The sequence below is a fragment of the Callorhinchus milii genome, unplaced genomic scaffold (assembly GCF_018977255.1).
Source record: "Callorhinchus milii isolate IMCB2004 unplaced genomic scaffold, IMCB_Cmil_1.0 Scaffold3, whole genome shotgun sequence".
Lineage (NCBI taxonomy): Eukaryota > Metazoa > Chordata > Chondrichthyes > Chimaeriformes > Callorhinchidae > Callorhinchus > Callorhinchus milii.
The window spans coordinates 70,029,421-70,151,316 of NW_024704744.1; the positions used below are offsets into that span (position 1 = coordinate 70,029,421).

General features: G+C 41.9%; 3 protein-coding genes and 1 long non-coding RNA gene across 8 annotated transcripts; 3 read left to right on the forward strand and 1 right to left on the reverse strand.

The window, feature by feature from the left end:
- The first annotated feature begins 3,171 nt into the window (after positions 1-3,171).
- On the forward strand, positions 3,172-8,947 carry LOC121848504. Its single transcript, XR_006084913.1, has 4 exons — positions 3,172-3,242; positions 3,509-3,586; positions 4,286-4,363; positions 8,743-8,947. It is a non-coding gene; the product is annotated as an uncharacterized LOC121848504 (long non-coding RNA).
- A 17,321-nt stretch (positions 8,948-26,268) lies between these two features.
- On the forward strand, positions 26,269-49,213 carry pcmt (protein-L-isoaspartate (D-aspartate) O-methyltransferase). Of its 5 annotated transcripts, XR_006084924.1 has the most exons (11): positions 26,382-26,396; positions 28,206-28,313; positions 30,720-30,874; positions 37,688-37,792; positions 38,461-38,492; positions 43,545-43,649; positions 44,520-44,640; positions 44,801-44,886; positions 45,242-45,454; positions 47,391-47,433; positions 48,444-49,213. XR_006084924.1 is itself a non-coding variant. In XM_007894423.2 (9 exons), the coding sequence occupies exons 1-8, from the start codon at positions 26,342-26,344 to the stop codon at positions 47,395-47,397; spliced, it is 681 nt and encodes a 226-aa protein (XP_007892614.1). In that variant the 5' UTR covers positions 26,269-26,341; the 3' UTR covers positions 47,398-47,433; positions 48,444-49,213. The 5 variants fall into 5 exon arrangements, 2 of the variants coding, with proteins under 2 accessions (XP_007892614.1, XP_007892615.1); XR_487953.2 differs by lacking the exons at positions 28,206-28,313; positions 30,720-30,874 and having other exon boundaries at positions 26,269-26,396; positions 47,394-47,433; XM_007894423.2 differs by lacking the exons at positions 28,206-28,313; positions 30,720-30,874 and having other exon boundaries at positions 26,269-26,396; positions 45,242-45,411.
- A 1,177-nt stretch (positions 49,214-50,390) lies between these two features.
- lrp11 (low density lipoprotein receptor-related protein 11) lies at positions 50,391-72,162 on the reverse strand (the record flags this gene model as incomplete). The annotated part of the gene is given in 9 exon segments (XM_042333130.1): positions 50,391-53,137; positions 53,945-54,000; positions 55,393-55,491; positions 60,477-60,695; positions 60,818-60,943; positions 63,372-63,513; positions 67,748-67,905; positions 71,515-71,986; positions 71,989-72,162. Coding segments are annotated over 9 exon segments (1,497 nt in total), but the record flags the coding sequence as incomplete, so codon positions are not given.
- A 6,610-nt stretch (positions 72,163-78,772) lies between these two features.
- ppp1r14c (protein phosphatase 1, regulatory (inhibitor) subunit 14C) lies at positions 78,773-112,896 on the forward strand. The gene is made up of 4 exons (XM_042333353.1): positions 78,773-79,124; positions 93,117-93,200; positions 94,956-94,988; positions 111,468-112,896. The coding sequence occupies exons 1-4, from the start codon at positions 78,870-78,872 to the stop codon at positions 111,534-111,536; spliced, it is 441 nt and encodes a 146-aa protein (XP_042189287.1). The 5' UTR covers positions 78,773-78,869; the 3' UTR covers positions 111,537-112,896.
- The last annotated feature ends 9,000 nt before the right edge of the window (positions 112,897-121,896 follow it).

Sequence of the window (121,896 nt, forward strand, 5' to 3'; positions counted from 1 at the left end):
GGGTTTCAGAAGAATGGCTCAGGTCTTGGTGGGAGGGAAAGCAATACATTCCTCCCCAAAAGTACACACTCACATAATCCTCTGTAAAATCGTAGTTCGGCTCTTTTATTGTTCCAGTAATTGGCTAATTGTACATTTTTATCTGTTTAGGGACCCCAACACCATCTTCCGAGGAAACTCGTTGACCTCGAAGTTCATTGATGAGACTATGAAACTAGCAGGGATGCATTATGTACAAGTTACATTAAAGCCAATCATCGATGAGGTAAACCATACTGCTGACCACTGGTGCTTTGAGTTAGCGACTTAGTTTAATCCTGTTATACCTGTTTGTAAGTAAAGGTAACTTCAGGAGGCGCAGACTGTTGTTTCCTCTCCCACCCTGATTTTTAAAGAAATTTACAAAGGATACAAATAAAACAAGAAAATGTTTTATTTCATTTCAAAGGCAATATAGACAGACGGTTAAATAATAAAGGTATGAGGACATTGAATCACAATAAGTGGCACAGGCGCAATGGGCAGAATAGCCTCCTTTGTTGACATTTCTAATAATCTAGCTGAGATCTGTAGTAAACCTGACTGTCTGAAAGGTAGGATTTTCTATTTGAGTTTGTCCTGAAGTTGCCCCATGCTTTCGAGGTCTTGTTTATATTGCAGGATACATTAGAAGTAGCTCTCAAATACCTGTTAGCTAGCTGCTCACTAGCTGTCCTGTTTACTGGGCCGGTGATATCGAAAATCAGTGACATGGAAACACTGCAGATGTGTGAACTAGCTCATAAGTAGTTGTTTCCAAATACAAACTTTGTTTTATGTCTCCAATGCCTGGGAGATTAAATAAAACTCATTGTTATCTGAGAGGTCACACATAGCCATTCCCCCACCACTGGCATCTCCCACCATATAAAAAAACATTAGCAGCGAAGATAGTTCACTCTGCAATCCAATGCAGTTCCCGTTCAAAAGAGATGAGATGAAAGCCTACTTCAGGAGTCTGTGATGTCCACCTCCAGAGGCACTATTGATCGACTGGGTCCTGCTGAGTAAGGCAACATTGTCACTGGTGGCTTTATTGCAGTTTAAATGGAGCCAGTTTTACCAACTCTCAGTTCAGACAGAATGCATGGATAGTTTCTGGGTAAAGAAAGCGCCATGAAAATACAGTATTGCTTTATTGGGTACGGACTGGGCAAAGCTGTTTTTCACCCCTTAACCTAATTAGGGAAAGCACTTATTCGCTTTCTTTTACAGATGTGTGAAGTTCACAAGCCGTGTGAAATTGATTCTGTTAAACTGAAAGATGGTGAAAATCTGGAATCGAATACGGTAAAGCTTTACTTTGATTGCAGTGTATTTCTATTCAACATTATATTTCAAATTAAATTTTTGTGTACAGTAATGTAAGTAAATTTAAACTTATTTAAACACAGTACCCATTAATTACCACAATGACTTTCATTTATAGTGCACCCTTCACACGGGGTAGCATCTCGGAGGTTTGGTTTATAATTTTTAGAATAATTATTTGGAAATGATCATGACTCAACCTTGATTTTATTTCAGGAAAACCTCAGACAATATGTTGAAAGAATTTTCAATGTTATCACAAAATCCGGTATGAGCTGCCCCACAATCATGTGTGACATTTTCTTCTCACTGGGAGAATCTGCTGCTGTACGTTTCCAAGGTAAACCCTGGCGTCTCTGGAACTCATGTTTAGTTGTGGGCACAGGCAGACTCCACTTTGGATATCTTTATAGTATTGTAAAAGTTGTGTTATGTAACATCAAAAGCTATACTATAGTGTATCTTCCTGTGTGAGGAGCTGTATTCGGCATGTTCTAGCGAGGCATATCTTGGCGAGGGAGCCTTACACAAAATGAGTTCTATCAGTGATGACAGCAGCTTATGTTTTATATTGCACCTGTCACATTAAAAGAAAGTCTTGGAGAGTTTTACATAATGCACTTAATTAGAAATAAATAAATGTTTTTATAATAATAATCCTTGCATTTGATATAGCGCCTTACCACATCATCGAGATGTTTCAGGATGCTTCACAGAATATACAGTGAAGTTACTTGACTGTGTATTTTGTGGGTGAAATACAGCAGCCCATTGCACACATCAATGTCCCACAAACAGTCGTGGATTGAGTGGTCAAATTCTTCTTATTTTTTAGGCTAATTTGCAGCAGCAATGTCCTACAAACAACAACTGAAATTAATGTTCAATCAATTAGAGCTTTTGAATTAACTTTAGCTGATCGAGAGTGAATCTAAGCCAAGATAACCAAGAAGAAACTTCCTTTAGCAGGGTGGGACTGGGCTGACTATAGTTGTCAAATAGTTCCATACAGGGATATCTGAATGGCATCATGAAATATAATTAGAGTGGCCATATTAGGATGTATTCAGTCATAGTGCAGAGTTCAGGGGAGAAAGTTTACGTGTATTTTGAGTGGAACTAATCCAAGAAGCCAATGGTAGACTGCAGTGCAAATATTAAATGCTGGCATTGAAGAGCATTTTGTGTTGATCCAACTTGTGCCCATCTATGAGGAATAATTTACACTCCTTAAAAAAGAATGACACTGTGAGGCAAGTGTGAATACTTCAGAGAAAATAATTCTGTCTGACTGATGATTTACATGGCTTAGAATCCCAGAGCTCCACTGTTTATCTTCAACCTCTTCACCTTAGGTATTTATGACTTGCAAGTGAATTTAAGAAAGTGCTCAGAGCAGTACTGTTCCTTTTACAGTTCAATTCTTATAGTTCAACTCTGACCCTTAAGACTAGAAAGAATTGAATATTTTTGCCCACACTGTGGTGGACCAGGTGAAGGAGGAATCTCTTCACGTAATGAAAGGTGTGTTTCAGTTCCTGAGTTTATGTCACAGGGGTGAGGAGAGAAAGAGAGAGATGCATAGATGGAAGAATAGGCAACTAAATGAAGGGGAAGTTCAAATATTGTGCAATTCTTAAATCGTTGATAATGAACTGCTAATATAACTAATTGAACCACTGAACTGGAATCCCTATTGTGCTTCAGGTGATCCTGACGTCAGGTACACGGCTGTCAGCAGTTTTATCTTCTTGCGATTCTTTGCTCCAGTTAATCTCTCGCCTAATCTGTTCCAGCTTCTCCCCCATCATCCGGTAAATATGACAACTTGCTGCAGAATAAGCAGGGGCAGCAGCTCAACTGGTACGGCAGGAATCACAGTGGGAGAAACAGTAGGTTATACCAATATTTTTAGACGCTCTTTATGTTATCATTTGCCCAAAGCATGTGTTGAGTCACAAGTTACCAAAAATTCAGGAAAGTTATTTTCTTTTTTTTTCATTCTCAAGAAATCTTCTCCGTCAACAACTGGAAGGCTGTAAATTATTAGTCAGCTATTTTGTACTTTGAATTTCACCGTGTCACTGATTAACCTTTGTTATAAATATTTAGTTAGTTGACAATCAGTTTTATCATTGTTGACTTTCTATTGTAATAGGATCCATTAACAGCACGGACTCTAACACTTCTCTCCAAGTCCATTCAGACACTGGGGAGTCTATCCAAATCAAAATCTGTAAGTCACTCTTCGTATTCACGTTACAGATACTTTCTTATCTCTACTCGTAAAGGAGAATGTGGATAACATAAACAATAGAATATACCTGATAGAATTATAATTTGTCTTTATTCCTTGAAGGCCTAAAGTTTCCTAATATGAAACCAAAAATACTTGATGGAAATTTTCAAGTGTTTATTAGTTTTGTCGACATTGTGCTGTCAGCTTTTGATATCTGCTGAGAGTGATTTCAATTTGTTAGATAGGAAGATAGTAAATAGCTTGATGCAAGTATTTAATCTGTAAATAATCCATTCACTTACCTGGTCATGGCTGACCAGTGTTTCAACAAATACATCTTGCATTTATGTAGTGCTTTACACAAAGGCTGGATTATCTCAAAGAGGGTTTTAGGAGCACCAAGCAGGAAGGAGAGGAAGAAGCATTAAGGATGTTGACTACAGGCACAGTCAAGGCGAGAAGCTCTAGAACCCAGAGAAACAAAGTACAGGGATCCAGGGAAAAGCTCCAACTTACAGCCAATTTTGCACTGTTTGCTTGTTGAGAAAAGAGCTCTGCTTCTGAATGCTGAGACACAGAAGAGATCCCTTTACCACAGCCCATAGTTCTACATTTAAGGATATTGTTCATGAATATGTTTGGGATTAATTTCCTAATTTTCACAAGTAACATTGAATTATTCCTATTAATTTATAGGCAAGTTTCAAAGAATCCTACATGGCTACTTTTTATGAATATTTCAATGAGCAGAAATACACAGATGCTGTAAGAAATGTAAGTATTGCCATTTGACAAGCAGCTCTTTGTTAATAATGTGTGCTTTGTTTGTGGTTCTCTGTACACCATGATAGGAAGACAGTAAATAGTCACCGAAACCAAGAGGCTTGTGTGACACTTGTCCTGTCGAGATGTAGTCGCCAGACTACGGCATTACCTCACCCCTCACGCTGCTGAAACCCTGGTTCACGCCTTTGTCACCTCAAGGCTGGACTATGGGAACCCTCTCCTCGCCGGCCTTCCCGCACCTCCCTCCACAAGCTGCAGGTCATTCAGAACTCTGCAGCTCGTGTACTGTCCCGCACCAGGCTTCGGGACCACATCACTCCCACCCTCGCTCGCCTCCACTGGCTCCCCATCCCCCAGAGGATCGAATTCAAGATCCTCATCCTCACCTACAAGGCCATTCCTACCCTCCTACCTCTCCAACCTACTATCCGCCTACCTACCTGCCCGTACCCTCCGTTCCTCCGGCTCCGGTCTGCTCCACGTCCCCCGCCCCAACCGCCCTACCATCGGTGGTCGGGCCTTCAGCCTCGCAGCCCCCAGGCTTTGGAACTCTATCCCCCAGTGGCTTCGCCGCCTCCTCCCTTTCCTCCTTCAAGGCCGGTCTCAAGACCTTTCTCTTTGACCGAGCCTTCAGCTCCCCTCTCGGCTCTCTACCCCCTCCTCGCTCCCTCCCTCCCTTCCCTCCCCTCACCCTGACCATTTCCCCCCTCCTCGCTCCCTCCCTTCCCTCCCCTCACCCTGACCATTTCCCCCCTGCTCAGGTCATGACCCAACTGTGCAGCGCCTTGGGACGTCCTCCTGACGTGAAAGGCGCTTTATAAATGGAATCTTGTTGTTGTTGTTGTTGTTGTTTTGGTCAGATGCTCATACCCTTTCCTGCCATCTCCTTCAGATGTCCCTCAAGTGAATACTGCCTATCTTTGTAACCGGCAGCCATCACCGTCTAACCTGACTTCTGTGTTTCAAATGGACCAACCACTACTACTGTTATTACTTCTCTGCCTAACAAACAGAACCAAAAACATATTACCCAACAACAACAACAACAACAACAAGATTCCATTTATAAAGCGCCTTTCACGTCAGGAGGACGTCCCAAGGCGCTGCACAGTTGGGTCATGACCCGAGCAGGGGGGAAATGGTCAGGGGATGGGAGGGAGCGAGGAGGGGGAAATGGTCAGGGTGAGGGGAGGGAAGGGAGGGAGCGAGGAGGGGGAAGAGAGTCGAGAGGGGAGCTGAAGGCACGGTCAAAGAGAAAGGTTTTGAGACCGGCCTTGAAGGAGGAAAGGGAGGAGGCGGCGAAGGCACTGGGGGATGGAGTTCCAGAGCCTGGGGGCTGAGAGGCTGAAGGCCCGACCACCGATGGTAGGGCGGTTGGGGCGGGGGACGTGGAGCAGACCAGAGCCAGAGGAACAGAGGGTACGGGCAGGTAGGTAGGGGGTTAGTAGGTTGGAGAGGTAGGAGGGAGCAAGGCCTTCCTCTTTCACTTTTCATGATCACTTTCTTACTGCACGTAAATTCCCTCACCCCTGTACAATATATATAGATACAGTAGAATCAATATCGATTCCACTGGAAAGTGTGCTGATCCTCTACACAACTCCAACTATTTCAACGTTACATGTTTCTTTTATGTGTTTCTAACTCCACTTTCCCTTGGTCACAGAGATATCCCCCACCCTTCTCAGGCTGCTAGCGATCTTTGAGCAGGCTCTTTTCGCATGGGAAAATATCTGATAAGGAGAAAGATATGGACAACTTCTGGACAGCCTTCCACAGCCTGCTTGTTTCTCAGCCTTGAGATAGGCAGGTGTCTGAGGCTGCAGCCTTTTCCTTCTGTGATCCATTGTTCTTACATCTATGTTCAAGGGCCCAATTGCTCATTATCTCAGAGGAGTGAACATCTTACCAGGAAAATCTGAAATGTAATCAACCCGTCTAGCAAAGCTACTTTTAACCCCTGCTAAGCTAGTCATTCTATCAAACATACCTTATTAAAGAATTATGGGTAGGTTATATTCTAAATGCATATAAAGGTTAATTAAAAGCCTTAAAAAACATTAAAAATTACAAATATAATCTTACAATAGCTACATTTTATTTTCTAGGCAACTATTGTTGGGGATCTTTCTTGCGGTGATCACTATCTTCTATGTAACTACATACCCTGCACAGCACGAAAACAGACCATTCAGCCCAACTAAACCATGACAATCTTTATACTTCATTAAGCCTCCACACATCTGAATTCTCTCTCCCTATCCCCTTCCGTACCCCTCTATTCCCTTCACTCTCATATACTTTAAATGGGACAACCATCACTATCTCTTGATTCCAGGACCACTGCTGTTCTGACAGACTGCCGGTCAGATATCAGGCCTTCAACATTGTCTTACTCAAATGTTGAGGTTTTCCTGCTTGGCTCGCACCAGCATCTCACCTCAGGTGGCAGCATAAACCTCCCCAGTTGTTCACTCCAGCTCATGGCGTCTGTTTGGAGTTTGTATTTTCTTGAACTCTCACCTGTCCTTTAAACATTTCATCTGGACTCTGAGCATGTCTGCTTTCCTTCATCTCTTGCCTGCCTTGGTCATTCCTTTACTTCATTGAGCAGAAACCCTCACCTATGCCTTTGTCATCTCCAGACCCAACTTTTCCAATACTGTGCTCGCTGACCTCCCAGCTTTGCCCTTCACTAGCTCCAGATCATCCAGAACTCCACGTTGGCACCCTCTGTCTCACTAAGTTGTGCAAACCCATCGACTCCATCCTTGCCCAGCTGCATGGGCTCCCCATCTGCCAGGGGGAGCCCACTTTAAGATCCGCATTCTCACTTTCAAATGCCTCCACAGTCTTGCAATACCTTAACTCTGTGATGTTTTACAACCCTGCTCCCATGGTTACTCCCTATGCTCTGCCAGGTCTGGCCTGCTTCATGCCACATCCGCTCTACCCCACCATCAGCCATTTTTGATGATCTCGCTCCCACCCTCTCGACTTTCAAAAAACCTTTTGAAATACCTACCTTCACAACCCTTTCATTAATAATAATATAATAATCCTTGCATTTGATATAGCGCTTTTCACGTCTTCTCGACATCTCAAAGCGCTTCACAGAATAGACTGTAAAGTGAATTGACCGTATATTGTGGGCAAAACTAAGGCACCAAAATAGAGATTTCCTCGCTGTCTTATCATCTGCTGTAGAATGAAATGCATGAAGACAGAAACTGCATGAAAACTAATGGAAATGGAAATGAGTACTGGCCATAACCTATCAAGTTGGGGAGTTACACCCATTATAAGGAAACTGGAAGTTGCATTGACAAACTAAGGGAACTCCACTCTGATGAGAGCTACTTTCAGAGCGCTGTTCCCATGCTTGAGCTAATGGACAGAAAAGCGTTTACTCAGAATCCTTATTAAGGAATTAGAAATGACCATTAAACCAACACACATTAGAACTCACTGTTACTGAAGGGGAAGTGACCGTAAGCACGGTTGTAAGGAAGGTTTTCAGGCAGGACTTGAAAAAGGGGAGAGAGCGAAGAAGGCGGAGAGATTGAGGGAGAGTATAGCTTTCAAGAGGGAATTACGTAGATATCATAACAGGATTAATTTGCAGGGTATGGGGAAAAGCAGGTAAATTGAATTGAATAGATTCCTCTTTGAAAGATGCAGCAAGATGCAATGAACTTCATATTGTTCTTTGTAATGGAAAATGTTATGGTGCTAGAGTCAGCAGGTTGCACTTCCAGTTGTGGGAAAAAGTCGTGCCACCTTGGAATACGAATTACCACAAATGTGATGCGAATAATACGTGATCACAAATCCCTAGTGCTGTAGTGTTGCTATAGCACACCTTTAAAATTTATCTTCTTTTGAATCATGTCCAAGAAACCATTAAAGAAGGTTAAATAAACAAATGTTAATGCTGAGGATACTGACTGCATGTCTAGTAATAATTTCTCTCCCTCAAGTTCTGCTGAAGGGTCGTGGACCCGAAACGTTGACTCACTTTCCTTTTTCCATAGGTGCTGCCTGACCTGCTGAGTGTTCCCAGCGACTTCTGTCTTTATTTCTCTCCCTCTTCAGGACTATCCTTTTCTTAACAAATAATATTATTAGGAGCCTGATTCCTCCTTATAAAGAAAAGTAATTTAATTTAACGTGCCCATTGCATTTTACAAAACTGTTAGCCTCTGTATTTCTGTGGCCATTTTTATGCAGTTAACTTTTAAAGTTGAAAGACATCTTACTTGGTTATAATAAAAACAGTAATCTTTATACATTTAAAATATAAGTTTTCATATTGTGATACAGATGTTATTCACCTATTAATAATCCTGTTTCTTTTCATTATTTAGGGAGCATCCCATAGGAGACAAGTCTTTTCAGTGTTATTCAACCCAAAACTCTGGATGTTCAACCAATTCAATGTGACCACCTGCCTTAACAAAGATGTGGAAAAGTTGAGAGTATTATTTTATAACAGGCGTTGCTGGATATAAAGAGGTCAACAATGTTAAATGAAGCTTAAAGAAACAGAAAATAATCCATTTGAACCCGATGTGTACAGACTTGCAACATTAAACTCACATACATTTGGTGGTTGATTAATGTTTTCACAAACTGTTACATATGCACTTTAGTCATCTGTTTGCAACAGATGATTTAACTTTTTGCCCTTAAGGCATTATTTTATACCTGCTTTTACTGGTGATCAGTTCAATGATCATTGAAAGTGAATCCATCTGTAAGCATCTCCAGTGTCATTTTAAACTTCTTGAAGCCAAATGGAGCTAAGTACTGAAGTAACAAAACAAAGCAAAGCATTACCTTTTGTAAGCAGCTAAAACAGTTTCTGTTAGTATTGAAGGACAGCATCAATTGTTTTTTCCCTGCAGAGCTTGAAAAATGTAACCTCATTATATAGCGCACAATGATTTTTGCACTGTCGCCTTCTGTTTTACTTTGATTTTGCTAGAACCTGGGATTAGCATTCTATTGCTGGGAAGGAAAAGAGGAGGATTTAATAGGCATGTTTGTTTGGTGCATCAAATGTCAAATAAGCACCACACTATTCCACATTCATGTTACAGCCTTTGGCCCAGCGACATTCATTGGACCACAAAGGTGATGGTGTAGTGGAGGCACAATGCCATCTGGATGGTTTTCAGTTGTTTATTAAGAAAAAATGTCTTGTAGGCAGAAACGTTTGCTACTAGAGTTCACGGCACCTTTTGTGCTATTTTCCAGCTGACAAATAATGTTCTGCTTTAATTGTAGTGGAAACGTCCCACCTTGTGCACCATGACAATCATGTAGGAAGCTTTTGTAACAAAACTATGTGTTCAGTTGGCAGCATTGTGGCCGGTTCGCACTCATCCAGCTCTAGATATCTGACAGGCAGGCTGACAGAACATCAGGGGACTGGGAGTTGCAAAGTAGGTGAGAAAAATAGAGTTGGGTGTCATCTGCATACATGAGATGACATGTACCCCATGTCTGCCGATGACATCCCCAAAAGGGAGCGTATAGATTAGGAAGAGGAGGGAGTCAAGGATGGATCCTTGGGGTAAACTGCAGCATGAGAGTGGGAGGAAAAGTTGTTTGTGCAGATGTACTTCTGGTGGTTCGTGAGGTAGGACTTGAACCAGGCGAGTGCGGTCCAACTGAGGTGGATGACGGAGGAAAGGCGGTGGAGGAGGATGGCCATGATCGACTGTGTCGGAAGTGGGGGAGAGGTCCAGGAGGACAAGGAGGCAGAGGGAGCCCTGGTCACAGATAGAGAGGATGTCGTTTGTGACTTCCACAAGCGTAGTCTCTGTACTGTGGGCAGGGTGGAAACCGGACTGGGAGAGTTCGAAGAGGGAGTGGGAGGAGAGGTGTGCGTGGAGTTGATTGGCAACAACGCGTTCTAGGACTTTGGCGAGGAAGGGCAGGTTAGAAATAGGGTGGTAGTGGCTAGGGATTGAGGGATCTAGGGAAGGTTTTTTGAGGAGGGGGATGATGACAGCAGTTTTGTGGGGGGCAGGTACTGATCCAGAGGAGAGGGACTGGTTGATGTCATCAACCAGTAGTGGGGAGAGGAAGGGGAGCTGGGTGACCCGAGGAGCTGGGGAGCGGATCGAGGCAGCAGGTGGTGGGTTTCATTGAAGTGATGGGTGAGAGGGAGGAAGGAGAGATGGGGAGGAAGGAATGTAGGATGGGGGTCGTGGTAGGAGCTGATGATGGGAAGGGTGAGGGGGACGGAGCGGGGGTAGTGGTGGGTAACAAGAGGCAGGAGGATGAGGCTGCCTGGCGGATGTTATGTATTTTGGATGAAAAGATGTCCACGACTTTCTCGCACTTGACATTAGATGTGAAGATTGAGGAGGCCTGAGGGGGTGCACGGAGGAGGTAGTTGGTGGTGGAGAAGAGGACTTTGGGATTGTTTTTTGCCTCCAAGATGATGTTGGAGTAGAAGGCCGTTTTCAAGCGCGTCAAAGAATGGCGGTAGCTGTGGAGATGCTCGAGCCACAGTTGGTGGTGAACTGTCAGGCCAGTTTTCTGCCACCTGCGCTCGAGCAGCTGGGTTTGGGTTTTTAGGGAGCGGAAATGATTGTTGTACCAGTGGGATCGGGTGGGTTTGGAGATGGTGCTGGATTTCATGGGCTGAGAGAGTTGAAGGTGGAGGAGAGGCGATCATGGAGCAGCTGGACTGCTGCTTCAGGATCTCTGCGGGTGGAAGACCAGAGGGATAGGATATCTGAGGATGTGAGGGTCTCTGTGAGGGTCTCAGGTAGCCTTTTCCAGGGGCAGTAGAGTATGACACCTAGGTTCCTAACTGGCTTGGTGATTTGTAGTGTGCAACCATGGAGGTTGATGCTGCCAGAGCTTGAAGTGCAGAGGAAATTTGCCTGTCTGTCAGAACAGTAGTGGTCCTGGAGTTGAGGGTGGAGGCAGAAAGACAGACTTGGGTGATATCCGCAAACATATGGAAGTTGACCCCATGTCTGCGAATGATGTTACCAATAACACACCTAGTAATAATATGATTGCGTTTGTGTACCTATCATGTTGAAATAGCTCAAAGATCTTCACAGATAATGTGCAATTACTATGCATTTGTAAACAAATATTTCAGACATTTTGCACAACAGTAAGGTCCCACAAATAGCCATACAGTGAATATCTGATTTATTTTGCCAGGACACATGGAAAATTTCCCTTTTTTCAAATAGTGTTATGGGATCTTTAACCAGAAGATGCCACTTTCAACATTTGCAATGTTCCCCAGTATCACACTGAAGTGTCAGTCTAGCCTGAGTTCATAATCCTGATGTGGGGCTTAAACATAGAACCTTCTCAGAGGCCAGAGCTAAGATGATACTTTATTAAGTGTTATAGCAGCTGTGATGCTGGGACTATTTTTTATTAAATACTAAAAATTCGGATGTAAAAATTCAGATATAAAGCATGCCTGGAGTTTTCTCAACATTGACAGGTGGTGTGGTCTTCAGATGATCTGTTCGATTCTGGAAAACCTTGTGATTCTTCAAGCATATGGCATTCTGGAGGATGGGATGGAATAAATGTTGGGGAATTGTCTGGCAATTGGTCTCATCAGTAACAGGGAAGAAATGACAGAACCTTTTGGTAATTCAGTGATGTTCTGCTACCATCAGATAAATTGTTGGTGTCTCAGTTGTGCCTGACTAACACAAACTAAAATTCTATACAATTTGTTCTTCAGGCGCATAAACTTGTTCTTATAGTTTTAGTGAATAATTGTGCTCATAAAAGTGATGTGTTGATCAAATATGTTACAGGATCTTCTTCAAGCTGGTGATGGTCTCTTTCCTCCCCGGAGTTATCAGCTGCTTTACACTTATTCCTATTTTTAGCATGTTTTATACGATGAATAAAATGAATAAATAAAGTGAGCAGCATTCCACATAGTTGACTTAATCTTAGGAAATATTTTACACATATTTGCAATTTTTTAATATACATCACAAGAGGGTCTGATAAAGAATATGAACCCATAGGTTCAGTGCCCTGGCCTCAATCATCCTTCCTGCTAATAACTTGCAACTGTTACTTTCTATCATCTTTGAGGTGCAAATGTGACATGTGATGTTTTACGTGGTCAATCCTTTTGATATTTAATTGACTTGAGCTCAGTGACTGGAAAGTCTTCATTTAAGATTCTAGTAAACAAGCAAATGGGAGGTTAGGAGATTTTTTTTCACACAGAGTAACTAGGACTCTGTTGGGAGCAGTGGTTGAGTCAGAATCTCTATTCGCCTTCATAGGAAATTATAGCACGGAATCAGGTCATTTGACCTAATAGTCTATGCCAGCGATTATATTCCATACAAGCCTCCACTCATTCTAATCCCCTCCCCTATACCCCAATCTTCCTTGCTCCCATTAAATAATGGACCAAATTTCCTTTTAGATACGTTAAATGTTAATAGAGTTCTGAAGCAGCATTTCTGTTATCTGGTCTGATCAGGACGTGCCAGCCAGTACGTCCCAGCTAAGGCAGTTAACATTATACCAGCCGCCTGTACGCTGATCACAGGGTGTTTTGTGTCCCCAGGAAAAGATCTTATTGAAGAGCTGGTAGAACAGCAGCCTGTGTGCAGCATGTCCTGAAGGGTATCTTACAGGACATTGAGTTAAATGTCCGGTAATGCAGGATTGAGAAATTTATTTCATCATGATTCCTCGGGAACTGGATAAACATCTGAAAGGAAGTAAACTAAAAGGGTATGGGGAAAGAGCAGGTAAACAGGCCTGAAAAAGATGACTCTTAAAGGAGCTAGCTCCGTCGTAATGGGCTGAATAATCTTCTGTGTCGAGAGTTTGGCACAATGGTTTGGAACTGCTTTAAAACTTTGGCAATCACCAAAGCCGTTTCTGTACTTAGAGCAAGGTGTTACACTACACAGGTTTTGTACAACATGAGCAGCCACTGTCTTTCCATGTCAAATTAATCCCCTTTAAAAGTTCGTCAAAAACAAACAACTCAGTTGATTTATCCATGAAATTCTCAATTTGCATGAAATTTACTTTAATCCTTCTCACTTTGTGCCTCTTACTATTGTTCGGTTTACAGTTTCAGTTTTTTTTAAAAAAAACATTTGTCCCTGATTTCCCAGCTGTTCTTAACTGCTGTCTGGCTGGCTCGTTCGTTTGAAATCGGTCGGTCGGGGGCTTGTTTGAAGGCGGGCGGTCAGTCGGTTGCTGTTTGTTTGGGGGCGGGCGGTCGGTCGCTGTTTGTTTGGGGCCGGGCCGTCGGTCGGCGGCTCAATCCCTAATCTTCTTTTGAATAGAAAATAGAAATTGATTGTACGTTCCCCTTTTTCCTATTCATTTTCTTTTTAGTTCAGTTTTACCAAGACATTATTCTATGTGAAAGACACTGTATAAACGTGAGTTGTTTTTTCAGTGTTATAACTTTTGTTACATAGAAACTTTGAAACTATCGCTTACCTTTTATCTCTTTTGTTCTCTTGTTCCTACCAATCTGTTTTAGAAATGTGACGAGTTCAGTTCTTCATCTGATACACGCCTTCATTACATCGAGGCTCGACTATGCAAACACTCTGCTTGTCGGCCTCTCCAACTCCTCCCTCTACAGGCTGCAGATCATCCAGAACTCTGCAGCCCGTTTATTCTCCCACATCAGGCTTCGCGACCCTATCACCTCCATCCTCGCCCAACTCCACTGGCTTCCCATCACACAGAGGATACAGTTCAAGATCCTGTTCCTCACCTTCAAAGCCCTCCATGGTCTTTCCCCCCCACCTCTCCGACCTCCTAACTATCTACCATCCTGTTCGCTCCCTCCGCTCAGCGGGCTCTGGCCTGCTTCACGTCCCCCACCTTGCTCGCCCCACTATCGGCGGTCGGGACTTCCACCACTCTGTGCCCACCCTCTGGAACTCCATCCCACAGTCCCTCCATCTTGCCACCTTCAAGACCTCTTCTTCTTCTCCTTCTCCTCTTCGACCATGCTTTCGATCTCCCTGCTTCCCACCCTGCTCTCCCCCAACCCGACTCTCAGCTCGGCTCCAAAACTCTGTCTGTCCAGCACCTTGGGATTTCTTCCCAACGTGAAAGGCACGATACAAATGTAATTTTGTTGTTGTTGATATAAACCAGTTTGTAGATTGCAAACTGACAGGGCAAATTTATAGACGTGACTCAGCCAAGCAGTACCACAAAAGTGTGGCAGAAACTGAAGCAATGAACAAAGAAACTCAAGCGTATAAAAAAATAGTGTTGCCACATTTATAATAATAATCCTTGCATTTGATATATTATGTTGTCGAGATGTCTGAAAGCTCTTGGTATGAAAGTATGCTTTTTGTTAGGAATATATTAAAGGAAATTTGTGGGAGATTGGCTGGAGGGCTAAATTAACTAAAAGTCTATAGCCTGAAAGGCACCAGATAATTCTGTTACTATCCTACTGGAATCAAAGGGTTGTAGTTTCTGGTAACCAACCACTCTTGGTATCTTTTAATTTACATGATCTCCTTGGATTTACTTTATTCACTTCTAATGTACTGGTGTCTAATATATTGTATTCACTAATGCACACAAATGTTTCATTCCATGATTATAATGGGAAATGCCATGCTGACATTTATCAACTGTTCTTTCTTGGTTTCACCAAGACACTCTTGATGGTAAAAGTGCCCTTCATATAGGGTAAAGTTTTGGAATGTTTTTGAAAGATGGGGTGGGCACAAGTATGTTGAAAAAGGTAAGATTCGGTGGGACATAGACAAAAAGAGAGGAGGTGAGAGAGTTGTAGAGGGAGGAAGTTCCAAAGGTTTGGGACGTGGGGACTGAAGGCTTGGCCACCAATGGTGGTGCAGAGGAACACCAGGGATATGCAGCTCAGTTGAGTAGTGTAAGAAGAGATCAGAAACTTAAGGGGGTTCAAGAGTGTAGATAGATTTATAACAAAATGCACAATTCTAATCATTTTGCTTTGCGATACATTAGATTTTTGGTTTATAAATCCAGTGAACAAGTCTCACCGCTTCCTTTTAAATGTGTAGTTTAAATATGCAAGCACTCTGAGCCACTACTCTGTGTGGGGGACGTTATGTAAGTGCAACTTGTTCTTGTAGTTTTAGTGAATAATTGTGCTCATAAAAGTGATGTGTTGCAGTCTTGGGAATAGCAGGGCATTTGCACATTTTTCAGCATGGTACATACTCCTCCCTAGTCAAGAAAACAGAAGAATATCAAATAAATCAAGTCAAGTCAGCCCGCCCATGCTGCCATCAGCCTAATTCCTTAGGCCCATTGCCTAAGGAAATTGCACCCTTTTTTCTGCATTAAAAAATCCTCAATAAAACCTTAATTGGTTCCAATTAACAGATGAAATAAAGAAGAATGAGCGTTAGTTTATTCTGTAAATTCCATTAATTTACACTGTGTTAAGATCAACGCTGATTTATAGCTGACAAGTGTTTGTGCAATCCATTTTTAAGAAAATTTGTTTTGAGTCAATCAGCTTACCTGCTTACAATCACAGTCAGCTCATCTCTTCAAAAACAGTATTTTGAAATTGTTGACATTGTTGAGTTTCCTAACCACCTTGAACTTTCTCTTCGAGCATAGCTACGGTCATCTCCCCTCTTTCCTCGATTGGGCGATAACTGTGCAAAAGTGTCTCCAAAACACTCCCACCATGCTATCCCGCATGAAGGGCGTCATACAAACACAAGTTGTTGTTGTGAATGTGAACATGTCAGGCTGTGATTGGTTGCATCAATTAGCTCTTGCTGGATGGTGCTACGGATGATGTGAATGCAGCTGATCTCGTGGGAAAACAAAAACTAAATGACATTAATTACTTTAATGTTTGTCCACTGGAATTTCAACCAATAGACTGGAAACAAGCAAATGTGGATGTGATATTCCAAAAGAGTTGAAATAGGTACTTCTGTCAACTATAGACACATTGGTTTGATCTTAATCAATGGAAAACTCATTAAAGTATACTGGAAGGTTACCTGTAGGATAATAGCACAATAAATGACAGTGTGATAGGAGGATAAACCCTGTCACTGCCATTTATGGTTATTGACTGGTTGGAGTTTGTGATAATTGAGCACAAGCCCTGAGGGATAATTGAGTCCCAGTATAAAGATATGGGCTTGGGCGTGCGAGAGGAAAGTCTGGAGAAGGTGGATGTACAAAGGTAGCGTTCACTTGTTAAAATAAAATTGTTTTGGGGGTGTGAACCACACCCTGCCATGAGAACTCAGAGTCCAGATGATTTTCTTACTTGAGTTCTTTAGCAAACTGCTTGATATTGGGTTTGGAAGACTAAAGGATAGGTACTTTAGTAAGTAAGCAAACAGGGGCTATTGGCGCTATCAATCCACAATCTTCTTTTGAATAGAAAAGAGAAATTGAATAATAAAACATTTATGAACATCACCCATGCTCATCCATTCAAAACTGTTTTGAATGTATGTTCCCCTTTTTCCTATTCATTTTCTTTTAAGTTCAGTTTTACTGAGACATTATTCTACGTGAAGGACACGATAAAAATGCAAGTTGTTTTTTCACTCTTCTAATATTTTTACAGAAACTTTGAAACTATTGCTTACCTTTTATCTCCCTTGTTCCTACCACCTGTTTTAGAAATATGACGAGTTCAGTTCTTCATCTGATAGAAACCAGTTTGTAGATTGCAAACTGATAGGACTAATTCATAGGTGTGTCACTCAGCCAACTTTACCACAAAAGTGTGCAGAAAGTAAAGCAATGAACAAAGAAACTCAAGTTTAAAACAAATTCTGTGTTGCCACATTTATAATAATCCTTGCATTTGATAAAGTGCATTATCATGTTGTTGATGTCCCACAGCTCCTCACTGTAAAGTGGTGTGAATGTATGCTTCTTGTTAGGAATATAATGAAGGAATCTTGTGGGAAATTGATTTGGCAGGCTGAATGGACTGATAGTCTATAGCCCGAAAGTCACCAGGGAATTCTGTTACTATCCTACTGGAATCAAAGGGTTGTGGTATCTGGTAATCAACCCTTTTTTGGTGTCTTTTAATTTATGTGATCTCCGTAGATTTACTTTATTGATTTCTAATGTACTGGTATGTATTGTATTCACTTATGCACCCAAATGTTCCATTCCATGATTATAATGGGAAATGCCATGCTGACATTTATCAACTGCTCTTTCTCGGTTTCACCAAGAAACCCTTGATGGTGGTAATAACAATGATGATAACGATGATGATAATATAATAATAATAATTAATAATAATAGTGATAATATTAGAAATAGGTGCATTATAAAGCTGTGTAATCTAATTTGGCAAAAAAGAAAAATTCTACAAACTTTCTAACAATAAAAAAATGTTTGCTTGCTGTTAACCCATCTTCCCAATTAAGTACTCGATAGGGGGCAATGTTGCTCTACAAATCAGGAGGTGTCTGCTCCTCGGGAATCTATTGTGTTGACATTTCTGCTAAACGCTATCCCACTCATTGGCATGTGACTGTGAATGTATTTGTACCATTATCGTCTTAAACAGATCTTTCTCTAGGTCTATGGTGTGAGAGAGTGGGAACGCTTTTTGCAATGTGCCTCTGTACAGAGAATGGGTATGAACCATTTTACAGGTATATATGACCCCTCTCAGTCTTGATTGGAATTTGTGATAATTGGGCACCATAGAGATAATTGAGTGCCAGTATAAAGCTGGAGGCTTTGGAGTATGAGAGGCAAATCTGGAGAAGATGGATGTACAGAAGTAGAGTTTGCTTGTTAAAATAAAGCTGTTTTGGGGTTGTGAACCACACCCTGCTACGGATTGCCATCAGAACTCGGAGCCCGGATGTTTTTATTACTTGAGTTCTTTAGCAAATTGCTTGATATTGAGTTTGGAAGGCTAAAGGATAGGCACTTTGGTAAGTAAACAAACCAAATATCGTCCATCTCCGGGGGGAGGGGGGGGGCATCTCGGGTGGGGGGGTTGGGACATCTTGGGGGGCAGATAGGCCATCGTCATCTCTTGTTAGGCTTGGAGTCCAGCCCTTGTTAGCTCCGTTTCTCACAGGTTGATTGTCAATAACCATAAATGGCGGTGATAGGGTTTATCCTCCTATCACACTGTCATTTATTGTGCTTGTATCATACAGGTAACCTTTCAGTATGCTTCAATGAGTTTTCCATTTATTCAGATCAGCCCAATGTGTCTATAGTTAACAGAAGTACCTATTTCAACTCTATTGGAATATCACATCCACATTTGCTTGTTTCCAGTCTATTGGTTGAAATTCCATTGGACAAAGGACAAAGTACAGTCAAGGGTGAAAATGCTGGACTGGAAAAGAGCTAATTTTGATGGGCTAAAGAGGGACCTAGAGTTAGTGGACTGGCAAGTAAGAATGGCAGGTAAAACGACTCATGAGCAATGGGAAATCTTCAAAGATACGATAGCTCAGGGTCTAAATAGATATATTCCCACAAAATGGAAATGTGCGAGAACCAAGCCAGCTTGGATGACCAGGGATATTCTGTCTAGGATGAAAAAGAAGAAGATGGCGTACGACAATTGGCGGATGCAAGACACTGAGGATAGCAAAGCGCATTATAGAGAATGCAGGAGTGATCTTAAAAGAGCGATAAGACAGGCTAAAAGATCGCATGAGAAGAGGTTAGCGGGTAACATAAAGGGGAATCCTAAAATATTTTATAAGCACATAAAGGAAAAAAGGTTAGTTAAAGGTAGGGTGGGGCCAATCAAAGTCAATGACGGCAATCTTGTTGTGGAGGCAGAGGCCATGGCTGATGTACTAAACGAGTACTTTGCATCTGTCTTCACAACGGAAGCGGGTGCCCCAAATGCCACAGTATTGGATGACAGGGTAGAGGACATAGATCAGATTACTATAGACAGAGAGGAAGTTCTGAAAAGATTGACTGGGCTCAAAATTGATAAGTCACCAGGACCAGATGGGTTTCACCCAAGGTTGCTGTGGGAGATACGGGTTCAAATAGCGGAGGCTTTGGCCATTATATTTCAATCGTCATTGGACACAGGAGTGGTGCCAAGAGACTGGAGAGTAGCTAATGTTACCCCACTCTACAAAAAGGGGCAGAAAGACAAGCCCGGAAATTACAGGCCAGTCAGCCTAACTTCGGTAATAGGAAAGCTACTGGAGACCGTAATCCGGGACAAAATAAATCTCTACTTAGAGGAACACGAGGTAATTAGAGACAGCCAACATGGATTTGTTAAAGGCAAATCTTGCCTAACAAATCTAATAGAATTTTTTGAAGAGGTGACTGCGAGGGTTGATGAGGGAAATGCGGTGGACATTATTTACATGGATTTTAAAAAGGCTTTTGACACAGTACCGCATAAGAGGTTAATAAAAAAACTGGAGGCCCACGGTATTAAGGGGACAGTAGCCGTTTGGATTAGGAACTGGCTGAGTGACAGAATGCAGAGGGTGGTGGTTAATGGGTGTTTCTCGCAATGGAAGGAGGTGTGCAGCGGTGTCCCCCAGGGATCGGTATTGGGACCACTGCTCTTTCTAATATATATTAATGATCTGGACTTGGGCATAGGGAGCACTATTTCCAAGTTTGCAGATGATACCAAGTTAGGTAGGGTAGTAAATAGTGAAGAAGATTGTGACGGACTGCAGGCAGACATACACAGAATGGTGGAATGGGCTGACATGTGGCAGATGGATTTCAATGTAGATAAGTGCGAGGTGATACACTTAGGTAGGAAAAATGATAGGAGGCAATATAGGCTTGGTAGCTCAATCTTAAGGGGGTGAACGTACAGAGAGATCTGGGCATTCAAGTAAGCAATCGCTTACTTGAATTACATTGAAGGTGGCAGAGCAGGTAGATAGGGCAGTAAAAAGGGCATTTGGTGTACTGAGCTTCATTAGTAGGGGCATAGAGTATAAGAGCAGGGAGGTTATGCTTAATCTGTACAAAACACTGGTTAGGCCTCAGCTGGAGTACTGCGTCCAGTTCTGGGCACCTTACCTCAGGAAGGACATTAAGGCACTGGAAAGGGTGCAGAGGAGATTCACGAGAATGATACCAGGAATGGGGAAGCTTAGCTATGAGGACAGGCTGGAAAAGTTAGGACTTTTCCCATTAGAGCAGAGAAGGTTACGCGGGGACCTGATAGAGGTCTTCAAGATCATGAAAGGTTTCGACAGGCGAGATAAGGAAAAGCTGTTTCCGTTGGTAGGTGTGTCTGTGACCCGTGGTCACAGTCTTAAGATATCTACCAAAAGAAGATATCTACCAAAAGAAGCAAAGTGGAGGTTAGAAAAAAATTTTTCACTCAGCGAGTTGTTAGAATTTGTAATGATCTGCCCGAAAGGGCAGTGAAGTCCGATTCGATAACAGCTTTTAAGAGAGAACTGGATAGGTATCTGGAGAAGACAGGTTTGCAGGGTTATGGGGAGAAAACTGGTGAGTGGGGTTAATAAAAGTCAGTTGCTCTGTCAAAGAGCCGGCACGGACTCGATGGGCCGAATGGCCTCCTTCTGTGCCGTAACATTCTATGATTCTATGAAACAATAAAGTAATTAATGTCACTTAGTTTTTGTTTTCTCACGAGATCAGATGGGTTCACATGATCCGAAGAATCATCCAGCAAGTGCTAATTGGTGCAGCCAATCACAGCCTGACATGCTCACACCCATTCACAACAACAACTTGCATTTATATCACACCCTTCATGCGGGATAGTATCTTGGGAGTGTTTTGGAGATACTTTTGCATAGTTATTGCCCAAGTGGAGTCCTGTAGCTCAGTAGTTAGAGCACTTGCCATGCAAGCAAGAGACCTGGCTTCAATTCCAGGCAGGGCGAAACCTTGGGCAAGTTTCCTTACTCCACATGCCTGATAATAATCCCTCCAAAACAAACAAAAAATAAGCAATAAATTGGTCATTTTCAATCCACAACTGTCGTGGAACACTGCTGTGCGCAATTGGCTGCCGTGTTTCGCCCACAAATGTACAGTCAATTCACTTTACAGCATATTCTGTGAAGCGCTTTGAGACGTCGAAGACGTGAAAAGCGCTATATCAAATGCAAGGATTATTATTATATTAATTGAGGAAAGAGGGAAGATGACCGTAGATATGGTCGAAGAGAAAGGGCACCAGCCCTTAGGGATAATTGAATGCCAGTATAAAGCTGGGGGTTTGGGCGTGTGAGAGGAAAGTCTGGAGAAGATGGATTTATAGAGGTAGAGCCCCTTGTTAAAACAAATTGTTTTGGGGGGTTTGACCCACACCCTCCTACAGACAGCCATGAGAACTTGGAGTCCAGGTGATTTTATTACTTGAGTTCTTTAAGAAACAGCTTGATATTGGGTTTGGAAGACTAAAAGAGAGGTACTTTGATAAGTAAACAAACATTTTTTTCCTTCCATTCAAATAATAATCCCTTCCTGGATTGTTTTGTGCCCACGTGAAGTACTTTACATTTTTCTACATTGAATTTCATCTTCCACGATCCGCCCAATTCCCAAGTATGTTCAAATCCTCCTATAACCTATCTTGTTCAGCTTTGCAATCTACCACCTTCATTAGATTTGCAAAATGAGCCACTGTGCTTGTGACTCCTAGTTCTAGATCATTTATAAAATATTAAACAAAAGAGGAGGCCCCAAAACAGACTTGTTTTACTCCACTGGTGACTTTTTCCCAGTCTGAAGACATTCCTTGTACCACCACCCTCTGGGTTCTACTGGTCAACCAGTTACATATCCATTGTAATACTCTTCCACTGATTCCTGCTTTCTTTACTTTCAGTAGCAGCCTCTCAAGAGGAACTGTATCAGAGGCATCACTGGAATCCACATGTACAATATCCAAGGCCTTATCAAGTTCCTTTGTCACACTGTCAAGGAAAAACAGTAAATTTAGATTGGCAAAACCTCCCATTCATAAATCCATATTGGTTATCATTTATAACTTTATTTCTGCCCAGGTGTTCTTTGATTTTTATCCTTGATAAAGGATTAAGCCTCCACCCTCAACTCCAGGACCACTGCTGTCCTGACAGACTGTCTGTCGGACATCAAGTCCTGGATGAGGGGAAATTTCCTACAGTTGAATGTGAACAAGACTGAGGCCCTCCTGATTGGCTTCCGCCAGTGCCTCAGCACCTCAGGCTCTGGCAGCATCAACCTCCATGGTTGCACTCTACAACTCACCAACCCAGTCAGGAACCTGGGTGTCTTGTTCGACCCTCAACTGTCTTTTCTTCCCCACATACAAGCCATGACCCGCTCTGTCTTCCCTCACCTCCGTAACATCGCCCAACTCCGCCACTACCTCACCCCTCAGGCCGCTGAAACTCTTGTTCATGCCCTCATCACCTCCAGGCTTGACTATGCAAACGTCCTGCTTGTCGGCCTTCCCAACTCCTCCCTCCACAGGCTGCAGATAATCCAGAACTCTGCAGCCCGTGTCCTCTCCCGCACCAAACTCCGTGACCCCATCTCCCCCATTCTCGCCCGACTCCGTTGGCTCCCTATCCTTCGGAGGATCCAGTTCAAGATCCTGGTCCTCATCTACAAAGCCCTTCATGGCCTCGCCCCACCCTACCTCTGTGACCTCCTTACCCCCTACTAGCCCTCCCACTCCCTCCGCTCAGCCGGCTCTGGCCTGCTGCATGTCCCCTGACCCATCCGCCCCACCATTGGTGGGATAGCCTTCAGCCACTCTGCCCCAACCTCTGGAATTCCATCCCCAGTCACTCTGCCTCGACCCCTCCTTAGACTTCTTCAAGTCCCGCCTCAAGACCCTCCTCTTCGACCATGCCATCCCCACCCCCCTTTCCCTCCACTCCCTTCTCTTCCCCCCCAACCCCAGCTTGGGTCTGAAATGCTGCACAATGTCCAGCGCCTTGAGACATCCTCCCGATGTGAAAGGCGCTATACAAATGTCATCTTCTTGTTCTTGTTGTTAATAAGAATCTCCATAATTTTACCCACAATGAATGTCAAATTTGCTGGTCTTGTATCCTGGGTCACTTTTGTTAACTTTCTTAAAAATAGGAGTAACATCTCCAGTCCCCCGGCATTCTCCAGTGTTCAGTGATTTGTGCCAGCATTTCTGCAACGCATTCCCTTCAGGACCCTTGGCTGCAATTTATCCGGCCCCTGAGATTTATTAACTTTAAGTTTGTCTAGCTGTTTGGCAACCATGCTGCTTGTGATATGAATAGTGTTGCTGTGAAGCGCTTTGGGACGTCCTCCCGACGTGAAAAGCGCTATATCAAATGCAAGGATTATTATTATTATTATTATTATTATTGCAACTTTCCTCTATGACGTCCTTGAGTTCTCTTTCCAGATCAGATTGGTTACCTGTCTGCTCCTCAGTAAAAACAGAAACAAAGAACTTATTTAGCACTATTGCAGCCTGTGCAACGTTATTTGTCATGTCCTCTCACGATCCCACATTCATTGGCCTAATTCCACTGCTTGTTTTCTTTTTCTCTTAATGTAACTGAAAACCTTTTTGTTAAAATTCTTCACATCTCTTGACATATTCAATTCAATGTTTTTCTAGGCCATTCTGATGATTTTTTTTACAATCCTATCATGCCATCTGGTATTGAATCTGATGTAATTCTGTGCCATTTCTCTTCATTGGCCTTAAATGCCTTTATTCCTCTTGATGTGTTGCTTTGTAGCTCCGTCCAACCGGGCAGGAGTGCCTTTAATCATGGTACCTTTGGTTCCCATGGGTACACATTGTTCAATTACATTCATCAACATCTTGTTGAAGGAACTCCATGGCTCCTCCACTCCATTTGCCCTATTTAAGCCTGCCAAGCCCACTCAACCAAGATATCTCAAGCGCACAAAGTCGTTCCTCTAGAAATTCGGTCATGGGTCTCGGCGGCATGCGTCTCGGGGGGGTGCTTTTCGGGGACGTGTTGGGAAATTCAAATCCCAGGGTTCGGAACAAGGACTTGACAAAAAAACAAATATGGCATGGTAAAGTTCTTTGCTTTTAATTCACAATGATTGAATGATAAAGATACTTAAATGAGACTTTATAGGCAACAGGTAATTGATAATTAGATTATAGGATGTCAATCATTGCCCTAAGCAAGATTATTGCAGTTAGGTGAAATACACGTTCAAATACTTGCAATTAATATATATAAATATATATGTAGACATGCAACGGTTTTCCCAAATTCTGCACGTCTCTCCTGATTTCAGCCCTGACCTTTGGTCTGACCGGACAAGATAACTGATGTTTTTCTTCTTTCATTTACCTCCCTTAAGTCCTGTTTGTGCAGGAGGCCCATAAGGTCAGCTTCAACCTTGATGTATCAAGAAACATCTGTCTCCTACTTTCTATTTTACCAGCTTGCTTCTTTCTTTCCTGCTCATTAACTCATGCAACTCTATCTAGTTATGATGAACAACCTCCTGACTACGACATGTGTACTGAACCAAAGTTATCTTGTTTTCTTCCATTTTCCCTCCTTTTGCCAACGTACGTCCTCCCGACGTGAAAGGCGCTCTATAAATAGAATCTTGTTGTTGTTGTACGTACGTACGTTTTGAGCACACATCAGTCTGTTACCCCAGCTCGTGTTTCTCTATTTCTGCTAATTGCTTCTCTTGAGTTTCTGTCTGACTATTGTCCTGATTCATTGCTCACAACCTCCAACATGCACCATCTGAGAGTACTGAATTGGTACTTCCTTCAACATCCTGATGGTTCTCCACAATCAACAATTAACATATGGATTAACATAGAAGAGAAAAATCTGTTTTATCGTAACCCTAACATACATTTTATATTGATACCATTTTCATGCATTTTTATATGGATACAGTCTCCTCCCAACAGGCGTTTGTCTCGGGGGCATTTGTCTCAGGATTAGGGGCATAGTGGTTGAATGTACAGGCCCCGATGATGGCGGAAGAGTCATGCAGCAGGCAAGTGTTAGCCTTGCGGAGGGAATAAGCAGACGAGTTGGAGTGTGAGCACATCAAAGAGGTTGGATTGTGGGAGAGTGTGAAGGGATATGTACTTGAGGGTGAGGCCAAATATAATTCCATAGATATAAATCCATTTGGCTGACAGGAGAAATCGAGGTGGGAGGTGACAAAGGCGTAAAAGAGGGTTTCAGAGACCTTTGAGATGAGATAGGATTGGAGGCAGAAAATGGAGTCGAGATGGAGGAAAGCAATCCTGGTCAATGACCGACTGTGGGTAGCAAGGACAGCTGGGGATTGGAGCTGGATGCCAAGGTTGGGTACGGGTTCGGTGAGCTTGGGGATGGAAGTTAAAGATGTAAAAGCCAGCGGCTTGGATAGGTGGGGGTTGGAGCGGAGGTCGATCATCCAAGTTAAGCCGCGGATAGTTCGGTGCACGTCCAACATTTGCAACCTTTACCGAGCAGTGAAGCTGATGCACACAGGGCAGGGGAGGCGCATCCAGGGGACCTTCCCAAGCACAGCGCGGGGCGCTTCCACCAGAGGCCCCGCCCACTGCCTCAACGGCAGGCCCCGCCCCCGCCATGACGTCATACCGGAGAGGTGACGTAGGTCACGCACCCCCGCCTCCCCCAAAACAAAGCCCGTCGGACTATTACCACTGCGGCTCCTGTTCAGCGGCTCCAGAGGGGACAGACCATCGGTCTTCGGTGCGGAGGGGAAAGGCAGCGGGCGGGCGGTTAGTGCGTGCGGTGCTGCGGGACCAGACTGCATCCCCACCACCCCCCCCGGCCCCCTCGCTTGTCTCCTCCCTCCTCCTCCTCCTCCTCGTCGCCGCCGCCCGCCCTCGGGCTGGCTGCGGCGGGCGGTGACGTCAGCGAGGCGCTGAGCGCGGTGGGGCAGGCGGTGTGCGCAGGCGTGCTGCTGACGGTGGCGGTGTACCTGTTGCGCGCGCTGTGTGACAGAATGGCCTGGAAGTCGGGAGGCTCGAGCCAGGCGGAGCTCGTCCACAACCTGCAGAGTGAGTGAGGTGGGGGGTGGGGTGGGGGGGTGTTGGGCGGCCCCCGGGCCCCCGGGCCCCGGGCCCGGAGCGGAGCAGCGGCCGAGGCCGGGGGCAGAAAACAGGACGACCGGGGGCCAGGCGGGGAGGGGAGAGTGACGAGTCCCGCCCGCTCTCACTTGAGAATATGAGAGAGAGATGGAGGAGAGCGGCACCGCCCCCCCCGTCACCCCCACCCCGAGCTCCCAATAACCGTCTTTAACCCTCTGACCGCCATTACTCTCCCCCCCCCCGCCCCCGCTACAGCAGGCGGCTTCCCGGTCACTCTCGGTGCCGAGAGGGAGGGAGACGGAGACGGAGGGAGGGGGGCGAGTTGTCGCGGTTTCTCTGGATGCCGCAGTGTGGAGGCAGAGCGGGCGGGCCCGCCCGGCGCTGAGACCGCCCGCCCGCACCGAGTGGGTGCGGCCCGGGGCTGTGGGTCTCACTGAATGCGGCGACGAGCTGTCCCGGTGCCCCCCACAACCCCCCCCCCCCCCCACACGGGCTGCTGTGCACTGGATGCCGGTGGGTGGGTGACTGACTGACTGACATTTGATGGTTCTCCGGCCACATACTGAAGGTTTTGGGTCACAAAAGTTCAAGCCCCCCCACACACACCGGGGGACGCGGCGGCTCTGCTCGGCTTTGACGGTTTACATTCGGTCATTTGTAAACCTAATGAGTTGAATAAACGGTGCGGTTTAGGCGTACGTACCGTCTTTCAGGTCGGGAGAGCGTCTCAACCACAACGGCAACGAATTTACGTTTGTATCGCGCCTTTCACGCACCGAGCTGGCGGTTGGGATCTGGCGGGTAAGGGGTAGGCGAGGGACCGAAGACGCGGTCGAAGAGCAGAGTGTTGAAGGAGGCAAATGGAGGGGGCGAAGCGGAGGGGACCGTGGGATGGAGTTCCCGAGGGTGGGCAGCGAGGCAGGTGCCACAGCTGCCAATCCTGGGGCGGGCGAGCTGGGGGACGTAAAGCAGGCCGGAGCCCGCTGAGCGGAGGGAGCGGACAGGTTGGTAGGCGGCAAGGAGCTCTATACAACCGGTGGAGGGAAAACACGATGAACAGCATGGTCAGAAAGGTAATAGGTGAGCTTTGAAAGGAAGGGGAAGCTCACCTGAGAGCATTGGTGACTGGCTCCCCAACAGGGCTTGAGATTGTCGGGTAAAATGGGCGACCCAGTTTGGGGGTGGGGGCAAAAAGCACAGAGCATCCGCATGTTTAGTAATAATAATAATCCTTACATTTGATATAGCGCTTTTCACGTCGGGAGGACGTCCCAAAGCGCTTCACAGAACACACTGTAAAGTGAATTGACTGTATATTTGTGGGCGAACGCGGCAGCCAATTGCGCACAGCAATGTCCCACAAACAGTTGTGGATTCAAAATGACCAATTTATTATTGTTTTTGGTTTTGGAGGGATTATTATTAGGCTCTGTGTGGAGTAAGGAAACTTGCCCAAGGTTTCGCCCTGCCTAATTGAACTTGGAAATTCTGAACTGAGCTGTGCGGGTTGGTAAACATCAGGAACCATTCACAGGGGCATTGGGAAATTTCTGTATTTCCCATATACCCAGTTTGCCTCTGGGACTCTGGGTTGGAGCTGCTGGAGCAGAATAGCTTAAAGCTTGCGCACAAAGCAATTTCGTAAATAAGGGTGGATAGTCCAGGAAATTTAAAATGTAAATTGCAATACTGTTGCATTTTGTAAGCAAGACCTGCTTAATAGGTTGAATTCATTCTTGTAAATTGTTTTATTGATTATAAGTGCTGTATGTATTGCAGTGCATCACTGAGGGTGGAAGGAGAAAATCACCTGTCAAGAAGTGGTGTACATGCCAAGCCTGGGTTTAAAGGTCATTGGATTGTAGGAGGAGGGATCAGTTGGGGGAGGTGAGAACTTCACTGTTTTGAGATGCGCAGTAAAATGTCTCAAATTATTTTCAAGGAATGTCTGTGGGAGCCCTTGTGGGGTTGGGAATCAGGGAGAATGTTGCCATTCGTGGTCATGACAAATCTGAAGATATTGATGTAGATCTTGAAAATGAATTGGATGATAGGAAATCTATGTTAGATCATGTCAGATGCAGAGTTCTGGATGATCTGGAGTTTGTGGAAGGTGGGGCTGAAGAGGCTGGAGAGATGGATGTTAGAAGTCAAGTTTGAAGGTGACAAAGGGTTGGTGAGGGTTTTGGTCCCACTGGGAATGACTGACAGAGGTGGACGCTGCTACAGAAATGCAGGAAAGAAGATTTCATCAGGATCATTTGAAAGGCTTCAAGGAGAGATGAGGATTGAACAAAATGACAATTGTATAGCCTTAGTGAATAACTGAGGAAGTAGGTGCCTGAGGGTGTTTGCTGTTGGGAGTCAGTCGGTATAGTTTTTGTTTTGTTGGAGAGTTGAGGCTTATGGCTGACAGGCAGGCAGACAGTCTGTCAAAATAGCCGCGTTCCTGGAATCGAGAGTGGAGACAGAATGGTAGTTTTATGTTTTTCACACATGTGGAAGTGGACACCACACCTATAGCTGATGGTCACCAAGTGGGAGCATAGAGATGAAGAAACTGAATGACCCAAAGATAGAGCAATGAAGAACAATGCAAGTTTTGCTGTGGGACAGGAAGAAAAACTCTTGGAGGGTCACGCAGTGAAGGCACGAAGACTGAAATGAGACAGTGGAGAAAGATTGTGGAATCCACATAGTGTCAAAAGCAGCAAAGAGGTTTCAGAGGGTAAAAAGACACAGGGAGATGGACAGAAAATATGTCAAAGGAGGTATGACTGTCTCAGTCCTGCAAAAATATAGATCGGGGGAAATAACTATATCTTAGAAGAATGATATCAAATGTCTGAACTTCTCAAAGTTGAAAAAGGTTTGACTAAAAACAGAAGTGAAGGAAATGTTTTTCAGACGGTATTGTTTTGTGTATTCGGTTCGTAAATGACAGTGAAGTGTTTAACTCTTAATATGTGAGCGCAGCATTCAATTCTTGAACAAATATAGCTTTAAAGAGTTGTTATGGAGTCAAGAACTATTTAATGGGAAACTGAGTTTTGGTAGCAGATGCAACAATAGAGATTTATGAGAATTTCAGCTGAGATCAGATGAGAGGTTAATGCCTAGATTGTAGAGGGGTTAGGATTGGAGTTCTTGGTGGAGATGGTTATTGTTGCTTGATTTGTGAGTTACAGTTTGATGAAATGAGGAGTACAATGGAGCCAGATTATTGAGGGGTATAGATTATAAACTATTAATTCAATGTTCAGGAAATCCTTTTCACCAATGTAAAGTGAAGCTGTAGTAATTTCTTGTTTAAAGGAGCCTTCTACCCATTCCTATGTGCATTAATATTTTAATTACTTTAAATCACTGGAGTGTACTTTTTAAACCTGGTCAGCTGGCAAACTGACTGTTCAAATGCATCATATCTCACTGAAGCAAACTTTTCAGTGTTTACAAAGTCTGATTGTTTGGGGTAAATATCTTCCTCATCGTTCAGATCAGGTTGTTCATACTTGGACCTTATTAAACAACTTCTTGTATAGCTTGCTCAGAATTGCATATATATTGTGTATTGCAATTAGTTCTTTAATCAAACAGATACTACAACAACTTGCATTTATATAGCGTCCTCCAGTTAGCGTCCTACAGAGTGCTTAGTATTATCAGTAGGGATTTCATTCTCCGAATGAAGATAGTTCCTGCTAATTGGCTTTGACTGATATTTTGTTCCAGAGTATGTCTGAAGATGTGTAACCATATTAACCTCAAACGTGCACAGAAAAATAATTGATTCTGACAGAATTGAAGAATCTGCCTGAGGACAATATGGAGGTGGACATAATGGCATCTTCAACCTGTCTACCAGATTAACAGCACTATGATACTATTTGAAAGCAGTTCAGATTTTGAGACCATAATGATAATCTCTCATTGGAGTGAGAGATTGCAGAACGTTTGGTTATAAATGCTTAGATCCGAACCTCCTCTAGCTCAACAAGAGTTCATCTCTGCATTTTAATCTACTCTGGGCATCAATATTCTTGGAGGAATACTCTGGTGCCCAGAGTACAAAGGAGTGCTGGGACGTTGATCTGTTTATTTGACTGATAGCTTGTTTGGGATTTGAGTCTTGAATACGAGCAAAAGCCAGAACTGTTTGTGCTTATGTGTTTGTGTGATCGTATGATTTATACTTTTTGTCCTTTGGATTTTGTGCATCAAAACCCTTTGCCATGTTTGATGGTCTCCAATTCCAGCTACTGAGAAATCACAGAAACAGTTTCTATTTGCCAGCTCTGGAGTGCATGACCTCTCCTGTGGGAAGGAGAGAGCCATCCCCATTTGTCTAAGGTGGAGAACGCAGATGCAGCTTGGCAGAAGATGAGACATTAGGGAATCCAAAGTGTACATTTGAGCACTTCTGGAAGATAACCAGCTAAAATGCACTGGTAAGAATTCTACTGCTTTTTCAGCATTGTATATGCTTGCTGTACTATACAATATAATATTGATCGTTGCTCCTTCCAAATTGTCTCTAATGTTCCTCTCGAGCTAATTGTATACATAATCTTCCTCCTCTCCCCCCCGCCCCGCATACTGAGTTTAAAAAGAAACTTGTGTGCAATCTGCTCTAATTCATACTTCAAGACTGTAAAAGGGACTGCAGAGGTAAGGATTATACAATCAGAAGGCTTTTAATGCCCAAACTTGGTCACATCAAACCACTTTCTCTGCAACTGTTTTCCACTTTGACATTGTGGTGCATGTTTCATGTAGATTCTCAAGAGACTGTGAAACTATGCTCCTATGCGTTTTGCCTGAAAGGTTGGTAGACAGGAAACCTTGGTGGTGGACACTTAACTTATTTGCCACATGGATATGCTGTATTCTTGGACCCTTCCATGATTTGTTTAAAGAGAACACGACACCTTCTCAGGAATGGACAATAACTGCTGTCCCTGCCAGTGTGATCCATGTACTGAGATGAATAAATAACATAAGAAAAACATTTAGAGTAACTCCCATAAAGGTTCCAAACACACAGTGGTTTACTAGTTTGTTTCTTACCACCACATTTCTTTCTTTCAAAGACTGCATAATAAGATTTCTCATGGCCAAGTGCTACAGTTTGCTGAAGATCTTAGTTTGTCTGCAATGTAGGAGAACTGAAAGTGGTTCCAGGGTGACTATAAGATGAAGTTTCTTTGATTCAAGGTGTTTGCTGAAAATGAATAAACAATAATAATCATTCTTTCATATCAGTGCCTATAATGCCAAAACATCTTAAGTGCTTTAAAGGAAATTGACAAGTGCAGTGACTCCTTGAAGGCAAGTGTGACATCTATTGTATGTTTGCAAAATCCTACAAATAAGACCAAACACTAGCTTAAACTCCTCTTTTTGAATAGTGTCAAGAGATCTTCAATCTGCCAAGATCTTGGTTTGTTACAATACAACATTACATTTGTATAGAGTCTATCTCATCAGGAGGTCGTCGGGAGGCTGGACAGTCAGGGATTTGGACCTGAGATGGGGGTTGGGATCAGTGGAGGGTAGGAGGGTGGCCGAAGGCTCGGTCGAAGAGGAGGGTTTTGAGACATGCCTTCAAAGAGGCAAGGGAAGGAGCGAGGCGAAGGGAATGGGGGATGGAGTTCCTAAGCGTGGGGGCAGAAAGACTGAAGGCCTGACCGCCAATGGTGGGGGCTGGCCAGCCGGGGACGTGCAGCAGGCCACAGCCTGCTGAACAGATAGGTTGATATGGGGTCATCAAGTCACAGAGGTAGGAAGGAGCAAGGCCATTGAGGGCCTTGAAAGGGAGGACGAGGATTTTGAACTCTATCCCCTGGGGGATGGGGAGCCAGTGGAGCCGGGTGGGGGTGATGGGATCACGGAGCCTGGTGCGGCAGAGGACATGAGCTGCAGAGTTCTGGATGTTCTGCAGCTTGTGGAGGGAAGAGATGTTGCATCAAAAGGATGGCATGTCCAACAATAAAAGTGCTTTACCAGTTTTGCAATGAATTGTTAGCCAGCCCTAGACTGCGTGAGTCAGTAGATGGTACAGTGCGATCGTACTCTGCACCTTATATAAACGTTTAGTCTCTCAATCCATGATGTAATAAAGCAGCATGTTAAGCATTGCTGATTAAATCACACAGTAATGCTGACTTTCATCTGCACAGAAGTAAAAAAAAAAGTTTTTCTTGAGTGTGTACAAAGTAATTAGAAAATGTGATTGGTGGAACCAAACATTTGCAATGTCGCAATATTCTATCCTAATCAAACCTTCCTTTGCTACCTGTTAGAACAAGAACTCATTGTGAAAACATGGAGCTCACTAACGTGGTGTGTTTGCAAAGCTGTAATAAGAACTATATAACATAATGGTACTATACTGTGCCTATTTCATCTAGTACTGTATTTTTTCCTGCCAAGTAACTCACCATCTTACTTGGCGTTATTGCCAAGTAACTGTAATTAGTTGGGAATATTGTGTTGCCTCTCGCCTCCATTAATTTTTTGATTTAGCAAATTAGTGCATGAGAATTGCAGTGCTCCAGGATGGCCTGAAGATCTAAATGAAAAGTAGGACTGTTCTGTGTTGCTTTAATAAATTTGGATGTTGAATGAAGAATATTAATTATTAAAACTATAAATCTTTCTCATTTATGAAATAACTACATCTCTAATGTGAAAAGTTCTTCCTAGCTTACCCATTTGATTTTCTTTCTGGCTTGAAGCTATTTTTGTATTTGACTAGTGTTGGTTACAAAATTTGTTTACGAGCAAAGCTTTAAACATGACTGAGAGCCAATGACATTGACTAATTATTATAATCTAGGATCTTTGTAACAAGTGTTTAATTATTGACACAATGAATGCATTGGCACTTTGTGATCCTGGAGTGTATTTTTCAATACTGTATAAGGCAGACTGAGCTCCTTCATTTTGTTTTGAAATCATATTTGTTTGTGAAATGGATTTCCTCAGCTGTGAATGGCCTTGTGTGATATTGGTACTAAAATTAATTGTATTAACATTTCAAAATAATTTATCATTAGTGCTTTCTTGAAACATTCTCATTACTACCTAAAGTGCTTTATGATAAATTTCTGTTCAGTGTATGTGAACACGTTCAAATACTTCCCAAACAAAACAAAAATTGTGTAAAACACACTTAATTAGTGTATTGCAGCTAAATGAAATGAGTCATTTGGTCAAGGTGTGCTTCTGTTTCTTCAGATAATCCTCATTCAGCTGTGAAACTCAACATCTCAAAGGAACATTGTTACTTCTGTTTAATATAAATTCTGTGCCCTTTTTGTGAATTTGACACTTAATGACAAATTGTAGCTGCTTAGTACTGTAGATTTGGGTCTTCTGACAGTCTGAATTGACGCAACCTGAACTCTGTATAGAAATGTTAAAGCTAATAAATCAAATGAGACAAATGTACTGAATTTAAAACCTGGAGTTTTGCGGACAGGTCTGTAACTCGTGCCACCTCATCTCTCAAATGGCTAACAAGTTGTCATAGACAACTGTTTTATCTTCGAGTGAAATCTTGACATACTGTAGGGCACTGGGATCACGAGAATCCATTGAGTTTTTTTTGCTGAGTCTCTGTCATTTGAGTTGGACAAAATGTTCTTGAAATTATCTCCTGCTGTGAAATAAGCTCCATCAGAGTTCTAAGTAAGTTCTAAGTAAGGATTATTACGTGGAAACAGCCTATTAATGAATTTTTATTGATTCCTGTCATAATTTTAAATTCTTCTCCAGACATTTGCAACCAAATTTGAAATCGCCTCCCAAATAATGATGGGACATTTAAACCAAAAATTGGACAAGCGTATAGATGCCATCATGGCTTCTTGCAAGGACAAATACTGACAAAATAATTTTCTGTAGGCTGGCTTGTTAAGTTTTTTTTAAAACAATGTGGCTCAGTAGCAAATGCTAACGTTTCAGCAATAAACTTTATCAAGTACTGTTTCCAGAATGCTTATTTGTATACTAATCATATACAACTAAACCACTAGGATATTTGAAATAAACTTAGAACTTTACTCTTTTCCTAATTTTAGAGTTTAATTTTGCTTTTTTTTCCAACCTGATCATCTTTATGCCTTTCCTCACTTACTTTTTCCTTTGGCTTCTACTGTCTCCTTTTGGAGTGGGTGCAATTACCAAATGTTTTGAGACTCATTCGAGCCAGGTTTAAGCCAAGGTTGCTTTTTTCAGTCAATCAAAAGTATGAACACAAAGCATCTTATGTGTAAAAGTGTATAAACAGGAAGATCTGCTCTGGAGGGGTTCTTGTGCTAGGTTTCACCTTGGAGACAGGTCTGAATGTGCTGAAGTTTGTAAATGATCAAAAAAAAATGGCAAGTTGCAAAATATTTATCAAAACAGACACCATGGTCTTAACAACAAATTACATTTATGTAACGCCTCACGTTGGGAGGACGTGCCAAAGCACTGGACAGTCAAGATTTGCCCCCGCGCTGTGGGCTGGAATCATGAAGGGTGGAGGGCAAGGGGAGTGTTGGTGGGAAAATGACCGAAGGCACAGTCGAAGAGGAAGGTCAGTTTTTGTAAGTTGACTTTTACGAATGCTTCCTAAGCGTGGATATTTATACTAAACTCTGGATCTGGGTGATGGTAAAATGAACCAGCATTAACTGCCTATCCCTGGTTCACCACTGGTGGCAGTGGTCCTTTTTAAACAGGTAATATTTTGTAGCGGTTTTCTTGCATCTGAGTGGTTTGCTATGCCATTTCAGAATGCATTAAGTGACACCCATGCAGTAGGAGAATTGAGTCACATGTAAGCTAGACCAGATATTGATGTCAGATTTTCTTCCCTAAAGGACACAAGTGGACCAGTTAGATCTTTACAACAATTTGGCAGCAGTGTGGCCATTTTTCTGGTCCTACCTCAAATTATTTATTAAATTCAAAGATTGCAAATGACATAGCATTTAGAATTTCGATCTATGACCTTTGCTTACTATCATTTCTCTAGTTCCATTATGCTTTGAATAATAATTCATGCAGTCCTTATTCATAGAATTATACAGTGCAGAAGGAGGTCATTCGGCTCATCTTATCTGTGGCAGCTTTTTAAAGAGCTATCCAAATCAATCCCACTCGCTCGCTTTCTAGCCCTGCAAACCTGTCCTCCCAAAATAAATAGAATATTGTTTCAGATTTTTCTGTAAAGTCTATGTGTGGGCGAACACAGCGGCCAATTTGCGCACAACAATATCCCACAAATGGCCAAGAATTAAACCATTTTTCGATTGGGAATTGTAGATCAGAACACTGGGAGAAACTCCCTTTTCTGTTTGATTGGAGCCATGAGATCTTCAAAGTCCACCTGAACAGGGAGAGGGGAATTCAGTTTAACATCTGAAGGATGACGACTACAACAATGCAGTGCTTCTTCGGGTTTCATTGGATCATGAGTCTAGATTAAGAACTCCTGATGGGGAGTTGATAGAAGGATTTGTTTTGAAAGCTGACGTAGTCTCTCAATGCTCAAAATTTTATATAGTAATAGAACATGAGCAGCATCTTAGGTCAAGGGTTGTTATAACCAGATTTGCTCTGATGACCAATTTCTCTATTTTAAATTTATGACTAATGAATGATAGAGACGTAAGAACTTGCTAGGCGAAAAAAGACCAAGGTCCATCGAGTTTGCCTTCCACCATCCTGACAGTCGCTTGACATGGTGTCCCAAACTATATGCTGTATCCCGAGATATTATTTTCTAGCAGAAAACCTATTTAAATTGTTCTTGAAACAAATGACGTTTTCTGCAATATAGGTCTTGTTTTATGATAGGTCTTATGTTTTCTGTGCTTTTTAATGAAGAACCTTAATTTGCATTTTATACTGTGCCCTTCAAACAGGATGGCGCCTTCAAGCGTTTTCACGAATTAGTTGGCATAAATGTGGTATTGCCTTCTAAAATATGGTTGGATATTAGCACTGCCCTGATATAGATACCAAAGTTTATTTAGCAAGTTTATTCTTGGCCACACTGCGGAATCTGTCCTTGACTGAACCCTCTGTGTTGCTGTATTTTTGCTATGTATGTTGAACCTCTGTGGTTGGACACTGTATACCTTGCCAGTTTGGGGGGGGGGGGCAAGCGCTTGAGGTTAGTAACATACCCGAACAGCAAGGATTTTGATACAGATTTTTCCCTATTGATTTCTATGGAAGTATATGTTTCCTCAACAACTTGCATTTATATAGCGCCATTCACGCAGGGAAGCATCTCGGAGCGATTAGCTCAACATCTGTCTTATAACTTAACTGTCTTGTGCTCCAGGTTTAAGTAATCTTGTATCACACCAGCTTCTGTTAAATCCAGCAATCAGCTGTCAAGTGGTTTTTTTAAAAAAAAGTGTGTTGAGTTTAATTCAGTTAATTTAATTCCCTGCCCCCTTTTTATTTGCCACCTTTTCTGTGTCCTGCGCTGTTTTGTTACATGGCTTACCCTATCCAGGGTAACCCCCCACCCCCCCCCCCACCCAAACATGCTGTAATGGGATTACTGTGAAGAACACCATCCCACACTTTATCCTTTTTACGTATGTTGAAATAAAACGTCAAAATGTACAATAGCTATATTTTCAAGGATCTCTAAGACTGGCACTCCTTACCTTCCTCAGTTTTATCTTCTTCCTACAATGTACTATATTTTAAAACCCAAGCTGGATGTCACCAGCTACTTGTGCTTATCTGATTTCTCTGCTATGGTTTTCAACTTTAACTACACATATGAGCCTTGGCCTTTCAGCTATGTTCTGTTATGTTTTGAAGAAAAGAGCAAAAGGTCCATTTTATTATGTGAAAATAGAAGTTTATATGCTTTCGATGCTATGGTTTGAGCTGCGGGTGACAAATTATAATTTTAAAGGGGTGAATAAATTCTACAGAGAGTACTGAGGCTTGAAATTCCACCAAAGCTTAGCCTGTAAGACTTGTCTTAAAATTTAAGATGGTTCTAGTACAAAACGCTTCACTTCAGTCCTTATTTGGAAACAGGTTCTTAAAAATAACTGGACAAAGTACTCTTATAGAATAGTCATGGAATTTCAGGTCTCTTGTGAATACTTCTAGAAAAAGAAGAATAAAAAACCTTTATTAAATGATAACCTGAAGCAAGGAAAGTGTTACAATGGTAAAATAAGCTTTGGGTGGATGAGAAATTAAAAATTCTGAATGTTGCTATTTGTTTTCTTCAGAAAATGGGATTATCAAGAAAGAAAAGGTTTTTCAAGTAATGATGGCCACAGATCGTGGTCACTATGCTAAATCTAACCCCTACATGGATTCCCCCCAGTCAATAGGTAAGTGTTTTTAAAGTGCTTGCTCTTCTCAAACAGCATTCTTGTCTTGTGCTTTATCTTCTGTGTAATTTTTTACAATGTGTGTTGGTGGTGGGCGGAGAGCTAACATAATTTAAGAAAACATTACAATTGAGTAATATGAATTAATATTGTGGAACTTCTCTCACAAATACCAGAACCTGCTTGGCCAGGGACTTTGTTCAACTAGAATTGAATTGTGCAGTTCGTAGTTGGTGAAATTGGTGAAATCGTCAGAGGAGGAGAAAAAAAAATGCAATCCATGCTGTGGTATATGTCACGGGTGTTTTCAAAATACAGTCACTACACTCTACATTGAATCTTGTGACACACTTTGATATATCCTCCTGACACGAAATGCGCTATTTCAAATGTCAGGCTATATTGTAAAAAAAATCAATATTTTGTATACTTTACCCTCTGGATCAATAAAAACTAACAAGTATCTGTCCTGAAATTGTCCTTTGTAACTCTAAATGTATGTCCTCGTGGTGCATCCGAAAGTATACTTTTCAATCCCATTTAAAATTTTAAATGCTACTATTATGTCTCTTGAGTCATGCATGTAGACTGAAAAAGTGACTTAAATATTTACATACAGAGTCAACTGCAATACAATTAAACCTACTGTTGTGTTTTCTTATACACAGGCTTTCAAGCAACAATCAGTGCCCCACACATGGTGAGTGAAGCAGGTTTGCGGTACAGTGCTGGTTGTACCTTTGTCTTTGAGAATTGTATAGATACAGTAAGCTCCTGATAACTCAACCGTTGCTCAGCTTGTCACTACCACTTTTCATCATGCTGTCAATACGTATAAATTTATGTATTTATATGTATGCCTAACTCACCAGTCCAGATAACTCGTCACTGAGCCCTTTTCCCTTGGAGTGCCAAGTTATCAGGAGTTTACTGTAATAGTAAGATTTGTGATGGTTTTGTTTCAGTTAAATGTCAAATTGATTGTTGGCGACTAGAATTGATTGTTTCTAGTTTAATGTCATATCATTGTCAGTCTGTGACAATTGAGCTTTGGGTTGTTGTATTTAATTTCATAATTCAATATATGCTTATTAAAACTTTTAAATTGAAACTTGGTTTTGTTTGGGTGCTGGTCAATGACTCCCCAAAGAATTTGGGAAGTGTATAAAGACTCGATCTATGATCGGTGCTTGCCTTTGAAAGAAAAGTATTATTTTGCCATAATAATAATTCTTGCATTTGATATAATAATAATTCTTGCATTTGATATAGCGCTTTTCATGTCTTCTCGACATCTCAAAGCGCTTCACAGAATAGACTGAAGTGAATTGGCCGTGTATTTGTGGGCAAAACGCGGCAGCAAATTGCACACAGCAGTGTCCCACAAACAGTCGTGGATTGAAAATGACAAATTTATTATTATTTTTTGTTTTGGAGTGATTATTAGGATATACTGTACAGTGAATTCACTGTATATTTTGTGGACAACAATAAGTAGAGCAGGTATCCTCATAACCCACTCATTGTCAATGATTCAAGTGGTTACAGTAAATTGAAGTGAAAATGTCTGAGTACATAAAGGATTCTTTGTTTTGCTCAAAAAGGTTATGAAGCCGCCCATTGTTCAATACTGCTTTGGTCAGCCGGGTGTTCGACGCATGAGGAACTCATCACCAAGTTTAAGAGCATCCAAACCAGAAAATGTTCCACATATGCATGTCACCTTTGCATAGAAATTTCTCGTATCTGGAATGGAATGCGCGCTCTCTCCTTGGAGGGATATACCAGCTTATCTTCTGCCAAAAGGCTTAGACGTAGGTTGGTGAGAGCCAAGTCTTAGAGATCCCAGAGTTTGCCTTCAGGTACTGCTGGGGTTTCACCAGATATCATTGTGAACGCTGTCTGACAAACTTTCCACTGCTTGTCTAGGTAGGACCATCCTACAAGTTAGGGCTTTCGCTTGCAAGGTTAATTGGAGCCTATTGTGATGAATCTCTGCCCCCAGTCTGCCTTGTCAAATCCTGCCGATTAGCTAGCTGGGCAGTTGATCTGCAAACGATAGTCCCTTGGAGTACTGTGTACCCGCCTGGCTCCGGAATTGGACTAATGCAAGTCAATTTGATTATGGCATTCTGTTAACCAAACACATCCCTTTGGAGCCAGATCAGCCGCAGAAAGATCCCAAGCACCTCTTTCATATTATTTTATACCATGTTCTAGAAACAGATCCCCTGGACCTGATGGTCTGCATCCTAGGGTTTTAAAAAAGGTGGTTGCTGAGATAGTGGATGCCTTGTTTTTGATCTTCCAAAATTCTCTGGATTCTGGAACAGTTCCCATTGATTGGAAGATGGCAAACGTAACACCACTATTTAAGAAGGGTGCGAAAGAGAAGATGTGGAACTATAGACCAGTCAGTCTTGACATTGGTGGTAGGGAAAATTCTAGAATCCTTAATTAGGGACATCGTAGCGGGATACTTAGAGGACCATAATTTGATTAGGCAGAGTCAACATGGCTTTACAAAAGGGAAGTCATGCTTAACAAATCTTATCGAGTTTTTTGAGGATGTAACTAGCAGGTTAAATAAGGGGGAACCAGTAGATGTAGTATATTTAGATTTTCAGAAGGCATTCGACGAGGTGCCGCGTAAAAGGCTGCTACGCAAGATTAGGGCACGTGGAATTTAAAGGCAATATATTAGCATGGATCGAAGAGTGGCTAACGGGAAAAAAACAGAGTAGGGATAAATGGGACCTTCTCAAATTGGCAAGATGTGACTAGTGAAGTGCCACAAGAATCAGTGCTTGGGCCTCAATTATTTACAATCTATATTAATGATCTAGACGAGGACATAGAATTTAAATATCTAAATTCGCAGATGATACTAAGCTACAACAACAACTTGGATTTATATAGCGCCCTCCACGCCACAGATCCCGGGACCGATGTTAGAAAATAAAATCAGCCATCATCCGTTTGCAACCGGACATTAGACCTTTCCTTTATTATTCTTTATTCCCCAGTTTCCCAATGAGTCAGACCAAAGGCCAGAACAATCAACAGATCTTATAACAGAATAATACCACCATAGATATCTCGAGTTCAACACTGTGTCTTTATAGCACACCAGCTTGATTCTTCATGCTTTCAGTTTTCTTGCTTACAGCTTTCAATCTTCCATCTGATATCCTCAGTCTTAGTGTTTCTAGCTCTCATTCTTCCATCTCCCGAACCCTTGTCTCTGCAGCCCGGGATGGCCCAATCTCCCGTACCCTTGTCTCCACAGCCCGGGATGGCCCCATCTCCTGTACCCTTGTCTCCACAGCCCGGGATGGCCCCATCTCCTGTACCCTTGTCTCCGCAGCCCGGGATGGCACCATCTCCTGTACCCTTGTCTCCGCAGCCCGGGATGGCACCATCTCCTGTACCCTTGTCTCCTCAGCCCGGGATGGCACCATCTCCTGTACCCTTGTCTCCGCGACTCGGGACGGCCCTGTTCACAAAGTTAACGGAACTCTTATACCAATGTTCGTCCAATCATGGTGTGGACATTAGATCACCTGCCGAAATCATGCTGGGTTCACATGAACACCTCATGGGGTGTTTGTGCCTCACACACACAAACACACTGTCCTTGAGACAGTCCGTTATCTTGTGTACGTGCAGGGCAGTAGTACACATCTTGTCCTTGAGACACTCACGTGTAAACTCATGAGTTTCAGTCCAGTTGCCCCCCCCCACACTTAACTTAAAAGTTAACCCGTTTGCAACATCTATTGATTCTAACATTATACAAAAAGTGTAAATTCTAACACCGAGCCAGGGGGAGGAAGGTGACCAAAGGTGCGGTCGAAGAGAAAGGTCTTCAGCAGAGACCTGAAAATGGGAAGACAGGTGTTAAGTTATTCACCTAGGAGGTAAAAACAGAAAAGCAGATTATTTTCTAGAAGGGGAGAGACTAGATGGTGTTAGTGTTCAGAGGGATTTGGGTGTCCTTGTACACCAGTCACAAAAAGTTATTATGCAGATACAGCACGCAACTAGGAAGGCTAATGGCATGTTGGTGTTCATTGCAAAACGGTTAGAATACAAGAGTAGGGAAGTCTTGCTGCAACTATATAGGGCCCTGGTGAGACCGCACCTAGAATATTGTGTGCAGTTTTGGTCTCCTTATTTAAGAAATAACATACTGGCCTTAGAGGGAGTGCAGTGTAGATTCACTAGATTGGTTCCTGGAATAAGGGGGTTGACCTACGAGGATAGGTTGAGTAAACAAGGCCTATATTCTCTAGAATACAGAAGAATTAGGGGTGATCTCAGAGGGTAGTGAATTTATGGAATTCTCTACCCCAGAAGGCTGTAGATGCACAGTCCTTGAACATATTCAAGACTGAGATTGATAGGTTTCTAAAGGATCGAGGGATTAAAGGATATGGGGATAAGGTGACAGATGGAGTTAGGTTAGAAGATCAGCCACAATCTTATTGAATGGCGGGGCAGACTCGAGGGGCCAAATGGCCTTCTCCTGCTCCAAGTTCCTATGTTCTGGTCCAATTAGCCAGCACCCCCACATAAAGAATAACTTCAGGGTTGCCAGGTTGCCTACTGAATTCATCTTGTGAAGGAAGTGATTTCAGATGCATTTCTTGCATGGGCAGCACACAGAAAGTGACATCAGCAGTGCTTACTGTGCATAATGCGCAACATGCAAGAACGAAGTCATAGAGATGCTAGGACCCTGGAAGTTGACCATTTCTCATGCTTTGCTTATCATTGACATTGTACCCAGCCAATCACATTAAAACTGAGTATTTCAGTATGTACTTGTCCTCAATAGTCCATCCAATTTTTTGGAAGACAACAACTTATCTCAACAGAAATATTCTTAAATTATGGCCTGCTCCCCACCTCGTCTCTTGAATAAAGCTCAGCAATTCTTATTACCGATGTTTGCTCGTCTTGAGTTATCTTTTAGGGTTTGGTTTCATATTTGTCCTATTTCCTAATTGAATGTTCCTGTCACCTAATTTTGTTTTAACTACTTATATTCCTTGAATAAGTGTTGCACACCCAATTTATTTAGTGAACCGAGCGTCTGGTCTCAGTCATGCGTGTATACATACTGAATGCCTGATTCTTCCACAATGCAAGACTGAACAATTTATAAAAATATAAGTGTTATATATATCCTAAGTTGTACATTAGTCTAAATAATGCATATTTACTTAAACATTTTAACATTTAGATGTTTTCTTGAGTTGAAATAGCAAAACATGTTTCACTATGCATTTTGGGTTACATAATAATTACAGATACATATATCATTTTTCTTTCTGGTCTGAGGCAAGATTGAAAATAGGAAGATGAATGACCAGTGAATAACAGTCTCAGGAAGATATTCAGAAGCAGGTTTGTTTCTAACTGCTGTGTGCAGTTGACTGCCGTGTTCGCCCACAAAACACAGTCACTACACTTTACAGTGTATCCTGTGAAGCACTTTGAGATGTCTCAAAGATGTGATAAGATGCTATATCAAATGCAAGGATTATTATTGTTAACTTTTAGTATGATTTTGTTCAGTTCTCAACATTTGTCTTGGGTACATTCCAGCTTTAAATTGTCCGCTTGGAGAAAATGCGGTAGGTTAAGCTACAACCAAGAAAATCATATCTTTTGATTAAGACTTGTTGCTTATACAAAAGTAATGAAAGTTATGTTCTGGTCTGTCACCCTCCCTCCCCTTCCTCAGCATGCGTACGCTCTGGAGTTGCTTCATGATCATCTGTATGATGGGGCTAAGGCACTTGATGTAGGTTCTGGTAGTGGAGTCCTCACTGCTTGCTTTGCAAGAATGGTAAGTAGTTTAGTGCACAGTTCCACAATTCTTCAAAAATCGCCAGTCTGTCATAACTGCTGCCATGGCTATAGTGCTAAAATGTATCTGTCTCTAGGATAGCATGAGACAGGGTTCCCAAGCCTGATAAATATCTATTGACCCTTGAAGTTCATACTTTAGGTTGGTTTATCCCACTCTATATTCAACAGGGACATAAATTTAAAGTTGCCTTAAATATTAATATTTCACGCGCAGAATGTGGTATAAATTATGTGTCTGGAACTGGCACCCAGTGGCTTTACATTGAGCAAAGGCAAGCCACCATATCGTATTTATAAATTATGCACAGCAGTAATTAGGAGAGAGTGTGAACCTGCTTCTGCTGACAGTGAAAGGAATGTCTGATCCAGATATCTCACGTTAATAATGGGCTTTAGATTGAGTTAGGCAGCAAAATGAAATTAAGAAAGCAAAATTGTAAGGACAAATTTAAACTATTTACCATGTTTCATGACTTGTGGGATTAACTAATGTTTGGACTTAACTTTAATCTTGAAATAAAATCCTAATACTTCAATTTGTACGAGTCACACTTCATTGTTTACACTTTACACTGTGTTTATTGTTTAATATGAAACAAAAGTGCAATTTAATAATCTTATGTTTATGGATCATGAAAGGGGTGTATAAACATTTACAATTGGATATTTTAATTTATAAGCAACTTGGAAGCAAGTAAGTGTTTATGATGTGTTAGCTCAATAACATCCTCGTTTACCCTCCAATTTATCAACTCTCTTGCAAAAATAATAAAAAGGAGGATGTATGCGGTGGGGAAGAGAATACAAAATATGCTATAGATTTACAATGAATTGTTGTGCTGTACAGGTTGGTCCAAATGGGAAAGTCATAGGAATCGATCATATTAAGGAACTCGTAGATGACTCTTTGAAGAATGTTAAGAAAGATGATCCTACTTTGCTTACCTCATCAAGAATAACACTTTTAGGTGAGTGGGCTTCATGTCAATGAGCATTATTGTGTATAGAAGTCTCTGAACTGGGTTCTTGAATGAAATCTTGATGAGATGTGTATATTTTCTTCAGCACTTCGTGTAATTTCTTCCCCAAAGTATTGTTACACTATTGGAAATCTATGTTTCTTCACAGTGGGTGATGGAAGACGGGGATATCCAGAAGACGCTCCTTATGATGCTATCCATGTTGGTGCTGCAGCAAGTGTAGTACCACAAGCAGTAAGTAATTTGATACCCATTCAATATTAATGCAAATGTCATATTATAGTGTTAGCTTCTTTTCCTAGTGTATATATCCCAGACAGCAAGTTTAAAACCATGATGATCATGAAACCCAAGATATTAGGCATGTTTTGTGATAAAACCGAACAACCTTTGTTGTTTTTTCAGTTTGGTTTTCTGCAAGTTAGCAATGACTAGGCAAAAGTGACAGCTAATTTGCCTCCCAAACAGGAAATCTAGGAATCTGCAGTCAAAAGCAGTATTGTTAAAGCTTTATTGCTATTTACTTCATCTAAAAAAGAAGAGGTGGAAAATTTGCATTTTGATAATCCTAATTTTTTCTTTTCTTTAGTTGTTAGAGCAGTTGAAACCGGGTGGGAGATTAATATTACCAGTCGGCCCCCCAGGAGGAAATCAGATGCTGGAGCAACATGACAAATTAGAGGATGGCAGCATCAAAATGAAGCCACTGATGGGAGTAATATATGTGCCTTTAACGGATGAAGGGTCTCAGTGGCCAAGGTGGAAATGATTTTCTACATAATCTTTCTTCCACTAAGATGAGGTGAAATGATGAGGGTTTGAGTTGGAGTGTTCGAGTATCTGCCTGGCTGCTTGTTTTGCGTTGCTTTGATTCTCTGTTCCATTTGTGCAAACTTTAAACATTTGGAGTTGACGGATCAATAACTTACTCATCCAGGCTCGAAAAATTGTTCCAACAATTAAGATTGCAGAATTGATCTTTCAATTGGTGTTCTATTCTAAGAACTTGACATTCAATCATAACTACTTTCTATGGTGGTTCAATTAATCAGTGTCCAATAGTTGCAGTGAATTTAAAAAGTGAAGCTATTTAAATGGCTGTTAAAGTACATTCAGATTTTGACCAATTGTATCAAGAGAACATTGGGTGCGCGGTTGATGGAATTTCTATGATCCTACCAAATTAAGGTATTTCAAATTTGTAAGATCATACCATTGCCAGTCATTTATTCCTGCTTCACATGCAACATTGGTTGCGCGGTTGATGGAATAGTCTTGTCCACGAATGAAAGAGTCACCATTTGTGTCAGTTGAAGCTTATGCCTTTCGTTTGGGTGGGGGTGGGAGATAAGAGCACCTCAAATGACACAGCAACACTTCAGCAATAATTTCCAAAAGAGTTATGGTTAATTTACTCAGCAAAGCTAGTTTTAGTATGGGTCAGTACTGGAAATGGCACTTACCTCCTTCCTCCATTGACAATTATTGCACTTTATCCAGATTGCTTGTATGGCTCTGGTATGCTCTGAATGTTGGGAGTTAATCTTTCCTCCCACGTGGCTAAACACAACCAATATTTATATGCTCAAGCATCAACTGGGATGTCTCATCACTTGCAGTAGTATAAATGACTGCCAATGGTATGATCTGACAAACTTGGAAAACCTTAATTTGGTAGGATCATCGAAATCACAGTGTAGGAGGAGGCCTTTCGGCCCATTAAGCCTGTACTAATGACAAATTCTCCTCTGGGCCTAACATCTCTTAATCTCACTCTGCTGTTTCCTTTTATATTGTCCTCTTCAAATGATTGTCCCATTCACTTTTAAATATTCTTATGGTTTCAGGCTCCTTCGCCACTTGCTGTGCCTGTTCTAAAACTTTGTGTGGAACCTTTGTGTCTAACCGCGATCTCGAAGATTTACTCTCGTTAACAGTTTTAGGAATAAGCAACACTAATTTTTCACCGTCTATCCTTTCAAAATGTTTCAAATTTAATTTGGAAGCCTTCCCTCAGATCCATTCTTAATCTTCTCAGCTCCAGTGAAAACAGCTTCACGATATAAGGAAAACTCTACTGGGCATTGACCAAATTAAATGATTTTCATTGTTGGCATTTTGCAAATAGTTGCCTTGAAATGTACAAATTAAACCTTTAGTTTTTTTTAGAAGTTCTGCTGTGACTGCTTCGAATTGCACTTGCTTCTCGCTGACATGTTTATGTTGCATGATTTCAAAACCATGGCCCACCATTGAGTATTTTTAATCTGCATGGCCAGCGGAACTGTTTGCACAAAGTCTGCTTCACATGTAACATTCTTAAAGTATAACATTCCTACAATCACATTTGTAGTTAAAATAATTAGTGAACCATCAAAATTCTAGTTGTACTTGGTAGTTTTATCTTTTCACAGATTCTATAATTTGGCTATATTCATTTTAAATACTCCATATTGGAGTTGAAATACTATGAAATGAAGCATAAAAAATGTGCCTTTTGTGACTACGATAATTATAGAGGCATGATTTGTACAACACTTACTGAAATGGAAATATAAAAATAAGAGAGCCCTGGTTGTCTTGTGAATGGCTTCTCAAAATTTTGAGCTCATCTGCTGAATTTTAAGATTTTTCTTAAAGGTTATGCCAGATTGTTGTTAAAAAGCAGGATTTTTTTTATCAGACCATGTTAAATATGTAATGCTTCTAAGCCTGATTTTAATTATTTATCTTTGTAGCAGGTAAACTGGCAACAAAGGGAGTAGTTTATGCCAATCTAAGGTAAGATTAATTTGTGTTATAATTGCTTTAATTTATTGTGACTAAACAGCAGTGAATAAGTAATCTATGGTTGAGAAGGGTGCTTTGAAAGTAATGGAAATGAAGGATAATATTTAACTCATGAAGCTGGTTGACCTCAGCTTGACTTAGTTGGTAGCACTTTTCCTTTTTAGGCTAAAACGCTGTAAGGTCGGGCCCCCAAGTCAGTACTTTGAGCATATAATCTAAAGTGACAATCTAATGTAGTGCTTGGGGAGTGCTGCATTTGTCAAAGATGTTTGTTCAAGTGCTGATCTTAAAGATCCTAGGATAACAATCCTTCATATTAATTTGTTTTTTGAATTATGTTTTTTTGTGGGACTTTGCTGATCCCCTATTTACCTGTCAAGTGTGTGTGAGACTTTTCAATGATATAAGGTGCTATATTCTTTACAACGTGATGGATTAGGTTTTGTTTTAAAATTATCTTTGTATTATAATAAGAAATTTGAGTTTCTTCATATGGAAGTTAAAAGATCGTTTAGTCATTGTAAACCTCAGGTTATGGTTGGATATTTTGAGGACTACAGTTTTCACTCAATTTAAAGACCACACCTGGTAATTACTAATTGTAGGAGAAAAACTAATTAATTAATTAATTAAAAATAAGAAAATAATCATGAGATGACACAATCCTAACCTCAAGCCAATAGGCTTTATGTATCTAGTGCATCTTATCATTGAATTATTCTGAGTAGGTTTCCTACTGGAAAGAAAATCTAGCTGGGAATTATTTTTCTGTTTAATTCATAAATGTGTGTAACAACAACAAAATTATATTTGCATAGCTCCTTTCACGATGAATATGGGCTTGAATTGCAAAGGTCAAAGCCTTAGGGGAGTTGAGCAATAAATAATCCAGTACATTTCTTTGTTTTTATCTGGTGATAATTTATAGCTTTTCAATTGTATTTATTTGGACAAGTTTGTTGGACACCATACCTATACTCATTTTAATGTTTTATTCACAGGGATGAAATGTGAAGCTTCATCTGTGTTCGGATTCTTATTTGTGGAGTGGACATCTCCAGTTCTAAACACCTTGAAACCAACAGCATTGCAGCTTGTTTTGAACTTTTTAAAAATACTTAATGCTGGTGTGTAGCAGTGCTCTTTTAGCGGCCTAACAAATTAAATCAGACTGGAGGAGTACTGCTTTAAGAGGCTTTAAAGAAAAATACTGGAAGACATCTTACATGTCTTGATTTAGCTTTTAACTGGTATAGGAATTGAAGCTAAGACTTAACAAAACAGCATGGCTGATTCATTCAGTGTATCCACCTAAGGTTTTGTTTGGATATGCAATGTTGTATTGTGTTCAAATCCTTCACTATTAACATGCAGATTTATTCTGTGCACCTTATGACACTACATGCTTATGAAATGTTCAGCATACAGATCACAAAATGCCTCTTAAGACAATTTTAGTGAGCTTCCCACCAAGTGTTGAGTTGCATTAATATCATCTCACCGATTCTCCTTTTTCCCTGTAACTCTTACATCATAATTGTATTATAGGCAGCAACAACAATTCATGTACAGATTTGAACATATTGATGCTTTTCAAAAAATCTGATGTTCTGTGCTGCTGTTCTGTAATTTGTGTTGGTTCATAACTGAACTTGGTGGCTACAATGTAACATGCTGTATAAGCTTAAGCAATGCTGTATGGATATTAGGAAGATACCTGGACAATGTATGCATTATTGCTTTGCCAAATAAATTTGAAATGCACATAAAATGATTGTTCATTTGATTTGTTCTAAGCAGTTGCCCTCTAACTGGAAAAACTGCCCCCATGGCCAAGAGTGACTTAAACACTCACATGAACTTCCCTTGCTCTACCATACGAAATCATGATTTTGTAATGGGATCATTCTTATTAATAATTGTGTCTAATGACTTACAATTCTATTGTACTCTGGTTTTAACTTCAAAGCAGGTAATATACCATTTCTTACGAAATACCGACTGGGATTGGAAATTATTCCTACTAGGAAAAAATTGGTACAGCACCTTTCATGTCAGAAGGATATCCAAATACTTCAAAGGATATACTGTAAGGTGTGGTGACTAATATTTGTAAGTGAAATGCAGTAGCTAATTTGTGCAGACAAACAGCCATGAATTGAATGCTCAATTTTATTTGAGGGATTGTTGGCTCAATGACAAAAAATACAGTCATACCACTTCAGTTAATTTGACACTATTTGAAGAAAAAGTTTGTCCTGGTGACTTGGCCAACAATTTGATAAATTAATCATTCGCCCCCTTGTGGGGCTGTGAGCAAATTGGCTGCTGCACCTGTCCAGAAGTTGGTCAATGCCTCAATAGTCAGCAACCAGTGTAAATACGTTAGGACAGCCTCCTGCAGAGGAAGGTGCTATAATAAATTTAACACTATTGTAAAGTGTCCAATTTTTCTCATTTTCTCCCCATGCATATTGCATCTCTGTTCCTCATCTGACTCCTCTTTCTGGAGTGCAGTTTTATGGACACTGGTTGTTCTCCAGGATCCCACTTCAGTAGTTATTGTTCATGTCTGATCCTTGGCAATGCAGCTACTTAACTCGCTACTCAACTCCCCATCAGGTTGCTTCACATGAACATTACCAGTAGATGGTGCTGCACAGTAGAAATCCGGGCTAGTCTCAATTCTGAAATGCTAGGGATAATTTAGCCTCTCCCATGAAGTATCAGCTAAAACCAACAAACTCAGTTACAGTTTGGTCCACTTTATCATCAAAGCCGTCCTACCTTATAGGTGCAAGGACAAATGGAAGAGCACTCCATAAATTAAAGTTATTGCGAGTGGATCTTTTAACAGTCTAAATATCTCTTTCAACCCCTCCCGAACACTTCATACCAGTTGCACATAAATTTGCATTCCACAGGCAAATATCAGAACTAACACAAGGTTAAGGTTTTCAGAATTTTATTCTAAGCAGAAAACAAGTGAAGGATAGATACTTTATAGATATTTTCAGGATACTTGTCTTCAGCTTCTATGAATTTGGTCACACTTGCATTACAGTACTTCACAATCAGATTGGTTCCCCTACAACTGTTAAACAGTGTGAAGAGCAAATGGTTAACTAGATTGTTTTAAAAAGCTCACAGCTGAATTACCAATTTAGCATGTCCTAAACATTGTTTTGCAAACCAAGCCTACCTTTTCCCCCCCCAATTGCAAGCACGCTGTAATATATTTTAAACCAATGCAAGACTGGAATGGCTTCAATACGAGTAAACGTTGGTTTCCCCAGACATGTAAGAATAGGGAACTACTGTTCAAGGCATTAATTTAATTTAAGGAATGAATTGATTTCAAAAAAGGTGGTGCTGCATCAAGTGCTGTCCTCCACCTCTTTATAAGAGAAGGTAAATACAAAAGAAAAAGCATTGAGAAAACAAGGAAAAGTAAAATGACAAGAAAATCATTTAAAATACATCTGTAATTTTTACATATTAAAGAAGGTCTACTACCCAAGTGAAGGAAGAATATTTTAGTCTGAAATAGGTATGAGAGGAATTAAGAAGGGGTTCATGGCAATACGATGCAGTGTTTTGGGTAATTAACTGACACTTCTCTGCACATTTTATATGAGCCCTGCATTTTTGGAAACAAATATTTTGAGCTCTAATGGATATTTTTTGTAATCAGTGCAAGTGATTTTGCTATAATGGATATACAGTATTATAAATCATAACCTCATACTTAGTTAACTAGACCAACACTGCAAATACTATATTTTCAGTTTCATTGTGTTTGATAAATGGGCATGATCTTAATATGCCCAATCACAAGATTGATCTCAATTGCTGGTACCATTTTCAGGCTGACATTTATTTTGGATTTTAATCTAGTTTAACCAGTTCCTGCCTTACAGAATAATGCTAGAGATTTCCACCAATTTAAATGGATGCAGATAACAAGATTAGTGTTTTTTAGCTCAGTAATGGACAGATGGCTTTCTCAATTTCACTTTGCATGCGAAGGACAGAAGTCGACATTAAAAGTTTGCTCTGTGTGATCAACAGATTTAAAAACATATTGAAGTTTGATGATCAAACCAACTTCTTATTAAAAGTCTTTAGGAGACTCTCTCAATCATTCAACACCCCAGGAAAACGTATTCACCAATGTGAGATGGTTTTATGCAATGTGGCTTGGAGAAGGGGGAGTTTTATACACTGTAATGCTTGAAGAGTGATTTAGAACTTAAATATAGTATATTAGCTCAATCATTGATACATTTAGTGATGAGTATGGATATTTACAGATTGTTTCGCCCCCAGCCAATGCAGATCTTTAATTGTACAGTACAGTATTCCCTTTCTTATACACTCATCTTCAGTCTCATAATTTTCATGGTTTTGTGTAGTTGCTGTATTTTGACAGCGTAATTGCTTTTGCCTTTCTGAGAGCTATTTACAAGTCAGCCAGCTTGCAATGTGTATTTAAGTTGCAGGCTCATATAGAGGTAACCAGATATACTTATTAAATAAAAAAAACTACCAATCTGAAATAACATTTCAAAATGTCGATCAGCATCTGAAAGAGAAAAGTTAACATTTTGATTTTATCTTTCGTCAGAGCAGTAAAAGTTAGCACTAGAACAGTTGGGCTGGAAAAATGCATGTGTGGGATAGAGCACAGAAGTTTGGGTCACACTAAAGAAAAAAAACATTAAGAAGCAGTTAAGCATTGAAAACCATTGCCTAACTATACAGAGTCAGCAAATGGGTCATTAAAAGCTTGTGTAATGCTGGAAAGGTGTTTGAGAACTCAGTGTTAATATTTAAAATGACAGAAATATAATCAAGAGATAGAGGTGAATGAGAGTGGAAAGTCAGTTTCGTGCTCAGGAGATGAGAAAACAGATCATCCAAAATTAAAATAGATGTAAATGGCGAATACAAAACAGGGTAATTAGGCAGCAGCAATCACTGAGATGAAAAGAAAATCAGGGAAAGTGATCAGAGTGTTAAAAGTACAAGACAAGAGTCTGATAAAGTTAGTCAATCCCGAGGGTGGAAGAATTCAAGGTAAGGGCAGCTTTTTTCTCGTGCTTAACCATTCCCATTCAATTAGTATTGCTGAAAGTTTTCATCTGCGCAATATTTAGTCAAATAAATTGCAATGGCAACAACTCGCAACAAATTAGGAAGCCACAATCTCACAAATTTCTACATTACGATTCTTATCTCTAGTAGATTGCTGAAAAATTGATACTTGGTACACATTGTTGAGCACCTATCAGTTTGTGTTTGGATTTGTCACAGTCCAATATTGGAAACCGGTATCATGAAAACATAGAAATCTACATTGCAGAAGGAGGCCATTCGTCCCATGCAGTCTGCACCGGCTCAGTATTCATTGAAACTACAATTTGTTCAAGGAATGGAAAATCCGCCACATCTTTCTTGCAGGCTTAGGAAGCAGAGGGGCCTTGTACTGTAACAGAACTGAAATTTCAATCAAATTTGATTTATATCATTTGTAATTTACTTTGCAGAGCTTTAATGAAACAGCTCGATTCTGAAATGCCAGGACAACAATATTTTAGGACAGGATCAAATGGGCCGAAGAGCAATCTTCGCCCATTCCTCTCTAGTGATCTTGTGTTCTATGCTGACAGTAATGTGTTCTATTCAGTTCAACCTACATGATAAAAAAAAGCACAAATATTAAATTACAGGTACAAGTGATCTGCTCATTAAAATGTCACATATTTTATGTGAATTATTTGCTTTCATATAGTTCAGCAAATACCTTTGAAAATAATCATATGCAGTAAAGATTGGGGCTTTGGTCTTGTAATTACATTTGATACGCAGTGCTTCTTAGTGATGTTCCAGAAGCCACTTGGAAGAGAATTTAATTTTCAGTGAAAAATTCAAAAGTTAGGGCTAGCGAATTTTTAAAAATGTTTTATCCATAAACTTCTTTGAATGAATGACTGACACACTCATTGAAATATGTTAACCGACTTCTATAAGGGAGCCTGTGCCAATACAATCTATAGCAAGATGGTGCACAATCAAACTTCCTTTAAGATCAGTGTTATAGTGGTTGTTACAGAGAAGGGCACTACTATGGTAATGGCACTGGTTTTAAAACCAGGTTCAACACCTACCAGACACATTTATTATTCTGCTTGCATAAATATGAAAAAAATTAAGCTGAATGGATGTCGTAAATGTGCAGTTGGCATAATTCGTTTCAACACAAGTCTATTTCTATGAGTTTTGTTTATACTGAGAAACACAGTCAATTTGAGAGTAATTCTTCCCTGATGAAAGTTTTAACCGGTACCCATTCACGAATCTGACTGTGAAGGAGCTAGTTCCCAGCTGCTCCAGATATAGTTCACAAGTACATGCCATTGATGAGGTAGTCAGACTCCTCAGACGATATCGGACGAACTTTTTTGAGCTTTTGTCTCACTAGTCGTAGTCTGCAACCCACCATTAACAAGAGCAAGGCAGTGATAGCCAGTCCCAGAGCCAGCGGCAACACAGCACCTACAAAGGAAAACAAATAATGTACAATGACTTACTGCACTTGAAACCCCAACTTGATATAGCTTTTATTGATTTCAGCCACTTCAAACCATAACAGCTCACCTTTCCCCCCCTCCCCCTCTTTCTGTTACCAGAAAAGTTATCTTCTGTTATCATTACAATCATCACCCAACACACACTTTGCCTCTCTCTGGTGTGTTGCCTGTTCTGGACTATTAAACCTCTTCTCCCCAGTTTTGTTTCAACGCACCCCACCTTTTGTTGCACAACCCCCCTTTTGTTTAATGCCACTATCACATCTTTAACCCATCAACTAACACATCCTCTCCTTTGTCGTCCTTGTCCTGCTTCCCCCTCTTAACTTGTCCTTAAAAACCTCTCCCTCCCAACATGCCCCAGTTCTGACGAAGGATCGTGGACCCGAAACGTTAACTCACTTTCCTTTCTCCGTAGATGCTGCCTGACCTGCTGACCTGCTGAGTTTTCCCAGCTCTCTGTTTTTGTTTCAGATTCCAGCATCTGCAGTATTTTGTTGATATAGCTTTGTCTTTTTTCATCTTGGTTGAGGAGGATTTATCAGTGCAAGTATCACAAGAGGGAGATTCCTGGCCAACAACTTCCTCCCCCAGTTACAACTGGTTATTCCTTTCATGGTTGTTTGTGAGCCATTACTGGGCACAAATTAGCTGCCATGTTTGCAAACAAAAGTCACTCCACTTTCAGTAAATCCTGTGAAGTGCTTTAAGTCCTCCCAATACGAAAAGCGCTATATCAAATGCAAGTATTATTAGGATTATTGTAATTTTCCCAAGGTGAAAGTTATGATGTTTATTTTCCAAATAACTAATAGAATTTTAAAAAATATGGCTGCTTAGTTTTAACACTGGTTTTAAAATGTACTGACAAATAAAATCAGTCTTGAAAGCACAAGAAGTAGCCATTTCCCTTCACTCTTGTGTGCAGTTTGGCCGTCCCTTTCACCTACAAATAAACAGGAAAATCAATCCCTCTTTCTGAACCTTTGCATGTTATTTCTTGTACTTCAACCTAAATAATCAATTAATCCAGTGCATGGCACTGAAAAGCATGCTTCAGCAGTAAGAACCATTACATTTGTTCATTTTTCAATTGGGTCTCACATAGCACTGCACAAAATGAAAAAAGTAGGTGAGTGATCTCTCCCAGTGCCACTTTGAAGCTGGCCACAAAGTGGGCCATGAGAGAAGCTTCTTAGATCTTCCTCAATAGGAAGATCACGATAGATCTTCCTCAAATCCTCCCTCCCTGTGCTCAGGATTTGCACAGTGAAGCACAGAAGTAGTGCAGTGTGGGGATATCTATGCCTTACCCTCTCTGTAAGAGATAATGTCGAGACAAATAGCAATTACTGACCTGACTCAGGCACAGGATGGCCACCTCCCACCTGGTTAATTTTGGATATTATTTCATGTTCACTTGTCTCAACTGAACTCGTCTCTGGAGAATCTTCACCTGGACAAACAATGAAAAGTCACTCAGCAGATACTACTTCCCCATAGGTTTCCCCCTCCCCCCAGTCAGATATGTGGAGCACTTTGAGACATTCTCCCAACATGAAAGGTGCTGTATGGATGATGCTATTTTAGAGATATGGTGCTTATTCTAGCCCAGTAGCACACAATAATGGCTTTGAAGTAATAAATAATAATCCTTGCATTAGATATAGCGCCTTATCATGTCGTTGAGACGTCTCAAAGCACTTCACAGGCACACAACAAAATGATGCGACTGTGTGTATGTCAATACATTGCCACCTGCTGGAATATTTTAAAAAATACAGATATGGATCAACTCCAATAGCAGGTAGAACTGTAGTTTCTGGACCAGGAGCTCACAGGTTCAAATCTCAATCTGTGCTGAATTTCCTAAATCTCAGCACGGGGAGGCTAAACTGTCCTTGCCCGTCCTAGGGTGAGGGAGGGAAAAACCAGCCACGGTTCGCGCTCCTGAACCCTCCACTGGGACAGTAAGAGGCACGTGTGTGGCAACCGTATAGAGAGAAGTCAGACTCTACAGTCGCATGGGCTGTTGGCACTCACTGTCATAAACAACAGTCACTTGGAAAGGGTGCTGGATGGTAACCATCACCTATACAACTGCAAAAGTCTCAGCTTCATTCCCTTACGCCCTCACCTCAATGAATTTCGAGCCAGTTCTAATGAAAAGTCATCGACCTGAAACGTTAACTCATTTTCCTCTCTCCAAAGATGCTGCCTGACCTACTAAGTGTTCCTAGCAACTTCTATTTTTATTACCTATAGAACTGTACCCCACCAAGAGGAGACTGGGAAAGATTTGGAAATGTCATGTGGGGCTTGGCTGTGCACAACTTGGCTGCCTCACTGACCTTTCAAGCTTTTTGAGACACTGACAATGTGATAAGGCTCTTTATCAAAGATGAGGATTATTATTATTATTATTAAAACTACAGTACCAATCTTTCCCAAACATTGCGGTAGAATACTGTACACTTCTCAGAGGAAGTGACCTTTGTTGCCTTTCCAGCCACTGCAGATGAAATGGTTTACGGTTTTCAGTATGAGAGCTGGTCTTCACATTGACCTACAGCAACAGGGTCAGCTAGTGATCTGCAAGATATCTAGGTCCAGTGGATTTAATGAAATTCCAGACTGCTATTGAGTTAGTATAATCGCACTGTTAAAACAAATAGAGCTCTCATGAATCGTTCAGAAATGCAATCTGCTGAACAAACTGTTCGCAGGTCTGCTTCTGGTTTCTGATATTTTAAAAGACAGTGTAAAAGTTACATGGACACAATAAAGAATCTAAGTCTCAGTGGGAAATAAACAGAATAGAATTTTGTGGAATAAATGTGAATAGAACAAGGATTAAAGTTTTGATATGCTCCCTCTCCCTATCTGAGGCAACCGCATGCTGATGCTCAGTCACTTACAAGCTGCCCATCAGTTCTGACAAGCAAAACATTGATCTATCTTTCTCCTTTCAAATACTGATCAAGGTGCTGTGCATATGCTGTGTTTGTGTAGAAAAATCAGGGAACGTTACAACAGTTTGTTCATCCTCCCTTTGTGTTCTTAGTGAAGGGGTGGTCAGGGGGAGAGGGCATTGAATGGAGAGGGCACAGAATGTTCCTCACCAGCAGGTCCAGGTAATGTGAGGTAGTGAGGAGCAAGATCGTGGAAGACTTTAAAGGTGAAATGAGGGGAAAATTAAAGGATTATTATTATTTTAATAAATTTCAATGCAGGGTTCTCAGGCCCATTACATGCCTGTTACTCTGGTAATTTCAGTCTTCTGACAACAATGAACAGGTAAGAAAGAAACTTGTATTTGCAATTTCAGAAAGGTTAGTTTATTGAGCTGATTTACATTCAATTGTCAAGTCACTAATTTGGCTCTACATGAGACTGCTGCTATCAGTCTCTTGCTCTATCATTCTCACTGCTTGAAAGGGGATAATGTCATTTTATTTTTTCAGACCTCGCTAATTTCATATTTTTAAATCATAATTACATTATAACTGTGAATTTTGTTGGAACTAAATGAGAAAAATTCCTGCAGTTTTATAGATTATTACTGGCAGTAATTGTGCTCCCCTCCTTGTTAATGAGCAGTTTGTTGTAATGGTGATCTCATTAGTGATGGAAACTGGCACGGGTCCAGACCAGACAGAAAAAACTCCCGAAGATCTCAGTATATGCAAAATGTTATATAGAATTATACAGTGCTTTGAGGCGTCCTCCTGATGTGAAAGACGCTATATAAATTATATTGTAAATTGTATTGTATCTGTAACAGTACAACATGGAAAGATGCCATTCAGCCCAAACAGTCCATGTTTGTGTTTGTCTTCCATATAAGCCTCCACCCCATCCAATCCCCTCTCCTGTAAAATGTTACATTTTTGCTTGTGTCTATTCTGAAAGGAGCAAATCTTTAAGACCTGATTAACAGGGCTTTCGGCATCACGAGTGAAAAGCTGCCCATCATGATTGCACAGAATCAAGGGGAAAATGAAGTTCTCATTTGACATTCAGTTGCTTGCATTCTGTATCCAGATTTTTAATGTGAAAATTAAAAGGAGATGAATGGTTGATTCCTAAACCACCTGACTGTAGAAGCTAAGGAGGCCAATGTGACCTAGGAATGGTGAAGACCTTCCAAAGTTTTCAAATCAGCCCAGTCCATCACTGAACAAATCTGAAATTATGTTAGTGCAGTGCCCAAGGTTCTGCCTTACTGAGCTGAGTGAAACATCATATGCTGTTAATTGCTTCTTTGGCTCCCGAAAAGCAAGCGCGTGAGGGTGAGCAAAAGTGGATAAAATTGAACAGAAACTGGTATGAAGTATGAAAGGTAACCACCCCTACCCCACGTTTTCTTTCATGACCCAAACATTAGTCGTGACGTTCCTTTTATTGCATGAAAAGAAAGCAGTCTCTCTCCTCCAACCCCTCCCTGAGTCCCCTGTCCTGCAAGTAGCACAGGTGGTGCTTTGAATCAAGATAGACTGCATTTCATTATTGCAGGAGAAACTTGGGCGAACATTGCACATTGGCATATCCCGGTTTGATGGCCAAGCACTGCAGGCAGCGGAGATGGCCATGTGCCACCTGGCAAGATATAGTGCAGTGGTTAAAGGAAAAACAATGCTGAGCAGAGCTGAACTATGTGGACTGTAGGGAATGGCCACAGTACTGGAGTTGAGGGAAAAGAACTGATGCAACAGCACAGCAAAAGGCCCAGAAAAACCATCCTGTGGCATCAATGTATGACATCCATGTATATTCTCCTTATATTTTGCATTTCATTAAAAACACTTAATATGATCACAATGGTTCAAGAATAATTTATGATGGGGGTGGTTTTCCACATTCCGAGATGCTACCCCACATGAAGGGCACTATATAAATGCAAGATTTGTCAGATCTATCATATCTTTAAAAGGATCATGTGAAGTCTCCTTAGAATACAATACAAATTTACACTTAATAGGGTGCCTTTCATGTCGGGAGGACTTCCCAAGTGCTGGCGTGGAACCTGAATTGGGGGTGGGAGCCTAGGAGGGTAGGGAGGGGGAAAAATGACACGGTCACAATCAAAGAGATAGGTTGTTCCTACAGTTTATCCGGATTCACCAGTGCAGCACGTGAAGAATGCTGCACAACAAACAATGAACCATGATATGAACATAAGCACTCCACCTGATAAATTTGACCAGTGCACTCACATCTTTGTAACCTACTAGCCCATTAACAGATCATAATTTTTGGCTATCTCACTTACCAAGCTAAAGGTTTCCAGATTAGAAACACATCCATTTTATAAAGGCCAAGTATGCCTTCATCTGAAACAAATTGCTTGCAGCATTAAGGTTGCTTTTCAGAGTCAGAACCTGCAACTGAAGCTCTTTCAGTCAGAACCAGGCCAATACCAATTTGGTGTATAAATACATGGATGAATACGGAGATAACAATCTGAATTTCTGGCTAGAAATCCAAAACCTGAATTTAAACCAAACTCTTAATTCAGTTTAGTCAACATTCGCTAATGAAAATTCCTGCAGCGACAGATATAAATCCTGTGGGCAATTTCCACTCATGTTGTCGACAGAGATTGGTAGCAGGTTTGCTCCCCTCTGATAACAAATGAGACCGATAAGGTGCATCCAGACTGGAGATAGAAACTGAGCAGCATTATGCAAATCACTGCAGAAACTGGAATAAAATACTGTGAAATGTCCTTCACAATAAAGAACTGATTTTGAAGTCTGATTTGCATTACCAATCTGTTAACGGTCTCAGCTGGCTTTTGCAATTCATTATCAGCATGTACCCATCTGTGTATGAAGAAAACATCCATTTCTGAATATATTATTTCCTAACCATTTTTTTCTCCATCTCTCGGAGGTATTGGGATTCTTTTTTCTTTCTATTTCTGTCTTTCAGACTCCCTCCGATAACTCACCTAATTGTCCACCATTCATGTGAATTTTGACAGCAATGAATATTGACATGTTGTACAGAGAATTACAGTGAAGCCCAATCCAATCCACAGAGTGGGTCTTTGGATAGTAATCAGGAGCAGGAACCCTAGCTGATTTCTTCTTCCCTAAAAATGGGTGCTGAAGTCAACAATTGCTCTCAAGATCACACACAATCAGTTAGCTCAACACAGGAACCCATAGGACAGCATGGCCCAGTCCTGTCCACTGTACCCATTTTTCAATATTTAAACTGTACATTTCTGACTTGGTGTCCTTCACTTCTTTGGCTGCTTATGAGACACTGTTGTGTAAAAATTGGTTCCCGCATTCGCCTACAGAATACACAGTGTCTCCACTTTACAGTAAATCCTGTGAAGCGCTTTGCACCCAACATTATATCAAATGCAGTGGATTATTATTAATTTAACAAAGATATATGGTTACTCTATACCACTTGTCGTAGACAAACCTGGAAATAACCCATTGTCAGGTTTCCCTCCTTCTGCAACAGGCGACTGTGTCTCGCTGGTGCCATGTGGCTGGAGGGGTCTTGGTTCCTCCATTGAAACCTTGTGTACGTTTTCAACTGATGACCAAATTGCATCATTTTGGTTCAACCCCGTTGTCCTCGACTGTGTTGTGCTGCCGCTGAGAGTTGTGTGGGTAACAGATTTGCGACCTGTATTAACTTTAGCAAAAAAAAAAGTGCAGTGTGTATACATGCATCGCAACGTCTTTTGCTTAGTTACTCAGGTTCATAAATTTAAAGTGTAAATTGTTTGACCCTTCTCCCCACCACACTGTACTTACAGCTTTGGCAGAAAGCTTCATCAGATTCATCAGAGCACTGGGCAGTTCCATCACAGGCCAAGATGATGTCAATGCAGCAACCATCATCACAGATGAACTGGTACCTTGTGCATATACCGGTACAATCTGCAGAAGCAGCAAGAAGCTGCGTTACCAGGAAAGTGAGGACAATCATTCCCCAAACAACCTGAATGTCACACAGTAATCCGCAATCAAAACAAGAGTGAATTAGATGATTGCCAATATAATTGTTCCTCATCAATCATTCCCCCATGAGAAGAATCAGCCTCATTGCTCTCCTCCATACAACACTGAGGGTGGGGGCTGATCCCTCAGGTCGTGGTGACCAATACTCTAGGTGAAGTCTGACCAGTGGCCTGCACAAGTTGAGCATGATCTGGGGATTCTGAGCTCATTTGATTTGGCAGTGTAGCACAGCAGCTCTGGCTTGTTTCATAATCTTCACATGCTGAGTGACGAGCTAACTAACATTCCTAGATCTCTTTCAACTTCAAGATCCTCACTTGTCTTCAAATCCCTCCACTCCTCTGCAACCCCCTACCTCTCTGACCTCCTCTCTCCTCACAACAGTGCCCATTGCCTTTGCTCCACCAGGTCTGGCCTCCTCCTTGTCCCCTGAGTCCTCCACTCCACCATCGGCGGCCGTGCCTTCAGCCACTATGCTCCGAGGTTCTGGAACTCCCTTCCTCACTCCCTTCGCCTCGCCCCCTGTCTTCCTATTTTCAGGTCTCGGCTGAAGACCTTTCTTTTCGACCGCGCCTTTGGTCACCTTCCTCCCCCTCCCTCTGGCTCGGCCCCGGGATCCGTTACTGTGAAGCGCTCTGAGACTCCGTCCGGCGTGGAGGGCGCTATATAAATCCAAGTTGTTGTTTTTGTTCTCTCTTGGCACTCTATTCATGGAGTGCATGACCCTTCTAATTTATTTCCTATGTGCAATGCTGTACATTTCTCTGCTATTATTTATTTGTATCATGTTGTAATGTAGATTCAGTCTTTAACTTGTGTAGTTAACTACATACAGTATTAGCCAACCCAGTGCCAGTCTGGTCGGGAAAAGTGATGAGTGCAGCAGGCATCTGTCTGGAAGCGTTGAAATTTGAGCCAACCTCCGCATAGTTGAGAAGCTGGTTTTGCCTTTCAGCATTCAGCCTGGCATTTTGCTGGCAGTTTTCTCAGCTCAGCAAAACCTAGCCAGTCTGACCTTGCAAGACAAGGATCAGCATCCCTAAAGCCAACCATCCCTGGTTCCGATTCCTCATCAATTCCATCGTTCTGCCTCCTGTGAAACTAAGTGTCTTGCACAGCTGACAGCACTTTGCAAGCGAGCTCCCTGGGGCTCAATTAAGTTTTAAACTACAGAATAAAGTGGGAGAAGTCGTAAGTAAATATTTCTCTCTCTACAGACACTGAATTGATATCGCTGCATTTACTTTACACTTCATCTTCGTTAGGCTGGAGGATGATGATGATGATAGTAATATTAATAATAATAATCCTTGCATTTGGTATAGCACCTTACCAGGCTTTCGAAACATCTCAAAGCGCTTCAAGGAATATACTGTAAAGTGAATTGACTGTATATTTTGTGGGCGAAACACAGCAGCCAATTGCGCACAGCAGTGTTCCACAAATAATCGTGAATTGAATTTATTTTAAGGGATTATTACCCTCAGAAAAGAAATCAGCCAATTGACTAACAACCAGGTTCCTGCTAGGTAAACAGAGGCTTGTGGAGTAAGGAAACGTGCATAACATTTCACCCTGCCCAGGAATCGATCCGAGGTCCTCTCCCTTGGGAGGCGAGTGCTCTAACCAATACGCTAAAGGACTCCACTTTGTTGAATCTTGTCTTGGAGTCCTGTAGCTCAGTGGTTAGAGCACTCGCTTTGCAAGTGAGAAACCTGAGTTCAATTCCAGTCAGGGCGAAACCTTGGGCAAGTTTCCTTACTCCACACGCCTAATAATAATCCCTCCAAAACCAAAAACAATAATTAAAATTGGTCATTTTCAATCTACGACTGTTTGTGAGACATTGCTGTGCGCAACTGGGCTGCCGCGTTCGCCCACAAATATAGTCAATTCACTTTACAGTGTGTTCTGTGAAGCGCTTTGGGACGTCCTCCCGATGTGAAAAGCGCTATATCAAATGCAAGGATTATTATTATTATTATTATTGCAAGATCAGACTGGCCAGGTTTTGCTGAGTTTTGCTCAAAGATACTTTTGAAAGATGGATATTTTGTGTATTATAAGGAGCCCATAATACGGCATAAAACAGAGCAAAGAAGCCTTTTAGCAGTGGAAATATGTACAATGGAATCTTTCACTGCATTGTTGGAGGCATCGTCTTTCAGATGAATATTAAACCAAGGTTCGACCTTCCTGTTTGGAGAGACATTAAGGATCTCTTGACACAGTCTTATAGCAGATTTTGTACTGTGTCCAGAGATTGGAGTGGAGCAGGAAGGAATGGAATGTACATCGTGTACTACAGTACTGAGGTTTTCACTTTAGATCACAGTTGGGAACTGACCTGTTGTTTGATGTTTCTGAGGCACCACAGTGACAGTGATGTTGTCAGAGCTCTTTTGGCCCACCGTGTCAGTGACTGACAACTGGACCACATATACACCTTCTCGCAAATTGGTCAGCTTGAGCATTCCAGGCTGTGGAGACTGCAAAACAGTGAACACAAGAATTTGTTTTATTAACAAAAATAAATAGTGCACACAAGAAACAAAGGGATACAATTGTGGGGGGAGGGTAGATACTGAAAAATGTAGGATTCACAACAGTTTACATATAATATTGAATCCTGTCAGTAGCTGGATCATCCTGACCAGTGGAAAATCCACACTGGATTTCCAAAACGACATCCAGCATTGCAAGCCGCCTTGGTTCAATATTTCACAGAAGTATTGTCCTGCTGCTGAGTAACAGCAAATACCAGAAGTGTTTGATTACATGAGTACAACAATGAACAGTAAACGCGGTAATATCATACTGCGCAGGACATGACATAATGTGAAACCTTTATGCCATTCTTGCCTGTCACTGTACAGAACAAAAATAATCGTTGCATTTGGTACAATACTTCATCATGTTATTAAGATGTCTCAAAGCGCTTCACAAGATTTTTATTGCAAAATGTACTGACTGTATTTGTAAACGGATGTGGCAACCAGTATGCCCACAGCAATATCCTATAAACAGCCATTAAGTGAGTGACCAATTTTATCTGGAGAATTGTTGGTCAGGACACCTCATCCTTCTTTTCTAATAGTGCCAGAATCACAACCACGGTCTCCTTTGTTCCACCTCGCCCTGCTCACTTTCTTTCAACTCATTTCTTCAGCCCTTCTACCTTTATTTTAAGTTTGTTTCATGTTATTTCCCACTTTGCCTCATATCTTTGATTGTCAATAATAAACAGCCAACATAATATCTCACAGTTCAATGGAAAAGTTCAGTAAAACTTAGCTGATAGCTTTGGACGAACAAAGATCATCTGACTGGAGCTGCCTATGAGTTTTATGCCCACAATATACACTTGTAAAATATGCTGTGCATTATTTTGCAGCATCTTTTAAGTGAAGCGCATCATTGTATCGCAAATCAAATAAACAAAAGCATTTAGTCAGAGAGAGAAAGAGAGGGGGGAAGGAGAAGGGAGGGGACGAGAGGGAGAGAGAGATGGAAGGAAGGAAGGAAGGAAGGAAGGAAGGAAGGAGTAAGACACATAGGAACATCTGTCAGGAAATGCAAAGACGTGTGTGACAGATCAAGATTATCCCCCCCTTGTTTATCAAACAGATGTCTTTTCTTTCTTTTTTATGTCAAAACAAACTTTCTGAATTGCAAAGTCCTTTGGTGTTACAAAAGTCACTGAGTTACATGTAGTGAGCTACATGTAACTCACCAACTCATTAATAATGCAAATAAATTAAGTTACATAGAGTTACTTGTAGTGATTTGATATTGCACAGAAACAGGCCATTCAGCCCAAATAATCCATATTGGTGTTCATATTCCACAGGTGCCCCTCATCTACTATTACCATTTCCTATACCTCTCCCTTCCCTTCTTTTTCTCATGTATGCATCAAGTTTCCTCTTATTTTGCGATTCTCTTCATTATTCACCCACAAAATATACAGTCAATTCACTTTACAGTATAATCCTGTGAAGCGCTTTTGAGACGTCTCAACGATGTGATCAGGGACTATATCAAATGCAAGGATTATTATTATATTCACCACCCGCTTTCCGGTTTCAAGTCACCTGTGAATGTAAAACTGAACCTCCTATACCTGAATCCAAAGCCTCCATGCACAAAGTGGACAGTGGCGGTCTTACTATGGATCCCTGCTGAACACCACTTTTTTACTACTTGACAGTCTGACAAACTGCATTTTATGCCTATTCTATTTTCCAGCCATGTCTCAATCCATTCTGCTACCTCTTCCTTTCACTGAACATGGCCTTATTTTAGTATCTATTTTAGATAAGATACATTACCAGTTAAGAATATTCAATTTGATATCGGACTATATTATTAACTCTTTTTCACACTCATGTAAATCAATACATTTATATCTTGTTCAAAGCTTCTGGTCTGTGTGATAATATCAACCTTTGGTAGAGGGCTTAGTGAAACAGAGTGCAAACACACAAAACATAACAATCAAACAATCAGTATTAGGAGACCTCAGCAATCCTTCACATTAATTAATTGGTTGTTCACCTCACGGCTCTTTGTGGGACCTTGCAGGTGATAAAGGGCTGCCAAGTTTGCCTACAAACTTCCCTTGACAGCAATTACTTGTGAAACGCTTTGAAATAATAATAATATATAATAATAATAATCCTTGCATTTGATATAGCGCTTTTCACGTCAGGAGGACGTCCCAAAGCGCTTCACAGAACACACTGTAAAGTGAATTGACTGTATATTTGTGGGCGAACGCGGCAGCCAATTGCGCACAGCAATGTCCCACAAACAGTCGTAGATTGAAAATGACCAATTTATTATTGTTTTTGGATTTGGAGGGATTATTATTAGGCGTGTGGAGTAAGGAAACTTGCCCAAGGTTTCGCCCTGTCTGGAATTGAACTCAGGTTTCTCACTTGCAAAGCGAAATATTGTTGTTGATTCATTCAAACACAAATATGACAACCAAACTACATTGAGATAGGAAGCGTTTGATTTCTGTGTGAAGGGTGTTGCTTGTCGAATGTCCTATCTAGTATGGACAGCTTTTCAACACTATTTGTTGACTGAACCAGTGACTCATTCGGCCTTCACTACTTATTCAAACACAAAGCAGCTGCTCAAGTATTACACAATAATGTACAGAGTTTGCTACCAGCCTAAAGAAGGGCCCAGTGAAATTAGGAAATTTTGTTACTTTCCATTTGGATACAAAATTCTAGTAAAAGACAGTTCTTTTGGATCATAGGAATAGATTCCGCTTTACAGCATATTATAATTATATACAGAAATAATCAATTCCACAGAACACATTACCACCAACAGAATTCTTTTCAGGTCAAAATCATAGAAATGACTCCAGAAATAGGCCATTCAACCTGACAAGTTTGCATTGGTGCTATTCTCCATGTGAGTCACATAATCTAACTCCAATTTCCCGATTGCTATCCATACCCTTTAGGATTCTTTGTGGCTGGGAATTTTGCTTTCCACCTACACTCTGCCTAAGGAAAATTTTACACACCAGCTGGTAAAGAAACATCCTCTTTAATTTTTTTGTGATTGTCTTGAATTTACGCCATCTTGTTGCTGGTTTGCCGACCATTGGAAAGAATCTATTACTAGATATATCTGTTATATCACAGTGGATTTGGAGTTGAACTTCGATGCTGAGTTGGCTCCAAGGTGACATGTTTGGCAATCGAATGTCAGAATCGAGCCCACCTTCTGTGGCAGTCTCGGTAGTCCAGTTTGTGAGCCAGGAACTGCTGTCGATGGTTGCACAGTCAGTCTGGCCCAATGGCAGGTCTTGGAAGAGCAGCCAGGTCACTGGGGCAGGGACTCTTCTCACACAGTTCTTGTTAAACCTGCGAACCAAAGCCTTAACAAATAGGGTGGTTCTAGCTGGACAAGCAGTGGGAAAGTTTGCCAGACAGTGCTTTCAATGGCAAGCTATGCATTTTTAGCTGCGTAAACTCCAAAAGCACTCCAAAGCACACTCTAGGGTCCCTAAACCTTGGCACTAGACAATCTGCGTCTCTAACATCCCAACCCCACCCACACCCCAGAATTAGGTAAGCAGGAAGCATATCATGAGGGAGAGAATCCGCGTTCCGTTCCACTAAATATCTCTGGAATTTCTATGTCAGGTGGGATGCATGGAAATCTATTTGATTTGGAATATCCTTAAGCATAATAATGGGTTTCCAAAGTGTCAGTCACCTGGCTGACCAAAGAAAAAAAGTGTGTTGCATACATACTCGCAATGCGCAACAAATGTCCCTGATGTCACGTCCTACATGCTGTGCATATAGGCTGATATAATTTCCTTTGAGCTATAAACATGCCAGTACTAAACGAGGGTCGACCTGAGGTTATTTTATAACCGCATCATACAAGTAACATGTTTGAATCATTGGAATGCAGGTCACTGGACCTGCTGAGCATTAGAGTTAGTTGATTCTAAGCCAGAACATAGTAGTAATGAGTTGTTATAATACATATTGCACCTTAAAAAGGAAACAGATACTTCTGATTCTGTACTCCAGGTACACTTCAGTTACAAGTTAAGCATCAACAAGAACCACTGATCCACAATCTGGACACTTTCCCCATCCCATCATCAGAAGGAAGCTTAACAAAGGAAGCAATGGGGGAGATTGGGAAAGGTTGAAAGGAAATGTACATGGAACCAAATACCTTCAGATCTACAGAAGGATCCCCTTGTAACAAAGTCCATTCGTAGCGTACTATTCCATGATCATCGACGCTGCCTCTTCCATCCAGTATCGCCCAGTCAGTGGGCAGCAAAAGCATCACATCCTGGCCTGCATTGCTCTGTGGAGGGTCATCTTTCCCTACAGACAGTAAAGTGGAAAACACAGGGATATAATGAAATGAGAATTATATACTTTGATGAAAAATTTAAAAATTATGGTGATTTCATAAATGCAAAGCAATGTGATGCTACATCTCTGTATAATACTTGTAGAGCACCTTACATAGCACCTTATTTCGTCATCAAGATATCTTAATTTGCTTCACAAGATTCACAGTGTGGTGATTGTGTATTTGTAGGCAAACGTGGCAGCAAAGTTGTTCACAGCAATGTCTTGAAGTGAATGCACAATTTTATTTGGGGGAGTGGAGAATGACCAAGACACCAGGAGAAATGCCCTCCTGTTTTCAAATAGTGCCATGGGTTCTTTAACATCCAGCTGAACAGGCAGATGGGACCTTAGTTTAAGCGTGTTATCTGAAGAAAGGCATCCCCCATCAATGCAGCACAGCCCTGGGCCTGCATTACTGCATTGGAGTGACAGCCTAGACTGCGAGTTCAAAATTCCGACATGGGGCTTGAACCTCTAATATGCTGACTCGGAGGCGATAGTACTATCAATTGAGCCAGGCTGGCACCTTAAAAACACTTACGAAACTCACGATGTAGGTTGCAAGAAACATTTGCTTAGCCTGACCTTCAATTCAGGTCTAAAAGCCTTCAATTCATTTACATAGTGTGGTTAGCAATATCTTATTTAGTCACCTTATCACTGTAGCTTATTAACCAAGAATTCTGATACTCTGATTTTGAAAAATGAAGGTTAAAACTAAGATACAACAACAACAACTTGTATTTATATAACACCCTTCATGCAGGGTAGCATCTCAATGCGGTTTGTGATGGTATGAATATGCATATGGGATTGGAGAAAAGGCAGAGGAATGCAATTTAAAGATTGGGAAGTTAACACCTGCAGATACAATAGACTGGACAGCTTCCACCTGAGCTTAAACTCTCTGCAATTCCATAATAGCATTGAGAAATGAGACACTGAGCAAAATGCTCTTGGCAGTCAGCAAACATCTTGTTTACTTGCTGTTGACCAAAGCACTTGTCTCACCAACATCAATTGTAAAATGAAAATGATACCATGAAATGTTTACAAAGCTGGAAAGTCATGTCATGTTTTAAAAAATAATTTTACCACCAGCAAACCCAAGAAAATAGCTTAATTGGGAAACTTTTGAAGCAATCTTTGCAACTAGATCCCAGCAATGGCAAAGGTAGTCAGATCAAAGTTTCTCTTCAGCCCAGGACAGATTATAACCACGCTGAATCTGAGCATCCAGAAATCAGATTTGATGATTATGGATTTGTAAATGTGGCAGACACTTGGCCGACCAACAAAAGGTGGAAAAATACACCAACGCAGACTTGATGGACTGAAGGGTGTATTTCTGTTCATCCTTACAGACACTATTGACTAACTTCAATCACATTGCATTGCATTGCCTACTGCTTTACTGAGCTGCCATAGATTCAGAATCCCTCAACAATAAAATTAGAAATTAAATTTTTCAATTATTTTTGTAATTTGGGGAAAATATTTTCTCTGTGCAGTTTGCTTGGCAACAGAAATGTTAGCAAAGAAAGACCTTGCATTTTCTTCAATGCTTTGTCCTATTGAAACATCTCAAAGTGCTTCACATGTAATTACTGTCAAGTGAAAGGTCTGCTTTCATAAGTATAATGTCATGGAATCCTGAAAAGAAGGCACATGGGACTTTGGTTTAATGTCACAGTGAGTTGGTAAATTAAAGAATATGCATAGTTGTAAAGGGCATCAGTTTATATGTCACATGTGATGAATAAAGATTACACCTATAATAGGTAATTTATTTCTCTTATGAAACAGCAGCAACTTGCATTTATTTGGCGCCTTTCAGGCGGGGTAGAGTCTCAGAGAGCTACTCCAAGTGAAGGGTACTATATAAATGCAAATTGTTATTTGTCTGCATACAAAGCCACCAGGTTCAACACTATTCCACCACCACCCCAGTGTTGGTCTGGCTCAGTTGGTAGTGCTCTCACTTCAGAGTCAGAAAGTCATGGGTTCAAGCCCCAGGTCAGCACTCTGAACTCATCGTCCAGGCTGACACTCCGGTGCTGTCCTGGGGCAGTGTTGTGCTGTTGGGAGGTGCTATCCTTTGGTTGAGATATTAAACTGAAGCCATATTTGCTTGGTCGAGCGGATCTTAAGGATCCCAAGGTACGATTCTTTACGAAAACACCCCCAGCCAACATTGCCCAGATAAAATTGGTTTGTGGCTGTTTGTGGGACATTGCTGTGCACAAATTTGGCAGAAGTCGCCAAAAGCATAGTCAAAGACCAAAGACAAAGAACTTAGGTGGGATTTGAAAACCAAGAGGGTAATACTGAGGGATTTGGAGAGCGAGCTCCAGGGGTGGGGACAAAGAGGCTGAATGCTTGTTCGCTAGTGTTGGGGTGTAAGGGGGCTTGAAGCAAGCAAAGTAGAGTGAGTGCCCAGGGGAGTAGAGTTGTTGGGCATTACAGAGATATTTGAAGGACTGATGGGAGGAAGGGAACCTGTGCAAAGGATGGGGGTAACAGTCTCAATACTCAAAGTGAATATCTCTTAATTCGCAATCGATCCTCTAAACTCAAGCATCAGCAGAAAGTTCCTCCCTTTGAATCACAAAAGGATATCTATTTAAGATTAGGCGTTATCTTTACCACTGCAAAATAAAAGCTCCCAACTACCAGAGATAAGACGCCTTGGGAGGACAGATAGTGATAACAGGTACCATATTTTTTTTAAAAAAACGCCACTGAAAGAGGGCCAATTTATTTCCCCAATAATCACACGGGGCAACGTCTTGGGTGGGGGGGGGGGGGGGGGAGGGCTTGAATCTTACACCCGCGTCTTGAATACATATCTCATGCAAATGACCAGAGAAAATACGAAAGGAAAAGGGGGGGGAATGGTGGGGGGGGATGGTGTTGGGGGGGGGATGGTGTTGGGGGGGGGATGGTGTTGGGGTGGGGGGGATGGTGCTGGTGGGTGGTGGGGGGTGGTGCCGGGGTGGGGGTGGGGGGGGATGGGGGGGATGGTGGGGGATGGTGGGGGATGGTGGGGGATGGTGTGGGGGATGGGGGGGATGGGGGGGATGGTGGGGCTGGGGTGGGGGGGATGGTGCGGGGGGGGGGGGGGGGGGGATGGGGGGGGGGGGGGGGGGGGGGGTGGGGGGGGGGGGGGGGGGTGGGGGGGGGGGGGGGGGGGGGGGGGGGGGGGGGGGGGGGGGGGGGGGGGGGGGGGGGGGGGGGGGGGGGGGGGTGGGGGGGGGGGGGGGGGGGGGGGGGGGGGGGGGGGGGGGGATGTGGGGGGGGGGGGGTGGGGATGATGGGGGGGGATGGTGCCGGGGGTGGGGGGGGATGGGGGGGGGGGGATGATGGGGGGGGGATGGTGGGGGGGGGGGATGGTGCGGGGTGGTGGGGGATGGTGGGGGGATGGTGGGGATGGTGGGGGATGGTGGGGGATGGTGGGGGATGGTGGGGGGATGGTGGGGGATGGTGGGGGATGGTGGGGGGGATGGTGCCGGTTGCAACTCCAGAATATATCAGCGTTAGAGCGGGAGTTGGTGCGAGTCGAGAGCTCTCTCTTACGGGTGAAGTGGGAGTCGTTCCTCTCTCCCTCCTCCTCCTCCTCCCCCCGGTGCCGGTCCCGGTCCCGGGGGCCGCCCTGGGTACCGTTCACAGTCCTGGTGAAGCTGCTGTAGCCGCGGTGGAGGGAGAACTGACAGACGTTGCGGTTCCTGTAGGTGCAGTCGAAGAGATAGCAGTGGAGGGCGGACCGCCCCGACCCCGACCCCGACCCCGGGCCCGAGCCCAGGCCCGACCCCGACCCCCGGCCCGGCCCTGACCCCCGGCCCGGCCCCGGCCCCTCCGGCCCCGGCTCCGGCTCCACCACGGCCACGGTGCAGTGCGGGCTGGCGCAGCAGGCGTGCAGGCACCGGCTCCAGCTGGAGACGGCGGGCGGGGCGCTCAGGAAGCGGGCCCCGGCGCTCAGAGAGTCCCTGGTCCGGATGATGTAGTCCTGCATCAGCCCGTAGCCGCGGACGCAGCTGTCGGCCGGGGCGGGGCCGGGGCCGAGGCCGAGGCCTGGGCCTGACCGGGGCCCTGGGCCTCCTCCACCGCTCCCCGCAGCTGTTTGCGGAACTCCTCCAACAGCTCCTCCACCCCCGACAGCTGCGAGCGCAGCTCCGACAGCTGAGGGGAGGCTCCCGCAGCCAAACCCAGGCCCAGGCCCAGCCACAGCCACGGCCACAGCCACAGCACAGCCGCCGGGGCCCCGCACCGTGTGAGCGGGGACATCAGGTTGCACAGCTCGGGTGGGATGGAGGGATGCGGGGGATACAGGGATGGGGGGGGATACAGGGATGGGGGGGTACAGGGATGGAGGGGATATAGGGATGGAGGGGATACAGGGATGGGGGGGATGCAGGGATGGAGGGGATGCAGGGATGGGGGATACAGGGATGCAGGGATGGAGGGGATGCAGGGATGGGGGGATGCAGGGATGGGGGGGGATACAGGGATGGAGGGGATGCAGGGATGGGGGGATACAGGGATGGGGGGGATGCAGGGATGGGGGGATACAGGGATGGGGGGGGATACAGGGATGGAGGGATGGATGGAAGCTGCGGCCCAGGTACAAAGCGAGCTGGAAGCTCTCACCTGCTCATCCCTCCCTCCCTCCCTCCCTCAGGCACAGGAAGCAAAGCCAGGACCAAGCTGATCAATAATTAATCCACTCACACACACACACTCACACACACACACTGTGAGAGGAATGACAATTCGGTTAAAAATCTGCCCCCCTTCCCCTCCTCACTCCACCCTACCTCCTCCCTCCCTCCCTCCCCAGCAAAGCTCAGGGACATCCACCTCAGCCTGTGATCTGTCTCGGAAATGAAGCAGGAAAAAAAAGGGGGAGCAGGAGAGGCAGACACGGCGAGATCACATGGACAGCCCGGGCGGGGAAGGTGGGGGCAACTTGTAGAGTGGGGGAATGGGATTAGAAGACGTCTCGGTTGTCCACATCAGGGATTCGTGGAGTCCCGGAGCGTAATGGTTGGTTCGCGCGCTCAACTCGCAAGCGAGAGGACCCCGGCTTCGGTTCCCAGGCAGGGAGAAACCTTCGGCGAGTTTCCTTACTGCCAGGGCTTCTGTTTATCGAGCAGTAAGTAGAAACAGGTTGTTAAGTCAGTCGGCGGATCGTTTTCCGGGAATGGTGAAAACCTCCAAAAGAAAATGCGGTCACTCAATTCACGACTGTTTGTGGCACACTGCTGTGCGCAATGGGCTGCCGCAAATCACCACAAAATACACAGTAAAATACACTTTACGCTGTATTCTGTGAAGCGCTTTGAGACATCGCAACAATATGATAAGGTGCTATATCAAGTGCAATTGTTATTATATATACTGGGATCCCACAGTCCACGTTGGCACTACAGTGCAGTGCTGGGCAGAGCGTTGGTTTATTAGAGGTGCCGTGCTTCAAATTTTAGGTTAAACTGAGGTCCCGCTGCTTGTTAAGGTCGACATTAAAGATCCCGTCATACTATTTAAAAAGAGAAGGGCGTTTCTCCTGGTGCCCTGGCCAACAATTTCCCCTGAATAAAAATTAGTGATTCACTTCATGGCTGTTTGTGGGACGTCGCTGTATGCAACTTGGCTGCAGCATTCGCCTACAAAATACACAGCGCTCCCAACTTGAAAGGTGCTACATCAAATGCAAGAATTATTGCATATTATTGGCAGTGTACATACTCCAACAATAGCTTGCATGTACAACAGCTTTTAGGTAAAAAATGTTTCAAAAGCTTTACAAAATTTAAAGAGATTTACTCTATGTATCTTTTCAGACTGCACAGATTTTGACAAAAATGGTTAGCTTCAGTCTTAACTTCAAAGCTAATTTTCTGTAGTTCTTAAAAGAAGTTTCAGAACAACGGCTTCAAAATTGAGAATTTGCCAAAATCTGGATGCTCTGAAATAAAACCATAGAAATTTACACCACAGAAGAAAGCCATTCAAGAGCAATCCTTTTCAGTCCCATTTATCTGTTGTTTCCCCGTACTCCTGTAGTTTGCTTGAAATGCTAAAAAAAATCTACACCCATAATTTGGGAAACTTCCCCCATAATTTGCTCAGAAACTCCCTTCTTTTTTTAAATAGTGCCATGGGATATTCAGTGTTCATCTGAACAAGCAGGAAAGGCTTTGGTTTAGTCCAAAGGACAGATTAGATTGTTGTCAATGTTTGGGGGGGCAAGTGGACATCTGACACAGTCGAAAACACATCACCTCACTCTTGTCTCCAAACCAAACTACTGAATGTTATATATATGAATGGTTACATTTGGGTTTCATTTGAGCTCCTGTTTTAAATAAAACTTTGGTTGGAGTTTCTTGCCATCCTGCTCAGTGTAAGTGAAACAATACAATACAATTTTATATTTATATAGCGCCCGTCTCACGGAGTAGCCTATCAGAGCACTTGAAGGATGTTCCAAGGCACTTAACAGAATTGGCTAGGAACCCAAGCTGGGGTTGGGAGCCAAGGGTGGTGGGGAGAGCAAAGGTGATCGAAACTATAATCAAAGAGGTAGGACTTGAGACAGTCCTTGAATGAGGTGAGGGAGGGAATCAGAGGGACTTCGGGATGGAGTTTCAGAGAGAGGGGACAGAATGGGTGAAAGTCTGATGGTAGGACGGGTTGGACGGGGGACTTGAAGCAGAGTCTTCTTCAACTCAAATCATTGGGAGTCAGAGGCATATGAGAAAAGGCAATAATGAAATGTTAGCTACCAACCGGGAATTTGTTACTTCTTGTGTGATCATAGGTTGACTGTCCTGCACAAGTGAGACATTTTAAACACAGAACTTTTACACACCTTATTTCAAATAATATTCATAGTTAAGTGCTGGAGTCTATAAGATTTTTGTTTTCAAAAACAAATCTCGCTTCCCCTGGATCTCCTGAACACTTTTAACTCTTTGTTTTCATTCCATTGGGCTGTGGTGCTACAGGGGCCATTACCCAGTTGAATTTTGCCCTTAACCTATTTGTAGTGGATCTTTTGTGACCTTGACTGAGATCAAAGTAACTGACGTGACCGCACTGGTATCCCATTTACGGTCAGGCTGGACTACATCGAAGTCCTTGGCATCTGGTTCGGGGCCACGGGGGCCAGGCTCAAAAGTGGGAGGAGCGTCTAGAGATGGTGAGGAAGAAACTGGGAATGTGGCGCCAGCGCTCACTGTCCATCACCGGGAAAAACCTGGTGATCAAGTGTGAGGCTTTCTTGGTGCTGCTGTACGTGGCGCAAATCTGCCCCGTATCACCATCCAGCGCCGCAAAGGTCACCCGAGCAATCTTCCACTTTGTTTGGGGATCCAAGGAGAAGCGTGTCCGCAGGACCGCACTCCTCAAGACCCTGGATAAGGGAGGCAAGAGTGTCCCCAATGTAGCCCTGATCCTCATGGACACCTTTGTGTGTAGCTGCCTGAGGCTGTGCCTGGAGCCCCGCTACGCCAGCAACAAATGCCGCTATGTGCTAGGCTTCTACCTGTACCCAGTGCTGAGAAGGATGGGTCTAGCAGATCTGCCTCGGAACACCCCACACAGCTGGAGCATGTCAAAACACCTATCGTACATTGAGAGCTTCACGTCTCACAACATCGCAGACCCAGTGGTCCATACGAGAATTAGTGAGGACCATCAGAGAGGGGGAGGGGATGGACCTGAGAGAGGGTTACCCCAAGGAGACTGTCAGACAGGTCTGGCAGAACGTCTCGTCACCGGCCTTGTGCAACAAACATCAGGACACGGCCTGGCTGACTGTAAAAAGGCACTCCATGTCAAGTCTTTTTTGCACCGCCGGGGCCTCTCTGCCACCATATGCTGCCCTCAGGACGGTTTTGGAGGTGAGGAAATGGTGGAACACCCCTTCCTGGAGCACAAGTATGCAATGGCCACTGGGAATAGATGGAAGCACTGCTCTCGCGGTTCATCCCTGGGGACCCACTGTCACAGCACTCAGTGCTGTACAGCCTCTTCCTGGGGTTGCACAGCAGGACTGACATCGAGTGCAACTGGAGAATCATCAGCCCGGTGAAGGGCTCAAACTGTTTACTTTCCTGTTCTGAGATGAAGATAGTGTTGTTACTGCGTTTGTGACCTTGTTAATCATATTATTAGGGTTCAAGTTGTCTATGGCACTTAGCATCTCAATGAATTCAATACGATCTCCTCTGTGATCTCTTTATGAAGAGTAATTACATTTATTCTTACATTCATTTGAATGGATTGTGCTTTGATTGGTGACATCCAATTTCGTCCCAGCAATGACCCTAGGTCTATATAAACCCTAACACTGTTCTCTGTGGGTGGGTGCTCTAAGCTTAACAGTACCATCACAACAAAATCAATTATATGTGTTCCTGGAGAAAAGTTAGATTTTCATCATGGGATTTTTATTAAGTCCATTACCCTTTAACAGGCTTATTTTCACAGTGCTGCTTTGTGTTGGATATTAAATTACAGAGAACTTCAACCAGTACAAATTATATGAATGTTGGACCAACATGACTGTTTTCTTAAAATACTGTTTACAACAACTTGCATTTATGTAGTGCCCTTCACAAAGGATAACATCATGATGACTGAGTCTGATACCAAGCAAGGAAGAAGAGGAAGGGGGAGATTGCCATAGGGGTGGTTGAAGTCTAACATTATAATAATAATCCTTGCATTTGACATAAAGCCTCGTCATATCCAGGCATCTCAAACCGCTTCACAAGATTTTACTGTGAAGTGTAGTGACTGTGTATTTTGTGCACGAACGCAGCAGTCAATTTGTGCACAGCACTGTCCAAGAAACAGCCTAGAAATGAATGACCAGTTTTAATGGGAGATTGTTGGCCAGAAAACTGGTAGAAACGCCTTTCTTTTTTCGAATAGTACTACGGGATGATCAACATCCACCTGGACAGGGAGTCGGGACCTCGGTTTAACGTCTCATTCAAAGGGCGACACCACTGACAGTGCACTTGATTGAACATAAGAACATAAGAATTAGGAGCAGGAGTAGGCCATTCAGCCCCTCGAGCCTACCCCGCCATTCAATAAGATCATGGCTGATCTAACTCCACTTGCCCGCTTTATCCCCATATCCCTTAATTCCTTTAGTTCCTTCTCTTCAACCGTGCCTTCACCCCCCCTCGACTCTCTACCCCCTCCTCGCCCCCCTCCCTTCCCTCCCCTCCCCCGACCTTCTCCTCCTGCTCTGGTCCCGACCCAACTGTCCAGCGCCTTGGGACGTCCTCCCGACGTGAAAGGCGCTCTATAAATGCAATCTTGTTGTTGTCGTTGTCGTCGTTGTATCAACAAGAAATCCACCAATCTCGGCCTTTGACCTGAGCCCCCTCAGCCCCTCCCTCCCGGCCCCCTCCTCTCTCCCCCCAAACCCTCCCCCCTCTGCCCCCTCTGAACTCTCTTCCCCCTCCTCGCTCCCTCCCTTCCCTCCCCTCACCCTGACCATTTCCCCCCAATGCTCGGGTCCTGACCCAACTGTGCAGCGCCTTGGGACGTCCTCCCGACGTGAAAGGCGCTTTATAAATGGAATCTTGTTGTTGTTGTTGTTGTTGACATCGGGGAGCGTCACCGTAAGACTATATGGGTTCCAATTCCCAACTTGAGGCCGAAACCCTCCGCCTTCTGCCTCGGAGGCGACGGTGTTAAAAACGTATGATGGTCTCGGGGGGGTAAAAAAAAATGACTCTTGAAGGTACCAATGCCAATCTTCGCCTTTGCTGGATCACTGGATCACTCCACTTCGTGGAGTCCTGTAGCTCAGTGGTTAGAGCACTCGCTTTGCAAGTGAGAGACCTGAGTTCAATTCCAGGCAGAGGGCGAAACCTTGGGCAAGTTTCCTTACTCCACACAGAGCCTAATAATAATCCCTCCAAAACCCAAAACAATAATAAATTGGTCATTTTCAATCTACGACTGTTTGTGGGACATTGCTGTGCGCAATTGGCTGCCGCGTTCGCCCACAAATATACAGTCAATTCACTTTACAGTGTGTTCTGTGAAGCGCTTTGGGACGTCCTCCCGACGTGAAAAGCGCTATATCAAATGCAAGGATTATTATTATTATTATTATTATAAAGTAAAGTGCAAACGAAGAGCACGAACGTCATGGGGGGGAAAAAAAAGGGATCTCCAAAAAAAAAGAAGAAGAAAGGTGCATTGGCTAAAACGGCACAGCACTGTTTTTTTTTGTGTACTTGGTTGAACTACAGAGGGCGTTTTTACACGCAAACTCCCATTTAGGGGGTGGTATCTGAGATGCTTTGCATCAGTGGGTGGGGAGGCTGAGACAGGAGTGGATTCGTCCAGTTTCCACCCCGAAGCAGATTTATATCCGAAAAGCAACGCCGGGGATCGTTGAGGGAGACGTGCATTTGCCACGCGGGTGTGTGGCACGAAGCCCCTGCCCTGCACTGCCCTGCCCAGTCCCTGCCCTGCCTTGCACTGCCCCTGTCCTGCACTGCCCCTGTCCCTGCACTGCCCCTGCACTCCCCCTGCCCCTGCCCTGCACTGCCCCTGCACTCCCCCTGCACTGCCCCTGTCCCTGCACTGCCCCTGTCTTGCCCTGCACTGCCCCTGCACTCCCCCTGCACTGCCCCTGTCCTGCCCTACACTCCCCCTGCACTGCCCCTGTCCTGCACTGCCCCTATCCCTGCACTGCCCCTGTCCTGCACTGCCCTGCACTCCCCCTACACTGCCCCTGTCCTGCCCTACACTCCCCCTGCACTGCCCCGCCCCTGCCCTGCCCTGCCCTTGCCCTCCCCTGCCCTGCCCCTGGCCGAGGACCTGACGGTGCGCGGTGGCCGCGGTGCCCCGGGAGCTGGAGCCCCCGCACGGGGCTGGCGGGGTGAGCGCGGCTGATGAACGAGGAGCCGCCGCCTGGGATGGGAGAGACCGACTCGGCGCCGGCGACTGGGGACATGGCAGCCACCGGCACCGGCACCGCGCAGCCCCCGCCCCGAGTCTTCTTCCAGCTGCCGGGCTGCAGCCAGGACCCCCCCGGCCAGAGGAGGCAGGGCAAGGTCACCGTCAAGTACGACCGCAAGGAGCTGAGGAAGCGGCTGAACCTGGAGGAGTGGATCATCCAACAACTCCACCACCTGTACGACTGCGATGTGAGTGAAGCGCTCTCTCTCTCTCTCTCTCGCGCGCGCGCGCGCGGGGCCGCGATCCGCGCTCCGCTACACCGGCCTCCGCTGCCTTGCTCGGCAAGACGGCAGGCGGGCAGGCAGGCAAGCTCACTGACTGGCTGGCTGGCTGGTTGGCTGGCTGGCTGGCTGGTTGGCTGGGTGGCTGGCTGGCTGGTTGGCTGGTTGGCTGGCTGGCTGGCTGGCAGGCAGGCTGGCTGGCTGGTTGGCTGGCTGACTGGCTGGCAGGCAGGCTGGCTGGCTGGTTGGCTGGGTGGCTGGCTGGTTGGCTGGGTGGCTGGCTGGTTGGCTGGTTGGCTGGCTGGCTGGTTGGCTGGCTGGCTGGCTGGCAGGCTGGTTGGCTGGGTGGCTGGCTGGTTGGCTGGGTGGCTGGCTGGTTGGCTGGCTGGCTGGCTGGCTGGCTGGTTGGCTGGTTGGCTGGCTGGCTGGCTGGCAGGCTGGCTGGCTGGCTGGCTGGCTGGCTGGTTGGCTGGCTGGCTGGCTGGTTGGCTGGCAGGCTGGGTGGCAGACTGGCTGGCTGGCTGGCTGACTGACTGGCTGGCTGGCTGGCTGGCTGGCAGGCTGGCTGGCTGGCTGGCTGGCTGGCTGGCAGGCTGGGTGGCAGACTGGCTGGTTGGCTGGCTGGCAGGCTGGCTGGTTGGCTGGCTGGCTGGTTGGCTGGCTGGCTGGCTGGCTGGCTGGTTGGCTGGCTGACTGGCTGGCTGGCTGGCTGGTTGGCTGGCTGACTGGCTGGGTGGCTGGCTGGCTGGTTGGCTGGCTGGCTGGCTGGCTGGCTGGTTGGCTGGCTGACTGGCTGGTTGGCTGGCTGGTTGGCTGGCTGGCTGGCTGGCTGGCTGGTTGGCTGGCTGACTGGCTGGCTGGCTGGCTGGTTGGCTGGCTGACTGGCTGGGTGGCTGGCTGGCTGGTTGGCTGGCTGGCTGGCTGGCTGGCTGGCTGGTTGGCTGGCTGACTGGCTGGCTGGCTAGCTGGTTGGCTGGCTGACTGGGTGGCTGGCTGGCTGGTTGGCTGGCTGGCTGGCTGGCTGGCTGGCTGGACACCTTGGTGGGTTTCACCATAACTTTGTTCTTATAAGCAGAATCTTTCCTGCTACAGATCTCACGTGGAGGTCTCACTCTGACTACACACGCGGTGTTTAATTCCTGGTAATGGATCGAAATAGTTCAAACAGAATCAACCATTATGCTTATTTATGTTAAATTGTCAATTTTCTACCAAAATGCAAAGCAAAAAAAGTCTCTTTGATAATTGGATACCGGGTCGTTGGTTATTTGTGGAGTCCTGTAGTGGAGTCCTGTAGCTCAGTGGTTAGAGCACTCGCTTTGCAAGCGAGAGACCCGAGTTCAATTCCAGGCAGAGCGATACCTTGGGCAAGTTTCCTTACTCCACACAGAGCCTAATAATAATCCCTCCAAAAAACCCAAAACAATAATAAATTGGTCATATTCAATCTACGACTGTTTGTGGGACATTGCTGTGCGCAATTGGCTGCCGCATTTGCCCACAAATATACAGTCAATTCACTTTACAGTGTGTTCTGTGAAGCGCTTTGGGACGTCCTCCCGACGTGAAAAGCGCTATATCAAATGCAAGGATTATTATTATTGTCCTGTTTCTTGGTATTTCTGGATTTTTTTAAGTACTTTTTTTTAAATGCAGTTATAAAATTGGTTCTTGGTTGTTTTATTTCCATGCTTTGTTGCGGACTATTAGCCCCTCAGTGTTTCATTTCCAACATTACTTTTATTTACCAGGACGCTAAAACAAATTGCAGTAATAATATGCCTTTCGCATTTGAAGTGATTACTTTTTTGTTATTTGTTTAATCCAGTGTATTGTGAAATTGACGAGACCTGGCGTGCACGATATCATTAAATAAGGATTGTTTGTACATTGAACCCTCTTGTAGCAAACAAAACAGTACTTCAGTAAGTGGACTCCAAACTGCAGCTCTCCATGGTACTGTATAATTGTGTGGTACTCAATTATCATTTTACATTTTGATTTCACGCCATCCTCTAACCCTCTAGTATCTTAGACTACTCTTATCTCCTATTCACTGAAGGCTTAATGGTCAATATGTCTTTATTATCTGTTCTCACTCGCCTTGCTCAAGGTGCTTTAACCTTTTTACACCTTGGCGAAGTGTAATTCCCTTGTCTCCCTTGAATATACACCGCAGACTGCACTGCACTAAAATAAAGCTGATATTGGATGACCTGCTGAGGACTAAAGCTTTGCCCCACTATGCAGCATAGCAATAGGTCATATGACATTTTATACTTATTTTTTAGCATTAATCGTTTGCATATTTTAAGGGTAATAAAGTAGCACGGTGAGGCTAGAAAAAAAATGCTAAAACCAGTACCATTTTATGATTTTTTAATTCAGTTTTAACACGACAATTTATGCATCTGGAAAAAAAACTTGATTTTTTCCATCTGCATGATGTGTAGTAATTGCAGTAATAATATGCAAGAGCTAATAATTGGGGAGAGGAGGTTGGTTTGGGGTAATAAATGAGGTAACCAATATTGCTACTAGGTAACTGTGTGAAGCTACTGAAATCAAAGCTGAGAAGATATTTGGATGGCTTTGTAGATGAAGGAGAGGGATGGGAGAAGGAAATATAGGCAATGGAAGTGACTCGAGCTCGAGGCGGAAATCAGTAATAGGACAGGTTGCTCTAAAGATCTTCACAGGAAGGGAAATGACAGTGGGTAGTGGTGGAAGACTCCATTGTGGAGCATTATCTATAATTATGTTAACACTTTTTAGGGGGAGAAGGCCAACTCTTCAGGCTTCTGGTTACCAGAGTGTGTAGTCAAATGCTGAAGATCAATTGAAATTGTATTGGGAGAAGAAAACACTGAATATGTAGATAATGAATAGACACTGAATAGACAAATAATCCTTCCATTTGATGCAGCACCTTTCACATCAAGAGGACATTGCAATTGCTTCACAGGATTCACTGCATTGTTTAGTCCTTGGAAATAAGGAAACTTGCCTAAGGTTTCACCCCGCCCGGGAATCAACCCATATCCTCTCGCTTGCGAGGTGAGCACTATGCTAACAGGACGCCTCACAAATTGCAACACCAGGCAAAGCTTTGAAAGAGACCGCTAATATGTGAGAGGCCTTGAGAGGGGATTCAGTCACTATGGAAGGCTGGCAAATAGCAGGGCAGATGGAGGGGGAGGTGTAGAGGGCGAAAGAATCAAGGCAGAACAAACGTTACTCCGAACATAACTTCTTTTCAAAACTCCAGTAAAAAGAAGATCCTGGCTTTGCAAGAATTTTTTTTAACTAAACGGATAACTGTGTCTGTTTGGGATGGACTGGGCCCACATCACATCTTCAGTCTGGTTTTCGGAACTCTTTGTCCTGATTGCACAGCGTCTTGTAGCTTCATTACTACATCTGTCTTCTCCTCTCCTCGGCCTCTCAGTCTCCCATGGTTCAGGTTGACGTTAGGTGTGAGGAGCCGGTGAATGGTGAATGAGGGGGTGGTTGATGGGTGTGGGAAGAGGCGGGAGGTTACCTGTGTATGCGTGTGTATGCATCTTGAATGTTAGACTGCTTCAGGGGGTAGTGGAAATCTTATGACTAGAACTTGTACTAGCTATATCGGTGTCAAATACTAATTCTTTTGTTATTAATAATTCCTTCAAAAAATAATAATATTAATAAACTTGGTCACTTCAATCATTGTTTGTGGGACACTGCTGTGCACAATTGGCTGCCATATTTCGACCACAAAGTATACAGTCAATGCTATTTATAATATATTCTGTGAAGCATTTTGAGACATCTTGAAAATAAGGTGCTATATCAAATGCAAGGATTATCATTATTATTACGCAGCCCATCATCTGTGGCCACTCAACAGACATACGAATACACTTTTTTCTGAACTTCTGTTCATTACCTGCCTGCCTGAGCTGGACTTTGTGTTATTTTCTCTTGTTTTTTTTGCTCTGAAACAAAGGAAATCCATGGGTTTAGAGCACCCACATTCATGTATGTTGCAACATTTAAGTTACATTTTAGGATTGTTGCTCTCCACACAGATTGGTGCATTTCCCTGTTATGCACAATGTTATGCATTGACTAATGCATTAAAAGCACTGCAATTCCAGATCTGATTATTTCTCAACCTTGTACGAGCTATAAGATTATCTCCCTGTACCTGATTAAGTCTTAATTCTACACAAACATAAAGCATGAATGACAAAAGGCCATTCCTTGCTGTCCATCAAGTCTCCTTCCAAAGATAGCACGCTTGCCCTATCGTAAACTCCATTCTGTCTTACAGGGCCATGTTCTCCATTGATATTCCTCAATTTTCATAGGTTATCAAGTGGCAGAATATTAAATCATCCCATAATCTCTACTATTGAGGTTGACCTGCCCCCCCCCCCCCCCCCCCCCCACCACTCATCAGTGCTGAACTGTTTAGTCCTATAATGGACAAGCAGTGGGAAGCTTGCCAGACGGTGCTCTTTATGGCAGGCTATGCAGTTTTAGCTGGTTAAACTAAGCAGTACTTGCAACACACACTCTGGGGTCCCCAAGCCTTAGCTCACACAAACCTGCGCCTGTACTCTCTGGAATTAGGTAAGCAGGACGTGTCCTTCTGCGGCAGTGTGCACATTCCATTCACAGGGAAATTTGAAACTCTGTCTGGTTTGGATATTCTTAAGTACAATGATAGATTTTCACATGTGTCGGACACCTGGCTGACCAAAAAAAAACTGTCCCATGGAGTATTTTCTCCTCTTGGGCTATCTCCATCCCTATAACCTGACACACTATTCAGCCATTTCCTGAAGAAGTTAATTAACAAAACAGCCAGCTGCTTTTGCTTTTCAGAAATCCATCACTTGGGAGGGAGGAGAGTGAAATTTTTCAGGCGAGTTTTTTCTTGTGGCTCCAGATTATATGTTTGGATGATATATTCACCATTCGGAACCTCAGATAGTGTAGGAGTTATACCTGAGATACTGTGGTAACTTTCAAGTACATACCATTGAGTGAAGGTGCAATGTATTTGCCTTGGTCTTCATCATGGCTATGTTACATTTGACATCTGTCCACTATGTGAACTTCTGTTTGAACAGCAACACTTCATTGAACCCAGTTCTGTAGCTTCTGGTCCTGTGCGCTCTCAGTTCTTGTAACTGAATGCTCTTTCCATTTCTCAGTGCAAGAGCAAAATCTCTGTACACTGTATATTCTATTTAACAAGTCATGTTTGGCCCCCAAATGCCTGGGGCCACATCTAGGCTCTTACGCACTTTAAAAACAGCCTCACCCTCGGTGACCTCCTATAACTCTACTGACCCAGCCATTGTCCGTACTCAGCAAAAAAAATCCTGCTTCATGTTCCATCCTTCATTTATTAACCAAGTTTCATTGTTTCATTTGATTTTTCCATTTCCTATGCGATTCCATGACCTCTTGTGCCCACTGTATGACAAGGGTATTAGGACGTTGTATTGATTTTGAAGTATCTTGAGTTTCACTTGGATAAGTAAGTAGCGTTAGTATACTGGAGAAGCACCTCTGCTTCTTGTGACTTGCTGAGGCCAATCTGATCCTTTCTTCCCCACATCTGCGCCATGACCTGCTCTGCCTTCCCCCACCTCCACAATGTCGCCTGGTTCCGACACTGTCTCACATCGTAGACCACTGAAACCCTCATTCATGCCTTCATTACATCGAGGCTCAACTATGCAAACTCACTGCTTGTCGGCCTCCCGAGCTCCTCCTTCCACAGGCTGCAGATTATTCAGAACTCTGCAGCCCGTGTCCTCTCCCACACTATGCTCTGCAACCTATCACCCCCATCCTTGCCCAACTCTACTGGCTTCCCATCACACAAAGGATACAGTTAAAGATCCTGGTCCTCACCTTCAAAGCCCTCCACGGTCTTGCTCCCCCCTACCTTTCCTGCCTCCTAATCCCCTTCCTCTGCTCAGCGGGCTCCGGCTTGCTTCACGTCCCCCGCCTTGCTCGCCCCACTATTGACGGGTGGGCCTTCCACCACTCTGCCCCCACCCTCTGGAACTCCATCCCGCAGTCCCTCCGCCTCATCCCCTCCCTCGTCACCTTCAAGACCCATCTCACGACCCTCCTCTTCAACCTTGCTTTCGATCTCCCTGCTTCCCCCCTTGCCCTCCACCGTGTCCGATCCCGACCCCCAGCTCGGGTCCGTAACTGTCTGTCCAGTGCCTTGGGATGTCCTCCCGACGTGAAAGGTGCTGTACAAATGTAATTTTGTTGTTGTTGATATTTCACAAGTGACTGTTTTTGCTGAGAATTCCTACATTGACTCATTTTGCATTTGGGCACCATCTCCACTTTGGGAAGTTGCTCCTGGTCAAAGCAGCGCAACCCTGCTGTTCTCCATTTGTTTCCAAGATATGCTGAATCAAGAGCATCTGCTGGCTCATTAGTTTGGAATTATCATGTTGTCATACTTCAGTAATAGTCCATCTGCTTCACATAACTAATTTCTATGGTCTGTTTGAGTGGTATCATTGTATACTGAACTCAGATTTGACCAACTTTCAGAACTGTTGATTTTTTTTGTTGCTGCTCACACAAGGGTAGTGTATCTGGTTTCCCTTCCATTGATGAATTAAAACACGTCATTCAGATTTGTCTTAGGCAATGCTGGATATGCATTTCTTTACTTGGTTTGAATATTATCCCTACAGTTTCTGTTTTTTTTTGAAGATTAACAACCCCCAATACTTCAAATGCATCCCCAATACTGCATTAATAAATTCAAAAAATGAAAAAAATCATTTTTAAATTAAAAATTAAATAAATAAAATTAGGAATACATTTTTAAAATTAAAAATTAGTAATAAAAAAATCCTTACATTTGATATATCACCTTTCACATTAGGAGGATGTTTCAAATGCTTTACCGTGAAGTATATTACTGTTTAAGAATACAAGAATACAAACCAGTATTGTTTAGTGCCTTAGGACATCCTCCTCGAATGAAAGGTGCAATATAAATTTGTATTGTAACAGTGAAAGTATATTTTGTTCATTTGAACAAGAATGATAATATAAGTAATAAAAATTAATCTTTGCATTTGATATCGTCTTTTACATCAGGAGGGCATCTCAAAGCATTTAACCAGATTCACTGTAAAATCTAGTGACAGTATATTTTTGTGGAAGAGCACTATAAGTACCAGGCTGGTACTCTGCAAAGCCTTATAATCTGAGCAACATCATGGTGACTTGGGGTGGGGGGTGTCAGCTGTGACTTGTTTGACAGAATTAGTAATATTGTACAATGTGTTGCTTTATCTGTTGTCATTGTGGAAAACTTATTTATAACAGACAGATTTCAGTTCAGCTTGGTAACAAATAATTGTTAGGCTTGCTATACAAATGGTATTGCAGGAGAGACTGGACTGCAGTATGATTTACTGCTTGAGGTTTGTATATGGGATTCAGTGTTGTAACTTGAGTAGCGGTGAATATAGGAAATGTGGCCGGGGATAGGGTGAGGAAGTGCCGCAAATAAAAAGCAATAATACCAGTGGAGGTACTTGAACTATGTAGGACGATTAAAGATAGTATAATGGTTTGTATTGCACTTTTCATTCATTTCAAATGAAGGTTTCATTGTGAACACATCAGTGTAATATATTCTGTTTTTCACTGTCCATCACCTCCTCCACGCACCCCATCAAGTCCCTTCCGTCCTCACGTCAAACTCCAAGTGCGAAGAGGTCCTAGACTTCTTCACCTCAAAAATTGAAAACGTCCGCTTGGCTGCATCGTCGTTCCCTTCCCCCCCCCACGGCAGGAGGATGACTCAAATCTTTAATGAGGCACAGTTGCGGATCTTGCTCATACCAATAACGTGGTCTTGATTACAGAATGAAAACTCCTTAGGACCGTTTGGAGACCATATTATTAAATTGATGTAAAATTCTGAAGTTTTCTGTGAATGACTGCTTAGCTGAAGTCTGCTTTAGGTTATTAAATTGTTCTGGTTGCCCATTATTCACTTTCTCTGAAAGTACGACACTGGAGAGGTTCAGGAATGGACTCTGTGGTGCTGTAGTAATATTTTTGGGTGATGCTATTTTAGGTGCACAGTAATTGCCTGCCTGTTGGAAGTTCTTTACTCTTGTATGATGTGTCCAATTAAGGTGTTGCTTTCGCCAGCACATTCGCGCTCTATTCCATGAGGTTCTTAAGTTGAGAGTAGTTGAGGTTTGCACTTTTTCAGTCACCTCTAATTGGAAAACATGTGTAATTTGCTGACCTCGGCTGCTTTCCTTTGACTTTAATAATGAATTTAGAACAATATAAACCCTCTTGGATTTGTCATCAATATTCTTGTATTAGAAAATTACATTGACCTAGAAAGTACTGCAGAAGCATTAACTTTGTGTGAGTGAAAAACATCCTATATTTAAACCTGTAACATAATGCTTTAACATCAATGATCTGTTCAATCTCATTGTATTTTACATTTCAAACACTTGGATTGGAGCCTCAATTTTACCAGCTCCCCTGACCTCGGTCTCTGCTCTCTCACCAGGCTTCTCATACAGTCATTCAGTTTGAAGAAAGTTAATTGGATTACACATACTCTTAGAAGTATCAAATTGCAGACCACATCTTTGTATCATCAAAACATCTAAAACTTGCAGCCTGCATATCTTTGGAATATCATTCTCTGAGTTAAGAGACGGCGATGTTGAGCTGGACCAGACAAGCAAACAGTGACTGTGTGAGTGGGGAGAGATGGATATCAGAAACTGAGGTTCCCTCAATATTTGTACAGTATTTTAGAACCATAGAAATCTACACCACAGAAGAAAGCCATTCAGCTTGTTGTACCTGTACTGGCTCTTTAAAAGAACATCCATTCACCTGACTTTTCTTCACACTACTGAAAATTCTTCTTTTTTTTGCATATCTATCTAATTCCCTCTTGAAAGTTAACATGATTTGTGCCTTGACCACTGCACCCTTTCACATCTGAACAACTCATAGAATCATAGAATCGTACAGCACAAAAAGAGGCCCTTTGGCCCATCGAGTTTGTGCCGGCTCTTTGAGAAGAGAAATGTAATGTCAATCCCACTCCCCAGCCCTTTCCCCATAACCCTGCAGACCTGTCCTCCTCAAATACCCGTCCACCGCGTTTTTAAAAGTAGTTATCGAATCGGCTTCGACCACCCTTTCAGGCAATGACTTCCAGATTCGAACAACTCGCTGCGTGACAAAATTTCTTCTCACCTCCCCTCTGCTTCTTTTAGATACTATTTTAAATCTGTGACCTCGAGTCATCGACACACCCATCAGTGGAAACAGTTTTTCCCTTTCTAATCTATCAAATCCCCTCATGATTTTGAAAACCTCTATTAGGTCTCCTCGTAACCTTCTCTGCTCCAATGAGAATAATCCTCGCCTCTCTAGCCTTTCCTCATAATCAAGGTCCCTCATTCCTGGGATCATCCTCGTAAATCTCCTCTGCACCCTTTCCAATGCCTTAACATCCTTCCTATAGTATGGTGCCCAGAACTGGGCGCAGTATTCTAACTGAGGCCTAACCAGTGTTTTATATGGGTTAATCATAACCTCCTGACTCTTGTACTCTATGCCCCTATTTATAAAGCCTAGTATCCCATATGCCCTTTATACAGTTTTTTCTGCCTGTCCTGCCACCTTCAAGGATTCATTTACTTGAACCCCCAGATCTCTCTGTTCTTTCACCCCCCCCTTAAGATTGTATTACCAGCCTATATTGCCTCCCCTCATTCTTTCTACCAAAATGCATTACCTCGCATTTCTCCACATTGAAATTCACCTGCCATGTGTCTGCCTATTTTACCATTCTGTCTATGTCTTTCTGCAGTTGGCTACTATCCTTCTCACTGTTTACCACCCTACCTAACTTTGTGTCGTCTGCAAACTTGGAAATGGTACTCTTCCTAATCACCCTCTTTGTTTCTTTGCTTTGTATTTTAAATTGATGCTCTCTAATTTGTGAATCACTGGTCAGAGGTTTATAAGGAGCAACAATTTTTTATTGTACAGTATCTACTCACTTTGGAAACATTGGAAGGATGAAGGGCTGATTGAACTCCATTGAGATTCAAACACAGAAATAGGAGTGGGAAAAAAATCTATCCTACTGCAAATTATTTGGACATATTAATAACATTCCCTTATTTGGAAAGTGGTGTTACAAATGGTACAGGTTGTGAGTTGTTTTAAGGGAAAGGTATGCTGATTTTGATTTTCTGGAGACCTTACCACCCATTCGATTTTCTCAATCATGAAATGATGAAACTAGTGAGCAGCGTAAAATTGAGATCTGGTGAATAATAGAGATTTTGCAGTAACCTGAAGCCTTTGACTCGAGCAATAATAGGAGGTGCACAGAGCACTGCTAAAGCCAACTACTGGGATAGCTTCCAACAAAGTTACTTTTTCACACAATAATCTTTTAAAACTGATGCTTCACCCCCCCCCAATAGTTCTTAAGTTATCAAACCACATTCGTCCAAGTCGTCAAATCTACTCTTGCCTCTAAGGAATTCTCTCCACCACCCATTCATTCACATAATAGCTGTGGGGCATTGCTGTGTGCAAATTGGCTGCCACATTTGCCTGCAATACAAAATCTGGTGAAGCCCTTTGAGATATCTCAACAGTGATCAGGCATTCTATTAAATACGAGGATGATTATTATTACTCTACAGAACAAAAACTGAACTACACTTGGCTCGATGGTGACTGTACTCAGTAACTGCTGCAGGCTGGGCTGCCTTTATGCCCAACAACTCCAAACAGTCTAGTGGCTGAAAAACAGAATAAGTGGTCACGTGATGGTGGTGATTTCATTCTGAAATTGCCCTGAGCAGAGTTTCTGGCCTTGCGCAGTTAGTCAAATTTGCATTCAGTACAATACATTTTTAATGAAGCACTAAGGAGATTGTGTAATAGTGGAGAAAAAGCCAAAATCATAGAGAAGAATAGTGGATAAGGAGGGAATATAAGTTGAAGGTTAACCACATCATTTTTTTTCCAATCCTATTTCTGGGTTTGAATCTTGGTGGAGTTCATTCAGCCATTCAACCTTTCAAAGTTTTTAAAGTGAGTAGAGATTGTGCAATACAAATTTACATGTATATAGTTTCATCTCAGCAGGATGTCCCAAGGTTCCTGGACAGTTCTGACACTTTATGAAATGCTCTCCATTCTGTTGTAGTATCTATTTTCTGACAGTCCAAGCTGGTTGGCATTTTTTAACAATAAGTGCCAAACCAAATGAGCAATCATACTAAATGAAGAGCTCTTCTCTGTCTTGCAACTCCTAAAACAAGTGAATTCCATGTTAATTTCAAGAGGTATCAGCTAACGTAATGGGAGTAAAATGAGACTGAGTTTAACCTATGTCCTTTACCTGTAAATCTGCATTCTTAAATGTGTGCTCTATATGAGATCCAAGTATTTTTTGTTTATTATTTACCTTGGTATTTTGTCTTTCAGTATTCCTTTCTCGATTTCAGGTTCTAGTTTGCCCTGATCTACCTTTCCTTTGCCTCCACCTGCACTTAATTTTCAGCCCTTGAACTTATTTCTCTCTTAAAACCGTTTAATTTTTTTTCCTCTGAGGCCTAAGTCGAGATGTCACTCTTTGATTGTACTTTCGGTTATCTTTCCCCTTTTCTCTCCCCAAAGGACATATAGCATTGGTACTAATTCTTTGTTCTCTTGGATGAAGTGCAGTGAATTTCACACAAAGTAGCTTTTAACGCTTGTTGGCACTGATTGAATAATAACAATGGTTTTTCTTTGACGTTTTTAGTGGTTCAATGTCAGCAGCAATGTCTGAAAGACTTTCATTAACACAGACGAGCCTGTTAAACATTAACATAATACAGTTGCAGTACTTTTTAATACTGTCAATGAGCAATAAATGAGTGAAGCTGTTTTTTATTTATTTAATGGGTTTGCTCCACCACTTTTCCCGTGACAGCATCCATACGGCATCCCCTCCCCCCGCCCCCCCAGCTGATTGAACTGAGGTTAAGAAGGATGCTGTAGACATTTAGTGATGGTCAAAACACTTCTTAACAAAGAGATTCCTGAATAACCCAATTTAATCAGGTAACCCAAATGGAGGACCATTCATTGTGACGATGGCCAGATCTCCTTTTCTTATATAGCGTCAGAATTATCTTTTGTGTTAAACTTCTTAGATAAAAGGCATGATAAGGCATTAATAATAATAATAATCCTTGCATTTGATATAGCGCTTTTCACGTCGAGAGGACGTCCCAAAGCGCTTCACAGAACACACTGCAAAGTGAATTGACTGTATATTTGTGGGCGAACGCGGCAGCCAATTGCGCACAGCAATGTCCCACAAACAGTCGTAGATTGAAAATGACCAATTTATTATTGTTTTTTGTTTTTGGAGGGATTATTATTAGGCGTGTGGAGTAAGGAAACTTGCCCAAGGTTTCGCCCTGCCGGGAATTGAACTCAGGTCTCTCACTTGCAAAGCGAGTGCTCTAACCACTGAGCTACAGGACTCCACAAACGCAAGGATTATATCAAACGCAAGGATTATTATTATTATTATAAACAAGCATAGGTATTAGTTGGGCGGAGGAGAAAAGGAGACATATGTTTGTTAGATGTGGTCTTTAGATCACTATGGATCCTGCTATAGGGGCTTTAGCGAAAATGTGGGATCTGCACTGAGTATTCCAGCTCAGTGCAGGGTTTATGCTGGATTTCATGGTAATAATTGTATGGACTCTTTGCTTTCTTCATATGCTCTTGCAGCACACTTTACTTAATTCAGTGTATTTTATTTTGTATCTCATGTGGTATTGTCCGTACAGGATATTTGCAATTTTTGCTGGGAAAGTAAGGGAGTATAATTCTAACATTTGGAATTATATTTTCATTATTCTGCTTTGTACTTTTTCAAACTTTAATAACTTACTGAGTGAAAATCGTAAGGAATAGGCCTAATTCAGTAAGAACTTGTTGCACATCAGATTACTGAATAATAATAATAATCCATTATTATTTGTGCATTCGATATGTCAGGAGGATGAGTCAAAGTGCTTCACAGGGTTTACTGCAAAATGTAGTGACTTTATTTTGTACGCTAATATGTATTACTTTAAGGCACTGCCCTATTTGGATTGAATATAGTTTCAAAACAAGCTCAGACAATTTGAAAGAACAGTTCCTTCTTCGACTTGTTTAAGGGTTTTCTGTGTTTCAGGCAGTTTCATCCCCATTGCCAAGAGGCACGGGCACAGAACTGCCAGAATTTAGCATTGCAGCTGCATGTAACTGGCAGGTAGACAACAAGCTTCTTGTTGAGGCTGGTTTTCAAACATATGGAACTTTGATGTTTATTAAATTCAGCACTGACATATTTTGCTTTCAGCTCTTCTTTCTTCCTTCCTCTTCCTTTTCTCCTTGAAGAAATTTGCTTATCACCTTTTTGTGCCATTATTTGAAAGGTTCCTCCAAGTTGCATAGCCAGAGTTAAATACTAGAAAGGCTTTGTAGTGGAATGAATGTTAACTTAAACTAAGACTATCTCGGTGGACTAGATTAACCCAAGATCTTATAGTATCTTTTTACATGACTTGTGGTCTTCACTTTGCTAAATCACAGGCATTCACTGTGCGTCTATTTGGATACAATAAATTAGTAATTGCATAGAAGCCGATCCAAGTGGCGGATTGGCCAGCCTTTCTGGTACTGCAAGCTCTTGTCATTACCTTCAGTTTAATTTGAACTTTTACACTACTAATTTGATAAATGGTAGAATTCCCTTAGTACAAAACTAAGATCAAGATTAGGTTTCCGAATAATTGATCAGGATCACTGAAAATTGTAACGATAATTTTTTCCCCAATTGGTTCCTTGCAGGAAGAAGAGATGCCCGAGTTAGAAATAGATATTGATGACCTACTGGATGTAAGTCGTGATGAAGACCGAGCACTCAAATTACAGGTAATGTACCTTCACCTATTGTACATCACAAGGATGATGAGAATTGTCTCACTTTGAGAAAGACATGCAGCTGTAAGTCAATAGTCAAGACGTAGAACTATTGGGAATACATCTGAAACCTCTTTGCTTTCTATTGCAGTAGTGCCTGAGACCAAGAAAGACCAAGTCACCTTGAATTCTCCTTTTGGCAAATGCTTACAACTTTGTTATATTTCTAAGGAAGCAAGCACAACCGTTTGTTTTTTTCAGTTGGGACTAGCAGTGCAACATAGTTATCATAGTTATTTCTGCAGAAATGTCATGACTAGATTCCCCATAGAGAGATACCATGAAGAATGCACATCTGCACCACCTATTTCCTGGCCTCTTCATTCTAATAGTATTTTGCAAACGTGTAGCGGAGTTATTTGGTGTGTGAAGTATCTGTTTTTTTTCTTCCTTTCCCATTCGCTCCCCTTCTGATTACTAACTTCTATGACCAGAAGTGAAGAGGCAAAAGTATGATTGATTTTTTTTCACATCAGACAGTGGAAAGCCCAAGTGGTGAGATTTAATAGCGAGAATCTCGCAGGCAATGCTATGTTTACTTGTCTCCTCACTCCCTGTCTCTTAACCCAACTCACGCACATAAGGCTGTAGCCAACCACAGAGTTTGTGTCCGCTCAGTGTGAAGCTGTGCAGTATAAGTCCCCTACAAATTGAATTCAATATGTTGCTGCTATGGTCTGTAAACATGCGAAAGGGACATTTTTCTTCCGCTGGATCTAGTGATTTTCTGTGATTTGGGGATTTTTCTCTCTTGAAACATCTACTACACATAGCCCCAGATAAAATTTCACCCCATAATTTGCTTTCGTATTTGCTGTGAAACACATAGTCACTACACTTTATAGAGTAGCACTTTGAGAGGGTCCTCCCTATGTGAAAGGTGCTTTATCAAATGCAAGTATTATTGTTGTATAAATCTTTGCACCTTAGATGTTCAGGAATTATGAAATTAAACTCAATATTGCTTTAATGTTGCTATTGAATACCACAATAACACCAAACTTCACCCTTAGATTTATATTGTTCCTCTGACCAAGTGCTGTTTTGAAACATAATAGTAATGATCCTTGCATTTGATATAGCACCTTATTACTCCATTGAGATGTCTCAAAGCACGTCACAGAATATATTGTAAAGTGGATTGATTGTATTTTGTGGGTGAAAAAGAATTCGAAAGGCTATTTTCTAAAGATTACTCAAACAATTAGCTTGACTTTTGATCCCCTTCCCGTAAGATTTGCCAAGTTACTAACAGAAGTTTTTTTTCATATGACTTGTTTAAACTTAGATGTTTCAAAATTCGCTCAACTTCAAGGTTCTCATCTATAAATCCCTCCACACCCTCCCTATCTCTGTCAGCGAGTTCAGGCCTGGTCCACGGCCTTCTACCCACTCAGTAGCTGAGCATTTAGTTACTACGCTCCTAACCTCTGGATCGCTCTCCCTCTTCTCTGATTCGCCCTCTCTATCCATCTATAAATCCTGCTTGAAAGTCTACCTCTTTAATTGCACTTAGTCATCTCCCCCTTTTCCCTTATTTGGTGTCCAAACCCCATCCTTATGAAGTGTTCTTCTATGTCGAGGGCACTATATAAATGCAAATTGTTGTTTTAGTTGTTTAATGTTAAGCCTGAAAAGGCTTTGTAAATTTTGTACTGAGAATGAACTGGTTTCTGCAGCCCACTGACTTCTTTTCTTGCCTCACAGGAATCCCTTGTAGACTGTTACAAACCTACAGAGGTAAGTGATTCTCTTTCTGCTGCTTGTATCAAAGCCAGCTTGTGTTATCACTAATTAACTGGATTCCATGCAATATAAATGGCATCAAGCCAGTGAAAACCATCTCTGCCATGCAGACACATCGTGTCTGCTAGAATTACCCCTTGAGGGAGGAAATGATTGATTTTTTGATCTTTTCTGATATGAGCATATAATGTGTTTTTAAAGATTTTTTCCGTTATAAAAAAAATCCTTGCATATGATATCGCGCTTTTCCCGTTTTCTAGACATCACAAAGCACTTCACAGAATATACTGTAAAGTGAATTGACTTTATATTTGTGGGCGAAATGCGGCAGCCAATTGTATACAGCAGTGTCCCACAAACAGTCGTGGATTGAAGTGACCAATTTATAATTTTTTCTTGAGACATTATTATCAGGCGTGTGGAGTAAGGAATTTAGCCCTCACGGGAATCAAACCGAGGTGTCTCGCTTGTGAGGCGAGTGCTGTAACCACTGAGCTACAGGAATAAATTGTTTTACCAATTGTTCTTTTCTTCTGTAAACCTGCAGATAGAACATTGGCCAATTAGCCAAAAAAATTAAATCTAGCTTTTGCTTTTAATGGGTATTTCGCAGTCCAACTCTGAATTGTTATTATCATCCAACTTTGTAAAAGATTACCTGCAGGTAGGAGAGGGTCCAAAGCATTGCTGAGTATGCTGTTGTTCCTACCGTGTTTTTAATTTCGGTTTTAATTTTGTGCACAGCAAAGTCTCTCTCGTCGTCCAGCTTTTTTTTAATTAAAACTCTCAGTTGAAGCTGCAGGCTCGGTCACTGTTTTCTAATCCCCAGCATCAGATCACATTTCCTCCCCTGCATATGGCTCACAAATGTCAAAGAAATATGGAGAAAGCTAATAGCATGCTGGGCTTTATATACATTAACATAGAGTACAAAAGGAAAGCAACAATGCTACATTTGTGCAAATCATTGGTTCGGCCACAAAATGGAGTGCTGCATCCAGTTTTGAGCACTTAGCTTCACAAAGGCGTTAAATCCTTGGAGGAAGTGCAGAAGAGATTTACAAAAATGATTCTGGGGTGAAGGGCTACACTTATGAGGAGAGATTGGAGAGACTGTGTCTGTTTTCATTGGACTAGAGAAGGTTGAAGGGGGAACCTGATCGAGCTGACCAAAAATGTTTGGGGGTTTTGCTCTGATAAATGGGAGAAGTTATTTCCATTAATAGATAATATAACCTGTGTTTTTTCAGTTGAGTGGCAGTGCTTGAAGTTTCAATATATGGGGTTAAATTAGCGGCATTTTCTAATCTGTTCAATGTGATAATGAAATGCTGTAATGAACAATCACCCAGGCAGGAGAAAACCACGGACACGGTGCCTTAGCTTTTTGTATGCTGAAAGTGGGTTACAGGCTATTGTGAATATGTGTGAGTTGTGGTGTATGTGGTTGCTGGGAGGCCACAGTAAGTGATGTTTCTTCCTCCCCCCACTTTCCTTTTGGATAGTGGGCTGCAATTTTCTACATTTGCTAAAGGATTTATAAGTAGGGGCTGGTTCAGGGTAGATAACTGTGTCTCTGGCCAGCCCTTTGGAATGGCTGTAATGTTGATTTCAGTTTCCATTGAGCCACATTGCAGTCACAGGGTCAACCTGACAGGTGTCTGGGGTGCTACAATCTGTCATTCACAAAACTGCCTTAAATCTAACAGTAGTTTGTGTGGGGAAGATCAATAGAAATAGAAAATCCTGCTTGTAATAGTCTTGGGTCTGGATTCTGGGATGCAAATATGCAGGTTTCTCAATTAATTTTATTTCCTTATTAAAATTGAAACTTATGCCAACAATCTACCCTAAAAATTGGTTATTCACTGTTCAACTGCACTTATGACATTGCTCTGTGCAAATTGACTGCCACGTTCACCTAAAAAAAATCATCACTACGCTTTACAGTGAATCCTGCGAAGATTTTGAGAACCTCCTGCTGACATGACTTTATTGAATCCAAGTATTATAGTGGGTATATCTATTGTTTAGTAGTTGATGAATATACAACAACTTGCATTTATATAGTGCCCCTCACACAAGGTAGCACCCCAGAGCGCTTGAATAGATATATGAATTCTGTGTATAAATGTCCTGCCCTTGATAAGGTTTTATAATCTAGTTACTGATGCTGAAAGAAGTGGAAATTTTCAAATCTGCTCTCTTCACTCAAAAGGTCTATTTGATATTACATACAGTTTCTTATTTCAGAGAACAGAAGCTCTAGCTTACAAAGTATCAAAGCATGTGTGGGCAGAAATTCCACTGCAGTCTAGATTTACTCTATTTCTGTAGCACTTCAGAGTTTGGCAAATTCTTAATTGTCTTTATTTTGAAGCTGACTTTTTTCGAAGTTCGTTTAAGAAAATACTTATAGAAAATGGGCTTTAAAGTTGACACTGAATTCAACAATTTGCCAAATTCTGGATGCTCTAAAATGCTACGTAAATAGAGTAAATCTAGACCCAACTGGAATTTCTCTCCAGCAGTCTGTTAACTCAGCCTTTGCAATGAATGTCCATGAATAGAATAATGCTTTTCTGACTAATGATTGACTTACTTATATTGCTTTAATGCTAGAACAGCTGAAGCGAAGTTAAGACCTCAGTGCAGTTGGTACTATAGATTGGAAAACCTTAGATTTTTCCCTCGGGTTAACTGAAACGAGCGGCTGCAAAACCCTAAGCTGCTATTAACTTGTGGAGCCAGAGTGACAAGGAGCTGACAGCTTTTTTCTAAGCATGTGCAGAACATATAGAGAGTATATTGTCACACTCCAAGTTTTATGAGTGAGAACTTGTGTGGCGGATTTCCCCATCATCTAATACTGAAATAGTGGTTACAGACCAGGACCTGTACCTGAATATCAGGCAACTTTGCTAAGAAGGCGTTGGAAGATCAGACACCAAAAGGGTTCAGAGATGTTTGGGGCTTGGATGCTTGACCACTGTCATCATGGTTTGTCAACTGCAGCAGGCTTAACTCTGCCAGCAATGCAACATAAACACAATTTAATAATTTTCCAACAATAGGTCACAAGGCGGCAGCCAGTTTGCACGCCGTAATGTCCCACCCGCAGCTGTGTAGTGGATGACTAATTTGATTTGGGAGATTGTTGGCCAGGGCACCGGTAAAAGCTTCCTTTTCTTTTCAAACAGTATCATAGGATCTTTAACAGACAGACAGGACTGCAGTTTAACGTCTCATCATCTGAAAGGCGGCACCTCCAACAATGTAGCTTTCCCCCAGCACTACATTGGTGTGTCAGCCTACACTGTGAGTTCAAAGCCACGGTCTTGAACCCATGACCTTCTATCTCTGAGGGAAGAGAACAACCAACTGAGACAGGCTGACTCACAATGTATTATAGCAAATGAAGTTGTTGCTTGTCACAGACAGAATGTATTTAGGTACCAGTTTATAGTTCCATGTATTCTCCGCACAGACTCAAAAATAGATTTTAAAGTGCAACATTTTACAGATGCCCAGTTGAGCATTCTTTACATACATCACGCCTGGTTTAATCCAGTGAGATCTTTTTCCCCACCCACAAGGCATGCATTAAATCACGATAGTGTATAGGAACGAGTGCGGTAGTGAAGAGATTAGCAGTTCTTGTCCACTGCAGCAAGGGTTTAAGTGTCTAGACTTGCTATAACACAGCCTGTTGCTGAAGAAATAGCCAGCCAGCTTTCATTAAGATTTTCATCCCTGTACAATAATCTGGTGAGCTAGTCCATCATCCATTATTTGAGTCGTTGCAAAACACTCAGCGGTAAAATTTTAGGGGAGCGCATTATCTTAACAGGCTGACAGTGAAAGTTACTAAATGTATTTACTTGGAAAGTAATTTTATGAATCTGTGTGGTTAAAAATCCACGTCTTCCTGCATTTAGGAATATAAATACAATATTGCTATTGTCTTTTTTTTGATGTTGTGCTTCTATCTCTTATTACCTTGATTTAGCCAATTGCTAACTTCTGCAGCTATCCCAAGTTGTCTTGTCGGAGCTTGCTAATTTTCAGATTATTGATAAATGATAAAGCTTCAATAGGCATAGACAACATGCTCTCATTTACAGATATTTTCCCTGGTAAACTGAGTTTAATGTGCCTTGTTATGACTGATGGTGGTGGCTGCATGTTTGAAAGGCAGCTGTGGTAGCTCACAAACCGCAGGCACAGAAGTCTTGGCAGTACCAATAGTGGCCGACTGCCAAGCACATTGCAAACACATCCTGCAGGATGGTGACCTATTTGTGCATATGACGATGCACATGTACAGTTGTGCAGTGTGATAATTCATTATATCACATGCTGTTATTAATTTATTATTTATATACCGATTACTATTGTTAATTATCTACCGATTTGCATCCTACTGAACTGGAGGATTATATGGAGCTTTTCACGAGGAGATGCAGTGGGTGGGATAAAGTTCATATAACAGTGGGTTGTGTGTGAGCCATTGGAGTTTTCTCATTCCTCGCTTTATATTCTTACAGTTCAAGTAATAAAGACAAAGCAAAGCCTATTGTACAGTAGTTTGCACAGACAGTGCAGAATGCTGTAAATGCATTCCACGATTTGCAGGTGGAAAGCTGCATTGAAGGATTTAGCAATTTTGCAATTTCTAGAAATGTGCATTTGATCAGAAGCAGCTCAAGCCAAATTAGCTTTTAAGAATTGTGGAGATTTGTCATGACAGGAAAGGAGATTTGAATTACAGATTGTTATCAGGTCATGGGTTTAAAGCAACCCTTCCAAGCAGTTCTGGTGAAGACAGATTGTCGTTTCCATAATCCCACAGGAGCAGGATTAATCTGATTTAGAATCGAGCTCCATGGAGTTGGTCAAAGAGCTTTGAAATCCAAAGTTTATTCACCTATTGAACATAAGGCGTTTGGGGAAGTACAAATGAAATGATCGGTGAATCACAGATCTGCAGTGGCAGAACTGTTTGATAATTGACTACAAAAAATATTTCTGTGCATGCAAGAATGAAATTGATTTTAAGCAAATGTGCTTCCACTGATGGATTGGGAAATGATTCACAAAAGGATTAGTACAACACTGTTCACCTCTGGTATTTAATTATTTATTATAATAATAACAATGATAATCCTTGTTTAACTATTTGAAGGCAGAAAAAAAGGTCTAAGCTTAAGAAATTTTTTTTTGGAAGATTAGTAGGAGTTTTTTGTTGCATTTTTATACCCAGTAATATAGCGTTGTGGAGCATGAAACCAGGTTTTATACGGCTTGCTTCATAATATTTCTACGAGGTTTCTGCAAAACCAGGACAAATTAACCCGTGCGATTATTTACATTGTGTGGCTACAAATACTAAGGTTTCCAATACCTCCAGGTGATCGAAGGGCTTCTTTGATAATAATAATCCTTATATTTGATATAGCGCTTTTCACATCTTCTGGACGTCTCAAAGCTCTTCATAGAATATGCTGTAAAGTTAATTGACCGTATGTTTGTGGGTGAAATGTGGCAGCCAATTGCACACAGCAGTGTACCACAAACAATCCTAAATTGAGTGACCAAATTATTATTGGGATTTTATGAGAGATTATTATCCCCGGGAAAACGATCTGCCAATCGACTAACAACCGGGTTCCTACTTACTGTTAGGTAAACAGGCATGTTTTGCTTGGTCTTGGCCTAGACCTGCACATTAGATGGAAAATAATTGCCATTCAATAAGCTGCCTCAACATATGGCAACAATCTGCACTACCTTGAAAACCGTGTGCCAGGGGAGTGCTTATAAACCCTTTTTAAACATGCATTTAATCTGAAGAGCAAACTTTGTCCTTTTTTTAGTGTTTCATAGCACTCACAAAACTCACAATGCCTAGAACATTAAAGCTTTTATTCTGATTGACCTTTTTTCTTACCTTCTAAGCATAATGTTTGTGAGCGTGCCATACTGAGGCACTTTTGAGAGCAATGATACATTTTTATAATCCAGGTCACTTTACCAGACAGGACTTCTACTAAAGTAATATAGATACTAGTTATATAGAACTAGCTGTACCCGTTGCAGCTACGCTTGCAACTAGTTTCATTTAATCGTCTTTCTCTCTTTCGTCCGGCATTTTTGTTTGTCCTTGAAACGCTTGATCTTTGCTTCTTAGGCATCTTTATTCCTTAAAATTAAGAAAATGTGCTATTGAACTCGTTAGCGTCCCTTCTTCACATTTTTGCACACATATCCTGTTAGGAGGCCTCCTGTTGGGAGGACTAAGTGGAAAGACTCCTGTTGGGAGGCCTCAGTGGAAAGACTCCTGTTGGGAGGCCTCAGTGGGAGGACTCCTGGTTGGGAGGACTCCTTGTTGGAGTCCATACATGTGTGATGAGCTTGTTTAGGTTATGATAGGAGATTCTCCCACCCCCCGGAAAACAAATGTCCATTACACTCCCCTGTGCAAGACCTTTTTTGATGAGGTATAAATCACGTCGGTTGGACAGAAAACAGACAAACATTTTGTCTTTATTGTTATAGATGTATCTCTAGAAGGATGTGTAACCTCTGTCACTACTTTGTTGCAGAATACCATGCATACATTTTTGGGGGCTTAAAGTATTTTTTATTATAGCTCATCCATGATAGGAGATCCCCGAAAATAAATATACTCATGACGCTCTCCCATGCAAGACCTTTCCGATGAGGCATAAATCATATCTCTATGTCAATTGGTTATTGCATTCTTGGCAGACAGACAGACATTTCGTCTTTATTAATATAGATAACTAAAATTCAAGATTGTGTTAAAACTCGAGTTGCTGCTCTGGCTCTCGGCAATGCGGGTATATAATTGACTGAGTTAACATAATAAAAGAAGGATATCCAGAGAATGACCTTGAGTAAATTGCTGCGGCGTCGAGCAAGATTGCATGCCTTTGCTTTCAATTTATTCAATAAGAATGAGATTCATTAAAATTTCTCACACTCAAATAATTGGAATTTTGCAACTGTTACTGTACTGAATATAGTAACCAGCTATATCTGACGGTGAACAATGTCTCATGGCCTTCCAATAGTTGTTGCATTTTTTTTGGGTGTAGTCTTATACAAGCCAAGGCACTGTGGAACTCACAGTGTGTTGGGTTACTGCTGGATTTGTAACCAGCTACGATAGTGCCCCTTATTTAAGGTGACATATTCATCAACACATTTAAGAGGAAACTCAATGCATGGATGGGGAAATAGAGGTGGGTAGTGGAGTGGTATGTGTTAAAGCTCATGGAGTATAAAAAATAGCATGGTTGGACCGAATGGCCTGTTTCTATGGTGTAACATCCTATGTAGCTTGTCAGTATGAAGTGCTTGTAAGCTTTGTGTTGTTTGAAGCTATAATTGCCTTATTGGGGTATTTAGATTGCAGGGTTCTCAAGCTTTGAGAGGGAAGATTCCCCACAGCAATCCAGCAAGTCTGCCCATCTGGGTCTCATTAAGAGTATCCTTCCCTAGTGCTGAAAATCTACCTTAAATTCCTAGATTTTGTGTATCTTCTCCTTTATTCCTCCCTGAACCAGTCCAAACCCCTTTAATGTAAACTGTGTGGCCATCTCTACAAGTAGCCTTCTCCTGTGGTTTCTGGTTATAATTGTCTGTCAGTTAACGAAAATTTTGTTGTACAGAGCAATGATTCTGTAGAACACCATAGGACGCTTTCACAGAGGAAGCTTTATCCTATCAGAACCTGGTTAGATCAGAAGTCAGATTCTATACATATAGTCTGGATTAGCTTGGAGACCAGATCCTATACGTAGGATTCTTAGTCTTGTGGCACTGGAACATCCTGAGGAATTTTGAAGTGTTTTCCACACTATTTTGAATCAAGATTTTTTTTGCAGTCTTGACTTGTGGTCCAAGAACACAAGTTAGGAATGCAGCCAAGGTGTGAAACATGACACAACTTTCTTGTGCATTTTCATAGCTCATTTTATTTTTAACTGAATGGTGCTAAGGTGCCATCAGCAGAATTAAAAGCATAGTTAATTGCTATGTATCTGTGGAGGAGGTTATAGAACCTCAAAAACAGGTGTGGTATGTGCAATATTTCTCAAACATCAAACTAGTTGTAAATTGTTTATCATTTTTTAACGGTTTGTACTTTTTTTTGTTAAAAAGTACATTTATAAGACACCAAACTGGTTACTGAAAATCAGCTTGCTATCTTATACATGTACTTTTTGGAAAAAAAAGTGCAAGCATTTAAAAATAGGTGATGGCTTGTTTCTTTTGGTAGCATTCCTGCCTTGGAGTCTGAAGGTTGTGGAATCAAGACTCGCATCTGGAATTTGGGGTTTGCAATCCAGGTCGACACTCCACTGTGGGAGAGGGGGAGCGTTGCGTTGTCAGAGATTCCATCCTTCAGATGAGATGTTAAACTGAGGCCGTATCTGCCTATTCAGATGTATGTCCTGCGAACCCTCTTATTCTTCACATCCCTCCAGAACACACACCAAAGAGCCTTCTTCATTCAGACCGATCTAGTGATGTTAAAAATCCTTTGATGCTATTAGAAAAGAAAATAAAAGTTTTTCCCCAGTGTCCTGACTGACAATCCTCCAGATAAAATTGGTCATTCACTTCATGGCTGTTTGTGGTCATTGCTTGTATGCAAATTGGCTGCTGAATTTGCCCACAAATACACAGTATCTGCACTGTACAGAAAATACAGTGAAGCATTTTGAGACATTTTGATGTTGAAGGAGCTATATCTAATGCAAGTGTTGTAAAATGTGTAGGAAAGTACAGTACAATTTACATTTATATATTGCCTTTCATGTGAGTAGGATGTGGAAATACACAAAGGATAAAGAAAGTCGACCAAAGTTAGTGTCCTGCCATTATAATTTTTAGTGGGTTATCTCAAGAAATAGAATTGAAATGAATGGTGCATTTTTAAATTCTGATGGACCTGATCTCCATGCGGAGATACATGCATAAATCAATGTGCTAGTGATCTGATTGTGTCTGCGTGCTGGCTTTCAGATCTCTGTACTTTAATGAGCCCCGGGATGGCAGGGCTGTGGCATGATCAACCACCTATCTTAAATTTCAACTTTTTAGAAAAAAAATAAGCTGAAAATAGAGATCATTTGTGCATCATAATAAATTAGGCTATTTGATCTTGGCATGAAGCCTTTGTATCTTTAGCCTGCTAAATTTCCTTTGAAATCTGCCTCGGGCGCCACCACATCTGTGGAAACTTGCCATCTCTGTGGGCTGTTTGCTGCGCACAAATTGACTATATGTTTGCCCACAAAATATAGTCTCAGCACTTTACAGTAAATCCTGTGAAGCGCACTGAGACCCCTCCTGATGTGAAAGGCGCTATCCGAGATGTAAGGATTATTATCATTATCAAAACCTTTGCTCACTTCTGCTTAAAGCTTCTACTTAATTGACATCTTTCTTTTAACGCTTGTAAAGAAAATTTCTTCTTTGAACGTTCTACTTGCATCCATCAATATAGTGAAAATATGTTTTGTCACAAAACGCCAATTAGCAAGTAGTGAGCCGTGTGTTTATAATAATATAATAATAATAATAATAATAATAATTCTTGCATTTGATATAGCGCTTTTCACGTCGGGAGGATGTCCCAAAGCGCTTCACAGAACACACTGTAAAGTGAATTGACTGTATATTTGTGGGTGAACGCAGCAGCCAATTGCGCACAGCAATGTCCCACAAACAGTCGTAGATTGAAAATGACCAATTTATTGTTGTTTTTGGTTTTGGAGGGATTATTATCAGGCGTGTGGAGTAAGGAAACTTGCCCAAGGTTTCGCCCTGCCTGGAATTGAACTCAGGTCTCTCACTTGCAAAGCGAGTGCTCTAACCACTGAGCTACAGGACTCCACAACTGCAAAGAGAAGGAAATAGAAATAAAAGACAAAAAGGAAAAGAGTTTTGATACAAATGAGAAAATATGGTTCAGAATATGGATCTCAAGACAGAAAAGTGGACAAATGGGATGATACTAAAACCTTATTTCAGTAGATGCTGCTTTGCCACAACGTCTCCTGATAATATCAGGTTTGTTGCTCCTTACTCTGCTGCCTTGAGAGAAATCACTGAGCTTAGATCATTTCTAAGCAATCTCTTCGGCTGACCTTTCTCAGAAGGGAAGGAATGCTGCCGATGGGAAATCAATGACACGTGAAATGAAAGAGAAGAAAGTAGTGGAAACTTTGGGAGCATGAATTGTCAAACTGAACAATCAGAGTGGTGGATATTGTACATCTCTGACATTTGCTGATTCTGGAGATCAACAAAAGCAATAAATATTTGTGAAGGCTGACTGGTGAATTGTATATTTTTTAAAAAGAACTTCTTAGGAGCAGAGGAAGCAAGTGGGAGCTGGCCATTCTTGTTGAGCCTGTTTTGCTGTGTTATTAGATCATGGCAGATCCTTTACTTTCATAGTTTCTATCTCTCCCTTTTTAAACGACCCAATGGATTTCTGAACTAAGGAGAGTTTGTCACGTAACTTCATCATCAGAGGTTTCGTGATTTGATGGCAGACTCTGCCAGAACACTGGCTAATCATTTGTTTACCTATAGCAGTTTTTATTGACTTTCTGACCTTATGCTTAATGCTTATCAGCACATCTGTTCAGCCGAGTGTTTAGACAAAGCTATACTCTTGTTTAGTGTGCTTTAGAGCATTGGCATAGTCTGCAGGTTTTGAAATTGCTTAACTGGATCATATTGCTGGAAATTAATTCCACTGATTTCCTTGAGTTAAATCAGTAAGGGACCGGAGAATTGGGGAGGTTGGTAATATTAGAATATAATAATAATCCTTGCATTTGATATAGCACCTTATAACATCTTCGAGTAGTTTCAAAGCGCTTCACAGAATATACTGTAAAGTGAATTAACTGTATATTTTGTGGGTGAAATAGTGCAATCAATTGCGTATAGCAGTGTCCCACAAATAGTAATGGAATTAGTGCCAAAATTATTATTTAATTTTTTTAAGAGGTTATTACCTCTGGAGAAACGATGTGGTAGAGAGGGTCTGAGCAAGCGAATGGAGAATGGGAAGACAAGTTAGGGTTGGATCATTTGGTTGCTTTAAAAGCTGTGCGGGACAGCATAGTAAGAGGGTGATGGACACACCAGTCAGTGTAAATTAGTGTGTGACTCTTCCGTGGCGGTTTACATGAGTCAAAGCTAATTTCAGTTCCACTCGCCAGATTTTCTCACAATAGTCTTTTATTTTGCCTCCCCCCACCACCCGACTCACAGACATACACACTCTCACACACACCACACACACTCCCTTTGCTTAGAATCTTTAGTTGAAGTAAACCAATGTTAAATAAACCAATTTATTAATTGCAAACCAAGCAGGCTGCTCACTTAGTCTGCAACACTGAACACAATTATGCCAGCCGTAAGATACGTCATTTTGGGCATGATCGTAAAACTTTCAGACTTCTTATCGAGCTCCAATGCAATACTAAATCTGCTTTGATATTACAAATGGGGGCTTGAAGGTTACAGGGAAAAGGCAGGGTGGAGAGATCACCTTGCTGTCAGGCAGTGTGGACTGGATGGGCTGAATGGCCTCCTTCTGAACTGCAGAGAATGCTTCTAAATGGATTTGGCTATGTTTATTCCATGGTGATCTCAATCTATATTGTAATTGTAATATTTTACTGAAGCTGAATTGCAGAAATTGCTAGGTTGTGAGGTTTGAATCACCATGATGTTATTCATGTTCTTAAGCCAAGGCCATTGCATACAATGTGTTATACAGACTTCCCACTTGTACACTGGTTGTTGCTGAGTTTGCACATGCCTGCTTTACACTCATTATATTGCCACACCGCTAAATATGCAGCACACAACATCAAACATCTTATTTTTGTACATGGTTATTCCATGGCCTAACATTATAGTTATCTAGGTTCTTAGGTCTGAAACCCAGATCACTGGCCTTGGATCTTGAAACAGAATACAATATAAAATTACATTTGTATAGCGCTTTTCACGTTGGGAGGACCAAGGCACTGAATAGTAAAAGTAAGGACTCTAAGCTTATTTAAGTGTTTCGACTTCAAAACCCTATTTGTTCTGCTGCAGTGGTTCATTGTATTCACCTATTGCTCTGATCTGAGATGTATAACATTCATACAAAATCTGTTTAATAAATAAAACCCAAGGCTGTCTAGGGAAAGCATTGCATGACTGAATGGACTAACTCTTGTGGTACAACAGCAGCTTCTAATAACATTGTAAAGCAACACCATGACCTTCATGGCTAAAATACTGGCAGAACTGCTGATGAAATTCACCAAATGTGTCTGGAGCCGAATGGGAATTGATATTGGTCCTCTTGCTGACATTCCAACAGGTGTCCACGCTTCTGAATGAAGCCGAGCTCTGAGGATTATGTAAAATAATTTGCCAAAAATTACCTATGTTTAACACCATCTTGTACATAGGGTTTTGGATTGGGGGGAATTAAATAATAATAAGCCTTGCATTTGATATAGCGCCTTATCATGTCTTCGAGACGTCTCAAAGCCCTTCACAGAATATACTGTAAAGTGAATTGACTGTACATTTTGTGAGCGAAACACGGCAGCCAGTTGCGCACAGCAATGTTCCACAAATGGTCGTGGATTGAGTGACCAATTATTTATTTGTTTGTTTGTTTATTTATTTTTAAGGATTTATTACCTCCAGAAAAGCGATCCACCAATCGACTAACAACCGGGTTCCAACTTACTACCAGCAAAACAGAGACATGTGGAGTAAGGAAACTTGCCCAACGTTTCTCTTGCTTGCGAGGCGAGTACTTGTTAAATAGCAAAAAGTAGTTTTATGCAACTTTCCTAAATCCATCTAATTATCACAATTTCTAACATTCTCAAACTTTCACTTGAATCTTGTACACTTTAATTTGGTCTAAAAGATCAAACTTGTACTGTAATCCTGTACGAGTGGCATTGCGCATCCGGTGACCTGCTGGAGTCTTCACAAATATATGGATTAGTCTGTAGACTAGGTCTGCAGATTGATGGTATGTTAGAGCAGTGTTTCCTGAAGACTGAGATTGGCACCAGTCCATGATAACTTCATAGTCAGCCCACAGCAGACCTCTTTATAGATTTGAGTGATCTGACAGGCTCACTTACTAATACTGCATTTGAAGAAGAAACTGAGCTTGTTACTGATACCAACCTGGTTGACCTGTATTGGATTAGCAAGCTTCCACTCCAGGCAGAATAGCACTCTATTATCATGTGGACACAAAGTGTTGGAAGAACAGTCATGTCGCCTGGATTCCTATGAAAACACAAACCTAGCCGTCAAGTCAAACTGAACTTGGCAATCAGTTGAAGTGTGTTTTTCCTGCCCGGAAGTGAGAAAGGACCATCTCTCAAGTAAGGCCTATTTAGGAGTTCTGGCTGTAAGGTATGTTAACCAAAAGTTACTTGGACCTGGCTTTAGATAAAGCTGCTGGAATTGCCAGGTGCTAATGTTTGGATCTGTCTACATACAAAAGCTTGAGATAAATCCCAGTGTTTCAGGCTGTCTGCACACTCCTAGGATTTTGCTGGTTCTCTCAAATTGCACAAAATGTTCAATCATGGGCAAGATTTCTGAGGCACTTCAGAATTTCCTTTCTCGTCTAATAGCCATGAGTTGTTAGATTAATAAACTTCGACTTGAAATGTTGTATTTTGACATGAAATTGATGGATTCTAATATTTTACCAAATAACAAAGAAAAGCAATTTAATTTCCACTCTTACTGAGTGACAATGTTCCCTGCTGAGGTTGTTTTTCCCTTCAATGACAATTTTTTTCATAACTCAGTACTGATTTTTGCTGCATACTTTTCTGGCTTTCACACCTGCTCTTTTTTGACATTACCTTGCAGTTTCATTTTACCTGAGGGTTTACAATGGATGAGCTTCTCCGGTTCTGATCAATCCAGATGTGTTGGAAACTCGGAGCACACTTTTTAACCCAGGAAAGGCTAGTTCAGACCATTGTGGGTGCAGTGTTATCTCTCTAATTGAGCTACTTGTAATCCCACTTTTCTGCTCTTTCCAAATTATGTTTTCATATCAGTCCTTTCAAAAATCAGTCAATTGATTCCACTGCAGCAGATAACTCAGTACTGCACTATAGGTTTAGATGAAGAAGAACTTTCAGCCTATATGATCTTATTCTGTGAGCAATCCCCCAAATAAAATTGGTCACTCAGTTCATGCCTGTTTGTGGTATATTACTGTGCGCAAATTGGCTGCTGTGTTGACCTACAAATGCGTGGTCACTACACTTTAGATTATATCCTGTGAAGCGCTTTGGGACTCTTAACAAAGTGATAAGGTGCTATATCAAATGCTATTATTATTATTATTACTACTATTATTATTATTATTCTCCTTCCAGAATAACACATTGCTCTCATACCTGTTACAGCTTCAGAGTTTTTTCTTGAACAAATTGTGACCAACAGGTCAAATAATCTCCTGCTCTGCTAATATCATGTCAATATTTCTCCCTCATCTGCAGTCATCCAATAAAATAAACCCATTAGTTGGTCAATCAGCTTGTTACTGCTATGGGATGCTGCTGGTGAAGAATATCAAAATAACAGTCACTATATTTCAAAGTAATTCATTCTGTGAAGAACTGTTAGATGTTTAGACATGAGTGTTGTGTTCTTCCTATTCTAATTTAAACTTGCCACAATCTTCCCATCCATATAATCTCTGTCTTTCTGTAATCTCCACTACTGCGTTTTAAGAACATAAGAATTGCTAGACAAAAGAAAGACCAAGGCCCATCCAGTTCGCCTTCCACCATCCTGGTAATCACATGCACATGTCATGTCCCAAACTATAATAATAATAATAATAATATAATAATAATCCTTGCATTTGATATAGCGCTTTTCACGTCGGGAGGACGTCCCAAAGCGCTTCACAGAACATACTGTAAAGTGAATTGACTGTATATTTGTGGGCGAACGCGGCAGCCAATTGCGCACAGCAATGCCCACAAACAGTCGTAGATTGAAAATGACCAATTAAATTATTGTTTTTTTTTTGGAGGGATTATTATTAGGCGTGTGGAGTAAGGAAACTTGCCCAAGGTTTCGCCCTGCCTGGAATTGAACTCAGGTCTCTCACTTGCAAAGCGAGTGCTCTAACCACTGAGCTACAGGACTCCACAGGAGTATATATTGTATCCTGAGATATCAGCGCCTTGGGACGTCCTCTGACGTGAAAGGTGCTATACAAATGTTACTTTGTATTGTTTATTATTTCCCAACAAAAATTTGTTCTTGAAATAATCAACACTTTTCTGTTCTCTTGGTTTGCTGCTGGCTGCAGATTTTGATATCATTCTGCATATGCTCACATCTGAGCAATTTATGTGGGGAAAATACACTTTCCTTGCTGTGTTGGCAATGCAGTGATCTAGGGAATTTAATGCATTTTGTAAACTCCTCTTTATGTTCACCGAGATTTGTCTCTGCACCTGTTAGACTCTCATTATTACACACCAGTTACTTCATGGAATTACACAGAGAGGGCCTCATATGTGGAACAGATTATCCAGGAGGTGACAGAGGCAGATTGGTCAGCAAATTCAAAAGGGAGCTGGATAGCTATTTGGTGAGGAGATCGATTTTCAGGGGAATGGGATGATGGTGGATTGTTTGCTTTGTTGCTGTGGGACAAGCTGGATGAACCACCATTGTGCTTTCTCTTCCTCTTTGTTCATATGAGTTGCCTAGACATCTTGGATACCTATTGTTAAGGAGCACTTGTCTCTTAACTGGAACCAGAGTTATTTTGTCCGAATGCTACCTTTGACTAATTTTCCAATGCTGAGGGCCATCTGTTAACATATCTGCATCTTTGCTCTGCATATGGTTATAAACCTAGACTCTGTATATACCTTGTAATTTAATATTCATTAACTTGCATTCAACAGCAGCTATCAACTTAGTGCTAATGATCCCTGGTTTGGTCCAATTAGCACATATTTCTGCTCCAAGAAGATTGTAGCAATTGTACAGTTTCTAAACCTTTCACAAAATATCTGTCTAGAGCTTTTGCATAATTTTCAAGGTCCTCGTCTATAAATTCTTTCATGTTGTAGCATTTCTCTTCTCTGATCCCCAAAGTTGGGACTCCTTCCCTCTACCCCTCTGCCTCACCCGTTCGTTGTCTTTAAATCCAGCCTTAAAAACCTACCTGTTCAAATACATTTGCCAGTCACCTTCCTGCTCTTTCCTTGCTCAGGTCAGACACCTCCCTTATTCAGTGTGAACTGCTCCAAACAATATAATCACAAGAAATTATTACTTGTTTATTTTTGTTCAACAGTCGATTTTAAAAATATATATATTTTTTCATTTCAGGTATTTGTCAAGGAGCTATTAGATCGGATAAGAGGAATGCGAAAACTGAGCGCGCCTCAAAAGAAGTAGGAGACCGACCCAAACTCCGAACCAGATTACATCGGAGCCCAAAGAGTCCAGGAGTATGAAGCAGGTGGTTAAGAGTAAAGGACTTTCAGTGTTTTTATAGTTTTTATAGTGGAATTAAATTTGTAGGAAACGTTCATATTTTTGACTTGGTTTTTATTCAGTTTTTAGGAATTTAATAAAACCATCTTTTTTTTAATCAAGAAGCCAAGATTGGGACTCCCTGTTGGCTTGAAGCTGGTGCCAAGTCCCAAGGTTTTAACCTCAACCAGCTGTTCCCTGTTGCCATTACAATAACAACAACAACTTGCACTTTTACAGCACCCTCCAAGCAGGGTAGCTTCTCATTACTATGGACCTAACGTGTCCTGCAAGCGTGCTGAAAGATGTGCCAGTTGGCAATTGTAGAGCCGAGTGCAACTCAACATGTTTACAATGGCCCGTTGGAAAGGGGTTGGTTATCCTCAAAGGGGTGGCACTGTTTTTTATCTAAAGCCTATGAGGTGTACAGTTGTATTGCGTGAATCATTTTTTGTGTGTGTGGGTGTTGTTACAAGTTGTATAGACTTTAGAAACGGACGTCTCGTATTTCAAGAAAAGAAAACTGAAGCTTTTCCGAATTTCCCAATTTGGGAAGATAAACTGTCCAGTGCAATATTGTACAGTATTTATAATCTGTTGGGTTAAACTACGAAGGAGATGCAATGGAGTTTCTGTCATCTGGTTTTGTTTTGCATGCATTTGAGTGTTCTGATCATCATTTCCACGAGTTAAATAATCACTGCCAACCCCGGTCGTACATTCTTAGTGAGTCTTTTTAAATAATTGACTTCTTTGCCTCAAAGTAGGGAATTCTTGCCCTGGCAGTTACACAACATCCAGTCAAAGAATAGAATCTGAAATCTCACCACCATTTTTTGCACAAAACACAATAGGATTTTAGAAACGAAAGCTTAGAAAATTGTTTTGCGCCATTATTAGTCGCATGAAATGTGTATAACTGAAGACTGGATCTGTTGCAGTGCATTTCTGAGTTTCAAATCCTACGAGACATTCAATACAGGGTTCTGTGAGACAAAACCAGTGATGAATTTCACTCAGTGTTCTCTGAATTGTTTTGGCTTCATATTTTTTATGCTACCTGACTTTCTACGAGTTGATCGGTGTGATTGAAGTTAACTGACGAATTTTAATCTCAACTTTTTTCAAGAAAAACTGGGCTGTTTTGAACCATGATATTTGAAATGTGTACTGTTTGTGATTAGTACCTTCTGTACTCTAGTTAACCAGTTGTTTTATATGTCATTTTAAAATACTATGGAACCTGTAGGGTAAAGCTTGAAAACAAAATAAATGTTTTAAACACTTGAACTGCGCTGTTCTTCCATTTCATTTTGATCTTGGTCAACATGGGCCAACTTAAGACTTGGAAATACAGTGTTGGAGCCTGAATTCATAGGCCTTCAAATAAAAAGCCTTTCTCAGGTGTTTTACAAATACATTATGATGGGTTGTGTTGATATTTGTGACACCCATATTGGAAGAGTTGTAAATTTCCCAGAGGAACACGGGCAGCATGTCACTCCACTCAACATATTATCTAATAGTTTAATATATTTAACTACTAGAGAAAACTGAAACTCTGGAAAGTTAACTTAGTACGCACCAGCAACCATCCCTGATTTTTATTCTTCTGCATGGTTTATTGATCTCACTTTTATTGGCAGATTTTCACTTCTGAATTTTGAGCTAACAGCACCCATGTTCAGTGAATTTCAATAAATGTAGTGTCTGCCTTTTCCCTGTAAGAGAAGTGGTGGTGGTGGGGAATAGACATTTAGAGGGGTTATTTCTCGAATCTAAGTTGTCAATTATTTCACAAGTACCTAAAAGCTTTGCAGTATCGGAAAAATGAACTGCCGCATTACATATCGACAGATTAATGTTTTCTAATGTTTCCTTTTTGTTAGACTGGTGCTCTTTTCGGAGAGGAGTATTCTTTGGTGCCTCGTGTGGATTTCGTTGGGGAACCACACTTCAGTAAACACATAGCATTCAGCATATTTAAGTAGCGCCTTTTCTTGACCTCCTTGAACTATTCTTTGCAATGTAGAATACTGTATTCACAATGTACTAACCTGGAGGAAGGAACAATTAACATGAGAAGGAGCAAATCTGTACTACTCTCGATGGGCTGTATATTGATATGTCCACAGGTAAGCAGCTCTCGATTAAAATATTTCATAACTTAAATGGCCTTGAACCTTTTTTAAATGATTGCATTTATTTTGAATTGGGGCTGTAAGCTGATTCCAGAGCTTTTATTTTTACCACAGAAGGTCGTGGGTTCAAGCCCTTCATACCATAACAAAATAACATCATTGGGGCTTCAAGTTCACAGTCTGGGCTGACACCACATTACGGTACTTTGTTTTGTTAGAGGTAATGTCCTTCAGATGAGACGTCAAACCTGTCTGCCTGTTCAAGTGGGCATTAAAGATCTGTGGCATTATTTAAACAGAGAAGGAAGATTGGTGTCCTGGCCAACAATTCCCAAAATAAAAATTGGTCATTTGCTTCATGGCTGTGTATTGGACATGGTTGTGCGCAAATTGGTTGTCATGCAAAATAGACAGTCACTTCACTTTACTGTTGAATTCTGTGAAATGCTTTAAGACTTATTCCTGACATGAAAGGCGCTATTCCTGACATAAAATGCATTGTTTTTCTAAATTTATTACTCTTACATCCTTCAAAAATAAGAACTCTCCATATACGTATACCTTGCCTAGTGTTGCAGGGAAGTTTTAAAATGCTGAGTTGGGAGATTGGAAGTGCAGTGTTGATGGAGGAAGAAAAGACATGAGCAGGGGGGGAACAAATTAATGTTGAAGAAAAAACAGCAAAGCCCTAAAAATACCTTGGATGTACCTCCAAGAGAGCAAAGTGAGCAAAAGGAAAGAAATTCTAGCCCCAATTGATCAAAAAATTATGGTTTAGTTCATTGATATGGCACTTATCGAGTTCTTTCCCAATATGATCTCTTATATTTTCCAACTTACTATTGCATTAACTCCATAACTGTGATAGTTGTACTTTTTGGATGGTTGTGCCAATAAAATACACAGATCCTGCATTTTACAGTATATCTTGTGAAGCCCTTTGCACCATCCTTGCACTTGGAAAGACTATCTATAGAGGCTTGAAGGGGCATGATGTTATAGGAAGGCAGTGGGATTAAATGAACACTTGTTCTGAGAATTGGTGTAGACTCAAAGGGACAAATGTTCTTGCTTGTACTGAAACTTTCTGTACCAAATGTAAGGATTATTATAAATATTTAATGGCATTTCTCTTCAACTGGCTCTATAAACCGGACAATTACTCCATTGTGGTCAAATCAGTGAACTCGTTTGAGAGCAGCACAGATTGGCCTCTTTGGTACTGCAGCTCTGTGTCTCTGTATATTTAATAGGTTTTTAGTAGGCAATGAGAGTTTACCTGCATCTTTTTGTTTGGCATTTCACTGGAAGCGAGAAGAGATTTTGATAATAATAATAATGCTTATTATCCATTTTTTTGGATGGATTTCACATCAGGAGGGTGTCTCAAAGTATTCACAGGATATACTGTAAAGTGTAGTGGCTGTGTGTTTTGTGGTGAACATGGCAGCAAATTTGTGCATAGCAATGTCCTGTAAGCAGGCAAGGAGTGAATGATCCATTTGGTGGTCTGAGATTATAATTAATTGCTTTCAGAGTAGCCAAAGGTCACTTATCTGTGCTACTGCTGCACATGCATAAATGATGAGCTCCGGCTAACATTGCCAGAACTGTCCTGTGGAAGAAAGCCTGAGATAAAGAAAGATCATTTGACCCATCAAACCTTTTTCTGAAACCAGAATGCAAACTAAATAGCTAAAGAAAAAAATGCCCCAAAGGTCAAATCGAGCAGGGTAGAACCATAATAATTGAACATTTTTATAGTGTCAGTCATGTCTCAAAATGCATCACACAGCTGCCTGGGAGCCTGAGCTGGGGGAGCAGAATGAAAGCGTAGAGTAGAGAAATGTAAGAGTGAAAATTGAAATGTGCAGTGCGTTAAGCAACATCTTTAGTGCTAATTAACTAGTACATTGAATTTAATAAACACGTACAAATTAAAACATCAACTGGGATGGTGATACTGCAGGCAAACATTTTGTGCCTATTTGTGTGTGTGTTTGTGCGTGTACATGGAGCGAATATTCAACTACTCAAAAAAAGGTGAGAACCTCTGAGCAATGATAGCAGAGTGCCAGCCTTCGTTCCCTCAGCACCAACATAGGAATAATCAACAACAATCTTTCTCTTACTGTGTTATTTGTGATGAAATATAAAAAACAAGAACATACTGAGACTCAAACAGGATAGGAAAGATTAGAATTCAGGACTGCAGCGCTTTTATGTACCTGTGGAAAGATGAGTCAAACCAGTGTGGATAATGTGATACTATCCCACCACAGACATTAGAAGGTAAAACACAGGATGTCTGGAAATCCACCAGTGACCAGAAGAACTTGCATTTGTATAATAATACTTACATTTGTTATATCACCTTTCACGTCAGAAGGATGTCTCAAAACGGGACATAGGATTTATTGTAAATTGCAGTGATTGTGCATTTGGTGGGCAAATGGCACAGCTAATTTGAGCCCAGCAATGTCCCACAAACAGCCACAAAGTGAAATATTGTCTGGGGGACTATTGGCCAGGACGCTGTGAAAAACTCGCATCTCTTTTCAAATAGTGCCATGAATTCTTCAACATCCACCTGAACAGGCACACAAGACCTCGGTTTAACTTCTCATTTCAAAGGACAATGCAGCACATCTCCTACATTACATTGAAGTGTTAGCCTAGTCCAGCAGCTCAAAGTTCTGACGTGGGACTTAAAACCGCAACCTTCTGACTCAGGGCTTGAGCGCTACCAGGGTGACACTTATAGCGACTAAATATGAAAAGATCTCAAAGTGCATTACAGTAATTATTGGCAAGTGTAAAACAGGCATTGCAGATATTTGGCACGCAGTACAACCCCATAAACAGCCATGAGATTAATGAACACTTGTTTTCTGGAGCATATTTCAAGCCTCACATACTCTGTGGGAAAGTCTTCCAATTAAACTGCAGATCGACACTCTTAACCATCTCTCTGGGGGTGGTGGGTGGGGGGAGGGGGATGGGGTGTGGAGCAGGATGCGCATCTTTTCAATTTAAGGGAGCTGCAACTTATCAGTAGAAAATGTGAGCCAGGGAAGTGGAGAAACAGAGCTAATGGGACTGGAAACCTAACCCATCCGCATCTGTTCACAACTCAAGTGTTTTTTTTATTTTTATGCTTCAGCTATTTCCTGCAGCTGTGTTTTCGTACCATGGTGGGAACTGATCTCGGGTATACTGCATTGGTCAGGACACATAGAATTACATGGAATAATATAAACGGTACAGCATGGACACAAGCCATTTGGCCCAAATAGTTGCTATGCCAGGGTTTACATTGCCAGTGAATTTCCAGCCCTCCTAACCCTTTCTCCCATACTCTTCAGTTCCCTTCTCACTCATGGATGGAACAAAGGTGACATCTGCCTTTATAAATGTGTTCCAAGGTTACTCATGATCAATATCATACTCTGGCCTCTGGTATTACTTTGGAGCTTCGTGCTTTGTAACTGCTCTGTTAAGCACTTTCAGGATATAATAGTAATGCTTGCATCTGGTGTAATGCCTTTCATGTCAGGAGGATATCTCAAAGTGTTTCACTGGTTATACTGTAGTATTAAATAACAGCAATTGTGTGTTTCCTGTGGACAAAAAGGTCAGCCAATTTGTGCCCAGCAATGTCCCATATATATATATAAAGTATGCAAAGTATATAAAGTATATATTTATAGTATATAAAGTATAGTATATTTTATAGCTTTAAAGTCATAGCTTTAGGGAAAATAACCAGAAAACATCCTGTGATTCACTGTTACCATGGAAACTCCAAAAGTACAGAGATCCCCACTTCTGTAAATTCCATTTCTATTAATTCCTATAACTAACTGAAAGCTCGACAAATGCTCTCAATTTAATTGTTAGTGCTTTATAATGTCATTATGTAGCATTATCTTACCCTCCCCCCGACCACCAAACTGGTTAACCTAGCAACAGGTTTGTGGAATTTAGGTCGTGAATGGTTGGTCACAATTTACATATATATTGAGCAGATGCAGTCAAAGATGAAATTCTGTGCTCCGAGCTTTTCGACTTAAGATGGAGTTCAGCGGCAGCTGTTGAAGCTGTTTCACAATATCTGTGAACAAGCCAGCACAGTGGGGTTACTTCTCATTAGGGGTGCAAAGTGTGCTGAGAAGCCATGTAACGTGAGCTGGTCCACCGGTATTACTAAAACACAACATAACAGATCAACCATGATCAAAAGGTCTGTCTCCTTTCTAGTGGCCGAGGGTTGGAACATCCTTTAAAGATTTGATTTTAATTGGATTAATCCAACATAAGGTGGCCCAGTGGGATTGAGATCCCCTCAGACCAGCTTGTTTATTTATTTTTTATTGAATTTGCTTCTGCCTTGATCATCATCGTTCTTTTACCAGTGTGCGAAGGCGCTGCTCATTTCTGTCTCAGTTAAATCGGATGATCCAGCCGGGACTTTGATATGGATCCACAGACGTCCTCCCAACGTGAACTACACTGTACAAATGTAATTTGTTATTGTTCTCCATCCATTAGCTGCTGCGTTCACCCACAAAATATATGGCCAATCCACTTTACAATGTATCCTGTGAAACGCTTTGAGATGTCCTAATGGTGTGATAAGGCAATACAACAACCAACAACAAGATTACTTTTCTATAGCGCCTTTCTATAGTGTTGGGAGGACGTCCCAAGGCGCTGGACCTGAGCTGGGGGTCGGGATTAGGGGGTGGCAGGCAGGGGAGGAAGCAGGGTGATCGAAAGCACGGCCGAAGACATACATGCAGTGTTTGTGTATATGTATATTTATATGTATATGTGAACACCTTCATGCAGTGTGTGCGTTCGTGTGTCCTTTCACATTCTATCACATTTTTTCAGTGCTGCTCTTGGTTTGTTGTACATAGGTCTGGCACAGCTACCTAGCAAAGACTGATTATTCCGGAAAGCAGTTTATCACACAGTACAGCCAGTGCAGGTGATATGCTGGTTGCCAATTCCCTCGATGCAGTGCATTCGGGGCCTGTTTCAAAACATTTCATGCAGCACACAAATAAGTTGGGTGTTTTCAATCTAATATCATTCATACTGCACAGAGAAGGCACAGACTCACAGGCCAGGCCAACTGGATTTGGAGTACCAAAACCTTCAGAGTCTCCGGGAAGCAAATTACTGTAGTTGGTAAATTGCTACCGACCATTCCTCAATTGACTCTCTCTCAAAATAGTTTCTTAAAATCCATTGCCATGGCAGTAAGAGCAGGCCTCGGGAGTGAAAAAACCCATTAGTACAGTAATTCCAGACATCTTGGTGCCTGATACAATACCATTCCCTGGGCTTCCCAGCATCTTCCCTCTCCCCCCCACCCATCTTCTAACTGAACCATTAAACCTGTCAGCACTCACTTTGGGAACACTTCAGAATGCTGTCATATTGAAGTACAATATTCTATTTCTTAAAATTTAGCTCATTTTAAAACCATTACATTTGTACACACTTGTGTGTGTATGATTGCCTACAACACACATTTTACAGTAAATTTCGCTGCACTTGATGGCTATTGGTGGGACAGTGCTGTGTGCAGGTTTATCTGTCGCAATCGCCTACAAAATGCACAATCACTGCACATCGCAGTAAATCCTGTGAAGCACTTTGAGACGTCCTCCTGCCAAAAGGCACGATATCAAATGTAAGGATTATTATTATTACAAAAAAAGTCAATACACTCAGTATACTAAAAAATAATAGTAATCTTTACATTTTGATATAGTGCCTTTCACGTCAGAAGGGCATCTCAAAGCGCTTCACCGGATATACTGCAAAATGTAATGACTGTGTCTGTTGTAGACAACAGTAATTACTGAAAAGCACATTTTGGCATGAGTTGTCAGCTACCAAAATATGAGTTTCTTTTTTCTTGTTCGTGTATTATTCTGCGATGAGAATCTCATAAACGCTTTTACATAATGAGATTTTTTTCCTCCTCCAGAGGCAAGCCTGCCTTGGGGGCCCTCACACTACAAAATGGACTGTTTTACCTGCTCCAATTTTAAGCTGAAACAAGGGGCATGGACTCCTGCTCAGTCGAGGGAAGGTGATCCAACAGTTCAGATTTAATTATCTTATACAGACTGGTTAATATGTGGAAATAGACCTCCCAAGCAGACAGTAGAGACAGATTGTGTCAGTAAATTTAAAAGGGACTTAGACAGTTATTTTGTCTACATTTTTCGCCGAATGTTTGGGACATTGCTGTGCGCAAATTAATTGCGACAGTCACCTACAAATAGACAATCACTACACTTTACAGTAAATATCTTTGAGATAACCTTCCGGTGTGAAAGACGCTTTTACATCAAATGCAAACTTTTTATTATTATTACATACACCGTCATTACACTGCAGCAAGATCCTGTTAAGTGCTTTGAGGCGTTTTAATAAAGTGCAAGGATTATTATTTTTTTATTTGCCAAAGAAATCAATTGAGAAATAGAAGTGGTGCAGGTTTATTGTTTTACTCTGAGGCTGGCCAGATGGGCTTTCCAGGCCTGTAACGTTCCTGTGATAGAGAGTGTTACGGATGTGAATGGGACACTGGCTGCTTTATCTGTAACATCAGGAGAGGGTGGAACCAGCTGTCCTATGTTGCATTGTGCGTGAAAACCAACTGGCTTATTTGATGAAAGTGAACAAAACAAGCTGCTTTATTAATGATTGATTTCCCATTACTAGGCAGCAATAATAATATATAATAATAATAATCCTTGATTTTGATGTTGCACCTTATCACGTTGCTGAGATGTCTCAAAGCGCTTTACAGGATTTTACTGTGACTGCATTTCTTGGTGATCGAGGCAGCCAATTCGCTAACAGTAAGAAACCAGAGACAGCTGTGAAGTGAATGATGAATTCTATCAGGGGGTTGCTGCCCAAGATACTGGTAGAAAGTCGTTTCTCGAGTTGTGCTATGGAATCTTTAACGTTCACCCGAAAGGCAGACAGGACATCTCATCCAAAGGACGGCATGCCTCTGACAATACGCTGCAAGTGTCAGCTTAGACTACAAATTCAAAGCCCCGAAGTGGGCTGTTGAACCCACAATCATCTGACTTATAGGTGAGAATGTTACCATCTGAGCCACCTGGCTGACATCTAAAATATGTGTCTGCAAAGGTTTTCTCTCTCTATGTAGTCCACTTTGAAATCTCCTTGTGAAGAGAATGAGCAGTTTTCAAGAGTTTGGATTTTTTGCATTTTGAAATGGCCTGACACTAAAAAACATATTTACCTAATGGTCCTTGTGCAGAGACTTTAGGCCTGAAATTTCATCTCATCTTACTATGACACCATTTTTGTCTAAAAGTCTAAGATCGTGCACAATACAGCCATTTCATAAAACCCGTCTGAATCTGAAAGCCGTTTTTCTGCAGTTATTTAAAAGAACTGGCCTCAAAATAAAGACGAAATTTCATAATTTTTCCACAATAGCTCACAATCTTCACTTTTAAGGAATAATGGTCTTACAGCTGTGGCTAGGAAATTTCAGATATTACTGGTAAGTTTTGTTGTTGTTGAGCCAAGGACAACAAGATAATACAAATTTACATTTATGTAGCGCTTTTCACATCAGGAGGACATCTCAAGGTGCTTGATAATACTTGCTGGTCAAAATAAAGAAAGCAACTCCAAAATACAACGCAATTTACCTGCTTCAACAATTAATGGATCAAGGTGTACCAACATAATGTTGTAACTACATAGGTATTCACTCTATAGGAGGAAGATTGGTGCTTCCCTTCATCCCAAATGGCTGATGTAAACACAGGAGCTCCTATTGGAACAAGCCTGTTGGAATTGTACCTGGTTTCACCCACAAAATATACAGTCAATTCACTTTACAGTATATTCTGTGAAGTGCTTTGAGACGTCTCAAAGACGTGATCAGGCACTATATCAAATGCAAGGATTATAACTTTTATATCCTGAGTTCTCAGAGAGGTTTCTCCCGAATCCTGGCCAACAGTCCCCCAATAAAACATTGCTGTGTAGAAATGGCCATCTATTTCGCCAATGAAAGACATAGTCACTCCACTTTACAATATATCCTGTGAAGTGCTCTAAGACAA

Excerpts from the sequence above, each read along its gene's own strand:
- ppp1r14c (XM_042333353.1), top strand. The coding sequence starts at position 78,870 with ATGAACGAGGAGCCGCCGCCTGGGATGGGAGAGACCGACTCGGCGCCG. Across the intron at positions 79,125-93,116 it reads ACCACCTGTACGACTGCGAT|GAAGAAGAGATGCCCGAGTT; the intron begins GTGAGTGAAGCG and ends GGTTCCTTGCAG. Across the intron at positions 93,201-94,955 it reads ACCGAGCACTCAAATTACAG|GAATCCCTTGTAGACTGTTA; the intron begins GTAATGTACCTT and ends CTTGCCTCACAG.
- pcmt (XM_007894423.2), top strand. The coding sequence starts at position 26,342 with ATGGCCTGGAAGTCGGGAGGCTCGAGCCAGGCGGAGCTCGTCCACAAC. Across the intron at positions 44,641-44,800 it reads ATCAAGAATAACACTTTTAG|TGGGTGATGGAAGACGGGGA; the intron begins GTGAGTGGGCTT and ends GTTTCTTCACAG. Across the intron at positions 44,887-45,241 it reads CAAGTGTAGTACCACAAGCA|TTGTTAGAGCAGTTGAAACC; the intron begins GTAAGTAATTTG and ends TCTTTTCTTTAG.